The sequence below is a fragment of the Chelonia mydas genome, chromosome 4, assembly GCF_015237465.2.
Source record: "Chelonia mydas isolate rCheMyd1 chromosome 4, rCheMyd1.pri.v2, whole genome shotgun sequence".
Taxonomy (NCBI): Eukaryota; Metazoa; Chordata; order Testudines; family Cheloniidae; genus Chelonia; species Chelonia mydas.
The window spans coordinates 93363971-93502478 of NC_057852.1; the positions used below are offsets into that span (position 1 = coordinate 93363971).

At 40.9% G+C, this 138508-nt stretch overlaps 1 protein-coding gene across 3 annotated transcripts; it reads left to right on the forward strand.

Annotated features, from left to right (window-relative positions):
- The first annotated feature begins 458 nt into the window (after positions 1-458).
- GABRA2 (gamma-aminobutyric acid type A receptor subunit alpha2) lies at positions 459-93815 on the forward strand. Of its 3 annotated transcripts, none has more exons than XM_043544407.1 (10): positions 459-558; positions 11825-11913; positions 14657-14772; positions 41465-41532; positions 58834-59054; positions 61868-61950; positions 66629-66772; positions 67643-67795; positions 75696-75898; positions 86240-93815. In XM_043544407.1, exons 2-10 carry the CDS (start codon positions 11843-11845, stop codon positions 86546-86548), a joined length of 1368 nt encoding a protein of 455 aa, XP_043400342.1. In that variant the 5' UTR covers positions 459-558; positions 11825-11842; the 3' UTR covers positions 86549-93815. The 3 variants fall into 3 exon arrangements, with proteins under 3 accessions (XP_043400342.1, XP_027687314.1, XP_037753773.1); XM_027831513.3 differs by lacking the exon at positions 459-558 and adding an exon at positions 10316-11137; XM_037897845.2 differs by lacking the exons at positions 459-558; positions 75696-75898 and adding an exon at positions 10950-11137.
- The last annotated feature ends 44693 nt before the right edge of the window (positions 93816-138508 follow it).

Here is a 138508-nt window from a genome sequence, read left to right on the forward strand (position 1 = left end):
CAGAAACCTTGCCAACAACAAATAACTTTACATTGTATCTGCACCACCTTCGCCTGGGGGCAACTATAACTCCAAAAGGCAGTACATATTGGCACATAGGAGGCATTTTTAGCCCAATGTATAATTGTCAATTTTTACTCCCCAGTAGATTCCCAGATGTCAGTCTATTAAACTTGTTCTTACATTAGGTGGGATAATTGACATATAACAGATTGCTTATGCAAAGACAAGTGATCTATATGTATGTATTGCAAAGGAATACCTGAGGATAGATATACATTCTTAAGTGTGAAGCTTCCAGTACTTATATGGTGATCATAATTACATGGGCTTGAGACATTCTTTGGAAGATTTCCATAAAGAGAGGAGTGTCTTACTCCTCAAATCCCTATGGCATTTTGGAATAGTTTTAATTCTACTTTCATATCTTTCATTCTCTCTCTCCTACCAGTCATCTGTGACATCAGAAGGTGCACACCTATCCATGTGAGGGGAAAAAGGAAAGAACAGAGAAATCCTCAGCTGTAACAGAGCTCTGCTCAGCACAGCTGAAGAGAGGTAAGCGAAGTTCGCTTTAAGCCACCTCTTAGCTCTTTCAGTCTCTGGTGGTGCTTCAGGACTGCTTTAAATTCTTCCAGTTTGTACCAACAGGCTGTTACGGTGGCTGGGCTTTGCCAGAGCATACCACACTCTGGTGACACCCATGCCTCACAAACCCGACCCCTCTGGCAAGGGGCTGGGAGTGGAGTGGCTGGGAGCCAGCGCTGTCAGCTCCGCACTAGCTGGGAATACACTCATCCTGGGGGAATCCTCATCTGCTCCATTACGGCAGCTTTCTGGTCCTTTTTGTCCACTGGCACAGCAGGTGTGGATAGTGGCGTGTGTGGAACAGGGGTCAGAATCTAGCTCTGAATATTTATGAAAATGTGTTTGGTATCAGCTTTTACACATCAGACTTCTGTGATGAGAGAAACAGTTACGCTTTTAACTGTGCAGTAATGTATGAAATAATGGAATGAAGATTATTTATCCAAGATGTGTGTACGTGTGTGACCCGAAGCACCCCATATTCACACTCTACATGCTATTGTAGTAATCTTTGTACAAAATAAGCCTTGTGAGGTATCATTTGAAAACCAATAATTTGCTGGTCAATAATATCATGGTGAAATGTATGTAGCAACATTATTGTAAAGTTATGAATTCCCCCATGTGATGTTACTTGTTCAAAACCAGACAGCCCCACTGAGGCAAAAGTTGTTAAACAAGCCTATCCTAAACAAAGGAACTTACATTTAAGTAGTAAACAGACCCATCAAGTTAACAAGGGGGAAAGCAAGCCTCACACTAACAAGTGGGGGAGAAGACAGCATGGTATCTTACACCAAGCAGGAAAAAGAGGCTTGGTCTGGGTTTTACTTTTCAGAAGAATTCATTTACTGGTCTATAAGGATGGGGCTGAACCTCAAATGACAATCAACTGATTGTATACAATATTACTGTAGTATAAAAGCATAGAGTGAGGTCTGTTCTGAAAGCTAATTGCACACTGGTGATTAATATCATTGTGAATTGTATGCATTAACACTACTGGAGGAATTATGCATACTCATATTATGTCTTAAACAATGGCTGTACAGTCTGCTCAGACAGGAGTGAATGTCACAGCTCTCTACCTGTCTCCTATGCAAATTAAGCCTGGTGGAATCAGAAACAATGGAAGCCTTATTTACATAGAAATCATAAAGGGGGATGGAAAGCCCACAAAATGGGAAGAACAGCATGAGGTCATCCTGCCTCTTGAAACAAGATCATTGAACTTTGTATGATATAAGCAAGGAAAGAAGCCATCTTTGGCATCCATCACTTGACAGACACAAGGGAACAGAGCCCTTGCAAGCTGAGATAGATGGGTCCATCAACCAAGGGAGCGGTGAGGTCTCTGGAACTGTATATAGATGAGAAACCTCTGTAGGCAAAGATCTCTCACCTAAGACAATGAGGGAAGTCAGCATCTTGTACTTTTGTGGAAGGCGCTGACTGAGGGAAAGTCAGCCAGGGCTGGAAAAAAGAATGACTGGTGAGAAAAACCATCTTGAACAAAGCCTGTATCTTGGTAGATTAAATTTTAGAAGCATATTTTGTTTTGTTTTATTTGTAATTCTTTATATCTTAATTCTTTGAAGAACTTGAACTCACTTAATCCTATGTATATTTTGTTATAAATGTATTTCATTTTATAAACCAAGTCAGTGCTATGTTTAAAAGGAAGTGTGTATTTACCTCCAAGTAACTTAATATGATGTAATGTGGTTTTGTGTCATTAGAGAAACAAATGAACCATATTATTTCTCTGAACCAAGGCTGGTGAAAGCAGAGTGGGGCTGTGAACAGCCTGCTGAGTTCAGAGCAGCTGAACCAGGACATTAGCGTACACAGACATTAGAAGATAAGCACCTATCCCTGTGAGAGGAAAAAGGAAAGAATGGAGCAGATCCTCAGCTGTAACAGAGCTCTGCTCAGCACAGCTGAAGAGAGGTGAAGCAAAGTTCGCTTTAAGCCACCTCTTAGCTCTTCAGTCTCTGGTGGTGCTTCAGGACTGCTTTAAATTCTTCCAGTTTGTACCAACCGGCTGTTACAGTGGCTGGGCTTTGCCAGAGCATAGAGCACTCTGGTGACACCCATGCCTCACAAACGCAACCTCTCTGTGAAGGGGCTGGGAATGGAGTGGCTGGGAGCCAGCGCTGTCAGCTCCTCATGCTGGTAGATGGGTTGTGAGCATCCCAGGTTGGGATCTACAACTGCAAAGCATTGTGAGGCACCCAAGGTTACAGAGCAGGCAGTGACTCAACCCCTCACTAGTTGGGATTGCACCCCAGAACGTAACAATGTTCACTTTTTGCAAATACAGTGATCACACAGAAGGGGACTGTGGCAGCCAAAAAGCAGGTATGTGGCTTCGTTGTGCTTTGACAAACATGGAACATGTCATAAAATTATTCAACACCCAACACGTCCTTAATTACATATAGACTTAATGTAACATGGGGTCCAGCACATGAGCTACATAATTTTTGTCCTTTCAGTGAGATCTTTGGTAAATCTTGGCCAGAATATTCCATGGTGACACTATCTTTCTTCTATAGTTCTTCTAGCACTAACATGCTTCAGCTAATATTAGTCCCAGTGAGGATTACTTTCTGTGAAAATCCAAGGTAGGGAACAGTAAGTAAGAGGCACAGTCTTTAGCACCCAAAACAATTCTGCCTCTGTAAGCATATGCTTGAATCTAGAACAGATATAACTTATTCTATTAGATGAACTCCCATTATGTGTTTAAGCAGCACAGAACTAGAAACTAGGGCTGGTTGAAAGTTTTCTATCAGAACTTCACAAAATTGTCTTCAAATTTTGTTAGGGAACCAAAATATTATCGACTAAAATTGAAAAATATTCACAATTTCAGTTTGCTTTTTTTGACAAGTCTAAAGTTCCTATGGAATAAATTAACACTTTCTGACCAGCTCTACTGGAAACCCATGCCTCAGCAAGATGCAGACTGTACGTAAGTGAGGGATTCATTTTAATTTCTCCATTTTTGTCTAGTAACCCATTGAACTCTCAGAAAGTAGAATTTAACTTCAAATAATGTCTGTGTGATAAACAGCTAGGGCTCAGTTTTGGCATTTAGCCAGAACGCAAGTTGTAGCAATGAAGGGAGTGATGTACTCCGGCAGGAGCTCTCTAAGGCATTGGGACTTTTAAGCAGGCACAGTGACTCCAGAGCAACCTGGCATGCAGGGAACATCTGTGAGGAAGAATGTAGGGTGTATTCCCCTCAATGGCTGGCCAGCCATGCTCAGAGTGGAGATGGACCTTTTGCAGAGGCTGTCACTGATGGTCCTAAGTACTCCTTGCATTCCCTGAAGGCAAAGACTTCCCTAGTGTCTGGTCGCCTTGTGGACAGCACAAAGCAGCAGAAGCTTATTTTGCCTTTCTTGTATTCCTGAACAGGGACAGAGCACAGGTAAATCTAAAGCTACAAACTCTTCTCTAGAACTCACTCCATAGTCATAATTGAATGTTTTCATATTTTCAAAGAGATAACTATCCCCCTGAAAGTAAATGTCTAGCTTAATGTTGTAGGCCTGATTTTTAGAACTGCTGAATATCTCAGTACCTCTGATAATGAGGCCGTAAATGTCCTCGGCTGGAAACTCAACATTTGAGATCCTAAATTAGTGGACATCTTTGAAGCAGCAAAAACTTTTCTCTAGGCCAAAGGAAAATTAAACAACTGAAGCCAAAATACTGCATTTGGAAAATTAAAATAATTTAAAAGCCTCAAAATAGTTCTAAAAGCTAGAACATATTCACATTTTTTGCTTTCTGGAATATTTATACAGGGCAGAAGTCTAGCATTGCTTAGTATTCTAACTTAAACATGTTTTGTGTGAGTTGCCTAACTGCCTCCCTCTGTCCATAATCTATACAGGTGTAAAAAATAAATATGTAGATGGAGAAAACTACAAGGCCACCTATTCCCTCTCCTCCATTACAGAACCAGCACTTAGTTTTCCTGAATGGGAATCATAAATGTTTGTGGTGATCATCTTCACAGCAATATCCTGGCTAGTATGTATGTTGCGTTGCCCTCTACTGGATGAAGTGTTCATTGTTTTATGATTGTCTTGCCAGGAGACGCTAGTGCAGTCTAAAAAGGTTATATAAGCCTCATTTCTACTGATAGCTAAAGGTGATTCTCCATTAGCTCACATTGTACAGGCCTGCTTGTTTGACAAAAAGACTGAGAATCCTAACGCTGCATATAGAGTATGAGGTTAGGTCAGGGTGAGCTGAGGAAGAGTAGTCCGGTGATTAGGGTGCTAATTTGGGATTTAAGAGAGATGTTCAATTCCCTTCTCTGCCACACCTTCCTGCTTGACTTCAGGCAAGTCATGTAAGCAGTAAAATGAGGATAATAATACTTCCCTACCCACTGGAGAGTGGTGAGGAAAAATACATTAGTTTGTGAGGAGCTCAAATACTTCAGCACTGGAGGCCATATGGGTACATAAGATTGTTGTTGTTTGCATGAAAGAGTCATGAAACTTTTGATATTAACATCCAACTGTTGAATTTAATTCCAGTTACTCTGCAGTGCACTTAAAGGTGATCACCCTTAGCTGGAGGAATTATCTAAATCCCTACAAGTCAGAGGTGGGTGATTTGGTTAGAGGTTAGTGATTTGGGGAGAGGGGGTTAACACCAAGGCATAATACAGGCTAGGCAGCATCCCAGGAATATGATAGTGAATGATAGATTCTGTAGGATGTAATACAATTCTATTAGCAAATTGTAGAATTTTCACAAGTATTTTCCCACTTCTTGATGCAACCCACATGTAAACCTTAGAGGGGACTCTAGTTTTAAGTGTTTTGATTAAATGAGGAAGGTGTTTGGAGGGCAAGTGCATATAACTGTGAAAAGTCTTTATTCCACTCCTATCTTCAGAGACCCATACCTTCCACATAAGAATAAATTGCAAAAACTCTCGTTTGTGAACACTTCCATGATTTTCTTCCCAAGATAAATGTTTAGGATTAGTTTCCCTCCTCATACATGAGTCATTGGAACATTCACCTTAAGAAATCTTGATAATTGGTCTCAACAGAAGTCAGTACTTGTTTCTGCAAAATCATTTAGGGTCAGATTCTGATACACTGGTTCACAACGATTCCACAAGTTGTTCCGCATTAAGGTGAATAGAATTATTTGTTAAGCAGGGTACTACTTGACATGAATAAAAGGTATAATAATTTGGCTCTTCAAAACAACAAATTATTAAATAAATTATGCACCCAAACCTGCATTTCCACTTAATGAAATATTGACTAAACATTTTCCAATTCACTCTATTTCCTTATTCTTGGGTATGATTGTCATTCCTCACAGTTCTGGGTCAAGACATTCTAAAATGACCAGTTGAGATCAGAATACAGTGAGGATCAGCTAACTAAATTCTATTTAAGTCAATATGGAGTAAAGATAAAAGTTAATACATCAGCCTGACTGAAATGTATTAATATTCTTTTGTTTCAGCCACTCATTGGCACAAAGGCTAATAGACAGAGTAAGGCAGTGTTTCCCAGTAAACTAATCTGGGAAGGCATAGGGTAAAGAAGAGGAACAGCAATATGTGGAAAGGTTTAAAAGTGGTAGCCGCGTTAGTCTGTATCAGCACAAACAACTAGGAGTCCTTGTGGCACCTTAGAGACTAACAAATTTATTTGGGCATAAGCTCTTGGGGGCTAGAAACCACTTCATCAGATGCATGGAGTGGAAAATACAGGAGCAGGTATAAATACATGAAAAGATGTGAGTTGCCTTACCAAGTGTGAGGTCAGTCTAACAAGACAAATCAATTAACAGCAGGATACCAAGGGAGGAAAAATAACTGTTGAAGTGGTAATGAGAGTGGCCCATTTCAGACAGTTGACAAGAAGGTGTGAGTAACAGTAGGGGGAAATTAGTATTGGGGAAATTAGGTTTTGGTTTTGTAATGACGCAAGCACTCCCAGTCTTTATTCAGGCCTAATCTGATGGTGTCCAGTTTGCAAATTCATTCTAGTTCTGCAGTTTCACGTTGGAGTCTGGTTTTGAAGTGTTTTTGTTGAAGAATTGCCACTTTTAGGTCTGTTATTGAGTGACCAGGGAGATTTGAAGTGTTCTCCTACTGGTTTTTGAATGTTATGATTCCTGATGTCAGATTTGTGTCCATTTATTCTTTTGCATAGAGACTGTCTGGTTTGGCCAATGTACATGGCAGAGGGGCATTGCTGGCACATGATGGCATACATCACATTGGTAGATGTGCAGGTGAATGAGCCCCTGATGGTGTGGCTGTGTTTAGGTCCTATGGTGGTGTCCCTTGAATAGATATGTGGACAGAGTTGGCACCGGGGTTTGTTGCAAGGTTTGGTTCCAGGGTTGGTGTTTTTGTTGCGTGGTGTGTAGTTGCTGGTGAGTATTTGCTTCAGGTTGGGTGGCTGTCTGTAAGCAAGGACTGGCCTGTCCCCCAGGGTCTGTGAGAGTGAGGGATCGTCCTTCAGGATAGGTTGTAGATCCTTGATGATGCGCTGGAGAGGTTTTAGTTGGGGGCTGTAGGTGATAGCTAGTGGCATTCTGTAACTTTCTTTGTTGGGCCTGTCTTGTAGTAGGTGACTTCTGGGTCTGTCAATCTGTTTCTTCACTTCACCAGGTGGGTACTGTAGTTTTAAGAATGCTTGATAGAGATCCTGTAGGTGTTTGTCTCTGTCTGAGGGATCAGAGCAAATGCGGTTGTATCTTAGAGCTTGGCTGTAGACAATGGATCGTCTGATGTGGTCTGGATGAAAGCTAGAGACATGTAGGTAAGTATAGCAGTCAGTAGGTTTCCGGTATAAGGTGGTGTTTATGTGACCATCGCTGGTTATCAATGTAGTGTCTAGGAAGTGGACTGGTCCAGGACTGGTCCAGGCTGAGGTTGATGGTGGGGTAGAAATTGTTGAAATCTTGATGGAATTCCTCAAGGGCCTCCTTCCCATGGGTCCAGATGATGAAGATGTCATCAATGTAGCGCAAGTAGAGTAGGGGTGTAAGGGGATGAGAGCTGAGGAAGCATTGTTCTAAGTCAGCCATAAAAATGTTGGCATACTGTGGGGCCATGCAGGTACCCATAGCAGTCCTGCTGACTTGAAGGTATAAATTGTCTCCAAATCTGAAATAGTTGTGGGTGAGGACAAAGTCACAAAGCCACCAGGTTTGCCGTGATGGTATCGGGGATGATATTCCAGAGGGCTAGAGGGAGAAAGTACAGGGTCCACCTTTTGGGAGCAGCAGACAACAAAGAAAACAGATACACCCAATGTAAAACAGCAAAAATAAAAGGAAAGAGGAAAAAAAAGAGAAAAACACAAAAAAGAAAACCAAGATAAAGATGTAAAAGAAACAAACAAATACAAGAGAGAAAAAATAGACAGAGCAATGTAAAGGTGATGGTAACTGTGCCAAGGCACGAGAGGAGGAGACATAACAAGAGTCACCAGTAAATTAATGGCTTGATCTTGCAGTTGTTCCATATGCTAAACACTCAGATGATCAGTATGACACTGCTACAAATGTGTATGTCCTAGAACAAACTTTTGTGGTGTGTCTAGATTGGCATTTACAAACAGATAGAGGAAACTAACCTATTAACTAAGTTAACAATTCTGTGCTAGAAGTTCCCTTGTAGTTTCCTTGATTGTAGCAGTAGCCCCCCTATATAACTGAAGAAGTGTCAATATTTAAAAATGTGTACAGAGGAGAGTAACAATGACCATAATAAAAAGTCTCTCTTTTACATTTGTAATACAATTGCTGGCCTTAAATAATTGGTACTGGTTGTTAGTAACTCTTGCTTTTATTTGATCCCTGTATCAGGCCCATAGAAATAGTCTGGAAAAATAACTAGTCAAAGATCTTTTTCTACACTGGTAAAAAGGCTTAAAACTTAAAAACATGTCTGAAGTATTAGGAATAGAGTTTGTAGAAAAAAACTGAAATTTTCAACTAGTTCTCTGGTAGTCAGAAATATACTGAATTTTTCTTTGCGAATTTTATGTAAAATTTCATAGAATCATAGAATATCAGGGTTGGAAGGACCTCAGGAGGTCATCTAGTCCAACCCCCTGCTCAAAGCAGAACCAATCCCCAACTAAATCATCCCAGCCAGGGCTTTGTCAAGCCTGACCTTAAAAATATCTAAGGAAGGAGATTCCACCACCTCCCTAGGTAATGCATTCCAGTGTTTCACCAACCTCCTAGTGAAAAAGTTTTTCCTAATATCCAACCTAAACCTCCCCCACTGCAACTTGAGACCATTACTCCTTGTTCTGTCATCAGCTACCACTGAGAACAATCTAGATCCATCCTCTTTGGAACCCCCTTTCAGGTAGTTGAAAGCAGCTATCAAATCCCCCCTCGTTCTTCTCTTCTGCAGACTAAACAGTCCCAGTTGCCTCCCAAAAATTTGACCTTTTACTTAGGAAGCTAGGAGTAAATATGAAACCTGGGTACAAATACTTCCTGCAAAAGGTAACAAATAGCTAGAGTAGTGATGTTGGAATACAGTTGAACCAGTTGAGTCTTGCCTTAGCAGTTTGAAGGGCACAGCGAAAAAGCAGATAGCGTGAGGTGAGATAAGCCAAGAAAAGGCACAAATGTTGGGCATGGTGCTGTTTAGCTCTTCCTCCTATTGTCATGTTTTCTTAAGAATGAAAATAAGGCTAAGTTGAAAATAAATCTAGTTCTTCAATTATCAAACAAAGCATGATCTATTCAGAGTACAAAATCCAAGATAATAAACAGAACAAGTAAGGGTAGTTCAGTCAATATCAAAGAAAGACCGTATACTAGAAGGAAGACAACATGATATAAAAGGGCAACAGCAAGTCTGCAAGTGGGTAGAAAGTTGAGGTTTGTTTCCTCAGCTGTCTGAAGCCTGAGCTCCGTTTAAATGACAGAATTTTCATGTTTCTGGATTTCAATTAGGCTGTGCCAATGGACAAGTGGGGAAGAGAATATTAATGGTACAGATGAGACCCATGGTGGGAATTAGATAAGCCGTCAAAACTCAGTAATTGTTTGTTTAGGTTATAGCACATTAAACACTTACTTTGCAAGTGGTGATTAAGAGGTTAAAAAGGCCACTGCAAATATTATTTAGCATTTAAGGGATTTCTTTCTTCCCTACTTATTCTTGCACAGACAAAGCTAATGTTTTTTTTGTGTCTTATCAGTATCTTACCACATTTATGTATTCACGTTTACTCATGCATTGTCACTAGGGGAGGTCGTGTCTCGTGTATGTTTAATATGCTCATATCATCCTAACTTATGATTCATCAGTCGTGAAGAAAGAAATTAACCACGCAGCTCCTCTCTTTCCCGCTTTGCATTTTCACAAGGGTAGCACTGTAAACACACCCAATAAGAGGCTGTGTCTCTCTTTTCCTTTAGTCGTCTGCCAGTTTCATCTCAAATTAGATGCATCAACAGAAGAAGGTACCACTTTCGTGCAATCGCCCTGTTTGCATTTCATCACCTGAGATAAAACAGACTACAAACAAGGAAGATCAAACACAACCCCATAGAAGAGGGTGGATAGGGCTTTGCAGCTGAGCTCTACATAACAGGCTCTTCAATGCACATGGAGCTGACAAGTGAAAGGCTAAATAAGGAAACAACCCCACCCTCCTCCCCACTCTATCTTGCTTCAGTCGCTCTAGCTGCTGCTCGGCTGGTGCAGCGGCCGCACAAGTCACATTTCAGCTCCTCTCTCCCTCCTCCCCTTTTCAGCGCAAACTTCTTTGAACACGTTGGGCTGGGGTGCGAACTGGTGCCAGGGACGATTGCGGTGGCCTGTCCGGACAGACCAGCGAGAGGGATGCCCGGAGGGGAGCAGCTGCAAGGGACCATCGGACCCCCAGGGGGCTGCTGCTGCCCCGAGGGGCTCGCTGGGGGGAGGGGGCCGCACAGGGGGCCCGTGCTGTGCCCCCGGTGAGGTCTGCGGCTGCTGCGAAGGAGATGAGGGGCAAGGAGGTTGGGCTTTGCTCCTGGGCGCTCCCTGCCACTCCTCGGACGTGCCCCGCGCTGGGTGGGGTGCCTGGCGCTGCAGGGCAGCGGACCAAAACATTCTCTGGGGCGGGGGAACCCTGGGCAAGCGCCTCCCTTGCCCGGGGCGGGCTGACGAGCGCGCGGGAGCCGCCGCTGCGGCAGCGCGCGGACCCCCAGCCCTCGCGCCGGCCGGCCGGCGGAGAGACAAGCTCTGCGATTCCGCCTCCCCCGCCTCTGGGGGGAGGGGGAGCGCGCGCCAGCTGTGTGTGCGCGCGCGCACACTCTCCTCCTCCTGCCGCCCCCCTGTTCCAGCAGCCTCGCGCTGCTCCCCCTCGCGCACATAGCACTCCGGAGCGGCTCCTCTTCGCAGCGCCGCTGCAGTCTGGCTGCTCGGCTCCAAGTTTCCCCATCTTCAACATCCTCCTCTCTGGTGACTAGCGCACGGGGGGACTCCCCCTCGCCCACCCCTTCTCGGAGCGCCTCCTGCTGCTGCTCCCAGGTAGGGACCCCGTCGCCTCTCTTCTTGCGCTGCTGGGCATGCCCCCACCCCCGGAAAGTCTGAGTGTCTTCGAGGGGAGATGGAGAAGGGAGGGGGGGGCTCCGACAATGGCCCCCTCCCTTAACCTCAGACAAGACAAGCACCCGGCGTTGCATTAGCTAAGCTCCTTGTATTCTGCAACTTTGACCTGCACTGTGGTTGCCCCTTTTTGCTTTTTGATGTGAGTCTATGGCCATTATTATTATTTTTTAAACGGCTGTCCAGCATGTTCCGCCTTTGACAGCAGCTGCACCGGTTGGTTCACAGTCATGCCATTGAACCTCTGCAAATGGGCATGATGATTATTTTTGGGGTGAGTGGGTTGCGGAGTATTGTAGTGAACCGAGGAATGATTAAGAACTGATTATTTGTTTGGTCTTGTCGGGGCGTTTATATTACAGAAAAAAGAAGCATCTGATGCATTTGCTTACATGCCACTTTTGATTATGAATTACATACTTGTACAAAGCAGGATCCTTGCAAAAGATGGAGCTATAAGTTGCTAGTAAGGGAAAGTGCTTCAGGAATTCAGTGTTTTCTCATCTCCATTGAAGTGGCATGTATTTTTCCTTTGGTTAAGTTGAAAGCCTTGCTTGGTGGAGACTCACTGTAGCTCTGAGTGGGTTTGTATTTTTCTTGCATGGTTAGGTTTTGCAAAGAGCAGCTATGAAGGGGAAACTGACACTCTACAAGATGCAGTTGGGTCTTCTCGTTTTATTGGTGGGGGTGCCAACAAGGTGAGCACAACGTTTCTTATTGCTGTTCAACAGAAACGCATATTGTGTTTTGATCTGCTCCTAGTCGTTTCCTGTAAGGGGTGATAAAAGCTAGCAGGGGATAATATTTCATAAAAAGTCTTGGTTAGTTGTTTTAATACAATATTTGGCAGATTCTAGATCAAGTGCAGTGACCGAAAGAGTTCTGGGGACAATGTCAAGTTAATTACTTACCTTAAACAATTTGCTACACTGGTGACTTCACATTTTTAATTCAACCATTTGAAAGACAAAAAATACACCCTTAAATATTTTCTTTGTAACATTCTGAGTTGTAAGAGATGTATTGGGATCAGTATGCCACTGCCAATTTACACCATAAGTTAATCACATAGAACAACAGTGTAGGCAAAGTAATAGATTGTTGTGAAGTCAAATAGCAAACTACAATTTCTAAAATAATGTTGGCATTTTTGAGTATGGGCTTGTCCTTTTTTTTTTTTTTTTTTTGGTCAACACAACAGACCCCAGAAATGATATTTAAGCTTTAAACCTCTAGGTGGAGATAGCATACAACTTCACAGACCCATAAAATAAAAGAATAGCCTGGTTGATTAATCAATTTTTCATGTTGTTTAGAGATCTCCATTTCTAAAGTGACAACATACCAGAAAGTAATTTTAAACATAATTAGTTTAGTGTTGCCTACGCTCCCTAAACATGCAATTAATTGTAATTTGTAACTTCATTTTACTTGTTTGAACTGTGATTGCAGTACGTTTTCTGGGTAATATGATTTTCAAAATTATAGGGGCCTCATATGGCTGAAAATCCCTTCATTTATTTTGGTCTGGTACAATTACCTGTGGTTATCTCTCAGTGACTAGAATTACCTAATTTTTAAAAATAGGTCATCTATCTTACTTTGCACCCAAACATGGTGCAGTATTAGTTAAATCACAATGAGCTGAATCCTGTAGTCCTTACTCACATGAAGTTACAAATTGATATCAAAGAGACAGTTTGCTTAATTAAGGGCTTTCATGTGAATAAGACTTGTAGGATTACATCGTAAGGTGATATAACTATCTAAACTGGGGTTTTCAATCACATCTTGACTTAAAAAACTATTCTGTTTTTACAAGAGTAATATAAAAGGCAGATATTCATACTATCGAAGTATAGGTGAAGAAAAAACAGCAATAGTTTTAATTTCCACACAGAGCTTTTAATCTTATTTTACATGTGACATCTAGGTGTTTGGTTGGTAAATTAACTGATTATCCTTGATTATAAGGGTAGTATCTTGGAAACCACGGACTGCAATAATTTACATTTAAATACTTCCTCCATGATGTTTAATTGTAGGGTGAAAGGAAAATCCTTTCTTTGTTAATTTTTAGGTTGTTTTGTCATAAATTTAAAGATGTCACCTGATTACTTTTGCTGTAGATCAGACAAAATGTGTTAATTTTACATTGAACAATTTGTGCTATCAAAATTCCTTGATCAACACTGCAGTTGCAGAAGATAAGCACACAGAAAAAAGAAAAAATCTGAAAGATAAAAATACTTGCAGATTTTTGAAAAATAGTATAAACTGGTAATGCATCTAACATGTTGTTTTACTGCCCTAATGCTCTACACAAGTATTAAATAAAGATGGTGTTCTGATATAATTTATTTCACATAAATGATGCTTAAAATTTGGTTACACAAGAACATTTCAATATGAAGGCTCTATATAGGAGAAACAATTAAGGGTATATAAAGCCATGGTTTGGGTTTCCACACCCAGATGATATGTTCAGCACCATTCTTGACTGGACAGCAGAATCATATTTCATTGGATTTATTGCTGTTTTCCAAGAAGAAATGATCAGTGAAGAGAATTGGGTCTCTTTCTTCATCAAGGAAGTCTGATAAATTTAGATGATCTATACACTCTCCTTGATAGATTAATTTATGGTTTCACCCCAACATTTACAAGATGTGATTGGATCTGGTAGAACATAGGGAAATACTGTTGTCTTTTGAAAGACAAGAATTGTTTCTAAATACCATTTAAATCCACTACAGCTCTTGGGCTGTTCACAGCTCTCGCCCAGCTTGCTTGCTGCCGTCAGCTTCCTTGTGCCCACCCACTATGTACTGACATCAGAGGACTCCCTGAGCATGATCAGTGGAGTTTTCCCTTATGTCAGTACTTCTGCTCATGTACGTTATATGGCCATTGGGTGGAGGCATAACCAAAGTATCTGTTCGAGAGTGTGTGTGTGCAGGGGGTGAGGGAGTAGGCCAGCAGCTCCAAGGAGATAGTTTTGTGTTGGAACTAAGGACACCGATCCATGAGTAATGACCCGTGGAAGCATATGGCATTTTTGGGGGGTTCTGTACTCGAACAGCCATATTTTTAATTGAGCTCTTAGGAAGCAATATTTACTGTATTTTAATATGTGCTGAAAATAGAGGCTGTTAGAAAATGAAGTGCTTGAAAATTAAAACTGTTTTTCTTAGTATCATGTTTCCAAACCATTGTTTAATATATAATTAGTGTATGTGTATACACTTACAGTACACAGCACATATTTTTCATGTTTCAGAATACTCCTGAATGTACATTTTTATAAGGAAAAGGTGGTATGATTAGGATAATGTAGATGAGTAGAAGGCAACAACTGACGCATTCAAAGCTAAATGATAACATTAGTTGCATACTGAATGTACATAAACAAATATTTTAGTTTGTAAAATGTTGTTTTAGATCAGTGCTGGCTGACTCCCTAGAAGATGAAGCTAAGAATAACATCACCATCTTTACAAGAATACTAGACAGACTTCTGGATGGTTATGATAATCGTCTTAGACCTGGATTAGGAGGTAACAAAACATTAAAACTTGTTTTTTTAAAAAAAAAAAATATAAAATCAGATTCTATATTGCATAATTTGTTGTTTAAATAAATATATATTTTCCCTTAGGAACTTTTTTCCAATGATTTGATTACATATTGCTGCTAAATCATTTATGAATCCATATTTACCTGTTTTACAAAAATTAATGGAACAATAAAGGTAGAATGGAAATAAAATCTCTTAACTAGTAGCAACCATTTATCTTTTTTAAAAAGAAAAAGTCTGGTGGTTAGAAAACTGAAATAGGATGTGAACAAAGTCTTCTTCCATATAGATAGAACTCCTTCGGCATCAGTCGCTTTTACTGTGAGATCTCGAAGGTGCATATAAGTCTGATCATTCCTTTGCACATCCCAAACCCTCATGAATGTCCATGGGAAATTTGAGTGAACAAAGATCCCTTGGAATTGAATGAGTATATGAATAGATACATGTATTCACAGAATATTGGTGTCAATAACACTTGTTTCAGGCTAAATTCTCGCCCTGTTGAAGTCAGTGGGAATATTGTCATTGACTTCATTGGGCCAGGATTTGGCCTTTAAAGAACATGATGCTAGGCATCTTACCCCTATTTCTTATTTTGAAAGTGCCCAAATAATAGAAAGATTAGAGGGAGGAGTCAGGGGTCTGTTGTGTCCTGGTTGTACGTGATTTTTAAAATCTTTGTTTGTCGTATTTGCATTTTAATTTAAAAACTTTATTCCAATGAAGAAAATTATCCAAGTCGCAAATTTAAAGAATTTGCTTTGGCTACAAGTGATGGCATACGCTCCATGGCATATAAAGAACGATCAAATATCTTGCTCTTGATATTTTGTGGTTGTGTCTATTTTTATTTTGTTTGAAATTTTGGTAGGTACAGTGCTTAAGTGTGAAACTGTTACAACTGGCTAAAGCCATGCATAGTGGGGGCAAGGGCAAATTTCCTGAGAGCCCACTTCTGTTCCCATTCATTTCTTTGGAATCAGGCCCTAACTAAGCAAGGGCCTGCTTCAGCTCTCCTTGAAATCAGTGGGCCGGTAGCTCCCCTGCTATTCCAGTTTGGAAAGCCTTGGCTAGCGTATGACCAGCATAAAGTGGCACGAGCTACCTATAGCTCTCTCATGACGCATTAATCCTGACGTGGAATCCCTTTTAATTTCCCGTCCTGGCCTCCCTTCAGTAGATATTTGCAAATACAATATTTTATATTTTAAAGGGTTTTATATGTAGATAATTCATAAAATGAGAAGTAGAGTACAATAATTGGATTTATGCATATTGTATAGTGATTGATTGCAAGGAGATACTATTTCTTTGCAGAATTATTCGTCCTTAACCATTTTGATGTAGTAAGAACAGACTGCCATACAGATGATGTGCAGAAATAACTTGTCAGAAATTTGAATTTAATTTGTAATTATTTAAAAAACCTTTTTATTGCAAAAGTAATGGAAAAATTCTCTGCCTGTTTACAAAGAGGAACATGCTAATTAATGAAAACAGTCTGCAGTTGCTTTGCATATGGATCTTTAAATTGAGAAAATTGGAATTAAACGTCAAAAGCGTGAATTTAAGGAATGTAAACTATATTTTTATCTTTTTCTGATGGATTTTCAAATTTTGAAAATAAGTCTATATAAATATCTTTAAGAAGAAAATCCCCAAACCTCCCAGGTAATTAATACATGTTTGGTGAGCATGAAAATAAAGGAATTAACATCTGTTCAGTATTGACATACATGCCATCAACCAATGCAGAACATGTGTGAAATGAAAGTGAGTCACGCATTTTGAACCAATAATGATTCATGATATGTGATAATGTTAGTCTGCAAGAATATTGGTAATTTAACAGAACATCAGTTTAAATCAGTTACACATCAAAGGCCTGGTCCTGGATATTATATATCCTACATAGCCTTTTTAGAGAGAGTATGTTATTTCTACAGAATATTACAAAAATTGTATAGACTTCTCTCTTTCTTTTTCTTTCTTATAATGGCTACCTATGGTAAGAATTTGAAAACATTGGTTACTGAAGTTTTCTTTTAAATTGCATTCTTGGTAGATGTTGGTAGGTTCTAATCGTGTCTTCATGTAGACTACTGCATTTTAATCTTGCCTCGATGTTAATCTTGGTATATATGTCATTATTTTGAGTTACTTGGACTAGATTCTGATCTCAGATAAACTTGCTGAATCTGAAGGAACTCAACTGAAGTCATTAGAGCATTTACTTGGGCATAACAGATTAGATTATACTATTACAGTATTTACATTAGTATAACTCAGGTCAGAACCTGGCACATCAGAACCTGTCTTAATTTATACTAAGACGTAACTATCAAATGCCTAGCATGGATTCCTTTGAAGCCTTTTGAAAGGAAAATCCAATGCACCAGTTAATTGTTTATCTGACACATTTCCAAAAGTGTCACTTAGCTGAATTTTCTCCCCTATACTTAATTTTTATTGAACTCCACAATTCCCTAATACCTTCGTGCTTAATATCGAAACAGATAGTGTTAGTTTAGCACTAAATGTTTTAGCTGATTATTGAAAAATAAAATGCAATACAAGGAAACTTTTCTAATAACTGCACATTCTGTCAAAGGGATTGTGTAATCTCTAGCTAAGTGGGAGTCTGTTTGTACTCCATTCCTAAATTTTGGAATAAATTCAGAAACTCCTAATATCAAGCCTATTGAGAAATTAGGTGTGTGTGTATGCTACATGACTTGATTTTTTTAAATTATGGGTGCATACGTTTCAGTTCTGAACTTTATACTCTCCAGAGTGTTAAGGCAGCTTTGTGTTGTATTGTTGGTGCAAAGCTGGTGTAAAACTAATAGTATTGATCACAGGAGGCCCATCCTAACAGCAGGAGTCATCAAGTTGGGTGCACAACCACTGTGGAGACTTATACAGCACCTCCCTTCAGCCAACAAAGAGGGTGCAGTCAGGGGCAAGGGGACAATGCAGTGTTCCCTGCGGCCATAGGCAGCAGGCAGACGTTAAAGCAGCTCTCAGGCTATTCTAAACTCGTTTCTATGGACCAAGCTGTCATGGAGTAGCCCTAGGACTGAGCCTGCAGATTGGTGGATTAAAGCCACTTCATACCCCTCTCCAGTTTTGCCTGACACTCCTTGGTTGCAGCTGCAGAAGTGGGCCAGAGTACCTCTTCTAAAGTATGTTGTTCGCTTAAACTTAACAGTTCCTTGCAACCTTCTGTTGGGACATCAGACTTACTGCAAATGTTGCTTTAACACAATAAATACATAAATATATGTATCATTGGTAATATTTTATATGGTTTAGATCCAAATTTATTATCCTATTTTCATGCAAATATTTTAGAAGGAGTGTCTACCTTATGATTATACTTATGGGTAAAGCCCATTATTCCATGAAGAAGTTTTCTTCTGTACGTTTGTTATAAGCATCTAAAAGGGATTAAGGAGATTTTGGTGAAGTTCTATTCAAACTAAGCCACAGTAGGAAAATATGGATACATCTGGATTTTTTTTTTTTTTAATTTGTATTCCACAGATGGTATTTGGAATTCTCTGTCCTTGAAAGTATTTCCAGAATCTACCTTAATAGGACTTAAGGAAAAAATGGACAGTTACATGGGCACTAGTGACATCTCAAGATTTACATACTTTAAGTTGATTTCTGCTGATGTGGATGGGGACCAATAGTCAGATATGGACATTTTTCTCCAAGATAATTTATTGCATTGGATCCTGGGGTTTTTACTCTTTTATGGGAGCAGCTAGTTGGGAGTATGCTTTAGGATAAGGTGGGCACATCACACATGTTCAATTTTGTGTGCTTGCAGAGAACAGACATTTGTGGATCTTTGTCCTTCCTTTTTTTCTATGAAAAATGTAAAGACATCAGTTTATTTTAATATAGCTTCCCATAAATATAAAGTGCCTCCATGCTTTTTTGTTCTGTTTGCACAGTACCTAGCACAATGGGGCCCTGATCTATTACTGAGGCTCCTAGTACTACCACAACACATATTACAAACAACAAAGATAGTACCAGCTTTGCTTTCTAAATGTAGTTTTAGAAGAACAAATACAGGTGTGACGGGTTCAGTCACAGAGACCCCCTTGGAACTGTCACCTAACATGCTGAGATTACCTCTGAGCCTATTTTCCCTTCCAGCTTGGGACTCCAGAACCTTGCTTTGTTGAGCCAGACACGCTAGCCTGCTGCAATAAAGTCCCAGGTCTGGTCCATGCCCCCAGAGCTGCAGACTTTAACCAAAAACTGCTCAGCAGGTCGTCTGTCTCCAACACCCAGCTCCCAATGGGATCCAAACCCCAAATAAATCCGTTTTACTCTGTATAAAGCTTATACATGGTAAACTCATAAATTGAGTTTACCTCTATAACACTGGTAGAGCTGATATGCACAGGTATTAATCACTTACTCTGGATTAATTAATAAACAAAAGTGATTTTATTACGTATAAAAAGTAGGATTTAAGTGGCTTCAAGTAATAACATACAGAACAAAGCAAGTCACCAAGCAAAATAAATCAAAAACACGCAAGTCTAAGCCTAACACATTAAGAAATTGATTACAGGTAAAATCTCACCCTCAGAGATGTTCCAGGTTTCAGAGTAACAGCCGTGTTAGTCTGTATTCGCAAAAAGAAAAGGAGTACTTGTAGCACCTTAGAGACTAACCAATTTATTTGAGCATAAGCTTTCGTGAGCTACAGCTCACTTCATCGGATGCATACTGTGGAAAGTGTAGAAGATCTTTTATACACACAAAGCATGAAAAAATACCTCCCCACACCCCACTCTCCTGCTGACAATAGCTTATCTAAAGTGATCACTCTCCTTACAATGTGTATGATAATCAAGGTGGGCCATTTCCAGCACAAATCCAGGGTTTAACAAGAACGTCTGGGGGGGGGGGGGGGGGGGGGGGGCTTAGGAAAAAACAAGGGGAAATAGGCTTGAATAGAGACTGGGAGTGGCTATTTCCCCTTGTTTTTTCCTAAGCCCCCTCCCCCCCCCCCCAGACGTTCTTGTTAAACCCTGGATTTGTGCTGGAAATGGCCCACCTTGATTATCATACACATTGTAAGGAGAGTGATCACTTTAGATAAGCTATTGTCAGCAGGAGAGTGGGGTGGGGGGAGGTATTTTTTCATGCTTTGTGTGTATAAAATATCTTCTACACTTTCCACAGTATGCATCCGATGAAGTGAGCTGTAGCTCACGAAAGCTTATGCTCAAATAAATTGGTTAGTCTCTAAGGTGCAACAAGTACTCCTTTTCTTTTTAGAGATGTTCCAATAATCTTCTTTCACAGACTAGACACCTTCCTAGTCTGGGCCCGATCCTTTTCCCTGGTACGGTCCTTGTTAGTTCCAGCAGACATCTTAGGTGTTAACTAGGGGTTTTCACATGACTGGAAGCCCCCTCTGTCCTGCTCCATCTCTTTTTATAGCTTTGGCACAAGGCGGGAATCTTTTGTCTCTCTGGGTTCCCACCCCTCTTCTAAATGGAAAAGTACCAGATTTAGGACGGATTCCAGTTTCAGGTGACAGGATCACATGTCCTGTGAGACTCTAGCCTCCATTCTTCCTGGGCTGGCCCACACATACACAGGAAGGTTTGCAAGTAAACAGTGCCATTTACAACCAATTGTCCTAGTCAATGGGAGTCATCAAGATTCTAAACCACCATTAGTGGCCCATACTTTTGCATAATAACAATAGGACCTCAGAGTTATATGTTAGAGAGGTTTCAGAGTAACAGCCATGTTAGTCTGTATTCGCAAAAAGAAAAGGAGTACTTGTGGCAGCTTAGAGACTAACCAATTTATTTGAGCATAAGCTTTCCTGAGCTATACGAAAGCTTATGCTCAAATAAATTGGTTAGTCTCTAAGGTGCCACAAGTACTCCTTTTCATGTTAGAGAGCTTATTCCTTCACTCTCCCACTTCCCTAGTCCTTCTCGTGTGAACAGAGAGCAACAATACCCGAAGTCCGAAGGTGCAAACAATTCAATGTTTATTGGGGTGAACTTCCAGCAAGCTTAAATCCAAGTTCCTTTTTTCCTTATTTTCGAATCCCAACTTACTTCCTGTTTGAATTTATTTATAATTTATATATTCTTAGCTATACCTTAACCAATCATTCTACTGAAATTTAACTAACCAATCCTAACATATTGTTAGCTAATCATGTTACCAGTTATATCCCACCACCTTAATTAATTTACACCCAGCAAAATTAATTATACAGCAGACAGAAACAATCACAGAACCAGACAGAGACCATGCCAATAAACAATAGCAAAGTGGGAACTATAATGACAAAACAATACAGAAGTGAGGATTTCACAAGTACATCTATAAAGACATAAGGGTTTCCCAGCTGTGTCTATTGATAAGTGAGTTCTTACCAGACAGAAAACTATCAACCTAAATTTCCTTTTAAATCTTCTAGGCTCTTCCCTTTCACTGGAGGTGATAGATCGGATCACCTTCCTAACAGCCCCATATTGACTAGTTTGGAATGTGAGGAGGTGACGGGTCGCTTCCCAGCTTATGGCTGCCTCTACTGCTTAGCCAAATTTCAGAGTAACAGCCGTGTTAGTCTGTTTGCATCCGATGAAGTGAGCTGTAGCTCACGAAAGCTTATGCTCAAATAAATTGGTTAGTCTCTAAGGTGCCACAAGTACTGCTTAGCCAAAGGCATTGGCCTAAGAACAGGGCCTCAGACTGTCACAGTGAGAGAAGGCCCTTACACAGATTCTTTCTTGTATACTTCAATTAATAGCTAAATGATAAACATATACGTACATTCTTAGAGTATAGGCCTTTACAGACAGGCCTGAATATCTATATCCTAACATACTTCATATTTCTAGCTTCAGATACAAGAATGATACGTGCATACCAATAGGATGAACACCCTCAGTAGGTTATAAGTTCTGTAATGATACCTTACAAGAGACCTTTTGCCTAAAGCATATTCCAGTTCACATCATATTCATACTCATAAGCATATTTCCATAAAACATACGGAGTGCAACATCACAGCGGGATCTATTTATTTTCTCACTTGGACTAATTTTATTCTGGGACAGTTCTATTGACTTTCAGCATAATTAGTGCTGATTTACAAGTGGGGGAAGCAGAAGATTGCTGCAGATTTTAATTTTAATCGGTGACAGGTGAAAGTATAATAAATTTGACAACTTCAGTCCTTAACTACAATGTTAACCAAGAATATATATTTAAGTGAAAAGATGAAACTATCTGAAGGAAGTAGAAAATCATTCATAATTAGTATATCGATGACAAGGTGGAAGAACTGGAGAGAATTTGAGAGGGCTGGGAAAGTCTAGAGAACAGATAACTTTGCTCTCTTGGATAGTCTTTGCCTAAGACTTGGTGGTATTGTGAAGAAGCCAGGGCTGCACTGGCAGGTGAAAAGTGGACCAAGCAATGTATTTTGTTCAGCTCCCACAATACCATGGGATCCTACGAAGTGTTGGATGCCCTTAGTTTCCAATGAAGTCAATGAGAGTGCTCAGCATCTTTCAGGGGATGCACAATACTTCACAGAATCATTCCAGTAAGGGACTAATATGCGATACTAAAGGTAGGTGTAACAAGTCAGTAGCGGCTCTGGGGGTCGGGTGGCATTTGAAGAAGGGAATATTAACACCTTGGAAGAAGGTCTTTGGTATCCTCCTTGAAGAATAAAAACAAAAAAACCCACCACCAACAAACCCTGCCCTTCTGCACATCCCACAGGCCAAAAACAAACACTCTCAAACCTTCCCCTTCACAAGTATCTTTGAGGCAAATTCTTTCTCTCTTCCCCTTTGTAAAGTTTCCTCTCTCCCCCCTTAACAAAAATCAATCTTTCCCCAAAACTCCACATCATCTGTTATCCTTCCAGAAAATATCCCCCTTTTACACTCATCCAAAATTCCAGCATTCGCTCCACTTCATATGAAAACGCCCATAGTTTCCCAGTGCTGGTCAGCCGCCCGACCCCAACTCCGTCTTTGGTTTTGACCCCAATTACATCTCACTGTAATCTCTCACTGTCCCAAACACCAATTCCATTGTTGCCTTTGCCTCTTCTCCTATACCATCTCTCATACACGGCTTTCTATTCTGTTCTGTTCTGTGTATTTTCTTATACTACACTAATTACTCTAGTGTATGAGTGCCTTCCAGTAATGCGCTAAGCAATGTGACTAACATCTGTCATGTGTTCATTCTCTCATCCTCCCCCCTGCGGGAAGAAGCATATGCAGTGGAGTTCCTTGTTGTGGTAGGTTTTAGGGTGTTTGTGGGTTGTTTGTTTGTTTGTTTTGATTGATTTGTCTAATGAAATCAATCTGTCGTGGGATTGGGTAAGCAGAAAAATCTCAGGGAGGCTTTCTGGCTGGACATGAGAGGACGGGTTCCACCCCACGCCCAGCGTAGCCTAGGCTCTTATTTTCCATTCATGCCAGTATAATGCTGTTGGTACTAGTGGTGGTCTATGGCAGATCTGCTGCTTCTAGTAAAGCTCCTGATTGCATAGCAGTGATGCTGTCTAAGAGGGACGCCATCATTTCGTCACTCTCTTTACCAAACTATCCCCTCCCAACACACTGAACTACTGCACTCAATATTTACAGCTACTAGGGTGTGGGGAGGATGTAGTTTGATAATAGGGTGCGTGCAGAAGGCCAGTTTGTGTCAGTTATGTTGTGTGTAGTAACTTCAAACGTTTCGCAACAACATATTGTGTGTGTTAGTTATTGTAGTTGATTATATATACTGTGGTAGCACTCAAAGATCCCAATCAGGAGCATAGATGAAGAGACAGTTCATCATATTATTAGCATACCCATACAGGTGGTTTGTTAAATCGTTCATTTAGGTCTGTAAATGATGCTAAGTGATTAGACACAACACAGGGACTGAAAAGGGGGATACCATACATTAGTCCGTGGATTAAACAGGTGACAAATTAAGGATGATAGTATTTTCAAAAACCCAGCTCAAAACTTCAGAATGAAACACTTAACATAATCAGTTGGATCATGATGGTTAATCCATTTTTTTTTCATTTCTGGCATTAATGGATTCGAATGTTGAGTCAGTCTCAAAAGCAGATATATTAGTTAAGCTGCTGTGTTGTTTTGTAATTCACTAAACTATTAAATCAGAACAACAGACAACGAATCTGAATTAAGATAGTAAATCATCTAATTGTTTTTAATTATAAGAATCGGAGAGCTTTAATATGTCAAGATAAATCCTGCAGCAACTGGATGTGTGAGGTAATATATTTTATTGGACCAACTTCTGTTGGTGAAAGAGACAAACTTTGAAGCTTACTCAGCGTGCTTCAGGTTTCTGAAGAAGATCTCTGCAAGCTCAAAAGCTTGTCTCTTTTACCAATAGAAGCTGGTGCAGTAAAAGATATTGCTTCACCCACCTTGTCTTCTAATTTCCTGGGACAAACATGGCTATAGCAAAACTGCAAAGATAAATCCTCACGTGTATTTTTTTTAAATGTCATCATTTCAGGCTGATACACAAATGAAGTTAATCACCAGGGAAAGGAAAGTTTTATTTACTCCCCAAAATATTTGCGTTTATATTTCAGAATCTATGGGAGCCAGGTTTCTAAACATTTGGATTTGTTGGTAGGGCCTGATCCTGCTAACCTTTACTCATGCATGTGGTTCCATTAATGCTTTGCAGAAGAGAGCTCTTGGATATAAATTCTACTCTTGCATGCCATGTTTCAGAATACATACTTAAAGCAGGTATTTTAGTAAAATATGCCCCAAATCAGCATTCTGTTGTTTGGATTATTATGTGCAATTTGGGCCACAAAATATTTTAGGAAAGTTATTCTCTGGACCAAATTCTGTCGTTGGCTACACATGTGCAATTTCTGTTGAAGTTAAAGGGAGTTATGTGCATATGTCAGAGGTCTGAATTTGGCACTTCTTTAGGCAAACTAATGCGTGCCTTATAGTCATTCAAGTGAATCTGTGATATGTAAAAATGATTAATAAAAGTGATACATATTTAGTAATCTCATAAATATATGACTAGTGGAAAAAATCGTTGCATACAAAATTTCAGACACTCGACCTTTGAAAATCATTATATTCTTGTATGTACATTCAAAAACTTTCACACACAGTTATCTAAGCATAATTAGTTAAAAAAAGCATAAAAGAGCATATTTTGTGTATATAAGATATAACAAATCACGTCATAGCATGTCTCAGACCCGTAACTAAAATTAGAAATATCAGATGTAGATCTAAAATACCAAATAGCATAGGAATGTAAACATAATACATTTTAATTGAATATATTATTTCTACATATGTTCTCTTTTTTATACAGATTGCTTTTCTCATTGAAATATACAAAGGCAGTGTACATACAAAGGGCCCATTCACACAGGTAGTTGTGTGGTTTCCATGGGACTACTATCATTAGTAGAACAATGTGTGTCCCAAAGATGTTTTTGATTTTAGTTTGAATTTAAAAAAAAAATTGCACCCACCTAGTTCAGTTTTCTTCCACAAAGATGTGGGAGAAAAACAATATATCTTGTGATCAAATGACTGCCTTGTCATTTAGAAATTCCTAATCTCCTTCCTGGGTCTCTCTGTAGAGGAAAAGCAAGGTAAACTGTAAAATAGGAGAAGTTGTAGAAATTTTGTGATAGGATATTTATTTATATATTATATAATTTTTAAAAAGGTGACTCTACTCTGTTAACTTGTCAGGTCTACATAGGACTTCGGTTAATATTTCATGCTGTTTTTGACCTGTAGAATGCTCTTCCCTTCAGCTGCATAATTACAGTCTGGGAACATCACTGTTTTACAGAATGACTTCTCAGAAATAGATAATTATTTTTATGAATGAGCTGCATATCCTGAATTATTTGAATTGGTCATTCTCATGTTGCTGAGTCTCTCATCCAACAGAGGCAATTGTCTCTCAACACATCCATTGCTCTTGCACCCATCCTCTGGTGCCCTGAGATGATAGATTCTTTTAGACCACTTTTTGCCAGGAGATAGAGAGTGGTTAGACCTCCATCCATTTCCACCCCCTTCACAATTTATAGGGTCACTGACTGAAGGATTAGACATCTCTGGGTGAAACACAAGTAAGTGGCTGTAATGGGGAGTAAATGACAGTGAAAAAGGAGAGGGGAGAGTGTTGGATTCAATATTGTCTTGATAACAGCTCTGTATCAGGCTGAGGACATACCATGCTATTTTCACTGATGTCTTTACCAGTGTCCACATGGTTGATAAAGGGCAGAATGATGAGCTTCTTGCTGCTGGGTCTTTCTTTTGGGCTTGGTTCTGTGTCACCAGCTACCTTTTGTGGGCGAAAGGGAAAGTATTACTACTGGAAAAGTTTTTAAAGAAGGAAAGGGGGAAAATATAATAGCCTGTGATACTGGACTACAGAGCATCACATCATTAACTATCTCTTCTGTTCTGTGTAAGGTTTTAAAGCTCTTCACCGAGTGTAGAATGCTTTATTCCCACTCATTCATTACTTTGTTGATCATAGGACAATCAAAGAGAAAACCTTGCTGGTTACTAAATAACTGGTTACCCTCCCTGCAGCAGCCCAGGGAGCTGGAGGCAGAGCAGCAGCAGTGCTGAGACAGCGTGGTGCCCCTGGGGCGGGAGCAGTCTGGAGCTGGAAATCAGTCATACCAAGATCTGGAACAAAATTATCCAGTCAGATCACCTATGCAAATGTGTACATCCAGACTGGCTGCGGGGAATTCCATGACCGTGCTTGATCTTATTAGATATGCATCCGATGAAGTGAGCTGTAGCTCACGAAAGCTTATGCTCAAATAAACTGGTTAGTCTCTAAGGTGCCACAAGTACTCCTTTTCTTTTTGCCAATACAGACTAACACGGCTGTTACTCTGAAACCAAGCTAAGAAACTGGATCATATTAATTCAAAGTGATGGACTCATATTACACATTTGTTAGACAACATTTTGAAGAACAATTAAACTTTGTGCTTTCTCTGTGCAAAAGCTTCATGGTTAAATGTTAAGGGTGAGATCTTCACCTCCCTCCCCATTCCAGCCTGTTTACACCACCTAAAAGTGCTGAAACAGTATAAAGGAGCCCCCAAAGCCCCATATCTGTCCAGGGGAGGATTCCTATGCTGTAGAAACGGTGGAAGACAGCCATAAGGCTGCCTCCCGAGGGCCCACCTTGCAATCCCCATCACGGGGGAGCATGCTGAAGGTGGGAAAAGTGTCAAGGGCCAGGATTCCAGGCAGCCCATAAGACAGCCTGGGGACGGTGCTGTAACTTGGACGCAGGGCTGTGAGGTCTGTGCTGTGATGCTTACAGGGGCAGCACAGAATCTCTCCCTAAGTCTTTGCTGTTCTTTTTATTTTTAAGTTTTAACTATGAACGTGTGTTAATGGAGAACTAACTGAAAATGGTAACTTACATATGGATGATGTGTTCAACTTTGGGTTACAAAAAAGATGTACAGTTACCCAAATGTCCAAATTCTGATTTCTGGCTTCTTGATAATGACTTTTTTCCATTTGAATTAAGTCAGAAACTAAACATTCTTAACATTTGTTTAAATTTTAATATGGACCCAGTCCTGAACCCCTTGCTTTGTCAAATCTCTTATTTGGCAAGAAGCTCGATTCCCTTCTCCCACCCCTTTGATTTCTGGGGAAATCCTGATGAATGAGGTGTGTTAGGATCAAGAGAAGGCAGGCCTGAGGCTGCTCTGACCTGTGCTAGGATACAGCCCCGGGGATTAGGGAAGTGTAAAAGTTACTTAATTGCTCTGGTCCATCTGAGGATCTGAGCTGTTAACTTTAATGGGAGTTTTGCTGGAGCGAAGAGTTCAGGATTTGGCCCTAAAAAAAGCTACTGTAAAACATGTAAATAATATAAACCAAACCGAAATCTATACAAAATTCAGCAAGGACACTGCAAAGCTCCCTGCATTGGAGTAGCTCCCAGTTAAGGCTTAGCTAGACAGTGAACTATAGATAAACAAGGAGATACAAGGTGAAATCTTGGCCCCATTGAAATAAATAGGAGCTTTACTGTTGACTTTAGCAGAGTCAGGATTTCTCCCACAATACATACAAAAAATGAGTAGTAAGTAGGGCTGTCAAATGATTTTTAAAAAAATAGTCATGATTAATCGTCGTTTTAATCACCCTGTTAAACAATAGAATACCAATTTAAATGTATTATAAATATTTTTGGAATTTTTCTATATTTTCAAATACATTGATTTCAGTTACAACACAATACAAAGTGTACAGTGCTCACTTTATATTTTTTTTTAATTACAAATATTTGCATTGTAAAAAGAATAAACAAAAGAAATAGTATTTTTCAATTCACCTCATACAAGTACTTTGATTCACGGGCTTATAGCGATCCTGAAGCTCTGTAAGTGTACTCTGTTGTGGTTGCCGGCATTCATTTGCTGCCCGTGGGTTATCTGTAGCACAAGAACTTGAGGCAAAAGCATGTTTAGTGTGTAGGTGGCACCACAGAGTTGAAGCACTTTGATGGTATTGGAACTCAGCCTTTCAATAGCTACCAATAACCATTTTTTTTTTTTATCCAGAGAACCATCTGGAAGTTTTTTAAAAAGAAACTTCCCATTCAAAAGACCTGAACTTTTGCGTCTTTCCTCCATTAACTTTTTCCTGATATTTAATCACTCCAGATCATGAGAAAAATCAGTAGAACTGTGCCAATGTCCACCAACCGATGAAGTTCAGTAAGTGAAGAGGGTCAAAACAGAGGTGTGTGATTAACTCTCGTTAAAAAAAATGCAGTAATTTGTTTTGTGTTAATCCAGGGGTGGGCAAACTTTTTGGCCCGAGGGCCACATCGGGGTTGCCAAACTGTATGGAGGACCAGGTAGGGAAGGCTGTGCCTCCCCAAACAGCCTATCCGCCCCCTCCCACTTCCCCCTGACTGCCCCCCTCAGAACCATGGACCCATCCAACCCCTCCTGCTCCTTGTCCCCTGACCTCCCCCTCCTGGGACCCCCCCGCCCCTAACTGCCGCCCCAGGACCCCACTTCCTATCCAACCTCCCCTGCTCCCTGTCCCCTGACTGCCCTTCAGGACCCCCCTGCCCCTTATCCAACCCCTCCCACCCCCTTACTGGCTGGAGCCAGCCATACTGCCCGGCAGGAGCTTGCAGCCACGCCGCCCAGAGCATGGGCTGCGTGGGGAGCTGAGGCTGCGGGGAAGGAAGCGGGGGACAGCACGGGAGGGGACGGGAGCTAGCCTCCCTGGCCGGGAGCTCAAGGGCAGGACGGTCCTGCGGGCCAGATGTGGCTTGCGGGCCATAGTATGCTCACCTCTTGTATTAATCGCTTGCTTTAACTGTGATTAATTGACAGCCCTAATAGTAAAACTTCTAATTCTTGTAGGAGAGAGAATATTAAATAGATTCCAGACCCAGAAATATAATTACTAACATATCAACAACAGTTGGCTCACTACAGATGGTCTATGCTAACTTTTTTTGCAAGTGTATTTATTAGAATACTCTGGCTCAAGATTAACTTCCTGTGCTTAATAGTTCTTTCACCTACAGTGAAATAGGAACTGCTGTCAGGTTGATAAATAGATTTAAAGGATCTCTAGTTTCGTTTGGGCTTCTGTAATTGCTCTGCCTCAGCATCCTCTGCCGAAATTCTCTTTTGTAATTTCTTACAACATTTCTGATTAAAATAAAACAAATATTTTTGAGCCTCTTATTGCAGCAGTACATTGTCAGTGCTCCACTGACACAAAAGCTGTACTTAATGAAGACACTTAGCTTTTCTACCCTGGTATCAGTAGCTTCTGTATTTAAAATACTGAGCTAAGAAGGAAGAATAAAGGTGTGTGAGCATTTTTAATCCACCCATCACTATAATAAAATAGTCTGTCTGAAAGGACCATAGTCTCCATCATTTGCAGTACTTCCATAAGTGAATGTTCTTGCTTTGTCTCCAGGAGAGACTGTGTCAGCCGTTCTGAAGATGTTTTATTCATGGAAGGCTTGTGCAGAAACATACAGGCAGAAAGACTTGGGCTCATGCTGACCTCTGGTGACACATGAGGGCTTGTCACAGAGCAAGCATGGCCTTTGGCTTCCCAGAGTTTCATCCTGGGCTCCATCAACTGCAACAGCCCAGTTGATTGTATGTGTCATAGTGGATCACAGAAAGGGAGCGGGGGGGAGGGAAGAGGGAAAAGGTTGTTCTCTAAGGGCCTCATCCAAAGCCCATTGATGAAGTCTTTTCCACTGATAGCAATAGTCTTTGGATTGCCCTTCACTGCACAGTTAACTTAGGTCTGATCACCTGGGTTGGCCTAGTCCAGGTGTGAACAGCCACACTGCAAAGCCATACCCAAGTTACTGTGTTCTACCTGGTGGTGTACTCACCATGTGTGTCGCTAGGACTTCTGGGGGGCATAACTTGTGTTTTTTTTGTGCTACAGTAAAATGAGCCACTCTGATTTTTTCCTAGTGAATTGTGGGAGACCTTGACTGGGCATGTGGGGCGAAATGTTGGAAGGACTGTCAGCACTTGGGTGATTTAGCCTGTGTCTTCACTACAAAGTAGGTGGCTTACCTGTCTGAGTGAGAGTAGCACCTGGGCTCTAGCACATGCCCCCAGTTGTGCCAGCTAGCCTGGTTGAAAGCACCACTAAATTTGTGTGAGAGGGTTTTGTGTGGGGACGGGAGGGAGATTATGTGCAACAGCTGAGTGAGAGACCAGGTTAAGTCTGCAGGGAAAATATACCCTAAGATAGCTGGGCCTCAACCTATTGATGGACTTTAAAGAGAAATATCAGGAGCTTGAAGCCTATCTGGAATTGGATAGGGAGCAAGTGCAGAGTACCAATGCTGGTGTGATGTGCGTTTGTCAGTCTGTTATCTTGTAGGCAGCCCACTGCATATTGGACTGGTCGAAGCATCTGTCTGAAATTCTCAGTCAAATTAAGTCAGATCATATTGCTTGGAGGTGAAGAAGATTAGGTCTGCACCTGAAAGGAAGGGGCATTAGGCTTATGAAGATTGGGAGAACATATTTCTGGGTACTGCTTCTGTTTGGAGGGCTACCTGTACTGATCAGTCCAGAAGAATTCTGAAACTGCATCAGACACCCCTTAAATCCAGTAATAATTAAGGAGGAACATGCAAACATAGCACTCTTTCCCTGAGATATAATCCACAGTCAGGGGAAGAAACAGGCACCCACTGCCCTTCAGAAAGATAAGGAAAGCAATGTCTGATGGGACAATTTCATTACTTTTTAGCAAAATGTTATGGTAGGCATAGCTTATTTAAATACCTTTTTAATGTGATATTGCTTCTTTGGAGGGAGCGGGAAATGATTGGTGGAAACAACAGAAGCAGACTGGGTCCTGAGGTGCAAAGATCCAAATTTGCTGATCAGGGAACAATACATCCTTGCACAGGCCACTGAGATGTTAAACCAGGAATGTGCTCAAAGAGATACTGCTGCAGAGACTGACAAGGGTGTTCCTGACTGGCAAACAAATTAAGGTTGCTAAACTCAAACATTTAAAAAAATCAGATAAGCCTTTTGCATGTTAATTTCTAACCTGAAATGCTGACCTGATGTGTTTCCAGTGTTTAAACCACTTTGTCCTGCATGTGTATTATGATACCATTCCAAGTAGCCCTGAAAAGAGTAGGAACCTTAGAGGAAAACACCCTAGGATGGCAATAACAAGCAAGGTGGGTGAGGTAAAATTTTTTATTGGACCAACTTCTGTTGGTGAGGAGGACAAGCTTTAGAGCTTACCCAGAGCTCTTCTTCAGATCTGGGAACCATACTCAGAGTGTCACAGCTAAATACAATCTGTTCCACCATGTATTTAGCTGTGACACTGAGTACGTTACCCACACCTGAAGAAGAGTGCTGGGTAAGCTCGAAAACTTGTCTGTCTCACCGACAGAAGTTGGTCCAACAAAAGATATTACTTCACCCACCTTGTGCCTCTAATATTCTAGGACAGACTACTGCATACCAGGATGGGAATGGATATTTTGTTTCCCTTTTTTGCCAGTCAAACAGCATTGATTCAAATGGGCCCATATCAATTCCTCCTCATCTCTACCTCACCAGAGACTTCTATCCTCCCACCCCTAGACTTACCCCAGAATTCTCTCTCATATTTTGAACAGCGATGCAAGCCCTTGGGCTTTCCAGCCCTTTTTAGCTTTACATCATGTCCACCTTATTGATCTAAACATGGTAATAGCCCCATTAATAACTCAGACCTGGTTATTATATGCAAGCTCTTTGGATCCTGGGGGAAGCTGTAATGGCTCAATGGATGAGGCTGAATGCCAAAAGGTTTGCTTTTTACTTTGGTTGACATAGTTTTGGCTCACTGCCAAACACCTTTTTTTTCACACCAGATAACTAAGCTTTACCTCAGTCTTGTGACGGTTGGACTATCTCAATACAATCAGACATTTTAGAGCCAAACTCTAATCTCCTTTCAGCTTCCAATTTTAAATCTCCAGTGCACTCTGACTGAAAAGAAACAAGCAGAACAGGACCCAACTCAACAGTTAAGCTTTATGCTCTTTAATTATCATTTTAGAGCAAGATTTTTATATGTAACTGGATATTCCCTGTTGGGGTTTTTTTCCTTTGGTTTTTGCAGCACATGGGTGGGTAAGATGCCTGGATTTTATTATGAATTTGTGAGGAGTGTTTTATGTTCCTTTTAACAAATCCATTTCTGTTTTAGTCAAAAGCTAGCTTTATGGAAAGATCATTAGTTTTATCTTCAGGTCACAGAATCACAGAAGTGTAGGACTGGAAGGGACCTCGAGAGGTCATCTTAGTCCTGCCTTGAATGCAGGGGACTGGACGAGTATTACCTGCACAATCCTTGACAGGTGTTTGTCTAACCTGGTCCTAAAAACCTCCCATGACCCAGATTCCACAACCTCCCTAGGCAATTTATTCCAGTGCTTAACTACCCTGACAATTAGGAAGTTTTTCCTAATGTCTGATCTAAACCTACCTTGTTGCAATGTAAGCCCAATGCTTCTTGTCCTATCCTCAGAGGTTAGCAAGAACAGTTTTTCTCTCTCCTCCTTGTAAACTTTTATGTACTTGAAAATGGTTATCCTGTCCCCCATCAGTCTTCTCTTCTGCAGACTAAATAAACCCATTCTTTTCAATCTTCTGTCATAGGTCATGTTTTCTAGACCTTGAATCATTTTTGTTGCTCTTCTCTAGACTTTCTCCAATTTATCCTCATCTTTCTTGAAATGTGGCACCTGCAATTGGACAAAATACTCCAGCTGATACCTTATCAGCACTGAGTAGAGCAGAAGAATTACTTCTGGTGTCTTGTTTACAACACTACTGCAAATTAATTCCAGAGTGAAATTTGTTTGCTTTTTTTGCAACAGTGTTACACTGTTGACTCATATTTAGCTTGTGATCCACTATGACCTCCAAATCCCTTTCCTCAGCACTCCTTCCTAGGTATCATTTCCCATTTTATATGTGTGTAACTGATGGTTACTTTCTACATGGAATACTTGCTTTTGTCCTTACTGAATTTCATCCTATTTACTTCAGACCATTTCTTCAGATCACTTTGAATTTTAATCCTATCCTCCAAAGCAGTTGCAATCCCTCCCAGCTTGGTATCGTCCACAAACTTTATAAGTGTACTCTGTATGCCATTATCTAAATCATTGATGAAGATATTGTATAGAACCAGACCCAGAACTGATCCCTGCAGGACCCCACTCAGTATGCTCTTCTAGCTTGACTATGAATCACGGATAACTACTCTGGGAATGGTTTTCCAGCCAGTTATACACCCACCTTACTGTAGCTCCATCTAGGTTGTATTTCCCTACTTTGTTTATGACCTGCAGCACAAGGGTCTTTCCCTGTGGATACATGAGGCTCAGCACCCCTGGATTAGTGCAAGTGAGTCCAATCGAGCCAACATAAAGGGCTGCTAGTAGCTGTATTTCTTTATATTTATGAGAAGGTCATGCAAGACAGTATAAAAAGCCTTGCTAAAGTAAAAATATACCACATCTACCACTTACCCTCCCCACCCCCATCCACAAGGTTTGTTACCCTGTCAAAGAGACCTATTAGGTTGGTTTGACATGATTTATTCTTGGCAAATTTATGCTGACTGTAACTTATCACCTTATTATCATCTAGGTGTTTGCAAATTGATTGCTTAATTATTTACTCCATTATCTTTCTGGTTACTGAAGTTTAGCTGTTTGGTCTGTAATTCCCCAGGTTGTCCTTATTCCACTTTTTATACATTGCCACTATATTTGCCCTTTTCCAGTCCGCTGGAATCTTTATTGTCTTCCATGACTTTTTGAAGATAATCACTAATGGCTCAGATATCTCCTCAGTCAGCTCTGTGAGTATTCTAAGATGTATTTCATCAGGCCCTGGCCACTTGAAGACATCTAACTTGTCTAAGTAATTTTTTACTTGTTCTTTCCCTATTTTAGCCTTAGATCCGACCTCATTTTCACTGGTGTTCACTATATTAGATGTCCAGTTGCTATCAAACTTTGGTGAAAACTGAAACAAAAAAAGTTGTTTAGCACTTCTGCCATTTCCACATTTTCTGTTATTGTCTTCTCTTCCCTCCTCCCCCAAATTGAGTAAAAGATCCACCCTGTCATTTGGTATTCGTCTTTCTTCTAATGTGTTTGTAGAATATTTTATTGTTAGCTTTATGTCTCTAGCTAGTTTAATCTCATTTTGTGCCTTGGTCTTTCTAATTTTGTCCTACATCCTTGTGGTGTTGGTTTATGTTAATCCTTTGTAATTTGACCTAGTTTCCACTTTGTGTAGTGAATTTCAAATTATTTGAATTTCAAATTATTGAAGATCTCCTAGTTAAGCCAGTGTGGTCTCTTTTCATGCTTCCTATCTTTCCTATGCAGTGGGATAGTTTACTCTTGTGCCCTTAATAATGGCAAAAGAGCAAGCTATCCTATATCCTTCCCATGTTTACCTCCCAAGTAACTTATTCACTTGTTTATTATGCATCTCTTTTCTGTTTCCCTATTAGTTAATACAAAAAATCATGCACAATGAAGTACACTATCTTAAGTACTTTTATGGACCCCATTGTATGGGCAACTGAGTCCTCAATGTATTTATCCTCACATCCATGTGGGGTTGGCAAGTGCTGTTACAGCTGGGAACAGAGGCACAGAGAGACTGTGACTTTCCCAAGGTGACTCAAGAAGTCTGTGGCAGAGCAAAGAATTGCGCACACATCTCCTGAGTCTCAACCTAGTGCCCTAACCACTGGACCATCCATAAGTTAAGTTTATTTCATTACGGTAAATAGGATTCCAAAGTATATCTCTGTTATGGTAAACAAGAGCAAAATAGAAAAGTTTAAGTGAAGGGTCTCTATTATGTCAACGTTTGTCATAGCTTCATCGATCCATAGATACCAAGGCCAGCAGGCACCAACTAAGATGACCTCCTGTATAACACAGGCTGTAGAACTTCCCCTAAATAATTTCTAGAGAAGATCTTTTAGAAAAAAACATCCAATCTTAAATTTAAAAATTATCAGTGATGGAGAATCTGCCATGACCCTTAGTTAAATGTTCCAATGGTTAATTACCCTCACTGATAACAATTTATGCCTTATTTCCACTCAGAATTTGTTTGGCTTCAACTTCCAGCCATTGGCTTGTGTTACACACCATTGTCTCCTAGACTGAAGAGCACATTATCAAATATTTATTCCCCATGTAGGTATTTACACACAGTGATCAAGCCACACTTTCATCTTCTCTTTGTTAAGATAAATTGTCATATGGGGGATTCCCAGGGTTTGGACAAGGATCCCACATCCCCGCCACGTATCTCTGCACGAACACCAACCCTGCCACGAGGAGGGTCAGAGTAACCCCCTGGAACAAGTACCACACTGAACAATAGAACAACAGCATTATCTAACCCATGCAAAACCAGGAGTAGACCCAGGTCGGGCCTTGTTAGTAGTGTGTCGTTCCCTCAGATGCATCAGTCTAGGTCTCCAGCTCCATAAGCGGTGGCACAACTCATTTATCCTTAAAGGCTGTCCATAAACTGGGTGAGTTGCCTTGGGATGTGACCTGAGGCTCTTCGTTGATATTTTGACATGGAAGCCCTTACAGAACTATCATATTTCAGCACCATGCAAAGGGAAGCCTGTTTAAAAAATGACTTCATGCTGCTGTGCCAGCCGGGGTCTCTTCCCTCCTTGGGGAGTGTTGTTCTATGGCCTGTATTATAAAGGAGGTCAGACTAGATGATCACAATGATCCCTTCTGGAATCTATAAAACTGTAGGTGCTACTGTATAGAAATAGATAATAATAATACAATGCAGATTCATTGGTTTTCTGGACTCCAACACCTTTCTGGTTTGCATCACTGGAAATTTGTGGTCTAGGACTAGTTCTACATATGCCATTTCATCAGTCTTTTCTCATCTTCCTGTTCTTCTTCTCATTCACTCCTCACTCTGTGTGAGTATGTGTGTGTGTGTATGCGTGTGCACACACACACACAAATATATGCTTCAGCAGCTGATCTTAAGGAATCTTCATCTTGGCTGGTTACTTGTGACATAGGTATCTCTGTCCTTATCTCATTGGTGATAGGTGCCATCTTCTGTTCAAATATCTAACCTAGCTTCTTTCTTTGGGTTTTTACATAAGACTGAAATTGTAATATGGTATTGCCATTCACTAATAGGATATGACATAATAAAAACTATCCATTCCTCCAGAGTCATCCTTTTGATTGCATAACTTGATATGCTTACACTTCAGGAGGTATAAAGAACAACTTACAATTTTTTGTCTCAATCTTATTCCCATTGGAAGTGGGATCAGACCCTTCCTACTTCTGTTCCAAAGAAACAGTGAAATTGATTTTCCTCACACTTTTGCCAGGTTTATACCAGTGTAACGTCATTGACTTCAATAAGAATATCTCCTAATTTACTCTGGTGTGAGATTAGAATCAGGCACGATAGTTGCTTTATCATGGCATCAGTTTTGAAGCTATAATATTGCCATCAAGTAGCTTTGTTCTGTGGCTACCTTTTGGGGACTGGCAATACCATTTAAATAGCTTTTGTTAAGCACTCCTATTGCTGGAGTGGACAGGAGTGGTTAAATAGAGTCTAGTCAAGTAGACAGAATATGTATGTGTACTTTCACATATAGATAGCATTAAAAAATCTTCTTGAAAACAGATCAAGGGAAGGCTGAGGAGAGGGCAGATGAGGTATTGCAGTCTGGAGTGGGGAAAATTAATCTGTTTCCTTTTCTCCCAAAACCCAGCTTCAGTTTACAAGCTGAAATCCCTATGTACATCCTTACTTTAGTACCCATACGTGGTTCAAAAGTGTTCTATTATAACTGATGACAGTGGGTAACAGTAGAAAAAGCTGAATAATTGGACAGGTACAGCTGTCCTTAAATCACTGAAGCAAAATATACACTGAAATATTTACATTCCCTTTCCTTCCTCCACTCCTGGAGCTCCCAGTTATCTAAGCCCCAGCCCTAAAGTGTCTTCAGCTGGCACTTTCAGCTATACTAACAAGCTTGTCAGCTAAGGAGAGAATGTTGAGTTGGAACACTGATGGATTAAGGCTCTGGCTGTTTTACTTGTCCAGCTCCTGGACTGTATTATGAATCACAATTTCAGTGTCTTCGGGCAAAATTGCCAAGCATGTCTGTGGAGACCATATTACAATGTTAGAACAATGTCAATTCTAGTTAAATAATATATTTTAATCAAAAATAATTAAAATAACATCAGGGTTTTGACAGCTTTTCCACCCAAGCTTGGAAATCCTGGCTTAAGGCTCCCATAGGACTTTAAACTTGACCCTCTTTTTAATTTTATGTTGACATAATTAATAAACAATGCTTCATTTTCACTTTTTTTTATGCCATAACAGCTCTTCAATCCAATTACAACATTGTAGCATTCTCCAGGATACTATTTATTGCACGTACAAAATAATCTTTATATGATAAAGAGAAATTGTTGCATGCTGTGCGTTAGAATTGTGTGTTTGCATATTTTAGATGCCCTGTCCTATTAAGAAAAAATGGGATGTTTAGCTTTGTTAAAACAATATATTTTCCTAAAGGCCGCAGGTTATTCATAGATCCTCCCAACACAGCCAGTCTGAGCTTGGCTTTGGGGTCCATGTAAAATCATGGCATAGGTTCTTTCATTTTCGGGGGGAAGATACCAGATCAATTTATAGCTGAAGGGGGCAGTGCTATTCAGGCTGTCATTGATGGCACTAAGGCCACTGCAGATTTCCTGCCAACTGCCTTCAGCTGAGTCAGCTCTTCTGCCTACCAGCCAGACTGCATGACTGGAGGCCACAAGGAGGGCCAGCTCAGGAACATGAGAGGTGGCATGGTCAAGCTGACTAAGCAAGGGCCTAATCCCAATGCTGACACAGACTCCCTCTGTGACCTTTGTCCTGTTACACGCACACAGGTCAACATTTTCAAACTTGGCCCTGGTACGGTTTAGATCAGCCTAAGTGGTGCTCTACATTGCATCTGGCTGACATAAAGTTCTAGCAGCTGAGAATCACTGTACTGTTTGTCTTTTTCTCCCAGCCACATCTTTGACCTGCTCTGAGGTTGGGGCCTCTAAAGGAGGTAATTTAGGGACAGCTAGGGGAATCTCCAGATAGTTACAACAGCTTTTCAGCCGTTCAGTGTTGCCTCTTTGATCTCCCTCAATATTGCGCGTTCACTTTCTGTTTTTCAGAGGGGGACCAGGCGTTTAACCCTACTAGTGTGTTTATAGTCTTAGAATTTGGGACTGATTTGCTCGCATTGAGACGTAAAACTGAAGCCAAGTTCAAGGATTGTGTGCATTATAGTTTACTGTATGTAAAATTGGTAATGAAATTCCAGTTTGTATTGTATATTGTATTATTTGACAAATAATGTATAACAATATAAAGATCTATTGTAAGATATAACAGGACTATGTTGAGGTCCCTATCATAGCTCTACTTTTTTTGGATCAGTTTCAAATCTGTTATATTGGAGTAACTCCCGAGTGACTCCTTTGCCTGCAGTGGTGTTACTCCAAATTACACCAGGGTAACTGAGATTAGATCTGGCTTCCTGCCTTTTGAAAGCTTGATTGTCAGTAATGCATTAACACCTTTTTTGCATAGAATTATAATTAGGGTTGTGAGTTTTTGGAATAGTGCAAGCCAACTTTCACAGTTAATCTCTATAGCACTGTTTGATGCCCTGGAGAGAGAGAGATTCTGTCTTGTCACTTTTAATTTCCTCTCAGCCTGTAACAGGTGCCCATTTGGAGATGACTATCCTTGTTTTGAGATTTCCTGACAGACAATATTCAGTCTCTGTATTTTTGAACCATACTTGTGGTTTCCATATGTTATTTCAGCGACACCTATGCTTACTCCTAGCCAAATACTGAGAACATTAATGCACCCCAACATCTTATGTTGTCCCTTGTCTTATACTTGGATTGTAAGCTCTTTGGGGCAGGGACGGTCTCCTTGCTATGTGTTTGTACAGTACCTAGCACAGTGGACGCCTGATCTAGAACTGAGGGCCTAAGTGTTAATACATAATACAAATATATAATAATCTTCATTTGGACACACTGAGGAAGGATCTTTTTTTTCTTTTCCTTGTTTTTCTTTTTGTTTTCTAAAAAGGTAGATAAAATATAAGTAATCCCAGAGTAAAAGTATTGTGAGGAGCAAAGAATATATTGAATACTATACTATAACAAATGTATAGCTACCTAGGAACTTTTGCTACTGAATATGGCCACTTAGAACTTCATGGTAGCTGTGGGGACAGAATTTAGATTGCCCTATTCCAAATGCACAGGCCCTCACCACTAGATTGAGTGGCCCCTTTAAGGTGTACAAGCAGGAAGGCGAAAAAAGCCTTTTCCCACTTTTCTTGCACTTCACATCCCCCTGTGTAGCAGCAAGGCATTATTACAAGCTCCGTGCTCTCCTTCAAAAGCTTCTTTTAGGACCCACTGAGCACAGCTGGTTGGCTGTGAAGGGGAGTGCATGTTTCATCATAAGCGACAACGCAGGGATGCATTTCCTCTATGCTCCAAGAAGCTCCAGAAGGGATTGTACGAGCACAGTTCCTCCTGGTATTCCCTCTTGGGTGGGGGTGCATCTCTACACCATTCCCAAAGCACAGCAATATATAATGGCCCTTAGCTGTTAATAAAAATAAAAGGGACTGTTAGCCTATAGAGCCTATATAAACAATTGAGCACTTCTGATTTTATTCAGTAGAGGGCAGTGGCGCACACGCACACTAGCATGTTCAACTGCACTGCTCTTTGTCAGGAAAACATTGATTATATAAGAAACTAATCTATTCAGGTCTCCATTTTGTGCTTCTAATGCAAAGCCTCCATTATTATGTTCATCAATGGAATGAAAAATTTAAATCTTATCATACAACGTCTTGATCAAAAGATTTTTTTTTATAACAGCTTTTAACCAGGAGTAGAAAGGACTAAATGTCTGTTCTTGTGTTTTGATCAAATATGGAGGTCAAGATAAAGCAAAGAGCAGTTACGAGGTGCAATGCTCTTTTTAGGAAAAGGCATGGTACTTTCATTGTCAGATTGCACTTAGCTGTGTTTAAGTATCCCTTTTTTTCTTCTTTCTTTTTCATCTAAAAATTTGTTGTAAGGCAGAATATTCAACATTCTAGGTGCCTGATACCTACGTGGTAGTTGGAAACTGCTGTGGGAAATTTTCTGCTGGTGTGGCCCATCCTAATTAGCTCATGTTATTTAGTTTTGAGCCTCATTGAAAACTGAAGATAGAAAACTGAGCAATTATTTTTGCCTACAGCACAACAGATAATATGCTGGTATCATGGCTGTCCAGCTATAATCATCAAGAGGACATTTTTTTCTGCAGCTATAACAACAGTTCAGCAGCATGGTGAACACAGGGAAGGGACTATTGTGCTTAAACATCTGTCACTTAAAAACAATTGAAATATAGGATGCGGTTGCACAATTATTTTTAGCACCATTAGTAATTGTATTGTAAGCAGTTTCTTTAGCTTTGAAAAAAGCTGTTCAGTCTGAAAAAAATAGCCTTGAATTAGAAAGCTTTTAACAGCAGTGATCTACAATACTGGGCATAGTAGCTCTGCAACAAAGGTGTTTTATGTTTAGAATTGTGGCACCTTATTAAATACCAGGCAATGTAATTTATTTTTACGGGCTGTGAAAATGGGAAAGATGTTTGTATTTGCTGTAAGTGAAGCCCTTGGGGGGGGGGGGGGGGGGGGGGGGGGGGCAAGTTTTCTTCTAGTAACACCAGTGTAACAGCAGAGGAATTCTAATGAAGTCAGTGGAGTTACTCCATATTTGCAACAGTATGACTGAGAGCAGAATCTGGTTCAGAATGTTCCACATCATTCTGTGTGCAGAATACAGAAAATGTATATGCTAAAAATGTGTTTGTTTCTCTCTTCTCTTATCAGACAGTATAACGGAAGTCTTCACTAACATCTACGTAACCAGCTTTGGACCTGTTTCAGACACAGACATGGTGAGTTCCTGAGTGAGCTAATCTTTTGCTTGCATAGCACAGAAAGGCTGAGGAGAGCTACTGTTGACCTGAAAGAATGTTTACATTCTGCTCCCATTTACACTGGAGCAAATCAGGAGTGTCACTGAAATCAATAGAATTATGGCACTATAAACTTGATATACATGTCAAAAGATGTAGTGTGTGACTTAAGTGGTCATAGGTTTTCTTTTGGTCCTCTGCACTTGGGTGGATTTCACCCGGAGTGAAGTCAAGGCAGGGAAAGCCTATCAGTAACAGTCCCCAAGTTGTTATAAATGTTTTGTTGAATGGCTTTGTTTATATCCACTCTTTATAAAGAAGAGCAGAGATCCCTAATCACTGGACAAGTTGAGGAGCTTTCAGGGACTTTGGGTGGATGGCTTGGGACAAAGAGATAGAAAGTGGGCTGTGAGGTTTGTTCTGGGTGGGCCTCAAACTCCGCCCCCACAATGAAATGATCTGAGAAGAATTACTGGAGGGGAGGGGGCCCTTGTACTTTTGAGTTTCTGACAGGCAATTTTGAACAATGGCTCCAGTCCAGCAAACACTTGTGTAAATTATTTTTAGGTAGTCTCCTGAAAGTCATTGGAACTACTCAGGTCAGGAAGGACCAGCAGGATCAGGACCAATGGCTATTAAAAGAAAAAAGCTAACAATATTAGCCTACAGGGCCAGTCCTAGGTGTGCTGTCACCCAGAGTGGAAAATGTTTTCCCCAAATGGCTGCGAAAACCCCCCACCAATCTCCTTCCCCCATTTGTCTCCCATAATGATGTCAGTTTGCCACCCCCAGAGGTTGGCATCCACAACAGATGCCCTGAGCTCCTTCCCCGAAGTCTGGCCTCTCCCTGTTCTGGACTCTTTCTGTCTCTGAATCATCATGTTATGATATGGATCATTCTGTAATTGACAACTATTAACAGGTTAGTTGGTAATAGGGCTGTGAAAGATACAAGGAATTTGAGAAATTCATAACATGAGGTTTTGGAGGGGTTTTTGATTCATGAAATGGGTGCAATTTTGCAAAGAAATACCAAATTTTTTTTCTTGAAAGAAGCACTGTTTTTGAATAAATATTTGCCAGTTGCAACTGACCACACTATATACTGGATTTTATTAGATATTTCAAATAAAAAGCTGATTTTAGAAAAAAAAAGTATGTTTGTTTTCTTGGGCAGCATTATAGATGGCCTTGATTCTTGTGAATAGCAGGAAATGTTTTTTCCCCCTAAGGATATGAAATGAAGCTTCTAAAATCATTTGTATTTTGTTAGCTAGCACTATAGGTTTGATTCTCCACACAATATACACCAGGGCAAAACAGGTGTAAAATTCTATCTATCTTAGGTACTTATATGGCCCCCATTACCGTAATATCTGAGCACCTCACGGTCTTTAATGTATTTATCTTCACAACACCTCTGTGGGAAAGGGAAGTGCTGTTATCCCCCCATTTTACAGATGGGTTGTTGAGGCACAGAGGGACTTAGACCTGGATCCACAAAGGGCTTAGGCACCTAAATCCCACTTTCAGGTGTGATCCACAAAACTCCTGTGTAGCTGCCACCTAAACCTGTAGGTGCCTAAACTAACATGGCACATAAGTTCTGTCTGAAAAAGTTCCCTAGGCACCTATGTTTCTGCCTCAGGGCATGCTCATTGCTCCCTCACTCTGGGCACTTGGAGACCTATATCCACCTAAGCCCCAAAGTGATCTATGAAGCAGGAAAAGATGGGCTGACGATAGGATCACACATCGCAGATGAGTATCCTAATCACAGGGCTAACGGTTCCTCCTCTGCTACTGCCATTGCTACCACCTGCCATTTTGTATGGAGCAAGGCAGCTGCCTAACTCTTAATCACAAGAAACACCTTAGGCACCAAACTGCTTGACTCCAGCAGAGGGGTTCCCAGTTGTGGCTCGGAAGCTTAAATAGTGCCTCCTTGCAGCCTGGAGATAGACACTGAACTCTGTGAGAGGGACTGGGCTTAGAACACACTCCTCTCCCGGGCATCTCCCATTGGCTAGCTTAGGCAGTTTGCTGCCTAGCTTGCTGGCTTTTGTGGATTGTGTTTTAAAGCAACTGTTTTTCCCCATTCATTGTATAGGGAGCTAGGCAACTAGCTTAGGGTTTGTGGATCCCCTTGTTGTTCAAGTGATTTTCTAGGTGCCTAAAAGAGCAATATCCAAGTCCCTTTGTGGGTTTGGGTCTTAGTGACTTCCTCAAGGTCACATAAGAAGTCTGTGGCTAAGTAGGGACTTAAACCCAGGTCTCTCAAGTCCTGGCTGCTAACCATTTGATCATCATTCCTCTCCAAAATATTGTCACTGGTATACGTGGAGAAGTTTGACTTTGCAGTAAATGACCACACAAGGTGTGCAGCAATGGAGAATCAGGTCATATGATATCAGTCCTATTAATGCAGTTTTCAGGGGAATACTTGGGGAAATGAACTACAGTGAATCAAAATGACAGTTGTTACCATTGGCTGTAGATCTGTTTGCAGATATGTAGATAGATAAATAAAAGTGGCTTAAGTGTTCACTAACACCAAAGTTTCAGGCTTAAATAACATGTGCAATTGACTCTTACAAAATTACGTTTAATGCCTACCAGGAGTCAGCTTCAAAAACTGAGTTTAAAATAATTATTGATTTCCAAGTAATCACAGATCTGTCAAACATGAAAATGATATTTGTGTAAATGCCATAAATTATCTTTTAAGCAAATATTACATTCAGCTGGACTCTGTGTAAATTTAAACCACTATATATGGGTCCACAGAATATCCATATGAGGAGGCTCTGAAGGGAGGAAAACTCTTTGATATTCCCGTGACTGATACGGCAATTTCCTTCAATATCTTTGGAAGACCTTATTTTATTAAGTTTATGTATTAAGTTGGGCAAAGATTATATGTAACTTCCCTTGGGGAGAGAGATGACAGATGTGAAATCTGGGAAGTTTAAAGGGGTTCAAAAGACTATATTGAATTGTGCCAGATAAACATGGACTTGTGGGGACAATAAGAGTTAAGTGGATTCCCTGGAGAATTCCTAGAGAGTAGCTAATGCAAATTCCACATCTCCCGTTATGCAAAAACCCAGCCTTTTGAATCTATGCCCTGAGGAGAGGGCCGTTGTTTGCTGATTACCTGGTACAGAAGGTCAAGATCAAAGACCCAAGCTGTATAAATGACTGATCTGCTCAGACTTCATTCTGGTCCTAGAGCTAAGATGAATGAATATGTAATCATGGGGAAAACCCAGTTGTGAGTTTTGAAGGACTAAAACCTACCAGAGCCCTAGGTTGGAGCTGGGGGTGACCTCTGGTAAACTTTTTAGCATGCATGTAGGTTCTTTTATTGTTTTAATATGCTTCTCTGTAATGCTTTTTACCTTAAGAATAAATACGCTTGCTTCAAAGGAGCTGTATGGTGACTGCAGACAATACACTGGTCAGAGCCCTCAAAGAGAAAGCAAATTGCAGGTGCTGGCCTTTTAGGGTGTCTGGCTTGTTGGGGATATCACAATGGAAGGCAGGGAGTTGGGCAGCCTTAAGATTCCTAATTAGGAGGGAGCGAGGTGCTTTTCTCCGGCCAAGAGAGGTGATGGCTGAGGAGCCGGAAGCCTTAAGTGGGTGCCTTTGGTTGACTACAGAGTGTGAAGACAGGTTCAGTTGCTCTGAAACTGACTGTTCCCTTTCAGAGTTTTTCCCAAATTGTTTTGCTGGGAGGATGGGTTTGATCCCCCCTGGCCTTCTGGGGTGGCAGGGTTGTAGAAATTTTGGTGGTGCCCAGAACCTGCCCCTCCCCAAACTCTGACCCCCAAACTCTGACCCCCACCTGCCCAAGGCTCTGGGAGGGAGTTTGGGTGGGGAGGAGGTGGTATGGGGTGCAGGCCCTGGGCTGGGGAGGGGGACTGGGGTGCAGGCGGGATCTGGGGTGCAGGCTCTGGGAGGGACTTTGGGGACGGGAGGGGGTGCAGAGGTAGGGGGTGCAGGTTCTGGGAGGAGTTTAGGGATGGGAGGGGGTGTGGATGAAGGGGTGCGGGGGTGAGGGCTGTGAGATGAGGCTGGGGATGAGGGGTTCACAGTGCAGGAGGGGGCTCAGGTCTGGGACTCGGGGCTGGGGTGTTGGGGGCACAGGCTCTGGGGTGGGGCAGGGCCAGGGATAAGGAGCTTGGGGTGCAGACAGGCTGCCCCAGGGCTAGGGTAAGAGAGAACTCCACCACTCGGCTCCCTGCCTGCAGCAGCGAGCTCCGGGTGGGGGACCCCTCCTCTCCCCCCCCCCGCCCCCCAGCACAGTCACTCTGCACCACTGTCACTGCGCATGATCCTCGCGCCCCTCTCAGGTCCAGGAAGCCCCCTCGCCTCCCCTATGGTGTCCCCTATGGTGGGTACCGGGGGAGAAGGGCTGCCATCATGTGTGGCCTCCCTTGCTGCTGCCCCTCACCGTAGCCTCACTTGGGGTGGGGGATGGGGCTGCGCTTTGCTCAGTGTGGGGCAGGAGTGATGGCTGCGGGGTAGAGGGGAGGGCAGGGTGTCACAAAATTCACTCAAGCCCCAGATGCTCAGGTCCAGGAAGCCCCCCACCCCGTCTCCCCTGCAGTGGGTGGGTGCTGGGCGGGGGAGGGGACTGCCATCACATGTGGCCTCCTTCCTCCCTTGCTGTCCCTCACCGTAGCCTCACTGGGGGTGGCGGATGGGGCTGCCCCTTGCCCAGCGTGGGGCAGGAGTGGTGGCTGCAAGGGGGGGGTCAGATTATAGGTCAAACACTCACCAAAGCCCCAGAAGCTGCTCAGGTGAGTGAGGTCCACTGTAGATGATCAGGTCTCCCGCCGGAAGTCCCCTCGGCGTCTCCTCCTGGTGGGTGCCGGGGGAGGGGATGGGAGGGCTGCCAAGCACGTGTGTGCCACCTCCTCCCCCTCCTGAGTGCTCAGCCTGCTGCCAGCGTCTCTTCTTGCCACAGGCGGCAGCAGCCGGCAGCACGTGCAGGCAGGCAGGCAAGGGAGAGGCGCCCGCCGCTTTCATTCCGGCAGGGACGCTCCGGGCCGGGGGGCAGATGGGGGGTCGGGAGGCAGATGGGGGCCGGGGCCTGCTCCAGGCAGGGCCGGGGGAGAGACCAAGCTCCAAATATTGGTGGAGCAGGGCCCCCGGGTCTGAATATTCCTGGAGCATGGGCACCACGAGCCCATACAGAGGGGGAGATCCACACTGGAAATGATAGGAATGGGGCAAATGGAATTGTGGTGGAATAGCATTGGTTATTCACATTGCTAACAAAACAGTTCATGATCATTATTACTGTTTGCTGTCAAATTAATAGGAATCAGTTATTGCTCAATTTCCATTAGCGCTAATTTATTTTGTATCTAATCTGCCACCTGAAGCCAATGCAATAATACAGGTTTCCATTGAAATTCCAATTTTTTTCAACCAATTATAATTTTGGCAGAAATAAACATTACACTGTGAAGCTTTCAAAACTTGGTATCAGGCTGTCACGCAAATATTATGAGTAAATGTGACAAAATGTGGTTCAACTGTTTAACATTGGAAGAATTAAAAAAGAGTGAAGACTTTTTGTACTACTAAGTTGTGCTAAATCCTTTAATAGGGCATTGCTTTAGTCCTCTTCAAGATTTAATTAATTTGACCAGTTTGAAAAAAAATCTTATCTCCTGTACATAAACTGAGTTACCTAATGTCCCAGTTGTTGGCTTCAGAATTGTTGCACGAACTGAATTTAAAAAGAACTACTGCATGAATGTGTGCATTTATGGTAACTGTTTTTTCTCTGACGTTCAAAACTATTTACGGTGTGTCAATAGAAGGAAATGTCATTAGTGCTGATGTTTTGTCATGGTGGGTCACAAATTCCACATCATGGGAGCTCATGTTTTTTGTCATGGTAGGTCATAGCCTCCATTTCTGCTTTTATTTACGTTGGGGAGTCTGTGTGACTTCTTCCTGTTGCTCTGCCTCCTTGTGGAGGTGCAGATACTTGTTTCTCCCTTCCAACTACAAAAGACAGAAGTTACAAAACAACATTCTTCAAAACAAAAATCCACAGCTAGGCTATACATCTGCAATTTAATCAGAACTTGCCATGACTCGCTTGTGATTTTGTTTTTCTTTTTTTGCACCCCCCCAAAAAAAATCATCCATTGTAAAACAGCTTTAATCATTTCCATTTTATTTTCTGTGGCGTCTTTATAGACGTCAGGTTTCAGTGATTCTTGTGAGTTGACACTTTTTTTTCTTAATTATTTGAAATGTTTTTCTTGGGAATTTGACAAGCACACAGGGGCTGAGAGAACCCTGAAATCATCAATGTAGTTCATATATATACACCCACTACAGAACTTGGAAATTAAAGTCATAGTCACTCTTGCCCAGCTGTCCCTTCATTAGCTTGTTAGCTGTTGCACTTATATGTTATGATAGAAGCCTCGGGGAAAAACCCACAAAGAATATCAGGATTATTCAACCAGTTATGGGCTATATCACCATCTTCATTACATTATTGGTAGACTATCTGGGTAAGCTTTAATGCCTGAGTCTTGTGTCCTTTCTCCATTTAGCCCAATTTTTGTTTTCATTTCTTTCACATGATCATTGCTTTATATATTTAATAGCCAACCAAACCAAAATAAATGCCTGGTTTAATTCTGGGATGGATAAACTTTGTGAGATGAGGCTCAGGCAGTTCAGGATTATGGGAAAGTGAAATGGGATGACTCTCTTCTATAGTACTTAGAAAAAGTTGTTTGTATTTCTATACTGAGAGCTAATGGAAATTATTCTTCAGCTCTGTAGCAACAGCTGCCTCTGTATCTAAATGATCTTGGTTTAAATTTCACCTGGTAGTATTCTTTACTAGTAAAGAAGCTTCAAAGTTCAAAGTAAAGAAGCTTAAATTTTCAGGTGGCTGTAGAGTTGAAGATATGTAAGGTTTAGTCTTTTTTTCACTGTCACACAGAGTGCTTATGGACAAAAGATACACTGCAAAATTCACTACTGCCTTACTCCACTTTTATGTTGGCATAACTCCATCAATTCTGATAGTTACACTTGAATATGACTGGAATAATTCTGTGGTGAATTGGGCCTATTACTTTTTGAATATTTTTTGGTGAAATAAAGTACCGTAAATGCTACTGTTTTGTAACACAGTTCAGCTTTTTTTATTTTTAGTCAGAGTACTCTGCTTTTGAATAGATTTGAGTCCAGCAAAAAATAAATTGGATAACTAACATTAAAAACCAAAATCGGTTACCATTTTGAATGTGGATACGTGATTAGAAGAAACTGTACATTCGTTGTCAAAACACCTTTTTAGTCCTGAATTTTTTTTTAAAAAAAGACTTTAACAGCTGCATGTCACCTGACATCATTTAGTGTATTAGTGCAAGTTTTCTTTAAACTACATTTTGTTACTTTCAAATTATGAATTCCTTTTCTTGTGCTCTCCTCTGCCACACTGAAACTCCAGCATGTGTATCTGAATTCAAGACCTTAGAATTGCTTTCTTACAAATACTATACCTTTTCATCAAGCCTTGCTTGAAGGTAAACAGTGTTATTTAAAGTTACTATTTTAGCAGCCTAACCTCATGTCCTGTCTACAATGAGAATTTTTAGCATTTCTCCCACTGATGCATTGGGGTTAGACCAGTTGTGGGAGAATTGCTATAAATTTTCTATATAATCTGAAATCAAGATCCACCTGTACTAGCTGCTTAATAAAGATATGGAAGTATATTGGCCACAGAGTTTAGAGTCAAAGGGAAAAAATGGGAATATGCTGGAGCTGTTTTTCAACTTCATTATGCCAAGTAACGGGGACTAATCCAGAGAAGCAAAAGTGCAGAATAAAGCAGATTGCACCTTTAGAGCTTCAGTTGTTGCATTGTTATTTCTATGAAATGTATACGTTCAGTATTGTGATGTAAAGCCCTAAAGGCTTCCACCCAGGTCAGTGATGTAAATTTATTGTGACACTAGCCTGAGAGGAAAAAGCTGAATACTTAAAAACAAAAACAGAGCAACTGAAAAACAAAGCAGTATCTCTAAATTGTTAATTACCATAATTGTCCAAGGAAAGTTATAGGACTAAATGGTAATTAAAGCAGTTAATTACAGCATCTGTAATTAAGCTTGCAAAAACTTTAACATTTGAAAATTCTGAGGTAGAAGGGAATTGAACTTTGGATGGAACATGGCTGAGAAGATGACAAAATCTGAAGTGGGTTTGTGAATTCAGGCAGTTAAAATTGGCTCTTTCTGTATGCCCTTTTCAAAAGTAGTACTGTAATTAAGGAGATCTTTATTTTTTCATTGTATATTTCCTTCTCAATTCTCAGTGTTTTTACAGTTTTTCCTCAGAATTGAGTTATTGTCTGACAAAGCCTCCCTGTCATTCACCCATCTAAAGCTTCTCAAGAAGCAAAAAGTGTTGATCTCCTCAAGAGAAGGGCCTGTAAATTTTAAATGGAAAATATTATTTTTTTACCTTCTGAGCAATAGTTGTCATATGGAGCACAAAATACACAGCCAGATTATAAAACTTGTAGAGTGCCACTGAGAGGAAACCGCAGCCAAGTTCCTCTCTATTTCTAGTCTTCAGTGGCAGTACTCACAGAGTGAGATATTACGTGTGTAAGGTAACAGAATCTGGATATGCATGTGCAAAAACTGGGTTAAGCTTGGTCTGAATATTATAACAGATAGACTTCCTGACATTTTTGTATTTTATTTTTTACGCTTAACTTTGCATCAAGAGCCTGCACAAGGACCCTATTTTGAGGCCCAAATGGGACGTCATTGGTGCAGAGACTTTGTACAAGACCATACAGCTGGATGGAAAAATTAAGGCTCGTAACGGAATGGATCTTTTCAAATATAGGAAGGTTTTGCTATAACTCAATAGAGTAATATTACCCTCTTTTCATACTTCTAACATAGCAGAAACTACTTCTCAAATAAAAAGTTGAATACAAATTCCCTGAAAGTGAACTGATCATTTTGAATGGGATTTACCCCTGCATAGTGAGGCTGGTTGAAAATTTCCCATTTTTTTGACAAAATGATTTTTTTTAAATGGTGTCTGTTTTCTAGGTTAAATTTAGATATTTTTTCAAAAATGCCCCAAAACCCAAAAAGTTTGTGGCCAAAATATGTAGGTTTATTTTATATTTTATTGAAAAATCAACATTTGCTGCAGAAGAACATTTTCCACAAAGGAAAAAACCTTATTTTTTCCATCCAGCTGTATGCTGCTGTGGTCTAGCACAAAGCCTTTGCACCACTCAAGTTTCATTTAGGCCTCAAAATAGGGTCCTTGTGCTGGCCCTTCAAACAGGGATGAATCTCACTCTTTATGAAACTGAAGTGAGTTTGTTGCCTACAGATGTATGTTAGTTTTTACTTCACTAGTAAGAATTCTTTTTTCCTCTAGAATCTGTGAGGGTATGTTTGTTATTAATGCCTAAAAAATGTGTGTACAGCAAAAAGTTGTTAGCCTGGTTTTAGGCAAAAAGCAATGGGCCCCTATCCCCCTGTCTTCCAAGTCATGGAGCAAAGAGGTGGAAGTTGGCCTAAAGGGAGGCAAAAGTAGTGGAGGGGGAGATGGTTACAGACCACATTTCCCTCACCTTTCCGTGACCCACAGGAGCCCATGTAAGTCCCTCAGCATGGATGCCGCAGGGATGGGAATCCATGGATGTGGGGATAATCTTTGGACAGAGAAACAAAGGTCAGGATAGCCACACTATGCTACATGCGCCTATGGAAACCCCGTGGAAATATATGTAAGAGATAATCTTGGCCAGCTCTAGCTTCTTCAGAACTGGGTTGTAGAGAGCAGGCATAGGGATCAAAGCCAGTGTACTATATTACTGAGGCTGTGAGTTACATGGAGCTCTCCTGCATTCCTGGACCCATGGGATTAGATTTGAGTTCTCTGTGGATCTGGTGAAGCTATGCAGTTTCTGGCCAAACATTTTGCCATGAGAGAGGTCTTTTTTGGTGACTACAATTTTAGTTTCACAAATTGTCCCACCGTCTTCTCCCCCATATTTTTCCAGGCTCAGGGAACATTTAGTCCAGTGTCCTGTGTTATGAGAAAAAGTACTGGGAAACAGTAGTTCAATATTTACAGTAACTCCACTAAACAATTGGTAGAATTGCCTCAAATCTCCTGGAGGTTGAATGAAAACATCTGACTTCCAGCTACTTGTCCTCTACAGTCTTTGGCTTGTGAAGATTAGAAGCTTGTCAGGCTTTGGGGAAAGAGAAATTGACTTTTTTTTTTTTTTTTTTTTACTTGTATGGAATCAGGACTTACTGTCAGGCTAATAGCTAATGGTATGCAACATAAAGTGTTTGGTCTTCAGGTGGTAGAGGGCAGAAGAGTTGGAAGTGGAGAAATCCATCCCCAAGCCTTGTCTGCTCTTCAGTGCTGTGGCCTCAGTTTTGGCTGCGATTCCACTCCTGCTATTCAAGTTGCACAAATTTTTGGTGATCATTGGATTAGCACAAATATTCCCATTGCAACATAGCATGCTGATTTGTGAAGTGCCAACATGGGGTGGGGTGGGCTCTCCACACAACATGGTGAGTGTTCAGGTAACCATCTGCCTGCCGTTCTATGCACATCCCTGTGTGTGACATTGGCAGTGCATAAAGCCTTGAACTGGTGCTCTGCACTGTGAGTAAAGTCTTCCCACAGAGAATTAAATGATGAAGCCAAATAAAGGTTGGCTTATTTCTACCCCTGCAGAACTTACCTCAGCTTGAGTTTGGAAGCTGGGCCCAAATGTTTAGCATTTATTCAAAGGGAGCTGTGATGAATTATTCATCAGTAAAATAAGTTACAGGACTTACACTACTTTCTCTGAGTGCTCATCACTCCGGCAAATATCACATTATAACAAGGAGGCAGATGTGTTCCCAAGGCTCAGATGAGTCTGCTTTGAATAATTGCTTTTTCTTATGGGTCTTGCCTAAAACTGTTCCTTTGGTTTCACAGAAGTGTTTGACAGTTAGCTGCAGAGTAACATTATTAATAGCTTTGAAACTAAACTGAAGCAGGACTAATTTAGTAGGCTGAATTGCCTTAAGACTCAGTAAGAAAAATTAAGATGTGACACCAGGAGCACTGGTACTTTAAACAACAAAACAAAACAACTGACAGTTTGTAAATAAATATCCAGGACCCAGTTCTTCTCTCATCTACATGGATGCAACTCCCAGTGAGGCCCCTGCTTCGAAAAGGAGGTTTGTAAAGGTCTTTTGTTATTCTCAAGAGATTATCAACCACATATAAATTAAAGGGAGGGTGAGGGACTTTCTCTCCCCACATACTTTTGACTGCTCTTGAAGATTCAGTAAAAAGGTAGTTTAACTTCTCATTGCTCCCAACTTACCTTATTTTAAATCAGTTTACATAGATTATGTTTGTGTATTACTTCAGAGAGTTAATACTATATAATAAAAGGCCAATCTGAATATAAAGGACCAACTGGGACAAATCTGAACAAGTCAGTAAATGAGGAATTTTGGCTTGATCTAGTCACAAAAAAGCAGGGTTACAGGACGTGATTAATAAATGTTCAACCTGCTGAGTGTCAGTGCTGCATGCGGATGGGCACTCACAATATTTGAAGTGTTTGGAATGTTTCCATCTCTCCTCCAGATGCAAAGGCTGCCACAATCTGTCAGTCATGGACAGATGAGACAGATAATTTATTCCCCCATCCTTCCCCAAACTCTTTCTTTCCAAGTCTAGCCTTCATAATAAAGATTGTCAAGTAAGGGGAGAGAGTTGCTCAGACTCGACTCAATTCGAAACTTTGCTCCAGGGATACTGACTTACATCTAATGTCTTCACTCACACAGGCGTCAAGTACAACAACTTTTTACTAGAAAAAGAATGAAATCCCTATCATGATTTTACCCCAGTGTCCAGTCACTGAGAAAACAGGCCCAACAATTCTAACCATGTAATATAAAATATTACAGCAATTGGCAGGATACAGATTTGATAGCTAATGCAACATGTATAAATGTACAGTATTAGAATCCAGCTGTGAGACCATGATCTCAAATACAAATCAACAGGGAGTATTCATTAGATCAGAAATCAGCACCAGAAGATTTCTGTAATACTGAAAGTATGCTCTTCTACTTTAATGGAGGTACTGTGCTGAATAATATTTTGACTAATACCGAGTATATAGGCAATACATCTTTCTTGATGAACGAGTACCTGTAAAATGTACAATACAAATTCAAGGTATCAGTTTAAGGCTCTTTTTTTGTAGAGTCCATCTTTGCATTTATACAAAGCAGTAGTCTGCATTAGGAAGTGTTTACCATTCGCTACCATATAGTGGTATCTAAGAACACGGTTTCCCCTTCTATTTAGACGAGGAAAGCATTCTGTAAATGTGTGGTATCTTTTGGCAAATGCTGACTTTTTTTTGCTGGAGACCACTGTGTTTCAATAATTGCAGACTTGCATATGTGATCTAATATTTCAATCCTCTGTATAACAATATAGAGGACCAGATTTGTAGGAAAGAGCAACACAAGGAATATCACGTTACATACCATCCATTCCCCTCAGGCTGCACGTTTTGGGGGGAAAGTTATCCTTTTTGATCTTCTGTTGCAGTGGTTCCTATGCTGTGGTAGGTAGAATACTTACTGGGGGTCCACCAAGAGCTGGCTGGTCTCAATGTGCTGACTCTCCTTTTTTTTTTTTTTTTTTGGCTCAAGTTCAGAAACAGAAAAGATGGAAAAGGGCAATGAAATGAATAAACAAATGGATTAACTTTAGTCAAAAAGGACAAAGCATTTATCACACTAAAGATCGCCAAAATACTTTCCTAATATTATTTTTCCAATCTAAGTGCTGAAGTTGCCATGGGGACATTATATGATTGTGGATACGGTAGGAATTGGTCAGGTGATTGCAAATGGGCAGGGAGGTTGACCATGAGAGACACTCATGATGATGTGGCTCAATCCCTGCTCTATTCCATGTTCTGCACAGAAAACCATGCAACTGTATGGATGGAAGAGGGGAAACTTGCCCTTAACCTCAGAGAGGTTAGAATTAGCTATAGAGCTTGACAAATTTGCCAGAGGAATGTTTTTAAGGCTCTGATTTTCCCCTACTTTGCATCTTCCGTAGACTGTTTCCATCTGTGCCAAGTGTGTATAAAATGCTGCTATTCTGATTTGCACATATATAATTGTGTACGCAAGGTGCAATGCAGTGATGAATAGGACCCTTAATATATTTTGTTTATGGACACACTAGAAATAGTGGAGGCGGACATTTCGATTTGTGTATATGCAGACAGATATTTTTAAAGGAACCTAGTGAAATTAGGCACCTGATTTGCATGGGATTTTAATGTGTAACTCCCTTAGGCTCCTTTGAAAATACCAGCCTGAAATCACATCTGTATGGCTCAAGGACTAATCTTCTAATGCACAGCAGTGATTTCTTCTCTTGAATACTTAGTACAGCTTCTCAATTTGGAACTGGGCAGAACCTCAGTTGAAAATCATCTTGAAGCTTTTAGGACAATTGTCATTTCTGAATTACCTGGCATGTCTAGCTAGGTTTCACATATTCCTCTCATCATTGAATAGTTCCTGCTCTTGATCTCCTCTGACTTTCAGATATCTGATAACTGAGGGGTATTAGGCAACCTGGGATTTCTAAATAGGCTCCTGAGCCACAAGAAATTTAGCAGCCAAACATTCAGGACAATTCACCCTGGCCTGCCATAGGGGAAAGGGAGTAATGAGAGAGTGTCTACAGAAAAGAACAGAGGCCTTTTACCTCATTCTTGTCATACGTTAAATATTTGAGAAATATGTCCTTTCCTCACTGCTACAAAGGCCAGGTGTTCGTAACCTAAAACATAACAGTATCTTGGAAACTATGGCACATCTTAATTTCATGGGAGCACTCATTAATAAATAAAGTTTAAATAGGGTATTTTAAAAGAAGTCCCACCACATTTGAGACTAGTCTCCTATTCAGCAAAAAGTCAGAGGCAGTACCATACCAAAAGATATAAATGTACTTACAGCAAACTCTGAAACATGTAGCCGCTACTGGAGGAGAAACACATTGGCCGGTAAAATTAAGTTATATAAGGTATGCGTATTAAGGGAGAAAATATGGCAGTATGATTTGACACAATTTTCCAGGTTTTAATATGTTTATAAATACTAAGGAAGATGGAGTTACTTGTGGATTTAAGCCAGCTTTTTCTTTTTATGATTACAAATAGAAGGTAGCATCAGAGGAAATAGAACTAATAAGTGAAAGGTAAACCATTATCTGGGGTATATTCAGTGTAGCTCTGGGATAGTTACCTTTTGTCTTCCTCTCTCCGGCCCTGCATGAATGCAGTGACATGGTAGCCATAAAGGTTTCAGCTATATGATTCCAGGAGTAATAAAGCATTTTAGTAAATTCAAAGTCAAATTGATTTTGAAGTTCTGATTTTGCTTCCTTTTGTATTTCATGTTGTGTGCATCTTACTAGTCCACTTTTTGTTAAATCACAAGCCCCATATTTGTAATAGATATGATTGAGACTGGTTGAGAGTTTCTCACACTAGTTCCACTGAACTAGGTGGTTGCTTCTACCTCTGCAGAAAGTAGGGATATTGCAAGTGGGAATTGTCATGTTATGTGTGCTTTCTCTGCCCAAGAACACTTGCTAATTTCATAAGGTTACTAATTAACAATATTTCTTTTGCCTACACATGCCTGTGTCTTTTTATTTCCTTTTTTCCAGAAAAATAAGGGAATACCTTTAGATTTGGATTTATGATTTACACATCAGACTCCCCACAACTCTTCTTGTAGTTTTAGAATATTCTATATGAGTTGTGGCTGTTCAGATAAGGATGTTTACTGGTTCAGAATAGCAGGTCAGGGTTGGATTGCAATGGCAAAACTGAGGAAGTTTCCCAGTGCTTATTCTTACTGTGCCTGGCTCAGCTCAGTGCCTTCAGCTCCTCACTTTATTGAATGCTAATGTTGCCGAGAGTGCTATGTGGGTACATTGCAGGCACCACATAGTTGTTGTTTTTTATGAAGGATGATGTCCTTGGAATGTTTTTATGTTTATGTGCTTGGGACAGTATTTCCCATAGCTCCTCTTCTGTATGCAGATCATCCGAGTGAAATCCTGGTCCTGTTGAAATCAGTGGCACTTCAATAGGGCCAGGATTTCACCCCAGGTGTGTAGTTCCTACCCGTGATCTTAAATCAACATGGTTCTGCCCTGGCTGAAATCCACAAGGTATCCCCATCTTCACAAGTATTTGTAAACAAACATAGAAGGCCAGTGTGAGAGTTTTGTCAAAGGCCTGATCTCCCATCTCTACCTCTCCCTGTTGTAGGGAAGTTCTGTCAACTTCAAAGATCCACTTCTTCAGTCATTGGCTTGTATAAATGTTACTAGGATTCAGTCAACACAAACTTTGCAACTTGTACAGAAATGAATTTTATTTTGATACTGAAACTATGTAATCAAATCACTCACCAGCAGTTTGGTTCATTCAGTAGCTGCATTTAGCAAAATTTCTTGTAAGGATTTGGGAGGAAATTTTAAAGGGATACCATTAAATTAAAACTCGCACATCTGCCTGAAAAAATATTTAATTGCTAATTTTACGATATCTGTAAATGGAAATTCTCTCTTTTTTTCAGTTCATTTACTTTTTGCATATTTGTAGAACTAGTTTTGTTGTTTGCTCTATACAGTTAGGTGGGTCCCGATTTTTACAAGCAGCTCTTTGCAGATGGACCCCTGAAAGAGAGCCCCATTGAAGGTCCATGTGGGCACAGAGCTGCTTGTAGGATCAGGGCCTGTGTGAGTTTCCTCTGTTTGCATGGGGCTTTGCAGAGGGGTTGGAGGGACACACACACACACACACACACACACACACACACACACACACACACACACACACACACACACACACACACACACACACACACACACACACACACCCCCATAACAACTGAAAGTGGCAGAGGCAGATGTAGTAACAAACTACTTTTAACTCATTTTTTATACTGATTGGATTATAAGAGGACATTTAATTGTCATTCAAGCATAATGTGCACAAAAGACTATCTCCATAAAGTGTAGTATTTGCAAAGTAATTACAATAGAACAGATTATTGGAACATACTGATTATTTTAAATGTACAGCTACATTTTGCAGCGATACAATAAAACTGCTGCTGCACCAGAAGATGTAATATTGCAACTGCATGATTTATAGTTTTATGCCTATAAAATTTTCATGTCCTTAAAATTCCAGCTTATCTGCAGTACTGATAGTTACAAACCACTCGATAATTTGCACATACAATTTTAACGCACTTGATATACTCATACTTTTAATCAATATTTTTCTTAGCTAGAACAAACAACAATCCTAAAGACGTGTACAGAATATCTATAGAATAGTGGGATAGCAGTTAGTGACTCATGCACCTGGAAGTAGAACATCAATCTCCTTCTCTGAGCACAAATTCCTCCCAAGATTAAACACCAGGGCATACTTCTATCAGCCCCTTCATAGGCATGGATTTCAGCAGACAGTCTGCCCCCTTTTGTTCATCAGATGTCAGTGAAGTAGTATAGCTCACTGTTCCCTCTCTATGTATTTATGCTAATCAAGCCCATAATTATTCAACAGCCTTGTTACTGACTGTGTTTTCCCTTGGGAAGAATCTTTCTTATATTAATGTTCCTGGATATATCCTGCCCTTTCTGAACATGCTTGTTTTCTTGGCTCAAAACATGGCCATTCTCAGTGCTACTGAAGTACTGGCCTCCTTCTACAGGCATGTTTGCTGCAGTAATGCATTCTAATTTGGTCTGTATTGCTCTTCATTTCTTCAGAACAAAATGCAAAACTGTTTATGAAAACTAATTTGCACTACAGTCATCTAATCATTAGGGCTTATATATACTAATGTAGCATGTCTATTAAGGTTAATGAGCATTACTCTATACTCCCCTTGGTAAGGGCACATAGACCCTAAATGCTTTCTCTAAGTTCCTCTTCATTAATCTCGATATCATACAATTATAGTTGTTGACCACTCTTCCCCTTCAAATACTTTTATTAACAGATTTTATAAAACCAGCATTTTAGTGTTCTGTGCTTGGAAAACAGACTGGTGTTCATTATGACAAAAATAATGTATTTTTCCATTATAGGAGTACACAATAGATGTTTTCTTCCGTCAAAAATGGAAAGATGAGAGGTTAAAGTTTAAAGGCCCAATGAACATCCTTCGACTGAACAACTTAATGGCTAGCAAGATCTGGACCCCAGACACATTCTTTCACAATGGGAAGAAGTCAGTAGCTCATAACATGACAATGCCAAACAAACTACTACGAATCCAGGATGATGGAACTCTCTTGTATACCATGAGGTATGTCTTTTTATCTGTTTGTATTCACAGTATTTATTTACATGGCTTTTCTAAGGAATGAATGCTTTATGGCTCATGCTTTATGCCTTAGTCCAACTGGAGAGATGGAGTCCACTTTCACAGTCAGTACAATTCATTAAATATGTTCAAAGAAAATCATTTAAGGGTAAGTCAGAGGTTTCTGGAAATTGTTATAGTCATTTTAAACTGGCCAGGACAAGTAACAGTATTGCAATAGAATATGGAAATAGGAAATTACACATCATTTTCAGTCTCCAAGCTACTCTTTTGCTTCACTTGTGGCCTCATGGATACAACTCCGGACTGGAACTCAGGAGACCTGGGTCTTATTCTCATCTCTATCACTGCCCTGCTGGGTGACCCGAAAAGGGATCCTGGTTGCTCCGGTCAGCACCGCCAACTGGGACGTTAAGTCCGGTCAGTGGTGCTGCGGGTCTAAGGCAGGCTAGTTCCTACTTGGCACCGTGCTGTGCCCCGGAAGCAGCCAGCAGGTCTGGCTCCTAGGCGGTGGGGAGGCCACAGGGCTCCACACACTGCCCAAGCACCAGCTCCGCACTCCCATTGGCCAGGAACTGCAGCCAATGGGAGCTGGGAAGGCGGTGCCTGCAGGCAAGAGCAGCGTGTGGAGCCTCCAACCCCCCCGCCCTCCTGCCCCAACCTAGGAGCTGGACCTGCTGGCTGCTTCCAGGGCACAATGCGGAGCCAGGACAGGCAGGGAACCAGCCTTAGCCCCGCTACACTGCTGACCAGGAGCCACCCAGGTAAGCCCAGGCCCCAATCCCGAGCCCCAACCCCCTGCCGCAGCCCTGAGCCCCCCACAAACACGGAGCCCCCTTCTGCACCAAATCCCTCAGCCCCAGCCCAGAGCCCATAGTCCCTCCTGCACCCCAACCCCCTGCCTCAACCTGCAGCCTCCTCCCACACTCCGAATCCCTTGGCCCCAGCCTGGAGCCCCCTCCTGCACCCTAACCCTTCATTCCTGGCCCTACACCAGAGCCTGTACCACCCTCCCATACCCCAACTCCCAGCTCAGAGCCCCCTCCTGAACCCCTCATTTCTGGCCCCACCCCGGAGCTCGCACCCCCAGTTAGAGCCCTAATCCCCTGCCCCAGCCCAGTGAAAGTGAGTGAGGGTGGGGGAGAGCAAGCCACCAAGGGAGAGGGAATGTAGTGAGTGGGGGGCAGGACCTTGGGGAAGGGGGCGGGTAGGGGGCGGGGCCTCAAAGAAGGGGCGGGGCTAGGGTGTTAAATTTTGTGCAATTAGAAAGTTGGCAATCCTAGTTTAAAACCATTGTATAACAATTTCCAAAAATCTCTGACTTATTTTTAAATGGATTTTCTTTGAACAAATTTAATGAATTGTACTGATTGTGAAAGTGGACTCCATCTCCCCAGGTACAGTAAGGCATAAATCATGAGCCATAAAGCAATCAGGTACATTGCAGTCTTCCCCACACAGCTATGCCAGAGCACCTTAATCCAGATTTGCTGTACAGCTGCCAAGCAATTACACTTCTGAGTCTTCATAAATAGACTGCTAATCATATTGAATTATGTGATGGTTTGAAGATGCATAGAAAAGTTTACTAGGAACTAAATTGAGGCTACCACCATTTATAGTATTTTCACTTGTGATCAAATCAATATTTGAATCCAAGTTTGTATTAACTGACTGAAATGTCAATCGACCAGAAACTTGTCTTTAATCCTGTGCGGCAAATCAAAGAAAATGCCGTTTCCACCCAATTTGAAGAGATTAGAAAAAGAGGCAGCTAATGTAAACCGATAGATTATGCCAGATAAAATTAATCATGCAGTGGTGTACAATTATAAATCAACTAGTTAGAGATACATTGCTCCTGAAGCTGTGAAATTCATGTCTTAAACTACTGTAATTTTATAAATTCAGAACTGGCCACTGTACATGTACATGTCTCAAATTACCGTATGATTAATACAAGCCTTCTGCTTAACTTCTAACTATGAATTTTGAGAAAATAAAGCTAAAGGAAGCACTAAACCTATGTGATGGAAATTAAGGTGCATGCTTTAAACAGACAATTTTGTTTTTCAGTCTGTGATTACTAGTATTTATTCTTTTCATGACTTACTATAGCTAGAGATGATCTGTATTGGGGACTTGTCCATTCATGCAGTTTAGTGTTGAATCAAAACTAATCCAGATTAAAACATTTGGAATAATTTCTTTCAGATTTTTCAAATTACATTTATCCTTGAGTTTGATGTAAGCATGGTGCTCAGGACATTCCATGTATTTATTGTTAACGTTTTGGCATTAGTGTGTGCACTGTAGTCAGCTGAGGAATGAGGAGAGCCATTTTTTCACTTTCCATTTAAGAAGTCAAAAAAACCCAAATGTTCAGAGGCTAGTGGAGCACATTCCTTGAGCAAATCCAGCTATACTTTATGTGCTTTTGTAACACATTATTGGGAGCCATACAGCATGTGCCTCTGAATATTAGGAGAAGAAAATGACTATGCAGAACAACCTGCCGTTATATAATTTATGTTTTCATTTAAATGGCCTTTCCTCATAGTTTTGAGGTCAGCTGCAAGTTTTTGATGTGATAAATCAATGTCTTCTGAAGGACCACAAAAAAGTGAAGAAGCAAGAGGTGATTTAAATTTTAATTAGTTTAATATAACACTGCAACTTCATCTCCTTAATCAGCTTCATCTCCTTAATCAGCATGAACTCTGTTCATTTTTTGTGGAATTGATTTTCTTGTCTTGTTAACTGACTTAAACATATAGTGGTGTGTTGCCTTTTAGGCTTACAGTCCAAGCTGAATGTCCAATGCACTTGGAGGACTTTCCTATGGATGCTCATTCATGCCCATTGAAATTTGGCAGCTGTAAGTACATAGCTAGAAGTATAGCTGTTGGCTAATGAATATCTTGTGTGGTTCAACATCACTTTGTTTCACAAATTGTCATTGCCCAGGTTTATGTAGGCACAGAAGGTTATACTGTAGCATGTATTTTGACATGCTGAGATCTTTTTCAGTGATCTATCCAGTAAGGCATTTGAATAATTCCTGGACTCTGCTTTAACTAAAAATATTATAGGGCTAATGTACCACTGCACTGTTCCACTTTTATGCTAGTGTAACTCTGTTATTTTCAGTCACACAGTGGTGAATCAAGACCTGTGTGTATGACATAAAAATATTGTATTTATACAAAGTAAACTAAAGCCTTCTAAACAAAGATACATATTCAAAAATATATCTGTGAAGTTTCTAAAGATTCTAGCTGGCATACTTTAGAATGCAGTGCATTTTCTCTCTTAATGGTATGTGTTGTTTCATTCTTAGTCAGTGAAGGCTGCAGCAAATGACTTATTGAGATTAAAGTTACAGTATACATTTTGTAGTTTAATATGTAGGGTCTGATCCTGATCTCACACCACTTTTATACCAGCATAACTTTATGAACTTCAGTGGCATTACTCCTGCTATAAGTAAGATCAGAATCAGGCCCATATTTTATAGTAGCTGGGGCTTTTTAAATATTGTATCTCTCTCCTTGGTTTCTTGCATTTATTTTCCTTTAAGAGATAGCAGCAGATTCACTGCTGGGCACAAAACAGAAGGTGAATTTCAAGGGGTTGGTTACTGCTGTTTGATTCTCTGGCTGATTTCACACTGACCTAATAGAGTACAAAGCAACCCCCACATTCCACCGGTGGTAATTAAAGGGGTAATTTGGTTCATAAGCTAGGCAGTGTCAAAGCCCTGTATATGCCTCTGATGTGTCCCCTTCCCCAGGAGTGTATGGGGAAAAGACATAGGAATAGGCTGCACTATGTCCATGCCCTTTGGGATCATCTCCATGCGGGAGAATCCCCAGTTGGAGAGATACAGGGAGTTTTTATTGTGCCTGGTGAGGACTGAGTAGGGTCGAATCTTACAAGCCTACTTTGAATACATATCAAATTTCTTTCTTGTGGAAGTAATCTTTTGCTTTATATTCTAATTTAGCTATGTGTTACCCAAACTACGTAACATAACAACATAACCCCAGAAGTCTTACATAAAATCAACTAAGAAATAATAGCATATGGGTCTTGCAGCCAGTGCTATCTGTGTGCAGAGAGAGCGCCCAGGATCTGGGGTACAAATAAATGCATATTTGCCAGGTGTAATAGTAAAATAACAAGTTTTATATGGCAGTGAACTGGTCTGAAGACAAAGTATTATGAAAGGCTGAATTCCAAAGGGAAAGTCTAAAACTAGAGGTAATCCCAAAACATGAAGCAAACCCACTGAAATATATACTTGGACAAGGCTATCACTGTATAGCTGTACTTCATTTGTACACAGCGGTTTGAAACGTGTCTGTCTGGAACTGAATATGTTAGACTGAGTGAGTTTCTTCTGCTTTTTGGTAATTGAATTGTTCTGTGTCTGACAGTGGTAGTGCTTATTTTGTTTATTTGGCATCCTCCCAAGCTTCAGGTTCTGTAGGAAGAGGAAGAATTGAAACCTGTTCACAATATTTTCTCTTTTGAAAAGCTGACTCTCTTTTCCTGCAGATGGCAGCTCCCAGTGCTACAGAACTGCTGAAGTTCTCACACGTCTTTGTGTATGCCCACTTTCCGTCTCTCTCTCTTGTTCTTACTCTTACTTTTTTCATTGTTTAATTTCTCTGCATTAAAATCATTTCTAGAGTCCCATGTGTATTTCCGTTTTTAATGAGGGAGAGAAAACAAAGAAAAAACTACTGAATAATTATAAAAACAAAGCTGAGTGCTTGAGGGCCTGTGGTTTACACATATGAGGACAAATCTTCAGTTGGTGTAAATCAGCATAGCTCCATTGAACTCAGTGTCGAACATTACTGTCTGGAATTTCTGTATGAGGAAAGCTCAAGAGAGTCTGGCTATGCCAGCTAGGGTTCTTGGGTTCTTATCATGATCAGCATTATTATCAAAGGGTACCGACGAGCCTAAAAAAATCAGAATGGACACTTAGGGTATGTCTACACTACAATAGAAGACCAGTGACTGGCGTGGGTCAGCTGACTTGGGCTGCCGGACTATAAAATTGTAATGTAGAATTTGGCTTAGGCTGGAACTGGGCTCTGGTATCCGTCCCTCTTGCAGGGTCTCGGAGTCTCGTCTCCAGTGTAAGCCCAAATGGCTACACTACAATTTTATAGTCCTGCAGCCCAAGCCCTGTGAGCCCGAGTTAGCTGACCTGGGCTAGCTGCAGCTGTGCTGCGGGTCTTTTATTGCAGTGTAAACATGCATCCTCTGTCTATCACTAGGAGGATCATCAACCAGCAAGACTGTTGCAATCTCTCTGCCATACCCAGAACAAAAACCAAAGTGAAAGAATCAGAGAAATCATAGGATAACAGATGATACCAGAATTGCCTTACTTCTTGTTTCTCAATAACCTAACCCTAAATGGGAAGGTTAGGGACAAGACTGTAATGGTGATTTGTCAGGCAAGAGACTTCCAGCTGCATATATGTAGGAAGCTGGCAACACGCTATCCTTCAGGGAAGTGTTAACAGTCTCTGCAATTTTGGTCTCTGCTAGATTTTATTAGCCCTTAGCTCCTCCATGACCTCTAGAGCTTTCTCAAATGAAAATGACTGAAACTCAGCTAGGTGATATGTTGTATTTCTTTCTCCACCTGCACTATAGCCACAGCATAGGATTTAAATTTACTTATCACTATCAGACTCTGAACATGATTTCTTCCATCAATGCTTTAGCCTCCTCTCTTCACGCCCCATTTGCCGATTGGGGATATCAAACTGGAAAAGTGTGTTCCTTTCTTTGACAAAATAAATGTAAGGGACAGGATTATATTATTTCTTGAATTTTATTCCCCTTGGTGGTTTTATTTGGATTACATGGACAATTTTTCTGAATCACTTGCTAAGTGTTGTGTACAGCTTCTATTATTGCAATGGAAATATCTTTCCCGTCTCGTGGTCTTTGTTCTGCACAAATCTCCCTCCTACTGTTTCCTTTGTACTTTCTCCCACTCTGCTCTTCATGTCTTGCTCAATGCTGCACCCCAGGCTTGAAACACTCACCTACTTCTTGTATAATAAACAGCCCCAAGCATCCCATGCAGCAAGTGTTAAGCCAGTGTCCTAACAACACATAGAATAACACATTCACACTCTGTATGACCGCATCCACCTTTAAGGGAAGCTAGAATTGCTGAACATACTCATCTTTTCCTGTCTCCCGGTCATTGAAGATGCATTAATGCTGGCAGTTTTAGTTCCTTTTATTTTTAGTTTATGTTGGCAGTGCTATTAGTTTTGCAATAAAGTTCCTGTGGGAGGGTTGGGGCTCCCCTGAGCCCCCAGCAGACCCCAATTTAAGTTGTTTATAATGTCCTTCCCCGTTTGCAGCTCATGAGGGGTTCTCCAAATAAAATCAAACGAACGAAAGAAAGGTCCTTTTCTCTCTCTTTCCCTTGAGCGAGAGGGGAATCAGAGTAAAAGAAAAGAAAGGCAAAGGTGGACTGTCTCTTAGGCAGTCTTTTGGGGTCACCCCTTTGGGGCTTGGCTTATCAGCTGGTATTGTGTCTTTAATTAGGGTCTACATACAGCTTCTTCTCTTAGGGTACCCTACTTTTGAACTTGTCCAGGTGGTTTTTAAGGGCAGTGAGGCCTGCGACTGTCTCCCTCTTGGTTGATCTGTCTCTGTGGTCAGCAGTCTTTGAGATGTAGCAATCTTCTTCCTGTTCACAACCCCTTCCTATGGTGGTGGTCCATTTTTAAGCTTCCATGCTCCAGGCAGAGTAAGTCTTACAAGCGTGCCTCGTTAGTGCTGAATGAGCTCAGAATAGCTTGCTAGTCTCCTCTCTACAGGAGTAAGAGTGGGCCCCGTCATAGTGCTCCTTGGCAAAGTGGGTATTTTCCCTTTTGCTATCCTCTGAAGTGGACTGTGTGAGCAGCCCCAACAGTCTGCATGTCCCACTCCTTTCAGAGGGGCCCGGTTATGGAGTGAAATTTAAGGGAGAAAAACCAGGCCCAGAAACAGCAGGGCGCAGTGACTCTTGTTGCAGTGTTAGGCAGACCCACCATATTTAGATATGAACATCAAACAAGCAGGAAAAGCTTGTAGCTCATTTCAGACTCCATAGATAAGCAGAAACAAATTTCCAGAAAGTTAATCTGTCCTACACATAACAAATCATTGACACAGGCACCCACTCCAATTCAGGTTTTAGGGCACATTTAATAAATAATCTCCAATGAATATTTTTACAGTTTATAAATAGATTTTGCATGTAACTTAACAGCAATAATGTTCAGTTGGTTATATCAATGAAAATTAACAATATATAGTCCTGTGCTGCATGTATACTGTAAGGCCAGCATAATTATATATTCTCAAGCAATTTAAATATTATTTTTCCCTATCAGTCTTAGACTATGATGGCAGTTTTAGGAAAATAATTAAGTAGTCCTCCTAATTATTTATGCCCTGAAGTTGCAAATCATGGACACTTTTTGTTCTAAAATGCTGACAAAATATTTTCTTAATATTTCCCATAGATGCATACACAACTTCAGAAGTGACCTACATTTGGACTTACAATGCATCTGATTCTGTACAGGTTGCACCGGATGGCTCTAGATTGAATCAGTATGATTTGCTAGGCCAAACAGTTGGAAAGGAGACAGTTAAATCGAGTACAGGTTAGTAAAATGCATTGGAAGAAAAGGATAGTTGCTTTATAATAATAAGCATAAGATGCTGGTGGTATTATGTCATTAGACTGCCAAAACCAGTATTGGCAGTAATAAGATTACTCCATTTCAGTAATATTGTATATTATGAGCAGCCTGTAAAAACAATTTGCTAATTCCTTGAAGCTTAATGAAATTACAAGTAGCAGTGGAGGTAAACCGCTCCCTATCGCCGTTTCCATAGGGCTCCCGTGAAACCTAATATCAAGGGTTTGTATGAATCTTTATAACTCAAACCTTGGTTAAGGTGAAAGATGGGAAGTGTCATTTTCAGTCTACTACCTTCATTGTATGATTTGATTTTTTTTTTCCTCCTGGACAATGGATTATTAGCATTGCCTATTGGTATGTCCCACAGGCTCATACATGTAGTTGACCCTTGCATCTGCATAGAGCCCTATTGACTTCAGTGGGGCTTTGCATGTCCACCAGTATCTGCCCATGTATATGAACGTGCAAGATCGCCAAAGGTCTTTGTGATGGCACACGGTTTTTTCTTTGTAAATATAGTATAAAAATTCGCTTCTAGAATATATTGTGCAGGACAAATGTTGGATCCACGTTTGCTCTCATTGAACCCCATGACAACACTTTCCTTGAATTCAGTGACAGTAGGATACAGCCCACAGAGTCAAAGTCAAAAAGTTCATTTACATTCAGTAGGATTTTTCTGCCTAAATAGCTTTGTAGGCTGCATCTACAGCACATTTGTTTCACATAGATTTACCATGCTACCTTTAATTGCCAGGAAAATGAATTGTCTATAGAGGCTAATAGTTCATTTTATAGGGTTTTTTGTTTTTCTCTTTCACATACTAGGTGAATATACAGTAATGACCGCTCATTTTCACTTAAAGAGAAAAATTGGTTATTTTGTGATTCAGACTTACCTCCCCTGCATCATGACAGTCATTCTCTCCCAAGTGTCGTTCTGGCTGAACAGAGAATCTGTACCTGCAAGAACAGTCTTTGGTGAGTATTCTGAGGAACACATGGCATGTGCATTAGGCAACTTCTGCAGCGGTCAGTAAGCATTTCTGAAACCAGCTGAAGCCCATTTAGTTCTTTATATAGGGTGGCTTGCCCTGTATGGGCTGGAGGGCCTGGGGCTGGCCAACCCTGCTGACTGAAAGAGTGGAATCAGATGATTCCCCTATTAAAAGCACTCAGAAGTGGCAAGCATGTGTGTGTGCTTAGGGAGAGCAGAGACTTTCAGGAGCGAGCAGAGTCTTGGGATTTGGGACTAAGACTCTAGCTAGGAAGGGCTGGGGGTGGCCTGCTGAGGCTGGGGAGACCCTGAGAAATCATGTTTGTTGGACTTTGTTTTATTTTGAGTTTACTTTCTGTGCATAAACCCACAGCCCAAGGAGGGTTCTTTTGACCACAGAAGAAGTCTGCGTAAGGGGCCCTGAAAAGGAGGGAGCAGAGGTGGGGTTCCACAGATTGACCTCTGGCTATGAGGGGTGCTCAGGAGGCAGAGGAACTTGTTACAAAGATCCTTTCTGATTCAAGTTCATTATAGAAAGTGACAAAGTGCTGTTGTTTGTAGACCATAGACCCTTCAGGTGCAGGCTACAGGTCTCCTGACAGCCCTTTCAGGAGAATTAGCATATGAAAGTGGCATATAGATATTTCCTTGACTGTTTTTTTTTTTAAGGAATCAGTTTGCATATAAAGTAATAAGGTTCTAATCTTGAATGTTTTCAAGTTAAATATTGTATTTATATTGAGGTTTGGTTCTGAAAGATTTCATCTATACTATCAACAAGTGTTAGTGTGGTGTTGGTGTATATATACTTCTAGCTCTATTTATAAACTAAGCAGAATGGAAGTCCCACTTCATTTCAAAATATTGCAGTGTGCAAACTACAGTTCTTTTTCTAGTGAACATGTGCTTCTAGGCCAAATCCTTCTCCTTCAGCCAAACCAGAATGTGATGCAAGGAGGGAGGTAGTGAATGAGTTCAGCAGTTGAGATCAAGGAGTTTTGTCTCTCTAATACACTTACATGCCCTCTGTTACTGAAGTATCTAAGTGCCTCACAATTTCGAACGTATTTATCTGCACCCCGATAAGGTAGAGGAGGACTATTATCTCCATTTTACAGATAGGGAACTAAGGCACAGAGAGACTACATGACTTAGAGTCATAGAAATGTGGGGCTGGAAGGGATCTTGAGGTCACCTAGTCCAGCCCCCTGTGCTGATACAAGACCCAACATACCTACTCCATCCCAGAATGATGTTTGTCTAACCTGTTCTTAAAAAACTTCCAGTGATGAGTATTCCATTATTTCCCTTGGAAGCCTATTCCAGTACTTATCTATTCTTATAGCTAGAAAGGTTTTCCTAATATCTAACCTAAATCTTCCTTACTGCAGATTAAGCCCATTACTACTTGTCCTACCTTCAATGGACGTGGAGAACAACTGATTACTGTCCTCTTCATAACCACCTTTAACAGATTTGAAGACTGTTGTTAGTTCCCCCTTCAGTCTTTTTCCCTCTCAAAACTAAACATACTCAGTTTTTTTAAATCTTTCCTCATAGGTCAGGTTTTCTAACCCTTTTATCATTTTTGTTGCTGTTCTCTGGACTCTCCACATTGTTCCTTAAGTGTGGCACCCAGAATTGGTCATTGTACTCCAGCTGAGGCCTCACCAGTGCCAAGTAAAGACCATTACTTCCTGTGTATTACATATGACGCTCCAGTTAATATGCCTCAGAATATTAGCTGTTTTTGCAACTGCATCCCCTTGTTGATTAATATTCGATTTGTGATCCACTGTAACTCCCAGATCTTTTTCAGAAGTACTATTGCCTAGCCAGTTATTCCCCATTTTGTAGTTCCTTTCTAGGTGAAGTATTTTCCATCTTTGTTGAATTTCATCTTGCTGATTTCATTCCAATTCTCCAATTTGTCAACATCATTTTCAATTCTAATCCTGTCCTCCAAAGTGCTAGCTTGGTTCCATACACAAATTTTGTAAGCATATTCTCCACTTCATTATCCAAGTCATTAATGAAAACATTAAATAGCACCAGACTAAGGACAGACCCCTGTGAGACCTTGTTAGATGTGTCCTACCAGTTTGATAGCGAACCATTGGTAACTACTCTTCTAGTATAATTCTTCAAGCAGTTGTGCACCCACCTTAGAGTAATTTTATCTAGTCACGAGGCTGTGACAAAAGCCTTACCAAAATCAAGATGTATGACACCTACAATTCCCCCCTCCCTCCCATCCACAAGGTCATTAATCTGGTCAAAGAAAGGAATTAGGCTGGTTTGGCATGATTTGTTTTTGACAAGTTCATGTTGGCTATTCCTTATTACCCTGTCTAGGTGTTTACAAATGGATTTTTAAAATATTTTGTTTCACTATCTTTCCATGTATCAAAGTTAGACTGACTGATCTATAATTCCTTGAGTCCTCTTTTTTTCCCATTTTAAAGACAGGCACTATGTTTTCCATTTTTCAGTCCTTTGGGACCTCATCCATCCTCCGTGAGTTCTCTAAATTGATCAATCACTAATGTTTCTGAGATTGCTTCAGATAGTTTCGTAAGTACCTTAGTGTTCAGAGTTCCATTTATGTCCTGCTAGTGTGATTTATTGATTTAGAAGTAAACTGTGCTTATGAATAAAAGGGAAAATATTATTACCCTTTGAAAATGAGATCACTTATTTGTCTAATATGGAGTTAGATGCCTACATTTGAAAATGTTAGCCAAGGTATTTTATGTTTCTGTAAGAATATTTCTTCTTTGCTATTCCATAGATATAATCGAGTATCTTTATAATAATATTTTCTACTAGCCTAGCATGGCATTGCTACCCTTACTCCTGTGCCGCTGATAGCGGCAGCGCTGCCTTCAGAGCTGGATGCCTGGCCAGCAGCCACTGCTCTCTGGCCACTGAACTTTGAAGGCAGCAGCTGCTGTTCTGTTCGCTCTGCCTTCGCAGCTGAGTGGCTGGAGAGCAGCAGCTGCTGGCTGGGCGCCCAGCTCTGAAGGCAGTGCCGGCATCAGCAACAGAACAGAAGTAAGGGTGGCATGGTTCAGAGGCAGATTAAGGTTTCCTGGGGCCCTGGGCCAGAGCAAGTGAGGGGCCCCTCCCCACCCCTTCTGTCTGCGGTGCCCTCCCCTGTTCTGCCCCTTCTGCCTGTGGCGCTGCCCACAGCCCCACCCCTTTCTGCCCCTTCCCAAGGACCCTGCCCCTGTTCCACCCAGGGGCCCCCAATTCTGCCCACCCTACAACCTGTTTGCTCCTTTCTGCCCCCCGAGCCCCAAGACTAGAGAAGCTTTGTCCCTGCACCATGGCCATGGGGCCATAGTGGGGAGCCAGAGGTCCTCTAGTCCCAGGGACGCAGTGGGGGTCCGGGTGCTGGGGCTTCCACTGCCACCCGCCGCGGTTCTGCAGGGGACCAGGGTCACGGCTCTGGGGCTCCTCCCTCCCCGCTTGCCTGGCGCTCCAGCCAGAGAGCTGGGTAAGGCACAGGGGCTTCGCCTGCCACCCTGTAGCTTCTGCCAGGAACGGGGTTGGAGTACAGCGGGCTTTCTCTGCTGGAGGCAGGACTGGGGGTTGCTGGGGGACTTCCCTCATCCCATGGCTTCTGCTGGGGACGGGTAGGGTGGATGCTGCAGGGGTCTTCCCCCATCCCGCGGCTTCTGCCGGCTATAGGATTGGGGGACACAGGGGCTTCCCCCGTCACACCCGGTGGGCAACAGAAGCCAGTGGCCTCCCAGTTGGCCGAGGCCCCTGGGCTTGGGCCCAGTGGCTAATCCAGTGCTGTACCCATTGCTCTGGGAGGAGTGGCTACGGGAAGGCTAAGGCAAATTTTGGGGTGCTCCTCCGAGCTCCTCTAGCACTATTCCAATCACCTTCAGAAAAGGCAAAGTGAGGAGCATCAAAAGGAAGTTGCATATAATGTTTTTGCACTTCAGCTAGCTTTATTTACTGTAGCAGTTATCCACATGTCCAGTGTATTGAGGGCACTCTCGAGTATTCATATTTGTACTAGAAATTAAACTGAAATGCGTTGATACTGAATTCTAGGACATTGTGAGTCTGTCTCCTGTACACTGAATAGGAGAGGGAAGAAAGGCCATCCAATCTGTCTTTTGGGGCCAAGGACCATTTGATGCTCATTTCTATGCATCACTACTAATTTTTATTTTTATTTGATTTCTGATTTGGAGCTACATCTGTTAGTTCATGCATGTAATGCTAAGATATAGATAGGGTTCAGACTAATACAGAGCTTCTCAAAATGTTTACAAGGTGGAATACTTTTTAATAGCAAGATTTTCTCCTAAACCATCTCCTGTCCTATATGCAGTAGTGTAAACCACATTCCACTCCCATTGCAATCATATAATATCCTACTGCAGATACACTTCTTTAAAAGAATCACTGCCCAAGTGCAGGAATGGATAGGAGATGGGGCTGCTGCACAAGTATAAATGAGGGAAGTATTTGGCCTGGAAAACCTTTATTTCTGGTTGTGAGGCACAAGAAAGGAAAAAACCAGCTTGGTTTTCAGATCACAGATTGGGTTTGCAGGGCTGACAGTTAGAAAAGACATCTTCATACTTATAAACTAAGTATATTTGACATAAAATCATTGAAACATTAAACATGAAATCCCACAATGTCATTTTTATAGACTAGAACCATATTTTAAACAGTAAAATTAGAAAATGCCAAAATTAAGGTTTTGTCTATCACTGTTTGTGGCCATCTTACTGTCTGACATAAAAGAAAAGAAGCATTTCTTGCCACTGATTTGGTGCCATATCTGCAACATGATTGGGAAAGGGTTAGGATACTATTGTCTGAGGTCAGGTGTAGTTGGAGACTGTTCATCTCCTTATCAACCTTCTCTCTTATGAAAGAGTGATTAGTCATTGGGCAATGTTTATGAGGCCTGTTGAGTTGGTAGCATTGTTCAGACTGTTGCATGATTGAAGGCAGGAGACTGCTTTCCTCAAAAGAGGTGTTGTCTGTGTTACTTACCAGAGGGCCCATCCACTCATGACTCTCACACCAGTGTTACACCAGTGTTTCTTCTCTTAAATTAAAACTTGGGTAATGGAATGGAAAATCAGACCCTTAATATGCTGTTTAGAGCAACATGCATTCTATGTGCTTGCTAATGTACAGATGTGAATTTTCTTCCATCTTTGTATAGTACATGAAATATATGTGCTTCCTTTTACACTAGTTAGGCCTGATTCCTCAGCATTACTGATTTTTTCAGTCATAGTAGGTCCAACAGTGAGAAATAGGTAAATTATCTTTATACAATGCTTTGCCCTAAGGGAGACCTTATAATGCAGAAGGTTTTTACATTTTCATTAATCCTAATAATTCAAAATCTGTTGTCTGTTGATTGAAGAACAGAATGCCACAGATTTCCACATTGGAAGTCTGGCATTGCAATATAAATTCTCTTTATTTTTTTCTTCATTCAGTCTAGGTTATACAAATGTGATCATTTGGACATCATTCAATTTATTGAATAGATAAATAAAAGTCCAGAAACCTTCATTAACAGCTGTTTGGTGATTTTGCGATTTGAATAGGGTTTGGGATGCAAAGGGTGCAGCTGAACATTTTAGAGGAATTGGCAACCAGTAGCAGTTTATAGGATGTAAACTAATGACATTTAAAACAAGACTAGAAAAGGTCACCAACAAATCTTGAATTAGAATTCTGGAGAAGCCAATGTGGCTTCAAGAAAATTAGTCTTCTCCAAACATTATGAATTAAACAGAACATTGTTGGCTGCTGTATATATTTATAAAGGAATTCTTGTCATCTTATCTTTGAGAAGCAATTACTTCATAGATACCTGTGTATAATGAAATTGATTTATCTGAATTACCTGAATAGTAGTACAGTTTGTATGTATTACTTCTAAGTTTAAGGTGCGGTGTCCCCTTCTCTCTTTTGGGGAAGGAATCAAAAGTAATCAGCAAAGTTCTTTGAGCCAGATAATAGAAATCTAAGAAGGGAAATAAATGCTTGAACAAGCATTTAATGCATATCAGCATGTTTTCATAAAGTATTTATTCTGCATTGCCACGGTGTACAGTGGGATAGCTCCCACCTGACACAACAGGTATTGCTGTTGATTTTGCAACTATTGCTACCTCCCTAATAGGTGGATTCTAAAAACAGAAATATCTGATGTGTGGCATGATGCCTGGAAACTATGTGCAATAAGCAATAAACTTCTAGAGAAGTCCTCTTAATCACTGCGGGGAAGAGAAGAATGGAGGTTGTCTGCCTAGCCTCCTTTTGCCTTCACAATCCTCTCAGAGAATGAGATTCCTTGCTTAGGGTCTGAAGGGGGACAGAGACAGCGAAGGCAGAAGGGGACTGAACAGACCCACTCTCTGCTTCCTTTCCTTTCCCAATGGTGCTTAAAAGTACCTTGCCAGTAGAGGAAACATACATGGTGGAGCCCCATTCTGCAAAGCCTGGACTACTGATTTCCAGTGATGGAGGATCTTGCTGAGTTTCCGTCAGAATTCTCCATTCTTTGTTTGATGCTGATATTCCTTCCTGTAATCCTGTGAAGTTAATATTTATTGCTGCTCTTTTAGGGATCTGGTTTTATTTCCTCTTAGCAACTGTAACCAGTTATAACAAATATTTTTTGTTTGTAATATTTGAATTGTGAGCTATGAGATGCTATTAGTAATTCTTTTTTGTCACTGAGGCTCTTTTGACTACATGTCAATATTAGTGTGGATATATTTATCTCTGGTATGTGTACAACTTTGTATTGTTTCTTATCCAGGAGAAAGACCCATTTTTAATGGCATTCCAGAGATGGAAGTGTTAAGGGTGCCTGAGTGTAACTTTGGTGACTCTGGTTGGGTAGGGTTGATTTACTAGGGGAATTGTTGGTGTATTTGTGTCATTAGGTGGATTTATATTGGCATATGGCTTTTTTCTATATATCCTGTTTTTTGTATTGTTTTGAGTATGGCTTTATCATCCACTATTGGGGTTTCATGAAGCGCAAAGTATTTTTGTTTGTTTTCCCTGTTTTGTTCAGTGTTTAAACACAAATAGTAGATCTGAAAGTTTCAATTAATTTGTCATACTATAATATTATCCATTTTACCTCAGTGAGAAATTGACCAGCTTACCTCACTTAATAATTGTACGTGGAAGTGAGACAGCCACTAGCAAAGATACCTGCAATCTCCTATTGTCCCCCATGGGAGAGAAACCACAGGCTGTACTTAGTCAGAATGGCTGCCAAACATGTATAGTCTTTGACAGTGGACACAAAAGACTACTCCTTGGAAAGATAGCCATTAATTCTTTTCCATTGTTTGCAATGCAGTTGAAGCCAGGCTGACCTCAGAAAAGTTGACCATCCCTTGGGTTCTCTGGTTGGGAAACTGGGCAGGAAACTGTGAGGAGGCAGGGATTATTGGCACTGCAAATGCTCATCAACATGTCCTTTTTGCTGTACTGCTGCAAAGTGATTTGACACACTCCATAAAGCAAACTAGTTAATTTAGTTGCCTCGCTGTGGGGTTTTCTCCCAAAAGTCTGATTGATCAAAAAATGAAAAAAAAAATCTGTATGTATTTTCAAGACTGTATCTTCAGACATTTTTCACCAAAATTTTATTTAAAAAAAAAAGTGAATCAAAACTAGGTTACAAAGGAAAAGTCTGCTGCCACCTTCCATATGGTGCATCTAGTATGCCACCATGCTATATGATCATTATGTAAACATTTTTATAATTCTTAGAAATGTACTGTAAGATGTTCCTGTTCTCAATCTTATTCAATTTCAAAATTCAGTTAAAATTGCCGACATTTTCTTTTTTTCCACCCTCTACAGGAGTAACAACTGTGTTGACAATGACAACGTTGAGCATCAGTGCACGAAATTCCCTCCCCAAAGTAGCTTATGCAACAGCCATGGATTGGTTTATTGCTGTTTGTTATGCATTTGTATTCTCTGCATTGATAGAATTTGCCACTGTAAATTACTTCACAAAACGAGGATGGGCATGGGATGGAAAAAGCGTAGTCAATGATAAGGTAAATGATAATGAAACACATTTATATTTCCAGTCAATTCTAAGAAAACATTTAACAGATATTTTGGTAGTTGCTTATTACTGAAAAATACTTGAAATTTCAAACCAATAGAAAGATTATGTCTTGTGAGATGAAAGTAGGTGTGGATAGAAAGATATTGTAAAGTGTGTGCTCAAATTGCCAACCTCTCGCAGAAATTGAACTGCATACAAGAACTTTCTCTAGCAGGCTGTCCTTGGAGAAATGATTATTGTGTCAAGGCTCTCGCCACATTAATCAATAGCCTATTTGAGTCTCGTTAAATGTCAAAAATATAAAACCTGAGGTTACACCACATTATGCTCCTGAGTCCTTCATGTGGAAATGAATAAAATCAGAGTAATATTTCTGTAAAAAATCTTTATTCAGATGTATTGAAAATAACTGTAACCCTTCTGCCGGTCAGAGTTGGCAGCAAGAAGGGCCGGGTTCAGTATCTAGGGGTTCCATTCCAATAACACAATGCAAAATCGGCTCGAGCCCCGACCCAGTGACCTGGGACAAATATATACCGCCCCCGCTGGGCGCCTCCAAGAGGCAATACTTCCCCTCTCGCAAGCACAGAGTCTGAGTGTTGCAAAAGCCTTTTAATAACATAGAGAAACAATGTGGCATTATGTTGTGGAAACACCACCAACAGGATTCATAACACAACCCATGAGCAAAAAACCCACCCCAAGCAAATTGGGGCATGTCCTTTCCCTTTGGTTCTTGAGTCCAGCAACCCAAAGTCACAAAAGTCCAACAAACCAAAAGTCTCTGTCCCTGGTCAGGTTTCAGAGTAGCAGCCGTGTTAGTCTGTATTCGCAAAAAGAAAAGGAGCACTTGTGGCACCTTAGAGACTAACCAATTTATTTGAGCATAAGCTTTCGTGAGCTACAGCTCACTTCATCAGATGCATCCGATGAAGTGAGCTGTAGCTCACGAAAGCTTATGCTCAAATAAATTGGTTAGTCTCTAAGGTGCCACAAGTGCTCCTTTTCTTTTTGTCCCTGGTCAGTGCAGCACCAGAGTTCGAAAGTTTATCTGCAGAGTTTTACCTCCCAATCTGGGTGGAGATGGGAGGGGGGGTTAAGGGGTCCAAAGCCAATTGCCCCACCTCTCCATGGGGCTCTGCTCCACTCCACACTCCGCTCCACTCCACACTCCAGTCATCCCACAAACTGCTCTGCTTCACCAGCCGCTCTGCTCTGCCAGCCACTCTGCTCTGCCAGCCATCCCATGAGCCGCTCCAGCTGTTCCGCAAACTGCTCTGCTCCAAGAGCCGCTCTGCTCTGCCAGCTTTCCCGCAAACTGCTCCACAATATATCTTCAGGCTCCCCCACTACTTAACACAACACTCCGTGATTTCAGCTCTTAGTAAGTTTAGCTCTTTTGTGATTTCAGCTTGTAGTAGGGGAGCCTCAGAGCTGGTGCGCCATTGGCCCAAAGTGAATTCAGCTCAGCAGCCTGTAACTAGACTCCTAATGGAATCAAAATTAACTCTGATATTCCACAGTGGAGAGAGGAGGAAGTGCAATTAGCGTAAGGGGCCCATACCACCAGGTATTAATACCTGTCCTCAGCCTCTCTCAATTCACTGAGTTTTGGAACCCATGTTCCTTGCCTAGCGAGTGCTACTTAGTTGATGGCAAGTCCCTCCATCATAACAAAAGGCCAAGTACAGTTCCACTGTCTTTGATTCACATAATCAGGATAATAATTTATTCTTCCTGCCCCAATAACAGAGAAACTGGGGATCCCACAGCAGCCAGAGTGACCATTTGGGCAGCTGTGGGCTCATGCTAGGCTGGGTGGGTGTGCCTATGCAAATAAGATCAGCCCCTGAAGTTCTTTTCCACAGCTTGCCACAACTCACCACCAGATGTCAGGGTAGAGCTCATCCTGACTCTGCTTACATCAGCTTCCTACACTTGCATCCATTACATTTCAGAACATTGGAGATACTGTCACAGTCACCCAACTTCTTTATTTCCTTATTTGTTTAATAGTTATCCATTTCCCTCTTGTGCTTTATCTGCATTACTGTGAAGAATGAGGGAGTTATATGTAGGGTTTTATTTATAAATATAATTTGCCCCTCAGGTTATGTCTGATATTAACCTGCCCAAATGCCAGGAGTTAAATCAAAGAGGGTGTTAAGAGGAAGCAAACAGGAACCAAAATAGTGGCTCCTTAACGGATTAAGGGGGGTAAACTTTTAATTAGGGAATGGCCCTGCTTGGCTCCCACCAGGCTGCATAGTTTACTCATCCTAAGGCTGAAGGCCTAGGATCAAAGGGGGTCCCAGAATCTTAAAGATGCTTCCCATGGGAATGAGAGGGGGCTGCCCAGGGAGTGTCAGGGAGAGCTAACAGTCAGACAAGGAGAGACACGTAAGCAAAGACCGCATGCTGCAGGCAGGAGAGTCTGCTCCTCCCAGCTAGAGATGGGAGTTAGCTGGGTTAAGGGGAATTTACAAGAATGTTCAAGGAAAGATTAAAGTGTAGGTAAGGGACAATATACTTGTGGGACTCTTTGCTCGTTAGCCCTTTGCTCTGTGTGCTTTCTACCTTTGGGTGAATGAATAATGCTTTTTTTTGAAGACGCTGTTTCTGGGTCACTTCAAACTTATATTGTCGTGGACACCTAAAGGGAAAAGGTTTACAGGTGCCAAACTCAACTGGAGCTGTTTAGCTAGCAGGTTGAGAAATCTGGGGTCGGGGAAGGGGCCTGCAGCCCAGAGACCCAGTCTCAGAGTGGCTGGATAGTGTGATTCCACTCAGAACAAGGTGCAGGAAGCTAGCTCTGTCACCTGAGGCGTGCACTCAAGAGAGGCTGTCCCTAACCATGGGACGTGCAATATCGGCAAATTCTAGGTGGACCAGAGTGTTGTGAGCAGCAGTGCAAGTAGGGCGGTCTGCTCCAGTACACCGTACCAGCAAGATATTTATAGCTGGTACGGCGCACCGGAAAGAGGAGCAGATTGTGGGGCTGCTGGGCGGCGCCACGCTGGCATCTTCTCCGGTGGAGCTGTACTGCCCCAGCCCTTCCATGCAGGATCTCTTCCCTCTGTCCAGCAGCCAGCCCCACTGGAGGACAGGGCTGGGGGAGGTACAGCTGCTGGCGATGCTGCCGGTGTTCTGCTCCTTTCCCTGCTGTGGTTCCCAGGAGAGCCCTGAACCGCAGGGCTCTCCCTGGAACCCCAGCAGGGAAAGGAGCCAAACATGGGGCTCCCGGGCGGCCCCATGCCGGCAGCTCCTCTGGTGTGGCTGCTGTACTGCCCCCAGCCCTGTCCTCCTGCAGGGCTGGCTGCTGTACAGAGGGGAGTCTCCAGCACAGCGGAAGGAGAACAGAGACCATCTCTCTCAGCCCCAAGATAAGTGGGGTGGATCATGGGGCAGGGATGGGGAGAACGTGGGGGCCCTGGGCTGGGGGCAGGGTGTTGAGTCACATGGAGGGTCACATGAGGAGGTCATGTGCCCCCCCATGGAGGGGAGGGGCGTACCAGTAAGAAATGGATTCCACTTGTATCACTGGTTGTGAGGAACTTTGCAAAAAATAATTAAAATTGAATATGGGCCTGGTATCTAAATCCCAGAAAGCGTGGAAAAATGCAAGCACATAATGCTCCTCTGACCAATTTAATTTCAGAAGATAAGGCCTGTTTAGTTTTTATGAATCTCGTACGCTACCTGAAATTTCTTCTCATCCATCTTATTACCCTAATCAGTGGCTTGGTCTGGCAAGGGTGCAAGTAAGTGCTGACCTATTAGTAGGACTTCTAAGCATGGTGGAGGAAGCTGAGAGTAGGAGGCAAGACAGCTGGGTAGGCTGGCAAGAATAGCCTCTTCAGACTAGGTCACAAGGCATTATGCAGCTAGGAATGAGAGAAAATTTTTCCTTAGAACTCAGGACACATTTTTCAGTGGCTGGCCCATGTGGCTGCTCTCCCTCTGAGTTTCTTTCAAGTGCAGCTCATAAACACACTCCAGACAAGCTGTAGGAGTACTGGACAATCATTAAAATGCCAGCACCGTACTCATGGTTTTTACTGATTTGGATTGCATTTAAACAGCTGTGCTCTGACCACATGGTGTCTCAGGTTCTGTTGCCCGTGGTCACGGCCGCTTTCTCCCTAAGCCATCAGTGCTGAGTTTAGTGCAGTTCCGGTTTGTTCATGGTGCTGATCCTTGTGCACATTTGTCTGCACTATGCAGAACCCTCTTTGCTCAAGTTCTCAGTAACAGCTCTTTTTGTGCTTCTACTGGCAGCTCTCATCAATCTGCAAGAGAGTCAAGAAAATGTCATTTGGGTCCCTGTGGCCATGTGGTTTGCTAAGGAAAGCGAGACTTCACTACAATCGTTACTTTGACTCTGATTCAATTTGCTTAATGTTCAGTTGAATATTAGGCTTTCTGAGATATAGAGAGTAGGTGTTAATGGTTTGCTGTTCTTTAGCATTCTTCAAATACCACAGAGCACTTTACAAACCTTCATAATGTAATTAAGCCTGTGTGAGCTCCGACGTATTCTCATTTTACAGATCAGGAAAAAAGACTTTAGTGAAGTAACTTGTTCGAGGTCACACGGTGAGACTGTGGCTAACCAGAAACAAGGACTTGCCATTCCTGACCCTCCAGTCCTGTGCTCTAGCGTCCAACATACATTTTATCCATTCGGTTAATTGTAACCTCTTGTTAGTTGAAAAGCTCAATCTCAAATTCCTTTTTTACACTATAGGACAAATTTCAAAGTAGGAGTCTAAGCAGCACTTTCAAAATAAGAATGCCATAATTAAACTGTTATCTTCATGCATTAAATAAGTAGTTGCATGCACAGAAACTTGGTTTGCATAAATAACTGCATATTTTTCACATGTAATCACCTTTTTTGTGCTTACAGGATCTGCATATTCTACAGGCACAACTTCGGCACTTGTTATTGAAAATATGGTCCTGTATATTTTACCCTGCAGACTCCTTGCCTATTGATAGCTTTTAGGCCCAAATCCAACACCCATATAAGTTAGTGGAAAGACTCACATTGATTTCAGTGGGCACTAAATTGAATCTTTAGTTTCCACAATGTGACTGCCTGCCTTCACAAACAAGCTGAAATTAGTATATGTTCTATTCTTAGTGCCAACAAATGACATCTGAATGAATCAATGCAAGACTGAATCTTCAGTCACACACTTGGTTTTATTGAAAGCATATAGTTATAACACACTGCCATTACGCTGTAATAGCAGTAGCTGAGACACTATGAGACTTACAATATCTTGCAATAAAAAGAAAAGGAGTACTTGTGGCACCTTAGAGACTAACCAGTTTATTTGAGCATGAGCTTTCGTGAGCTACAGCTCACTTCATCGGATGCATAGCATATCGTGGAAACTGCAGAAGACATTATATACACACAGAGACCATGAAACAAAACTTCCTCCCACCCCACTCCCCCGCTGGCAACAGCTTATCTAAAGTGATCATCAAGTAGAGCCATTTCCAGCACAAATCCAGGTTTTCTCACCCTTCCCCCCCCCACACACACACATACAAACTCACTCTCCTGCTGGCAACAGCCCATCCCCCTTTGAAACCCCTCTTTATAATGCGCATGATAATCAAGGTGGGTCACCTCCAGCACTAATCCAGGTTTTCTCACACACACCCCAAACACCCCCGCCTCCAAAAACCACACACACAAACTCATTCTCCTGCTGGCAACAGCTCATCTTACAATGTGCACAGCAATAATCCAAGTTTGGGGGATGGGCTGTTGCCAGCAGGAGAGTGAGTTTGTGTGTGGGGGGGGGGGGGAAGGGTGAGAAAACCTGGATTTGTGCTGGAAATGGCTCTACTTGATGATCACTTTAGATAAGCTGTTGCCAGCGGGGGAGTGGGGTGGGAGGAAGTTTTGTTTCATGGTCTCTGTGTGTATATAATGTCTTCTGCAGTTTCCACGATATGCTATGCATCCGATGAAGTGAGCTGTAGCTCACGAAAGCTCATGCTCAAATAAACTGGTTAGTCTCTAAGGTGCCACAAGTACTCCTTTTCTTTTTATGAATACAGACTAACACGGCTGTTACTCTGAAACCTGTCAAATATCTTGCAATAACTCTCATTATAATATTTCATTTAAGAAGTCTCCACACACCAAAATTTTGTGTGCTCTCAATTTATATATTATCAAATCCTAAACATACTTAGTTTAAGACAAAATTCCTGCTGAAGTCAACAGAAATTTTGCCTGAATTAGAAGTTCAGGATTTAGCTCATTTATTTTAAATTCTGAACAAAAACATACTCATATTGATGGCACTTTGGCTTGTTGCACCTGTTTTCAAATCGCTTATACTCCATTATTAAACATCCTTTTAAAATGAAGTAGGTATGGGTTATTGTCAGTTATGTTTCTAGCTCATCAGACATTACTCACTTTATAATTTATTTGAGAAACAATATACCAGTAAGTTAATTTGATTTTTGTCATTTTTCAAGTCCAGTGCAGTTTAATATAATCCAATTGGACTGAAGGTAGCAAAGAGATCACAGAATATGAGAAATAATGTATATTAAAATGAGTGATGTCTGAGGACCAGAAACACAATGGGATGATACCAGACACCTACTGCTAATTGTAATGGATTCCGGAGGATTTGAAAACAGCTCAGTTAGCCAAAAGCAGTGTAGACATACCCTCAGGGACTCCTTAGATCAACAGAAGTTTGAATCAATTGAAAACATAAAGTACTTTTGATATTGGTATAGAAGGGACAATGTGTGTGGAAGCTTTTCACTTAATGTAAGATTGTTTTAATCACCTGAATATACTGGCGTTATTGCAAGATTTGGTGTCAAGTCCTGTACATTGTTATTGTAAATAACACAGAACAAATGTTATTGCTGTCTCCTGACTTTATATTATGTAATTACTCTCTCTACCATACCCTCATTCAGTAAATGAGAGAGAATGTCAGCTAAGGAAAACTCCAAGTTGTGGTTGCTCCTGACCCAAACCTGGGTACAATATTATGTATTTCCCTAATAGGAGTGAAGCTAAGATTAACAGTTAATGTTTGCACAGTGGTTTGAATATGTAAAGTGGTGCATATAAGTGCAAAATATTATATTAATAATAAGGAAGAACAGTAGAAGAAGTGACAGCGCATCCTTTTTTAACTCCTCTTGTTCCTAGTGAAGAATGAGACACCAACAACTTCAGGCATCACTCTCTAGATTCTAGAAATAGATCCTGAATCACTTACCAACAGATTATCTGCATGTCAAACAAATGCAGCTTTTCTGACTGGCACATTGACACTCCATTATAAATGATATAGGAAGACCGTATGAACGCTCCAATCATCCTTCAGCTATTTCTTTAAATTAGTGTAAGAGTGTTCTTGCATGATCTCAGAAGTGGCAGCTGCTTAACAGCTAAACTATGCCTTCCCTGGGCAAAACAAGCAAAATTCAAGTGACCCAGCATCAACAGCGTGTCTATTCAGGTTGTCATTCTTGATCTTAAATGCCCTTTCCTTATAAATAGGGTAGTTGACCTGTTCCCTATTTTATTTCTTACAACTCTCAAATATAGTGATGAGGAATCTAGCTCTGTTCCTATGTAAGTGACTACTGTAGGAAGTCATTCCAGCCTTTCTTTCAGTATTGCTACCTTAATTCTACTGCTCATGAACTGTCCATTCTGAAATTCATCTTGTTCATATATGACAAGATTAGTTCTGTAAAGGCTACCTACCGATTGTCAATTGAAAATATTCTATCTTCTAACAACCTATTCAATAATTACAGTCTTCCCATATCCAATTGTCTAAATATTTGAAAATTAGAAATTGCATTCAGAACAAAATCATTTTGGGGTTTTCTACAGTACTGCAATATCTACTTCCCTGAAATCATCTAATGACTAAAAGTTAAGCTTTCAATATTTCAATTGTTTCTAATACAAAACCCACAATTTACCATAATATGAAAAATCCCATTAATGGGACTACAAATACTGTAATAGATTTTTTAAAAATCACAGTTCTTGGGTATGAAAGAAGGGATTTTGCAGATTAGCTCATATGCACCTATCTCTCTGTTCTTTTTCTCTCTGGTTTTACACACCCTGACCCTGAACACAACACAAAGCTCAGCCACTTTCAGCTAATAAGCAACGTGTCAGGGTCAAGGAGAAATGACTGTGTTTACATTCCACTGAGGTTCTTTTCTAACTCTGGAGTAGGCTTGGAACTTGTATTTCATTGGGGAACTGAGATGGGGATCATAAGAATTTCCATAGTACATAGCAGTCCGCATTCACACTCCAGTCAGTACACCAATTCACACCATGCCTCACATGAGGTGAGAACTGGAATGAAACTCAGCCCTCCCCTAGACCACCTCCAGCAGCTTTTTTTCCATGGAACATAGGCTACATCTACAGTTCACACCACTGTTGTGGTGTGTGAGGGTATGTGTAGCTACACACCGAAGTGAAAGGCAGGCTATGTCCACACTGCCATGTGTAGCTGCCTAAAGGGTGATGGTCTCTTGGAAAATTTAGCCTCTGAAGTCCAGGTCTTGAACCTCCTTGCATGTGGTCAGACTCTTGAAGCCGGGCCAGTGAAGTCAACCTTGCTCTGTTCAGACAGAACACGTTGCAGGGTGTGGGCTTGTTTTCCAGGGGAAAAAATGACCCAAGACATGGCTCAGACTTGTATGTGTTTACCTACATTTGCTCACTCATTCCTATATCTGATTGACACCATTTTAGAAAAGGTAGATTATCAGGGTCTACTATTACAATTGCTTTTTGCATAGTCAAAAAGATGAGTCACCATCAAGGAATATAGGCCAAAATATAGCGTTTGTGTAACTTAAGTCTTACAAGATTTAATATTAACAGAAATATTTTTCAGGTGATTGGATTTAAAAAAAAAAAGAAGCCAATAAAGACAATTTTTTGTTTTTGATTTTAACATTCCACTACAGCATTTGCAACGCAAACATTGCAGCATTGTATTAGCACACAAGAAAAAAATGGAAATTATGTTTTCAAAATCATGTGACAAGCAGAATGAAATACAAAAAGTAAGCAAATAGGAAAGATGGTGATTAGATTTTAAAAATGTGGGTTTTTTTGTATAACCTAGGAGCTGATCCTGCATAGTGCAGGAAAGAGAGTGGAAAGGTTTTTTGGGCCACAGCTGTTGAAAAGATATAGCTCTGTTAGTTCACATCTTGTTCAGGTATCTATGTTATGGTACATAGACAGCCAACCTACCTTGTACAGACTACAGGTTTGTACTCTTGTGTATTAAGGGGATGAAGGGACAGGGTGCGGAAGTGGCCATTGGCAGGCCTTCTTACCCTTATCCTCACCCTCAATCCTGACCATCAGATCTGGGGCAGGGGTAAGTAGATAAATACCTCACGTAGTGATGATAATGGGAAGTAGGGCTGTTACTCACTCACAGATGTCTCTTCCCCAGGTTTTAGCCATTGCAGGATTTTAAAATATCCTTAGCCACCCAAGCAAGCAATATAAATATAATTAAAAATATATGCGAATAACTGGAGTATCTTAAATAATTGAATTATAGTAAGAGTTTGTATTTTTATTGGTGTGGAATTATGGGGTTTATGAGTAATGCAAACATTAGATTTGGGGGGGGGAGATGTCCCACTTCCTAATTTTTATATAAATATACTGACAGGTAACCTTAGTCATCTGGCTGTGCAGTCAGTCTTTAATTATCCCCTTCAGCAGTCATTGTAATCCTCCTTTCACTTCACTGTGATAGGAACTGGGCATTAGATCAATGAGAGTGGATTGTATCATTCTCACCTACATTTTATTCTGGTGGTGGCCCTTTTCCTGATCCATTCTCTGTTTCCTGTTTACCGTTAGCTCTGTCAGAACACTGGGCCTCAAGACAAGACTAGAGACTGTAATCCTTTTCTGAAGCTGGCTCCTACTCAATCAATCTAGGGAGAAGCCAGTCCTTCGAAGATATCCACAAGCATGGACCCTTTCTCCCCTGGAGACTCCTGTTGACTTCAGTGGGACTCCATGTGGGCGTAAGGGCCTATGCTTGCAGATTTCTTTACTAGATTGAGACACTATTCTGTAGCTTCCATCTGGGAGACTGAGGGCATCGTCTACATATGCTTTGTCATTATAGTAATCACCGATATTTATTTTCCCATCTTCACTTTTTTTAAAAACATTTGAAATGCTGTTTTATTGAATCTGATTTGGCAAATGTCCCATGCAGTAAATATTTAACTCCATGCTGTCTTCCAATAGAAAAAAGAAAAAGCATCTGTCATTAAGAAAAACAATGCCTATGCAGTGGCTGTTGCCAATTATGCTCCAAATATTACCAAGGACTCAGTGCTACCAACAATCTCCAAGAGTGCTACAACCACAGAACCCAACAAGGCAAAGCCAGAAGCCAAGCCGCAAGAAGCAAAGAAAACATTCAACAGTGTTAGCAAAATTGACAGAATGTCTAGAATAGTGTTTCCAGTCTTATTTGGTACTTTTAACTTAGTGTACTGGGCTACATATTTAAACAGGGAACCTGTCTTACTTGGGTTTGCTCCCTCAACCTAAAAGCTGAATTACACTGGGAATGTATAGCATCATTATATCAGTTAGGTTGTTTTGCTATGTACAGTACGACTAATAACTGCTAATCTGTGAACCAATATGTACAGAGTGTGTATATATATCTTATCCGTGTATCTCCAAAGGAGACACACAGTGTTTATTCATGGATCTGTAAACAGATAACACCCATGGCTAATATAGCCAGCTCTTTAGAAGTTCTACCCAGGGGATTTCCTTTAAACTGGGATTCAAATGCACAGAATTATATCTTCTCCATACAATTAGAGGACAATATGGTCCTGCATAACTATTTAGGAACAGTATTTTTTTAATTTAAAGTTAAAATATTTTTCTATAAAATAACTGATTCTACTTTAATGGGAGAAGCTGCCATTAAAAATGATTTTTTTAAAAAAAAACTTATTTCATACAATGGGAGTGCCCATGTACATATTATAGAGTGATGAGCTCAAACTCTTGTGTTGTTCACAACCATCTTGGAAAGTAGTTATGTTTAAAACTTAGTAAAGACTATTGGAATGCCAAAGCCATTAGTTCCTTACTTCAGGACCTGCTTTGAACTTGTTAATGAAGTATTCCAACTCATTTAAGTGAGCAGTGGTGAGCATCAATCAACTTCCACTAGAAAAACTTTTTTTATTCCTCAGTGTTTGTTTCTCTGAGGTTGCTGAACCAAGTTCTCCTTTTCAGCAAGGTCAGAAAAGGTTGTTTTTTTTTTTTTTTTTTAAATTAGATTGACATCAGGCTCATAACTATTGGTAATTGGCACTCAGAAATTTTTCAGGGTCAGGTATATCAGAAATATAAAATGCTCTTTTTCCTGCTTCGTATTTACAGGAAAATCTGCCTTAAAAAGGCTTCCTCACATCTGCCCATAGAAGCCACTGTTTTCAAAGGAAACTGCAGTTTGTGATTGCAATCCAGGAAGTTGTCCTCATGGATAAGATTTATTGCTGCTTTTGTAAATTGCAACTTTACATTTCACTGACATCACTTAACAACTTTGTATACTAGAAAGGGTTTTGCTAAGATTTGAGTGTTATTTTTAATAAACTTCAGTGCATCATCAGTAATTGTCAATTATTTCATACACAAAATATAACAAAATTGGAGCTGCCATTTGCAATTTTATATGAATATTTAATGTTAGTAACATTAATTTTCATCTGAACCTTTGCAAATATTCCTTATGCCCTGAAAGGCCTGGTAAATCATTGCATAACTAATAATTGTGCACTGTATTTAGATTTTAATATACTTGGCCAATCAAAAATATTTTGATTCACATACACATTAGCAGTTATTAGTTGGCCTTTTAAAATAGATACACCTTTATGATGGTGTGTTTACAGTAGAAACATATGTCATCGTATAGTGTCATTTATTGCAGTTTTGTACAGTACTTGAGTATAGTGCATAAAATAGGTATGTTCAAAGTTTGACAAACTTGTACAAATATTTCTAAAATGAATAAATGAATTATCTTAAGACATGGAAACTAGCAAAAACAAAGAAGAAGAATCTAACATTGCTTTTTTTGCTGTTTAATTTTTCTTGTCTTTTTCTTTGTTTTTAATGTGATTCTGTTTTGTGCTTTGCATGACAGTATAGATGCCAAGGTCACAAATGCATTTTATTAGTAGACTTTACAATGAAGACAGACTTGACTTTAGTCAAGCAAGATATTCCATACAACATCAGTAAAATAGAAGGGAGAACCACTGGTGAAATGTGTATTCCCTTCATCCCCTCTAATAAAACCATCTTTATTCATCAACGATAGTTGAAAAACAAGCACTTTACTCAAAACATTAAAATAGAAATATCCTTATTTTCATATATATATTTATATATAAATGTAGATCTTCCATGTAATACAGAGATGTGTGCAATAGGGTGATAAAGTGTAAAAGGGTTGAAGGCAAGCAATAAAAAGTTTTTTCATGGTATAATTATACATTTTAAAAATGTTTTATTTGTAAATTATAAAAGATCCCTTTAATGTCATAGTGTCCAGGTATAACATATATACATATGTACATATGTAGAATATTTGTAAATATTGGTCCTGTAGAAAAATCCTTTCATGTTTCTGTCTGTTTCTGGAAAAGGGCTGTGACTGTGTAGTATAGTGGAGGCCCAGGCTTATCTGCTCTCAGATAGCAGGTTGATTGCTGTTTTCATGTACCTTTGGGCACCATCCTGCAATCTGATGGGGGCTCTCAACTCCCATTAACCTCAACAGGAGTTGAGGACTCTCAACACCTCACAGGTTTGGGCTTATAAAGAGTAAGGTCTGTATTCTACCCCAGTTACATCCCAGATAGCTCAGCAACGTTAGGTTTGCTGTCTCAAATAATGGGAAGTCAGAACTCTGCCCTCTAGATACATGAGCGGTGCTTAATTTGTGCCAGGGCTGAGCCCCAGCACCTCTAGGCTTGGCATTTCATAGCCCCGGCACCTCTGCACTTGCTGTATCAGTCATGAATGTAAAAAAAAAAAAAAAAAAAAAATGGCTTGAGCACTGGCACCTCTTTCATTGCAAATTAAGCACTGTATATGGAGTGTGTCCAGAGGTGCATTTGACTGTGTGACGGGAGAGGGCTGTATAGTTTTTTTTTTACAGGTACACACACAAGGGTATCTGACTTACAGAATCAAGCAAGTCCTGTCTTTGCTTGAGAAAAATAACGTGTTTAATTTATAGCTGCACCGGGACTGCGGTAAATTGTGCACCCTCAACTTCACAGAGGGGCTGCTCCTGTTCCCACCTAAATCAATGGGAGTTTTGGGAGCAGAGTCAAAAATAATGCCTTAGGAGCAACTATTTAATTCACTGAACAGTCCCTCTAGACTTGTGCAACACCTAGAGTAAATTGCATAACCACCAGACCTTTATCGCATACTTACGACGTAGAGAAACAAACACCATGTCAATGCAATCTATGTGCATAAATATGCTTTCAGAGAGCTACATGCAGTCAGTGGGATTTGCAAGGGCATATCTGAAAGCAGTTTCAGCTTGAAGCCTTGTACAGTTGGTCTAAATTTAATGTTGGCTTCTTTTGTTTATTGCATTTTAAGCAATTTCTATCAGTTGTCCTTATGATTCCAATGTTAAATCATTTATGATGATGAAAATGACTAAAAATAAAACTGGTGAGTTCTTAAGAGTGACAACTATATAGCTGAATGCAAAGATTTACATGAACACAAGTACCCAAACATGAATTTTGAAATGCCAGCCTTAGGGGTTTTTTTAATTCATTTTAGTCTGTGGCCAAGATTTTTCAAACCTTAAAAGTTAGGCTCCTAAATTCATATTTAGGCACCTTCATAGATGCTGAGCACTTGGCATACATCTACAACATGGGGAAAAAACACATGGCTGGCCTAGGTCAGCTGACAATTGCGGTGTAGATGTTGGGCTAGAGCCTGAGATCTGGGACCCTCCACTCTCCCAGGGCACCAGAGCTCGGATACCAGCCCAAGCCCAGATGTCTGCACAGCAAATTTTAGCCCCACAGGCGAAGTCTTGTGAGCCCGAGTCAGCTGACTCAAGTGAGCTGCGGCCGTGCTGTGGGTCTTTTATCCCTGTGTAGACGTAGCCTTGGAAGCCTGATCAATTTCAATATGATTTGTGGATGTTAAGCACTTCCAAAAATCAGCCCACTTTTATTTAAGAGATTTATTTATAGATGTAGGAACCTAAATTTGAATGTTTGGCCTAACTTCTGTCCCTTTCTAGTTTATTCCCACCCCCTCTGCCCTCCCAGGCCATCCTCCCAAGCCTTCTGGTATTGCATTTCTTACGTGACCCCACAAGTAAATACACTAATAATTTAAAACTATAAAAAAATAAATAAAATGGCCTAACACTGTGGTGACTTGCACTGGGCTCAGCATGGCTCCAAGCTAGGGTTAAAGAATAGCTTTTCGATGTAGGGAGTGCAACATTTACTCCTTGATGCATAAGGCTAGAGAATAGTACCCAAATATTAATAGGAATTTGGAATTGGGGGTGAGAAAAGATAGAGAGCCCAGGGTTTATCAGTCTTGGCACCCTCTGTGGTAGTCTCCTGTCTTAGTGTGTCTGTTGTAACGCACTGGCTTCCAAACATTTTTGTTGATATTTTTAAACAGACAAAGTAACTTCACCTTTCATTTATATTTAATGCAGCTGCGAACTCCTGTGCTATTGCGATGTTTTATTTATGTCCTCATGTTCTCCCAGCACTTTAGTGCAAATTTTTGGCCTTATTCAAAATGGCCACCATGTCCTATTATTTCAATTGGTGTGAAGTTACATGGGCCCAGATATTCACAGGTATTTAGTCTCCTAACTTCCATTGATTTCAATGGAAGTTAAGAGTCTAAATATCTTTGAGGATCTGAGCCATGATGCTCTCAGGGAAAATGTTTGCCATGAAGGCTCTGTTGTAATTTGGAAACTAGAGGAGAAACTACGTGCAGTTGGGGGAGGTAAGCAGAATTCTGAAGGGAGTGCAAGAGAAGAAGGAGAAGGCTGAGGGAGAATGTGAAGAGAAGGGGACTGAAGGGAAACAGAGGCAGGATATGGGCTCAGGAGACTGTGGGTACTTGAAGTGAGAATGTGAAAGGGACAGCAGAGTGGTTGAGACGTGTGGGGAGCAATTGTGAAGAAATGAGGCAGCGAGGGATAGCATAGCAACTCCACTTCTCCAGAGGAGATGGTAAGTGGAATCCCTTTCTAAAGAGCCCTTGGGAAAGCTTACGTACCTTTGTGTGTGCATTTGAGGTTGGATTTTGAACTTGCAGTTATCACACACCAATTGTGGGCAGACAGCTTTGCACTAAAGGCTAAAAGGCAGATCAGACCCCAATGGATTTTTGTAATCATGATTTTTTGGTGATCTGACTCATAATCTTGAATCCTTTGGATTGGCAATGCCGCTAACCACTTCATAAATATAATGTGCTTAATTTTGTGCTCTTCCATCTCTCTGCAACTCCTGAAAAGAAAACAGATATGTCAGGAATAAAGTAAATCCTGTTAGTTCCCAATACATTTTCCTCAGGTTGTATGTAATGCCTTATTTTGAGGGCCTAAGTGGAGCCTCAGAGGTGCATTGGCCCTCTGCACAATCACAAATACCATTATTTGCACTTTTAAGAAATCTGCACTCCTAACTTAAGTGTTATGTGAAAAATAAGTCCATATCTGGATGTGAAATTATGATCAGTCCCAATCCCACTTTGAGTTAACACATGGCCCATACTGCCAAAGTTCAGATCAGCAGAACAGAGCCATGAAGCAGAGCAAAAAAAGATGATAAAGTGAGTGTTATCAGCAGAACCAGGAAAATTATTTAATTCTTCCTTCAAAAACAGCAAGTAGAAGGATAAGTGTGCAAACGTAGGAACAAGTCTAAATAGAGTTCACTGATCAGGGCTTTATCATTTGATATCACAGAAATAAGGAACTCTAAATTTTGGTTAAAAATAAGTCTTTTGCAAAACCTAGAATCATTAATCAAATTATGTTTACCTGAAAAACTATTACTAGTTAGGGTTCCAAATAAGGGAACCTATTAATTTTAAAATATCAAACATTTTTCCTCAGAAACTGTATAATGTGTCTTCCATTGGATAACTAATTCTCAACATAATTTTATGCTTTAAAATGCTTTCTGTTATGCTAATTGTATTATATATGGCGGGAGACTTTTTTCCTCGTTATTGTAAATAAATCCAAATCCCTAACAATTGGAAAATATGGTTTTATTATCCTGAATTTAGATTTCTAAATTACAGCTTCATAAGGATTTTCTGGAATCCATGAGTGAGCTGATAGATTCCCCCTTCACAAATAGGGGTGCAAAAGGCAAACACTTTGAGACTTAATTTTGGGAATGGCCCATGCTAATTGCATTGATAGCTTGTTTTGCTCTGCTTCTATTGTTTAAGTATTTATCTTTCACTTTATTTTCAACTAACCCCCCTTTATTTTTAAACTTAGTTCATGCTTCTGTGATCAGAGCCACTTGGTGGATCCTTGTGCCCATGTGGTTCTCAATGCAGGATTGGGGCCTTACTTGAGAACTATTCACTTTGAGGGCCTGATCGTGCTCCCACTGAGATCAGGGTCTAAACTCCCATTGATCTTAGAGGACTTTGATTAGATTTTAAGGACCTGTCCATGCACTACAAAAGTCAATAGAAGCCTTTCCATTGACTAATGGAAGTCTGATCCAGCCCTTCCTGAGAATTCCTTGATTATTTACCTTTTCATACTGAGAAGATGAACTTTTAAATAAAGGAAGCAAATACATTTAAAATTGGGCCTTGATCATGCCTGTTCTACTCCCAGTAGTGTATTGATGTTGGTTTAGGAATATTGTGAAAATACTGTGGATTACAAGTGGGGAACAACACTTGTGAAAAATAATTTGAAATGTGTTTTAAAATATGCAAGATGGTTCATGCCCTTCTCTTAGTGCTGGTGTCTACATACACACTCTCACAAATATTTTTATTCTGTAACTTGATGATTAATTATTTAAATTAAGCTGTACTTTGAAATGTTAATTGCTTATTTTACATAACTTTGTGAATTCTTCACTCTGTCAGCTGGCCTGGGGCTCATGTATATGCATTAAAGGTGCTCAAAGATTTCACTAACTGATTTTGTAAACTGTTAAAGGAAGTAAGCTTCAAGGGTCATCTTTGTTTTCCATCTTATGGTTTTAGGCTTTTGGGGATGGATTCAAATACAGAATGGAACAAGATATTGCTTTGATCCGGTGGTTTTGAATTTAGATGTTCATGTTGGCTGTATTAATCAGTTAGCAGGCTCCTGTAGATTAGCTTTAGAACAGAATGCAACTTAGTACTTTACAGCTATATATTAGAATACAAATGTACAGTTCACACAGTATAAATTATTGAATAAATAATATCCAGCTGCTAAACAAAAAACTTCCACACATAGTCACTTTACTCAGAACTGTTTGAGGGCACTTTACATTTACTTATCGAAAGTGATCACACTAAATATTAATGCACGTGCATTTACAAATTCAAGTTTGATTCAGAGAGAAATCATGGGTAGTAATTTCTCAACTAAACAGGAATCAGAACATACCTAAACACTTGATGGTAAGTATATTTCAGTGTGTCACCAGGGCTTGAAAATGTATAGGAGCTTGAAAAAAGCTGCTTAGTATACATTGCTAAGTAACAGGAAATAATAAGAATGGAGTTGATGCATTTAAAAAAAATAGTCACAATTTTAAATATAAAGCACATGCACAATAAAGAAACTGCATGTTAAATGTAAGTATACTTAACCTTGAACATCAACATCCTATAAAAACTTCTGGGTGACAGTTCACTTAGCTAGTAGGTTTCATAGTTATAAATAAGTAAAGGGGATGATAATATTCTGTAATTTGTGACCTTGTTTTAACTGGACAGAGTTGTTACTTTTTTAAAAGTCTAAAAGAAATAACTTGACTTATGTTTGAATGTGTCACTTTGCTTGCTGTTAAAGAATATTTATTAACCACATGCAAAATATTGCTTAACATTATCTTTTTGTACTTATTAAAAGTTAATTTAAATATACTACATTTTGTTTTGTTTGTTTTTAATTGAACAGCATAACTGTTTGACACTGCTCAAGACTTCTCTACAAGTGAAAGAATTTTAGCCTCTGCAAGGGTGTTTTTTAGTTATAGATGGAGTTTATAGCAAAAAAAATAATATTTTGGAAGAAAAACATTCTTTGGGGTTTTCTGATGTTATTTGCTATTTCATTACGGAATTTTTTTTTTCATTTCAAACATTAAGCTGGTTGTTGTACGCCAACACATTGACTCAAAGCTTTCATTAATGAGGGTATATTAAAATTAGTAAGACTCTAATGGGAGCAGGGGTTCCTAACTTTTTAGCACTCGCAGTCTTAAAACCACCAGCAAACCCATATTGCAGAATATTTTGCAGCTTCTGGTTTATTCCCAATCTAATTCACTATTTCAGAACAGACAAAACAGTGAAACATCAATGCAACAACTGGACCAACGCTTAGATTCTATAACAATCTAATACTATATTTATCATCTCTTAATTTGTTGCATCATATCAGATTATATAGAAAGTCAGATTATATATATACAGATTATATTACACAGTAGTTCAGCACATTATGGATGTAACACTATAAGAAATTGCATTTATATCACATTTATTTATATTAGTTAATATTATTTAACATTTGTATATATAGTCACATAGTTGTGCAAGATACTTTACATAGAAATAATAAGATGCAGTCTGCCCTGAGGAGCTTTTACTGGAAGGACATTATCTTGCAAATCCATATGTGAATAAATAGTCCTGTGATTTTTAGGACTGGGTCCTGCGCTGAGTATTGCAAGATAGGATGCAGAAGGAGTTGACACATATCCCAACTAAGAAAGGTTTGCAGCTGGAATCTCATCACTGAAAACCAAAAAAATCCTACACTCGTTCAGTTAGAAGCATGGGCAGGGGATAAATGAGGGGGGCAGGTGACAAAGATAAACAGGCAGCCTTGGGGCACCAGCTGTACCACTTTGCTAGTTGGTGTAGGTGAGTGACATCATGAAAAAGACCCAATGGGAATGAGGCTTTGAACAATCAGTGTCCCCAGCCATGCTAGGATTCAAAAGGTTTTGCCAATGTTCTCATTATCCACATACATGGATAATGAGAACATTGGCATTTATATTAGATGTCTTTGGTTTTTTTAATATAAGGGAAGAAAGCTCTCAATAGTCAGTTGATTCCATAAATTGATGTGGGGGAAGTGTAGACTTAATGAACCTTCTTCAGAAGCATTTTGGCTACTGTCAGAGACTGGATACCAGATGACATGGCCCACTATTATGATCTAGTGTGGTAATTCCTGTGTACTCTGCCACCCTCTATCTGCCCATGTCCATTCTTGTCTCACCATTACTGTAACCAGATGCGGGAAGTAAAATTATCAGAACCTTTAATCCTGTTTGTTATTTGGACCAGGAAGCTTTTCGTGTCTCCAGGTCACATTCAGCGATGCAGGAAGAGCAGAGGACAAAAAAAGTAAGTACAGTATCTGCTTTTGAGCTTAAAGGATCTCAGTGGGATAGACCAGGGGTCGGCAACCTTTCAGAAGTGGTGTGCCAAGTCTTCATTTATTCATGCTAATTTAAGGTTTCGCGTGCCAATAATACATTTTAACATTTTTACAAGGTCTCTCCCTATAAGTCAATATTCTGTAACTAAACTATTGTTGTATGTAAAGTAAATAGGGTTTTAAAAATGTTTAAAAAACTTCATTTAAAATTAAATTAAAATGCAGAGTCCCCCGGACCAGTGCCAAGGACGTGGGCATTGTGAGTGCCACTGAAAATCAACTCGCGTGCCGCAGGTTGCCTACCCCTGGGATAGACCTTAAATATTTCAGAAATGGTCACCCCACATCTGCAACTGCAACCTATCAAGGCAAGTAGTGCTGCTTCTTCGAGTAGTGTCCCTATGGGTGCTCTACTGTAGGAGCGTGGCTGTGTCCCTGCACTGCTGATCAGAGAACTTCAGTGGCAGTGTCCATTAGGTCCGCGCAGGCGTGGTGTCTCTTTGTGCTGCTCCATACGAAGTCTTTGATTGGCACAGGCATCTTCCCTGCTGCCCTGTCATGCTCCCCCTCTTTAGTGAAGATTCAGATAGTGAACCTGAGGAGGTGGCATCACAGTACTCCTCCCAGGCTCCTTCTGGTGCCCAGTATCAACAGGGTCCTCGAGCATACCCTCAGATAGCCCCATCACCACCATCTTGCTACAGTCACCCATGGGCACTACCACCTCCCCAGTGGCCATACTGAGACCCATGGACTACATATTGGCACCATACCTCTCAAGATTCTAGCCCCACCCAAGAACTCTCAAGGCACACCCCTTTGGCCACGGCTTCCAGAGCTTCGGAACCTCTGGAAGAAATTGTGGAGGAACATGAGGGTGCAGTTGAGGAAGCAGTGACCCCGAGGACCATATTCTTCTCTTCCCCGGATGAGGCCATCATGCCTCCTCCGCCATCCCTGGTGGATGCCATTTGCCTTTTCCAGGACCTGGCAAAGAGAATAGCAGACACTCTCCAAATACCACTGAAGGAAGTCAAGGACACCCACCATCATCTGCTTGACATATTCCACTCATCCTCTTTCTCAAAGATCCCCCTACCCATTAACGAGGCCATTCTGGACCTGACAGATCCCAGTGTCAGTGGCACCTACCTGCAAGCGGCAGACAAAAATATTATGTCCCAGCAAGGCAGTCTGAATTCCTTTTCTCCCACCCTCCACCCAACTCCATCGTGGTAGAAACTGTTAACTCCCATGGCCATCCACACCAGATGAGGTCCTCTCCCTATGACAGGGAAGCATTTGGACCTTTTTGGGAGGAAGGCCACACTTCAGTTTCAAATTACCACTTACCAAACCCTCACAGTGAAATATGATTACATAAATTATTCAAAATGGAATGATTTTATTGAACAACTGCCCAAGTCGCATAGTGACCAATTAATGCCATCATTCAGGAGGCACATGTAACCTTTTATTTTATTTAAAATGAATTTGATAATGTGGTATTACACCTCCATGGGTTCGGCTCTGGCGGCTACAGTTTCAAGCTTAACAGAGTGAAAGTCACCTCTGCTACTTGCTTCAGATTTAGAGTTTCTAGGAACACATGAAGACCAAGGGTAGTGACCACACATACATTCACAAGTACAAGGTCTATCTGTTTTACAAGTTTTATTAAAGTTACTATTAAAGTTATGATTACCCAAGCATATAGCAATTCTATACAGCCCTCCAGAAGGGATACTGCTTGGGAGTCACCTGCAGTGGAGCACCCACAGGGACACTACTAGAAGAAGCAGTTACTCACCTTGTGCAGGAATGATGGTTCTTGGAGATGTGTGTCCCTATGGGTGCTCCACAACCCATCATCTGCCCCTTTACTTTGGAGTTCCTGTCAATGACTCTGTGGTACAGAAGGAACAGAGGGGGGTTAGCCCGTGTGCACTGACTAGCCTCATGGTGCAGCACAAGGAGAGAGAGTGCACATGTAGGCCTAACAGACCCTGTACCGAAGTTCTCTGATGAGCAGCACAGGGACGCAAACACACCTAGAGTGGCGCACCCATAGGGGGACACATCTTGAAGAACCATCGCTACTGCACAAGGTGAGTGACTTCTCCTCCTCCTCCAAGGGACTTTGCCCAAGGTGAAACCCACAAATGCAGGGAACTGGACTTTCTCAGTACTTGGACCAGAGCTATGGAACCTTCTTCTCCAATATATTAGTATGACCACAGATTACACTACCTTCAGAAGAATATATAAGAGCCATTTGTAAACACCCTGCTCTGAACAGAATATATACATGCTGTAAGTAGTCCAAACTTATTCCCTGAGGTATTCCTTGAGGTTTGACTTTACAGGTAACTTACATAATATAATACCTAAACATAAACTCAACTTCAAGTTTGGCTGTTAGAGTTTTCTCTGTGACACCTCCTCTGCCCCAGTCCCTTGTTTCCTGAGCCTCAAAGAAATATTGGATGGAGTGACAAACTCCACCTGTCAGCACGAATCACAGAAATTACCGTGCATCTTTATGAAGGCTTCTAGCAACTGAGTTTAGGATGACTCAACAAAACAACCTTGCATTCTCACACAGGGACCCTAGCACGTGCTATGTTGACACACCATGATTTTACTTTAGCCTTCCCACAGTAACTCCTCTGAAGACAGAAGAAAAGAAGGCAGGGTGGAAGAGGAGAAAAATCGTCCTTGTCTACATAGACTCTCGTTGATCCGGAGGTAAGGCCTACAATCTGACTGACTGCATTGTATAACTTTGGTTGCATTCAGGAACTTTGTTACCATGCTCAGTTCCTGATGTAGGAACCAGAAGAAGATTGGATAGGTACCCAGAAAAGAAAAAGAATAAGGGGGAAAATGTTATTCAAACTCTTCCAATTCTCTAAAATGGTTTTTGTTCAAGTTTCGCTTGGAGGTTTGAATTGGGTCTTTTTTTTTTAACGTATCTTGATTCCTTCATCTAGATGCCAGTCTCCTCCTGTCACATGTGAAAATGTATTAAATAACTATTGACAATGCTCAGGAGGCAAAGAGAGTGAACATGGTGTAGCCTTCACTGAGCTGCAGGTAGTTATTAGAAGCTGCTGGAGCAGGGATAGCTGGTGCCAGAAACAGTGATGGGGTTGTAGGTAGCAATCTGCTCCCCCTAGGCTTACAATACAACACCCTCCAGGCTAAAAATGCAAACATACTCAAGCTCAGAATGCCTCCCCCTCCTATTGGAACCCTCCACCACCAGAACCAGAAGCTCCTTCAGAACAGGACCCACCATAACCACCATTTGTTGCTGGGTCTGGAAAATTAGGGGTAGCTACAGTGGGGCACATGTGCAGACAGATTTATATGTTGCTTCTGTCAGGCTAGCCCACCCGAAGCTGGTAATTCCCTGCTCTGTGCTTCCTCCCTCTTTTGCCTGCAGTACCTCAATGGCTGCCAGGTAGACTGCAGAATCCAGAGGTCAGGAGTACGACAGCCCTGCCAGAAGTCCCCAGTGCCAGCAAGACATATAGTACTCTGAAGTATATCAGGCACACTACATAGCTGTGGCTCTAGTAGTGTGACTTAGCCCCATGAGCCTCCAGTGACCACCCACCCCCGCTCCACAGCCCTTTGTTATGTCAAAATATTGATGGATAGTTGAGGTGACTTCTCGTCCATCTCTGTAGACTGTTAAATCATCCCTGCTAGAGATGAATGATCCCTTGGGCTCTTAACACCACTTCTGAAGAGCAACTTTTTCTGCCTTTGATTGCACCAAATGGGAAGTTTTCCCACAACTGTTGCTGGGGTGGACAGCCCTGGACCCTTCTACCCCTCACCCCTCTTCAAATGTGGAAACATTTCTCTGGTATAGCATATAAACATGTCCAATAAGAGTACTTAATATAAGTTTGCTTGACACATTTTCTTGCCTTCTTCCTTCATTATGCCTAGAAGACATGAGGAAAAGGGGCCCTCTTCCCTACTCTCTGCAAGCACACAGATGCAGGCAGAATAATTTTGTGGTGGAGCCTTGTTAAAATACTGGCACATATTTTTGTCAGCGGCAACTACCCAAGGGCAGCTGGTTCGAACAAGTGGAATAACATTTGACTGAAAATCTGGCTATTGATCTGATTGTTGTTCTCTCTAAGATTCACCTGCCCCAATAGAGAGTTGCTGTGCAGTTACAGAATGCACAAAGATTAGTATTTCTGTGCTAGTTTATCTTCAGCACAGTGCATTTCTCATGATATTTTTGCTTTGAATCCAAAATCAGATTTTGTGGGAGGGAAGGTTTTGTGGCTTTGGGGTTTTTTGTGTTTTTCATTTTGTGGGTGGTGGTGGTGGTAGTGTTTTTGGGAGGTGAGGGTTACGTACAGGTAGTAATTAAATGAAGGACCATGTAACGTTTTTAGAATCAAGGGGAAATATGGCAAAAGAGAGAACAACATTTTACCCAGCAAAGCATTTAAAACATTTTGAACAGTTGTGCTTGTCACTTGTGAATGTGCGAGACCACTAAAGTGGAAAATGAATATTCATAATGTTTGAAATATTAAAAGCAACTCTAACTTCAATTTCTTTGCAGATCTTGAGAGTCCCTGATATAAATTATTAAAGAGGATAGAGTTTAGTATCTCTCCCACTTTGCATAGACTAACACAACCTCTTGCTAACACTGTAGAGTAGTAGTAAGTGAAAAAGGATGCTACTGAGTTTTATTAAGGACCATTCTTTTGTATTGCGCTACAGAATATTTATCAGCTGGTCAAAAAAAGTCTAGTTTCAACATTCCAAAATGTCCACAATTTTAATTAAAAGCTACCATTTTTCAACCAGCTCTGTTTTTTATCACTTTGCCTGGCACATTGCCAGAGCCAGAGTTTCATTTTTGGATGGAACAATTTTATACCCCACTTCTCTTCCTCCAGTCCACTGTGACCACACCACTGTACACAGGCCTGGCTTTACAGTTTTGGGTTATGCCAACAACATGATTTTGTGAGGGGGCAGGGGAGAGGTCACGCCTAGTCTCCAGCTGCAGGAGAACCAGAATCCAACTGTGCTTTTGCTGGGGTCTGTGCATAGTGGCCAACACTTAGAAACAAATACGCTAGGGACAAATATGCTAATAAGATAGAGGTCTAGAAGCCCCTCATCCATCAGCCACTGGAGAATATTGTGAGAATTCTGGAAAATCTTAAGCAAACACTAATTAACCAATCATAACCCTGCCACATGGCAGAGATAAAAATTATCCCTAATTTACAGATGGGTAAACAAAGGAAGAACAGTTGAGTGAATGGTCAGAGCCCACATTAGAGCTAGGTGAATCTTTCTAGCTGAATCTTTATTAAGTAAAAAATGCAGATTTAGGTTTACTGAAATATTTCTCAAATTTGTATTGAATTTCTCAAGTTGTTTTGCTTGAAAACAAATTTTGAAATAAAAAATTTAACATTTTGAGGGGTGAGGGCACTTGACTTTTTTTTTTTTTTTTGTCATGGCCAGTGAGCTGAAAATCAGTCATTTGCACCTCTCTAGTTGTCAGCAGAAGGTAGGATTCACTTGTCCTCAGTCCCATTCTAGTTAAAACTAAATGGGGCCTGGATCCAATCCTACTCCCTGCAAAAGTGCACATGGGTCTCCTGGCTTCCTGCCCTGAAAAGCTACCTCCTGCTCCTTAGTCCTGGTGACAGACCACATTATCATTGGATCCAAATTTTGTAGGTCTCTGCATTCCTTCCCAGAGAGGGACCGTTCTGCAGATCAATCTATTGCTGGCCACAAGTGGTCACGTTACCTGCTCAAGATAATTGCTTCCTCAGCTGCAGGCAGCAAGCTGGGATGGACTTTGTGATGGCCTTAACACCAACAGTGGCAGGGAGTGTGACACTCCAGGCACAGAACTGAAAATTGGTCTGCACTTCCACACACAACCAATCCAGGGACACGGGCAATTTTAGCCCAATATCAGATTTGTTTTCCCTTCAAAAAATTATGAGCCTGTCAGATAAGTTGGTGTGTGTGTTGAGGGAATATCTTAAAAAAGAAAATCTCAACACAATCTTCACCATAAAGTTCTCTTGGCTGTTTTACCGGCACTAACCCTCGCCATGTTCCTTTTCAGACTCACTTTCTGTGCATCTGCTTCCCAATTAAATTTACTGCAGGTGTATGATTTCACTTCCACCCATTACATAGCAGCAGTTCATGCTTTCCAATACAACTGTTAGCCAGTGAAGATGGACATGCACTCTCACTTTTCACACCATCATCTGAGTCAAAGTGTACACCTACACCTTGAATACTGCATGAAGTTCTGGCTGTCTCAGCTCAAAAAAAGATATATTGGAACTGGAAAAGGTGCATAGAAGGGCAACAAAAATAAAGGGTATGGAAAGAGATGACTAAGTGGGACTATGATAAAGGTCTACAGAGTCATGAATGGTGTGAAGAAAATGACTAGGGAAATGGTATTTTACCCCTTGTCAAAACGCAAGAACTAGGGGTCACCAAATGAAATTAATAGGCAGCAGGTTTAAAACAAAAGGAAGTATTTCTTCACACAATGCATAACCCGTGGGACTCCTTTGCCAGGGATTGTTGTGAATGTCAAAAGTATGATGGGGTTTATCAAGCTTCCTTCCCCACTCTGAACTCTAGGGTACAGATGTGGGGACCTGCATGAAAGACCCCCAAGCTTATTCTTACCAGCTTAGGTTAAAACTTCTCCAAGGTACAAACTGTTTTACCTTTTGTCCTTGAACCTTTATGCTGCCACCACCAAACTGTCTAAGAAAAGTAACAGGGGACGTGCCCACTTGGAAACGTCTCCCCCCAGAATATCCCCCCAAGCACTACACCCCCTTTCCTGGGGAAGGCTTGATAAAAATCCTCACCAACTTGCATAGGTGAACACAGACTCAAACCCTCGGATCTTAAGAACAATGAAAAAAGCAATCAGGTTCTTAAAAGAGAATTTTAATTAAAGAAAAAGTACAAGAATCACCTCTGTAAAATCAGGATGGTAAATACTTTACAGGGTAATCAGATTCAAAACATAGAGAATCCCTCTAAGCAAAACCTTAAGTTACAAAAAGACAAAAAAACAGGAATATACATTCCATTCAGCACAACTTATTTTATCAGCCATTTAAACAAAACAGAATCTAACACATATCTAACTAGATTGCTTACTAACCCTTTACAGGAGTTCTGACCTGCATTCCTGCTCTGGTCCCTGCAAAAGCGTCACACAGACAGAGCCTTTGTTTCCTCCCCTCCAGCTCTGAAAGTATCTTGTCTCCTCATTGATCATTTTGGTCAGGTGCCAGTGAGGTTATCTTAGCTTCTTAACCCTTTACAGGTGAAAGGGGTTTTCCTCTGGCCAGGAGGGATTGAAAGGTGTTTACCCTTCCCTTTATATTTATGACAGGGTTCAAAACAGAATTAGGTAATTTCATGGAGGAGAGGTCCATCAATGGCCAAAAATTATTAGCCAAAATGGTCAGGGATTCAAGCCCATGCTCAGGATGTCCCTAAACCTCCAACTGACAGAAGCTGGGGCTGAATGATGCCCTGTTCTGTTCATTCCCCCTAAAGAATCTGGCTCTGACCACTGTCAGAGACAGGATACTGAGCTAGATGGACCACTGGTCTGACCCAGTATGGCTGTTCTTATGTACTTCTCCAGTTCAAAATATAACATCTTGCTCATCTCATTCTAATCTGGGAGTATGAGCTGTGCATTTTCAAGGCAATGCGCTGCCATTTTATGAATAAAATGGGACATATTTTGCTTTGATTTACAACCCATGCCATGGCACTTAAGTAAGCGGTTGCAGTCAGTGTAAAATCAAGGCAGACTGAATCCCAACAAATCCAAAGAAAGAGATAAAGCAAAAACACACAAAGAATAACCTACTACAGTGCATCTTGCTACTAACACATAAATGTACTTCATGAAATATGCTTTTAACCCACAATTCTATAGGAGTTATGCTTGAGCGGTAAATTGTAAATTACTAACAGCAGCAGGTTTGTTCCTATTGGTGAAAGCTTAGTAAAACTTTAAAAATGTTTGTTTTGAGTCTCTAAATCCAAAGTATATTACATAAATCAGATGATTCCCTCATCTAGAAGAATAAAGAAATCTAAAATATCCAAACAAATACCAAAGGTCTTTTCTAACGTGTTCAGTAGCCTTAATCTAAGTCTTTGGTATTTTCCTCTCTGTTGGAGTCCATGGGTGAAATCCTGGCCCCATTTTATTCAATGGCAACATTCCCATTGACTTCAATGGGGCTGGGATTTAACCCTTATCTTGATTGCTGCCATATACATTGATCTATAACCTTTCTTTTGTGTTTGAATGATAAAGAATGACATTAGAACACTAGTGATTTCTCACAGTAAGTAAGTTGTGAGTTCCAACAATGGCTTTTTGGTCCACTGAGTTGTTTTTAAGTATAATAAAATCTTTTCTCCTAGCCTATGTGGTTAGAGAGTAATTCAAGCCCAGGTAACTCTATGGACCAGATGAGTATTTGCATTGAACCATTGGGATGATTCATGTGAATATAGTTACTCACTTGTGTAAGCGTTTGCAGAATTTGGCTCTTCACTTTTAACAGTGTGAGCCATATGCAAGAGCCTATTTTGATCCCCCTTATTAAAAGCTATAATTAAAACAAATGGATTTTAAAAAAACATTCTGAAGATGTTTCCCTCAGAGACTGCATATAATTTTGGGGAAATGTGTTTGATTTTTCACATTTCCATTGGCTGTATTAGTTACCAGTGACTGAACTGGACCAGCTCACTTTTTTTAAGTGAGCCAGTCCTTTATTTGTATCTTGCCATTTTGTACTCCAAAATGTATTTTTATTTAAAAAGAAAAGTCTCTAGCAGCCCTTATTTTTGCAAAGAAAACTTTCACATTGTAAATGGAGTGTAAAAAGATGCAGTAGTGTCTGGCTGAGCCTGAAGAGTGTCTGACCTAATAGTTCAACTCTGAGAAGTATTAGCTACCCCACTTTGTGTAAACGGGAACGCTTAAGCCTAAGGATGACAATGCACATGTCAACATTAATTATTTAATGGCTGACAACCTCATATGAAAGAAGAGGGGAAGGCCTATTAAAGGTCCATGAAGTCTGCTGTGAGCAACATCTCATTTTGGGGTCTCAAGTACCTGAGGCTGGTGAGTGAGCAAAACCTGGAAAAGGACCACTACTTTTTTACCCATATTTTTTTCTATTTCAACCCTTGATTCTAAAATCAAGCTTTCCATATGCTTGTTTTCATTGATTTGTTTTCTAAGGGGCTCAGTTAAGCCTTTTCCACATACACAAAATTACCATATTCATTTAATGTTAAGGTTGTGGGTGCTTGGTTTCCTATGAAGGCAATCAGATCTACCTCCTTTTTATATTCAGGGGCACCAATTATTCTAACATTCATGCACCTAATTAGGTTTTCCAAGTAATGCTTGCCATTGCTAATAAATTGCTTTTGATAGGTAATTGCTGTTCTGTGATTCAGTTATCAACACATAGAACCATAGGGCTAGAAGGGACCAGAAGGGTAATCTAGTCTAACCCCCGTCAACAGGCAGAATTTGTTGTGTCCAAACCATCCAAGACAGATGGCTATTCAGACTCCTTTTGACAACCTCCAGTGAAGAAGCTTCCACAACCTCCCTAGGCAGTCTGTTCCATTGTCTTACTGCTCTTACAGGTAGGAATTTTTTTCCTGAGATTTAATCTAAATTTGCTATGCTGTAGTTTGAACCCATTGCCTCTTGTTCTGCCCTCTGTGGAGAAAGAGAACAACTTTTTTCCATCTTTTTTATGGCAGCCTTTGAAATATCTTTCATATCCCCCCTTAATCTCCTCTTTTCCAAACATATCCAGTTCCTTCCTCCTTTGCTCATATGGCTTGCATTCCACGCTTTTGATCATCTTTGTCGCTTGCTTCTGGATCCTTTCCAGTTTCTCCATATCCTTTCTACACATTGGTGATCAAAACTGGGCACAGTACTCCAGCTGAGGTCTAACCAGTGCCAAATAGAGTAGTACTATCTCCTCCCGTGACTTGTATGCTATGCTTCTGTTAATGCAACCTAAAATTGCATTTGCTTTTTTTTGCAGCAGCATCACATTGCTGACTCATGTTGCGGTTGTGATCCATCACAACTCCCAGATCCTTCTCAGCAGGGTTGCTGCGAAGCCAGTTTTTCCCCATTCTGTATTTGTGCATTTGTTTTTTCTTCCCTAAGTGTAGCACCTTATATTTGTCTTTGCTGAATTGTATTTTGTTGTCTGTAGTCCAATTCTCCAAATTGCCATGATCCCTCTGAATTTTAGCTCTATCCTCCAAAGTACTGACAACCCCGCAACTGCTGTCTAAGACTTACACCAGTCTCCTCCATCAGAGTTTCTTTTTTGACTAGTGTTGAAGAGAGTCAGTTTTAGTCTTTAATAGCTAGATTCTCCAACATTTACTCATGTTAAGAAGTATCTTATTCTGCAAGTTGTGCCATTGATTGAAAAGTTTTAAAACCCAATCAAAATAAAAAATCTAATGCTGAATTCTTCTAACCATATTCCAATGGACTACTTTATTATTATATGTCAGAATTATAGACAAAAACTGTCTAAAATTGTTTACAGTTGAAAGTACAGTGCTGTGCAAAAAGATAGTGTAACGCCAACAGGACCCCAGTCATCGGCGGACAGGATTGAACCAGGGATCTCTGGAGCTTAGTGCATGAGCCTCTACTGCATGAGCTAAAAGCCAATTACTTGTTAGCTAAGGCTATAGAGCAGACTCATTTTATCTCTCTCTCTATGTGGTCTTGGTGCCACTAGATGGGACAGAACACGACACCCCGAGGTGTGTGGGTTACAATAGCATGTAACCATGGAGTTAGACTGCATTCTAATGCACGCACACACACACAGGCCAAATTCAGGTTGCCATACATAAGCATTTCCTAACTCTTGAATGCTTAACTTTGCAACCTAAATAATATTCTTTTAACATAATTTTTTAATATAATTTCCTAAGGTTATTTTTTAAAGGAAAAAGGTAAAAACAAATTATATTATGTGCAACTGTAGCAAACCCCAACAACATGCATCATCAGGGGAGCTTTAACCCTAACCCTTCAGCACAGACGTCTACCCCTTACTTACAGGACTAGCAGCATTAGCTAGCAGGAGAAATGGGTATGAGCTGCTGGTACTGTGTACTGGGACAGAGGATGATCAAGGGGAGCTGCCTTCTCCTTGCCGAACTTCAAAGGCCTGCAAGCAATGGAGTTCTTAGAGCTTCTCAGAAGAATGTAGCAAGAATCCTTTATAATGGAAACTGTTAGGTGGGCGAAAATAGGGGTTCACTGTTAGCTGCCCCTATACGTTTTTGAGGTACTGTTCCAAGAAATTTTTCTTTATTCAGTTGGGGTCAGATTTTGTCACCCTTATTCTTGTTGAGCTGTACCTTATTGTGCAAGGAACTCCAATGAAATCAGTGGAACTTCTCACAGAGCAACATACTGTCCGGAATGAATAACGAGGGCAGAATTGGAACCTGTATTTTTTTTCTAAACTTAATTTTTGCAACTCTCCTTCTGTTCCTGTGGTTAACATTAACAGGACGACTCACAGAGTAAGGTACTATTCAATGTGAGTAAGAGAGACAGAATTGATCCCTAAGGTTGCAGTAGCAGATCACGAATCTTAGCTTTTAAGGCCAGAAGGAACCACCTGTCCAACCCTTATGTCCAACCTAAACTGCCCTTGCTGCAATTTAAGCCCATTGCTTTTTGTCCTATCCTCAGAGGTTAATGAGAACATTTTTTAAAAACCTTTTAGGTACTTGAAAACTGGTATCATGTCCCCCCTAGGTCTTCTCTTCTCCAGACTAAACAAACCATTTATTTTTCAGTCTTCCCTCATAGGTCATGTTTTCTAGACCATCAATCATTTTTGTTGCTCTTCTCTTTTACTTACTCCAATTTGTCCACATCTTTCCAGAACTGAACACAATACTCCAGTTGAGGCCTAATCAGTGCAGAGTAGAGCGGAAGAATTACTTCTTGTGTCCTACTTACACCCTCCTGCTAATACATCCCAGAATGATGTTTGCTTTTTTTGCAACCAGTGTTACACTGTTGACTCATATTTAGCTTGTGATCCACTATGACCCCCAGATCTCTTTCCGCAGTTCTCCTTCCTAGGCAGTCATTTCCCATTTTGTATGTGTGCAACTGATTGTGCCTTTCTAAGTGGAGTACTTTGTATTTGTCCTTCTTGAATTTCCTCCTTTTTACTTCAGGCCCTTCCTCCAGTTTGTCCAGATCATTTTGAATTTTAAGCCTAGCCTCCAAAGCACTTGCAACCTCTCCCAGCTTAGTATCGTCTGCAAAGTTTCTAAGTATACTCTCTATGCCATTATCTAAATCATTGATGAAGATATGGAATAGAACAGAACCAGACCCAGAACTGATTCCTGCGGGACCCCACTTGATATGTCAGCTTGACTGTGAATCACTAATAAAAACTCTCTGAGAACAGTTTTGCAACCGGTTATGCACCCACTTTATAGTAGCTCTATCTAGGTTGTATTTCCCTAGTTTGTTTTTGACCCATAGCACAAGAAAGTGTATCAGGGTAGCTGGTCCCTGAGGATAGATGAAACTCAGTATCTCTGGACCAGGGCAGGTGAGTTCAATCTAGCCAACATAAAGGGCTGCTTTTGGTTTGGTGTGGGGGATTGATTGGGACAGGCTGTGTCTGGGGAGGGAAAGCCAGAGTGGAGGGGAGGGGAGCTAACTACTGTGGTGGGTCACCTGGAGCAAGGAGGTTAGGTGCTGCCCCAGAGAGGAAGCAGAGCTGGTCAGAACTGGGAACCAGCCACAAGTCTCTGAGAGGGGTAGAGCTGAAACCTGAGGGTAAGGACTGAGTAAAAAAACTTTTTCTGTTTGTTTGCTTGCTTGCTTCTATTAAGAGAATGAATCTCCTCGCCAGGGACTGGGCGTGGCAGTGTATGTTTTGAAGCTAGGGAGTAGCCCTGCCTAGGGACAGAAGGTTAGAAAAAAATAATTCAAAACCTGAATTAATGGGGAAAAATTATCTTGAAGCAGAAACTCAAAAGAACTCCCTTCCCTTTTAATTTAATAGCAATTTCTAAATAAGTTGTTTGGAAACCCTTGAAGTGAATTCAGCATTTAAAATCCACTCAAAAATATTGAACATAATTTAGAAAGTCTCTTTCATCCTAAACTCCCTCCCCCACCCATGACCTACATTTAAAGATACCAATGGTGTTCCTGTTCCTTTGAATTTCAGAAATGATGACTAACTGAAAGAAATGTGTTTTTTTTTTTTTAAACCTCAGTAATAGTCACAACAGATATTTCTCTTACTCTTTTAAACAACTGACCCAAGAGGATGACCAATTTAATGAAATGTTAAAATGGAGTTTTTTGAAACCATGTTCAGTACACACCCATGAAAGAAAAGATCTGCATTTACGAGAAGCACCTATAAGTGAAATATAGAAAAGCCTCAATGAAGTAGATTACTGATGCTTTGAGGATCTTTCTGTCATGTATGCTTAATGTTACAGAATATATGAAAACAATCCTGCATTTCTTCTTGATAATCTGACCAACTCAAACAAACGTTCAAAGCATTTAAATATTAAATAAATGTTCAATAAATGTAATGTGGGATCAGACAAATTTGCATTTCATGATGCATGCTGCTCATTCAGAATGACACGTGTTCAACCTATTGCTAACTAGTGAGTTTTCATTAGACTGGTAATTAGTAGGTGATCTTAAAGTATCCTTGATGCTATAGCTAGAACAATGTTAATATCTATATTTGTCTTCTTTGGGAATAGTTTCAATAGTTTCAAGAACCAATGATTTAATAATTAAAAAACACGTGGCTAAATTCTGTGTTGATTTACACCCCATTGACGTTTGCTGGAAGTCTGAAGTCAGCACAAAGTCTGTCTCACATACTCTAATATCTTTGGGCTAAATTGTGACTTAAGGCTCACCACTGAGCACTGTGATTCAGAGACACACCTCATAGTCATAGGTACTCCCCTGCTGGCCTATACCAGCAGCCAATTAAAACAACGCTTCCCCAGCTCAGCTGTGCTTAGCCATCAAACTGAGGAGATGGGGAATGGGTGGTATGTTGGCTCTACTTTTCCCAAGGTGGGCAGTAGACAGACAGGCGCACACCAGCTGCTTACTTATACTGCATGATGACCCAAGGTCTGGGAAGTGCTCACTAAGGTGCATAGGTGCTGGAACTGCTGCACCCCCTGGCTTGAAGTGTTTTCCATCGTATACAGGGTTTACAGTTTGGTTCAATGGCTCTTAGCACCCCCACTATATAAATTGTTCCAGCATCCTTGCCAGGATGTAAAGCCAAGGATGTGCTGGCTTACTTTGTACTGGCTGGTTGTCCAAGTCACAGACTAGCTAGCTCTTTGTGGTTTGGTCTCCGTGGCAATGCCAATCTGCTAAACTGTAATATTAAACCCCTTTGGATTCTTATAGCTGTCAAGTATCCAACACAGAGACGCCCATACAGATGTACATTATGCATTCTGCTAGTCACTTCAAGTCAATCAGTGGAACACAAGTGGCCCCCAGATGTGCACTGTGTGTAACACTCCAGCGGTTAAGGCAGCTGTCTGTCATTTCAGGAGTTATCAGTAAGATGAGAAGCTGGGCAAATACTGTTTTTTGATTATATGACCTTGTACTGAAAAAAGGGGACTTTGAGTTGAGGGACATGGACATCTTACCTTGAGCTAAAGCACAGAAATGTGGCTACCCTTCTACTGAGCAGAGAGAGAGGGAGATACCAGTATGTGGATAGGGCAGAGACCCCTTTCTGAAGTGATGTTTCACCAGTGAAGTAGAGTCTGACCTGCCATGTGTTATGAAACGAAATATCCTAGGAAAGGTATCATGTCATGGCTCTGTGAAATGACAGCCCTGCTCAAAAAGGCACTGGCTAAGTTTACCCCACTGTGGAGGTATAGCAAGTTTTCAGGAGTCTGTTCTCTCAGTGCAGTCAGCCTAGCCAGCTGCAGGGGTGAGAGGGGGGAGGCTGGTATTGCTACTAGCAGTGTTAGCCCTCCCCAGGTTTCTCTGTGTTGTGAGGCTGAATGTTCTATGCTGTGCTCGGATATAGTGAATGGGGAAGGGTGCAAACTCACTGATGTCAGCAGGGTTACAAAGGTGTAAATAATTCCCTAATAATGAGTTAGTTTGTTTTTTTTCCGAAGATCAAAACCCAGCCCTTTATTTGTACCATTTTAACTGGAAGCTACAATGCTGAAATGCTGGAGAAGTTGGTCAGACGTTATAGGTAGTACTGACCTTGTGATGCACTTGCTGTTTAGAAGACCTCACTCTCACATATAACTTGTCTCACTTTCAGGGCTTGCAAGAGTACAATAGCTCTCATAGTATCATGAGTGCTAAAGTAAATGGAAGGTTAGCTAACAATTTTGTTGTTTCAACCAAAATGTATTTCATGTTAATTCAGCATTCACATCGCACTCCCCGTTAGCTTCCCTGGCCCAAGTCTGGTACCGATGCTCCACCAGTGGATCAAATTCGGTGATGACTCCTCATCACGTACCACCTGAGGCATGTTGTGCATACACTAAGACTTCAGTATAGTATATCTTTGTCATATTAGGCACCTAGTAATTGAGGACAGGGTGGCTAAGATCCACAAATTCATAGATTGTGACCTGCATAGGAAATGTAACTAAGTTTCTCTCTTCACCCCCGCTTCTCTGTGATGTATAAAGAAAGCATAGAGGGATTTGTGGAAAGAAAAATATTCAGCTTATTTTACACTAGAAATTCAGATATCAACTACTCTAGAAAACACCATAGTGATTGGAGAACTTATGGTATCTCAAAGAATAAAAGTTGAGTAACTGAGAGGGAAAAGGATTTTGAATTAATGTATTTAAGCTCTATTTGTTTTGTTACGATTTATTTAATTCAAATGTCTAAAGTACGTTTGGGAGACAGGAAGTATTTGTTAAAGTTTCCACTGTCAACCCCTTTACTCCTTCAGGGAAAGTGTGAGAGCTCACAACAAACATTTGAGGCATTCAAACATCCTCCAAGCAAAGAGACTTGACATTCCTAAGGTGAAGAAGAGTCAGAAAGAAAAGAAGGTTTTTGGAAAAACAACAACAACAAAAAAAAACCCTTTCAGGCCTTTTTCATACAGCACTTTTACCCTGAGCTAGCTATGGAATCAGAATCAGTCTGGAAGGAGTGGGTGGGATGGGAGCAGATCCAGACCAATATTCATCCCCAGTAAACCCCGTGTGAGCATCCTAGAATAAACATGATTTGGTACAGTTTAGATGCCAAAATGATAGGTGCCTTAGAAATGCCTATGAATGTAAAATACCCTCTAATCAGATGTTTGCAGTCCTCTTACTCTCTGTATTTAGAGATTTAGCATGTTGCTTTTTTTCCATTCAGAAGCAAATGATTGTTGAAATATTGAGATAACATGGGAGACCACCAGTGATTGTAACAAGCATTAAACAGCCCTAAAGGAGCTTCTTGGGTCATAAACTTATGATATTCAGGCCTCAAAACATCTACCATGGGATATTTAACTTACTTTCATTTAAGACATTCTCCACCTCCCCCAGATTGCCTAGTGCCTCAAATCATTTCTGAAATCTTGAGTAATGACTAGAATATTAATTCTTGCACTTGAATGCCTTGAACTGGTGTTCAGGGAATTCTCCTTAAGAAGAACATATTTGTAATTTTTGATAAACTATAGCTCATACTTTTACCATTTCCTTTACTTTAGTATATCCATTCCCTAAACTGCTCTGAGTCGCTGGAACATAATTGTATTCTTCTTTCCCCTTAACTTGTCTCCAAGGAATTCTTCTCACTTTATTTGCTTGCACAAAATACCTATACTTGTCATAAAGCATGATGAGAAAAAGTTAAGTGTTCCCCTGATTTCTCTTTGGGAAATTACAGTAGAGCAAGGATTCTTTTTAAAAATAATTTCTAATAAATGTTCACCTTTATATCAAAGTATTAATCTGTAGTTTAACCAATACAACTGTAAAATAAGTCAATAAAAAATCTCCTCTAATATCTTTATCTCCCACTCAGAATACATAAAGTTACTATACTGAGTTTTGCCAGTTTCAAAATAATTCAAGTTATTCTTCTAGTGAGACTAACACTTCAAATTATTTTATTTGAAGAGGAGACAATTTCCTCACCTTATATCCTAGTTTCCTCAAATTACATTCTGATTTCAGCAGTGCTGAAGAATGCTTGGAGATAGCACATTCTCAATTCCATTTTATTTTATTTTCTATTTTTTTTCTAAAATGTACTCAAAGCACATACAATCCAATCTGTAGGATTTGAGGGGCTCCCATAGCCTTTTATTCATGATTCCTCTGTTTCAATCATTACCTCTAATAGAAGGTTCTGGAGAAAACTCAGCTAAAAGGAACCCCACAAAGTTTGTTTTTTTTTGTTTTTTTTTTTTTTTTCCTTCCCTGGGCTCTCTCCTAGGAGTTTTAACTCTGGAAGTCCAAGATCTAGTCCATAGCCATGCACGCCTCGCAGAAGTGATCTAGAATGAATATTTACTTCCTGAGGTTGTATATAGAGCTGTGGGAAAATGATCATATTTTACAAATTTTGTGTGTCCAAATCCATGTCTTCATAATTGGTTTTCATCAAACTCATGGATTCATAATGAAAATGGGAAATCATCACCCTAAACAAATGTATGATATTTTGCTGAAATTGACCAACTTGCACTAAGCCAAAATGTTACAGCAGAAATATGGTGAAATTTCATTTTCCACTGTGTCCCATTCCCACCTAGTCAAACATAGGCAAGACCCATAACAAATATAAGACCCATAGATAACTCTGCAGGGCTCATGCTCCCCTAGCAGCATGTCGCTGATCCTGACCATTACTCATAATCCTTGTTAAAATCCTCCATGCCCTGATGGAATGGATAAGCAACACAGAGCATCCTTTCAGCTGCTTCCCTCCACACCAGCACCATTAAAAAACAGAAATAGCTTGTCAGCTGTCTTGACCTGTCCTTGCCCGAGCCTTTCATGGGGATAAAACTAATAGGTATACAGAAAATGAGTAGAACTCTATAGAAATTACTTAAAAAAAAACTATAGAATTTGAGAGAGTTCAAAACATGAATGACTATCTTGTACTGTTCTATAGAAGGGATATACTTTTTATTAAATTCTACAGCACTTATCCCTGCCTCCTGTACAAGCCTTGTCTTGGCAGCCTATAAAAAGCCCCTGCTCCCTTGGAAGGAACTTCCAGCAGCAAGGGCACATCTCCACCGCTTATAGCAGCATCTTGCCCATATCTCCAGTTTTGTTCACCTCCCTTCCCCACATCTGCCTCCCACTCTTCTCACCAGGAGTGCAAGGATTCCAGACAGTTAATGGTCTATAACTGCTTTGACTTTACTCTCTCCTTGGGAATTAAGAGCTGTCTTCATTGCTGCTCACTGATTGTCTGTAGCGTCATCGACATTAATTGGCTGTATTTCCCTTCGGTTTGCCACTGTTTATTTCCTCCTCTCCATTCTTTCACCTATGTTTTCCTCATCTTCACCCCTAGTCACCATCACCCTATGTCTCCTTCCCTCCCTCCTTTCTTTTCCTCATCACCTCAGTTCAGTTCAAAAAGGAATAAATAAGCAGCAAAGAAAATGACTTTTTAAAAGGACTCATTGAGATAAGCATATAACAAATCAAAGTCCCTCTCTTTAATGTTACCAGTAAAATTTTTGTCTCCACTTTAATGTCATGCTATTTGGCAGAGACAATGTGTTTGAATTGTTTGTAAAGTGACATGAACCCTTCTGGTGCTTTATAAGTAACAATTGTTTGTCCATAGTTGCTAAGTCCCTCCAGCGGCCACCACATCTTCAGAATATTGAAGAATCATACTTTGTGAATTTGCATTCAATTTTAAGTGAAAGAGGGATAGCTTGTTTGCTGCTAAAGCGGTATTTACAACTATTTGAATAACTCATAGACTCAGGCCATGTCTACGCTACCCACCTGATCGGCGGGTAGTGATCGATCTATCAGGGATCGATTTATCACGTCTAGTGTAGATGCGATAAATTGATCCCTGATCGCTCTGCCGTGACTCCGGAACTCCACCATGGCAAGAGGTGGAAGCGGAGTCGATGGGGGAGCGGCGGCCATCAATCCCGCGCCGCAAGGACGCGAAGTAAGTGATTCTAAGTCAATCTGATTTACGTCGACTTCAGATACGCTATTCTCATAGCTGAAGTTGCATATCTTAGATCGATATCCCCCCCAGCCCCAGTGTAGACCAGGCCTCACAAACGTTAAGGTCAGAAGGGACCATCATAATAACCTAGTCTGACCTCTGGCACATTGCAGGCCACAGAATCTCATCCACCCACTCCTGTAATAGACCCGGAACCTCTGGTTGAGTTACTGAAGTCCTCAAATCATGGTTTAAAGATTTACAGAGAATTCACCTTTTACACTAGTTTCAACCTGCAAGTTACCCGTGCCCCAGGCTGCAAAGGAAGGCAAAAAACTCCCAAGGTCTCGGACAGTCTGACCCAAGGGAAAATTCCTTCCTGACCCCAAATATGGCGATCAGTTAGACCCTGAGCATATGGGCAAGACCTCCCCTGCAGCCAGACACCTGGGAAAGAATTCTCTGTAGTAACTTAGAACCTTCCCCAACTAGCATCCTGTCTCCAGCTGTTGGGGTTTTTGGCTACTGGCAATCACCGATGGGCCACATGCCATTGTAGGCAGTCCCATCATACCATCCCCTCCATAAACTTATCAAGCTCAGTCTTGAAGCCAAGTGAGGCACAAGTCAAATAGACCTTGTCAGCTGCTATAGCTTGAAGATAATTCTGCCAAAAGAATTTCTGTTCTGAAGCCATATACTGTGTTCTACCAGATAGTTGTGGTCTATAAGCCTTTAAGTGCTTGGAGGGCTACTATGGTATCCAGCAGGGATTTCTCCTCCCCTCTCCTCTGAGGTGGATTTGCACCTGCACACTCAGAAGCCAATTCAGTCACAAAGAACTTTGTTTAACCTACTACTTTAAACTGTCATATTTGAATGGTCCCTAAGAGATTTTAGGAACCACATAAAGTCCTCTTTTATAGCTCTCCTGTGCTTTATGACCAATATAGATACTTTAAAGTGGGCAGAATGTGTGCAAAGGAACTAAAGGGCAAAAAGAAAATAACTATGCTCTGGCAATTTAGAACAGATGCAGGAATAAAGTAAATACATCAGATAAGTATTTGCTAGATCTAATCAAAAGCTACAGTATAGTTCTTTAAAGGAGAATTCTCTGAAGACATTCAGCTCAAGAATTAATCTCCCATTCCAGCCTAACTCAATATTTGAGAACTCTTGTAGACAAGAGACATCATACACTCTGGGTAACGTGGAGGATGCACTAACACCCAGCAACATGCTTTGTGGTGCTGTATGTTTAGGGATGCTTTGTTTAAAAAAAAAAAGTGCTGTGGTGTGTAAAGAGCAGATCAAAATGCCCTCCCAGTAATCATTCATTGGCCTGACTGCTAATTTTTATGAAGGAATCTAACAACGTCTTCTAAAGGTGTTTAATGCTTTTTGTGAACATTAGTTATCCACAAACTATCTCCAATAGTGCTACATTGTGATTTATCCCAAAATACATGTACAAGGTATGGGGCTTTGTCCATCAGGCCCTTCCATTTGTCTCAGATTCTCCATCTTTGGGATAATAAACTTATTCTTGATCTCCATTCAAATCATTCTCTGGTTGGGAAGGAGAAGATCCTCTTGTGCAAAGAGAAGAATTTGACCTTATGGGGGATTACCAATATCACCTGGAAGCATACTTTGGCTGGTGGGAAGTTGGATGCCTGCATCCCTCAGCCATGCTGTTGCAATTTGAGGTACTGGCCCACAGCAACAATGGCACACCCAGCAGAGTGCACATGAACCTTTCAGAAAAGTTACGCAGACTTCAATTTGTGTGTGTGTGTACACATACCTGATCCACTGAGGATCTGAGCTGGTACAGCTCCAAGTGCAGCTACTAATACTCTTAGTTCTTGAGGTCCCTACTATGTCTGTCAAGATATCAGCCATCACACATGCTCTTCCACAACTTATTTTCACCTTCACTGTACATAAATTGTGGATGTTTGCAAACAGGGCTCCCTTTGTAAAGACACACAACTATGCACTTAAGCCCTCTGATATGCATGATGATTATTCAATTAAAAAAAAAATCTGTCTCAGTATATGCCTTTTTCCTCTCAAGAAAATATATGGTTCAATAGGATATCTGTATTATGAGCTTAAAAAACTGGAAAACACCTAAGCATGGAGATATGCCATATCTGTATGGAAGGATATCAAGTTGCTAGGATGGGAGTACCTATACAAAAACAACTTTATGGCATGTTAGGTTGTGAGAAACTATGCTAATGCCTGTTTCTAGCCTCTGAGTATGTCTAGTGCAAATTAACTCTTTCCCAAGGTCATAGCAGATTCAGAGAGAGCTGAATGTTTGTGCAGTTAATTAACAGCATTTTGCATTCTCTCCTGACAAACCCAACTCCCGAGTGCTTCTTAAATGTTACGTGGCGTCAAAAGTTATATTGAAATAACGATGGAGCAATTATGTCTAAGTCCACTGGATTTGCAAAATTCCTCACAGAAAATAATGCCAACAGTTAAAACATTTTCTGATCACTCGGCAGGCTTGTAACAGAGTTCACAAGTACAGTAGAGCAGGAATGGCCCAGTATGCCTCTTACTGGACCTCCGCTTCAAGGTTCAGGCATCCTGGGAGTTGTAAGTGCAATAGGGATCACATGTTGGCAGACTGGAAGCTGGGCCTTCTGGGAAAGGGGCCAGGATTAGAAGAGGTAGCCTCCATCTCAGTAGGGGAGAGACTGGACAAACCTATGCCAGGTTTTGATTCCTGGCAGGGAGAGTGGACAGGAGCAGAAGTAGTAGCTTACTGGTGGGAGCTCTGGGACCAGCAGTGGGGTTCCCTGAGGAGGGGTAATTGGAAGAGGAATCCAAGTATAGTGGAGGACTGCTGAGAAGAATGCTCTAAATGAAATGATCCTAGAAAGCTGTGAAGCAAGGTAGATTAGAGTTGAGGATGGGAGCTGAGCCGAGAGTAGAGGTCTGGGCTCCTATTTTGTGGCACCTAGAGGCAGTGATAAAATCCCCAGAGATGAGAATGAAGGACTTATTCTCCATTGTGTAGGGGTAAAGGGAGTGTAAAAACGTCTGTGACTGTGGGACAAGGACTTAACCTGGGGAGGGCAGGAAGAACTGTGAAAGCCCTAGAGACACTACAGTACTGGTTAGCTCAGGGAGGGCCATGGTCCACTGAGCCCTGCTGCATGGACTGATACATAGGGGAAAGGGAAGCCTTTATATTGAAGGGTGAGGGATTTTTCAGCTTAAGGAGAGCAAAATACTATTGAGCCCCTGTAATAAGGGGATCCCAAGGTCTCTGCAACTACAGGGGAAGGACCTAACAGTCAGACAGACTAGGCAGAGAGCTGTGACCCAAAGAGGGTGACAGATATTGGTGTGCTATTTGAACTTTAACTCAGAAGGAGAGAACTTTGGTTTTGGCTGGAGGTCCAGCACACCAAATCGCCCTACCAGTGTGGAAAACTGAGACATAGGCATGCAACTGGTGATGGCAGTGAGTAACGCCTACCCCCTAACACTAATTAAGAGAGAGCACCAATGGTGCGGACAATGTCACTTCACCCCATGGTAGGACTGGCAGCGTTTCATCTATGTGATGAAAGATTTTCAGAGAGCGGCCTGGAGCATGAAGCAATAAAGTGGTGGGCTCTCTTTTGGCTGCTTTTGGGAATCAGAGGAATTTTCAAAGTTTAGGACAGGCAGTACTAAGGACTCAACAGGAAGCCATGCTGAATCTATGTAATGAATGCTGGGTTATAGGCAGAACCCACAGAGATCCAGGAGTCCTGCAAGATGATGACAAAAGTGCTCAGATGAATGCTGGCAATTCCTCTCTTCATTTTTAATTGCCTTGCCTACAGTGCCTGCAGGATAAGGGGCTGCTATACTACATGTTCACTCAAGATAGATATATTTATAAATTTGAAAAACCATGACAGGAAATATCTTTTGCCATCAGCATCTCAGAACACTAAACATCCCACTGACTGGGGAACTCAGTAACACACTGTACAGATCTCCAGGTGTGATCTCTTAATGAGATATGGGACAGAGGATGAGGATATGGGTAGGAAGATCTGACTGAAATTGCCAGGAACTGAGGTATTCTCCTGATTTTATTTCATTTTTAGGTACACAGAGGGGGGGGGGGGAAACAGTTAATAGGGTTGCCATCTGCAGAAAAATAAACTCATCAGAGCCCCACCAAAAATCAATTACATATCACATTCAACCAGTCACCTGCCAAGTTTGCCCTCAGATTATTCAATACCCGAGTGCTGAACCATTAAAATATCCAGAGCACTTGAATTACATCTGCTTTGGTGAAAAAATAAAGGGAAAGTTTAAAAATAATTTTATAGGTGATGGGTCAAAATACCATTGCATGAGAGGAAGGCTCAGAGGACTTTTGATGAAATATTGAACCTTTTACTTCTGGGTCATCAGGCTGGCCATGACTAAAAGGCATCACTATTGTCATGAAATGAGAAGGTGGTTCTCAGACCACTTCCTAAAGTCTGCAACAGAGGAACCAACATCACATTTAGCATAGCTTTGTCAGCTTGAGAAAAGAAGGCAAGATTGATTAGGCCTAAGGAATGAACGACTTTCACCTGTACAGGTAGTCTCTTCACTTCTGGGTTAAGGCACCTATATGGGACAATGTGTAGAACCGTTGCTTGTGCTTCACCAATTCTGTGGATAAATAGAAGAATTCAGTCCCCTGGGCTGTCACTAGGCATCTATCGTGAACGCTACATTCACACCGAAAACAAAGGTTTTGCAGCTATACTAGAGCACCTGAGTTTCTTACCTTGCTTTCTTAAAGCATTTTAAAAACATTAAAAGGGATTAGATTAACTGCTACATCTTTAGGAAACTACATGAAGCCAACCCACATGATTTTTACTGGTTCTAATGGGAGTTTCACTACTAAAAACCACTGGTACATTTTTTTTAAAAAATGTACCGATAAGTGCTTATGTTTATATGAGTTGCCTCTTGTTTGACCTGTGGATTCCTGACCTATTTTAAAACTGCAGTAGGAATGCCATAGTTATAGTTGAGAAGACAGGACCAATGCAGCATAGTACTATTAAGGCAGATGTGTTAATGTAGGAGTGTAGAAGCTTAAATAATTTAGCCAAATAAATCAGGTTGGTTTTAACTCAGCATTTGGTTACTTTTGTAATTTTACCCATTCAGTAGTATCCTTTCACTTGCAGGCGTTGGTGTTTAATGAAATTGAGTTGTCTTACTGAAGATGAGTTATGCCTTGAACAAAGTCAACTTTGCTTTTTAGCAATACATTCTAGCAGAGCACAGGGATGGCTCTTAAAAACTTGTCAATTGTTCCTTGGAGTATAGGGAAATAAAACAACTTTATTTAGAGTAATTCTCTAAGGAACAATTGGCAAGTTTTAAGGGCAACCATTTTAACAAGGTAAAAGTATACTGAGCTTCCTTGAAATCCTATAAACAAATATAAAACTCAATGAAAACAACATGAATTCGGTAAGAATTTGATAGTAAAAGCTCAAAGCTGGCCCAGGCCCCACAAAAGCTTAATCCACCTCTGGTACCACGAATTGACATGTGTGAAAATAAAAACGGATACTTGAGACTTACACAGGGGTGATGCTAAAGTTCAGGGAATAATTTACAAAGAAAAATTATTCACAAATGTTACCTTTTCCCTCTTTATAAATGGTTCATGAACAGTTCATAAAATTCTCAAGTGAGTTCATTATGTGGAATTGCACATTTCTTCAGCAAATAATTATTGATCTGCAGATCATTTGCATAGAGTTTATTGAAAATATTTCCAATTTGTGCTGTTATTCTCGTAAGTTGTGTGATACTGAGTGATGACTTAGGCAACCAATGAAAATAGCACAAATTGTGAATTTTAAGATCAGCACACACATAACCTTATCTGGAAAGTTAATTTTTAGTATAACTATTGACAGAAGAATATTTTAGCATTGTCACACATCATGACAATAAATGTATTACTCTTTAACAGACACACAGATCAATGCACATCCATATAGTGACTGGTTATTATGGGCTAGATAAAAATTCAACTGAAACTGAGTATACACATTGCTAGCTAACTTGTGCTTGGCAATTGATCTACAACCATCTACCCAAAGATCTAAAAAGAAAACTAACAGGATTTGATAAAAGATATATGCTTAATTGGTCAGAGAAAGTCCAGTAGTTTTCCCCAAAAAACACTCTCACATCAGCTGTCTTCAAACATGAAGAAAACAAACTTTACAAAGGAGTTTATCAGTGTAGTAATGACTGAAGTAAGATTTAAGAATTCTATCTACAACCCAGTAAATCAGGATTCACATAGGCCAATGCTGGGGGTGAAGCTTCATGAAAATACACAGCACTTTTAACAGTTATTACTCTTGATTTTTTTCATATTATACCATCCAGTGTAGGGTTAGCAAGACTGCTGAAAGGTAGAATAGTGTGAGTATCACCAATCTTGTCAACAAGATAATTTAAGGAGATGCTCTCAAGACAATGGACAAATAACTGCTGGGGAATGGTTGTATTCCATGATAAAATAGAATGGTTGGTTTGTTGGCCCCAAATTAAATGAGACAATGATAATGAAATCTGGCCCTCTTGAGAGCATACCATAAACTATCAGACATGTGTCAGTCCAGATATGTGACTGAATAGTTGCATTTTTACAACACTCTGGCCTATGCAGAGCAACAACTTTCAGCATTCTAGCACGATGAATTTTCATCATGCATAGACGCTTGACTTCCAAAGCCAATGATTAAAGAGAACTGCAGTGCGCCTGGTGGTAAGATCAGATGAACTAAGACTTAGGTTGTCTACACTTGGAGCTATGGGTGTGATTCTCAGCTGTTGTTGATATACTAGCACTAGCTGTCATCAAGCTAAAGCACTAAACATAGTACTTTTGCTGTGGTAGCAGGGGCAATATTGAGCAGTGGCATGCGTTAGCAGCCCCAAGTACAAATCCACCCCCGACCCCATGGGTACATACTCAGGACAGCTAGCCCATGCCACTGCTTATTGCTGCCTAGGCTATCAGGTCTACGCTACTATTTGGGGTGCTGGAACAATTTTTATAGTTGGGGTTCTGAGAGCCATTGAACCAAACTGTAAATCCTATACATAATGGAAACCACTTCAAGCCAGAGAGTGCAGCAGCACCCACATCACCATTACTTTCAGCTACTATTTTTAGCATGCTAGCTCAATGTTAGTTAGCTTGAGTAAGTCTATGTGAGTTGGGAATCACCCCTCTAACGGCAAGTATAGACATAGCCGTAGGGTCTTCTGTTCCCAGCTTTAAGAAGCTACAAAACTAATAGTACTTGAAAGACCAAAATTTTTTTATTTGTATTGCCTTGAGAGCATATATAAAAATTCAAAGCACTGGCAATAGTGAGGAATTAGAAAGTAAGAGGGATATAAAGTACAATTAGCTTTTAAAAAGTGAACAGTATTACTGCTTCATATACAATGAAATAGGGGGAAAAGGGAACATTCCTAATTTAATTTTTGTATTCTTTAAGCTTCCATCTTCCTTAACGTTCCTTAAAACACCCAAATATGAGAGAGTCAACAAATGTGGCTTAACGGTTAACTGTTTAATAAATTGATCTGTATTTTCTTTCCAAAATCCAAACGTGAGCTATAATGATATACTACTTTTCTTTTCAGTAATTAATCTTGAAGTTATACTAGCTTTCCATTTTAAGCTTTGGTTTTGACCCATCTCCTCTAACTTAAGCAAAACCTTCTGAAACCATTTTCCATATGTGATCAAATATCACATTACAAGGAAAGTCAAAGATCTGAACAATTTTAATAAAAATATTTTTTTCACTACTTGAAAACTTTTCCAACTTTTTGCGGCTCATTGATTTCGCCTAGAAACTCAAGGGACTGGACAGCCTCTCCCATAGAAAAACTCACAGAAGGTTGCTCTGGTGAAGGAAATCTCTGCAACAGTCTCCTCAGAATTCTGATAATTCAGTTGGGCCATGGGAAGACTGCTGGTTGCAACTCCTGTGGATTAGACAAAGTGGCTATCCTGGAATCCATGGAGATCTTGGAGTACGTGTGAGATTCCAGAGTCATATCTGCAAAATCCCTCTGTCTCTGAAGCTGTTTTAGCCTCTGGCACTGCCTCCTAAGCACTCCCCTATTGACAGTATATCTCCATGTTTAAATGAACATAAATGCAGTTAAGGTTATCCAAACAATAGTAACTGTCCCCCCATAACTATAGCCGAATACCACCCAAATACTATAATCACAATACGCAATAATCCAGTTTGCATTTTCAAGAGCGACACAGAAATCTAGCGCCCGATACTTAATTTCATACCAGCACCAAAGAAATAGGCAAAGACCTTTTCACACTGCAAACGGAAGACAGAGCTACCATAAACGGAGACTGTAAATACCTTTTCAACCCTCTAGAAACAGCGGCTGTTTGGGTACCTGCAGAAGCAGTTAATTTACAAATGTATAGTTTTCTGGATTTGCTACATACATTGTGCTATGAGCTGAGCTTTAGATGATTCTAAACGTATGTTCCAGCCTTCATTATGTCCATTTGTGAATGACTTACAAATAATGTTTGGGGGATTTTTTTAACGCCCTCAGGAGATATAACACAAAATAATTGGATGATGGAATGGCAGTGGATTCAGCAAATGACACAGTGTACCACAGTGTTCTTCATTGCAAAGCCTGCGAGCCAGTGGTGGCTCCCATCGATCCTAAGTGCGGCTCCTTAAGCTCCCTCTAAGCTGCACAGCCACACAGCAGGCTATAAATAGCTGTGTGTCAGCTCTGAAGGGCCACGCAGCAGGGACCTGGAGAGAAGAGAGGTAGGGGGTGTGTGGGAACTGGGGAGGGGAGCAAGCTGGGACTTGCAGGGCTGCTGTGGGCCTCTCCCCCGGCCCTGGAGTTCCCTGCTGCCAGTAGGGGGCAGAGAGGGCCCCTTCTCCTGGAACTCCTGTGCTGCCTGCCAGCAGGGAGCAAGCTGCAGGGAGTCCTCTGGCCCCAGCCCTGGGGCAGCCTGCCTGCACTCCAAACTCCTCATCCAGAGCCCACACACCCAGCCAGAGCCCTCACCCACTCCCTGCATCCCAACCCTCTCCCCAGTTCTGAGCCCCCTCATCCCCAGCTCCACCCTAGAGCCCTCACCCCCAGCCAGAGCTCTCACCCCTGTACCCCACCCTCTACCCTATCCTGGGCCACCTCTCACACTCCAAACTCCTTGGCCTCACCCCACGTGGCTCTCATATTGAAGGTTTTTTTGTCGAAGTGGCCCTCACTTCAAAAATAGTGAAACACTAGATGGGGTGGTGGATATGTGTTGGATAGCAACAATAACATCCTTCGTTTACACTTGCTTAGTGTGTCAGTTCACTAACTGACTCTGGTTTAATCAGAACAGCAATTCTTGAGAGAGTATATTGTCATTCATTAGGCAGACTTCATTCTTATCAAGATACTAGTAAGTTAATCTTTTTTAGAAGTCTGTGATAATGCAGTCTATTTACATGATAAGGAAGGCTAAATAGGTTGGGATAAAATTAAAAAGCAATTAAACTTCCATTCAAAGCTTGAACCAAGTATGAACTGAATCTTTTTTGATGTTGAAAAATGTTCAGCTCACAATCTTTCCCTGCACCATTATTTTTCTTTTTCTCATGTCTCTATCCTTACTGATTCTGGCTGGAACAGTAAGTGCCCATAGTATTCAGACAGAACAACTGCTCTGTTAGCCCCTAATGAAATAAGGCCAGAAAGCTAATCAAATATTAGCCTCTTGAGAGCATCTTTAAACCATGAAACAATTTTTACTTCTATCCTCTCATGACATTTTCCATCAAGAATGGAAGCGGGAAACATCAACCAAGGTGGTAATCTCTTTAGGGCAAGCACTGTCTCTTTACGAGATATATGCAGTGTTTTTGTGGCCTTGTTAGTCTCAGGATATTAAAGACACAAAGTGGATGAGATAATATCTTTTACTAGACCAATTTCTGTTGGTGAGAGAGACAAGCTTTCAAGCTTACACAGAGAGATGGTTTTTACAGCACATAACAAATGGAGCCAGATGCCTTACAGAGGCCTCTATGTGCTACAATTATTAATTATAAATCTCCTTAAAAGTCTGTTCTCATGACACTTTTAGCCCTGTTTTGCAGACTCAAGATTCTGAGGTGCTTTTCCAAAACTGATCCAAACTATCTGAACTTTTATGTGCTTAGTCAGGCAAAATCTTTGAATCTCGTGTGGTTTGCTCCATTCTAGTCTCTACCTTTTCTTATTTGAAAATACAAATCTTTGAATAGATGTTGCCTCTGCTATAGGCAGTGTTGGAAAGAATGCTCATATTTCGGGTTGCCTGACATGTTCTATTACAAGACTATTTTCTCAGTTGTTTATACCTTTGCCAGATTTTAAACATTTGGGCTGAAAATTTCCCTTCACTGTGTGTCTCAGGCTGAATTGTTTAGAAAATTTCAGCAATAATGGGTCAGCCACTTCTCAGAATGAGGTTGGGGGGAAAAATGTCTTGTTTTGACCCCTTAAATTCTCTTAATTGAGAAGCTCTAGCATCTCCACATTTTGGAGAATTTACTTGAAATTTGGCAGGGGTGTGTCTCCCTGGTGTCAGGGATGTGCCTTTTTCGGTTCCTATGAAACGGTGTCCAAATGTGGCCAAGAGCCTCTGAAAAATGTCAATTCACACATGCTCAGTAGAGATTTTGATACAGTTTGGTAACTGAATTCTCCAACAATTCCATCTGATTTGCTCCTTCTGGCTGCGAGGGCTGTTGTGGTGCTGGCACAGAAATTGAGAGCAGGGAGACTGTCATTTATGCTGTCAATTCTCCCTCTACTAGCACCCAGGCATTGTGGTTGAGAAGGAGAAAACAACCTGACTGGCATATAAAGGCATGATGTATCAGGGAAGGAGACCGGGATGTGGGAGTGAGAAAAGGTGGGGATGCAAATCTGGACCATGGGGGTATAGATGGTGGGGAGGGAGACTAGATTAAGACATGAATAGGTTGAATGGGTGGGGGTAGAAAGCGTCAGACTTGAGGCAGACAGGGGCAGCAGGTTCTGTAACTACTAGAGTACACTCTCCTCATAACCTGGATTAAAAGTTGGAATTCATGAGTCTCAACTTTTCTTTACTGTCAGCAAATAGGTGTAACAACCAGTGGGCAAAATGTGTGCCTTATCTCTCATTAGCGGCTGGTCCACAGAGAAGATGGCAATCTACTACTGGTACCAGTTACTCTGATAGTAGCTCAGTGACAGAGGTCTGTGCTGTGGATCTAAACATTTTAACTCTGCTAATGAACCAGGGAGAACGAACACCGGTCCGCATGTTGGAATTTGATGGGGAGTGCTGAGTTTCCTTTTCTCAAAACCTAGGAAATTGTATTCTACAAAACACTGCATCTAAAAAATGTTAAAATTGTAAAGTCAAGCACTCAAAAGTTAGAAAACATCAAAATTAAGTTTGCTGGGCCACCTTAATTCAGCCCTCTTGTGTGTATGCATTATGGTACAGACTTTAATTACCTATCGTATACTGTTTTTTTTTTCTTTTTTTCCACAATGCAATGCTGTCCTGGAAAGTTGAATTCTATCCCTGTCTCAGCCTATGTGATGCTGGGCAAGTCACTTAAACCAAACTTTTCACAGGTGATCACTAATTTTTTTGGACAAATAGGTTATTTGCTGAAAAATGCAGTTTTGGTTGACCAGAAACTATTTGTGAATTTGACCCAATTAGGTTTGATTGGGGAGAAAGCTTTTTAGGGCCAGCTTCCTGAAACCATGTGCATGTCTTAGTTTAGTGGTTATGACATTTGCCTTGGAGATGGGAGACCTAAGTTTGTATCCCCACTCTGGAGCAGGGACTTAAACTAATAAATCCCCACTCCAGGGTGAGCATCCTAATCAGTAGGCTATGCAGGAGTATGAGTGCTGTGCTCAGTCTTTCCTGTTGAAGCTTTTCCACTTTGGCCCAATGATTGATTATGCATTTATACAAAGAGAGAGACTTTATAGCCTGATGATTAAAGCACTCACCTAGGAGGTAGATGTGGATTCAAATCTTATCTAGGGCTGATTCAGAGGAGGGAAGTGAAATAGACTTTTGTGTGACTCAAAATGGTCTTCTCCAACTTGATGACAAATTCTAAAAATAAAAATCAGAAATGAACTGAATATTTTTTCTGATTTGTTTGCTGGCTGAACTAAAAAAATGTTGTTCACTACAGGCCTCCTAAATATATTAAACTAACTCTATACAGTCTGCTATTCAACTGCTTCATACCTTGTATAGCCTTTTGCACTTGTACAAGTGGAAGTAAAACGCAACCATTTTGATTTGGCAGGGTTTTACACCCACTTTGCATAAGTGTAAATGCCTTCATGTGATGCAAGGCAATGGTTAGTCAGGTCCATAATATGACTTTCCCACTGCAAATCAGAATTACTAATAATTTAGATGTTTGATATTACAGTATTTGTAGATATCTCATTCCTAATTGAAATATAAAACCATTGTAGAAGAGTGTACTAGCCACTTTAAGAGCAGGCACCACTAGCCCTCTTTTTTCTGGTATTGGCTATTTAAAAAGAGAAAATCTGGACAGTGTAATTCTCCAAGAAAGCCCAGAAATCAGCTAAACAAGAGGCAGCACATGATTTCTAGGCTATATAAAGGGAAGCCTGTGGCTCAGTTGGAAGAACAGACTTCCACAAGGTGAAGCTTAGAGACACACAGAGGAAAAGTGTGGGAAAGGGGCTGTGAGAGAAGGCCAAGAGGAGGCAGGAAATTGAATGGCCACAAGAAGGAAAAAATGCCAGGGGCCTAGATTTTCAAAGGTGCTCATTCTTGCCTTGTTTAATGTACTCAGATGAATGTACCTAGGGCCTCATGGCATTGTCATAGCTGACTCTATCTGTTCCTTACACACCTATGCCACATGTAGTGAATGGTGATACTTGTCAGTGCCTTTTGACTGTATACTAGGCACACATGAATGGTGAGTAGCCTAAGTGCCCAGTGAGCCAGCTCCAAAGGGCAAGGGAAGAAGCCAGGGAAAACAAGACTACCTTATACACCTGCGTCCATCTCAAACAAATTTCTTACGCTTTGGCATCATCTACAAATATTGCAGCTGTGACATGCACAAGGCTAGTCTCATTAGACAGAATGATGGGGCAAAATAAGCTTGTTAAACAGCTTCCCTTTGAAAATTACCTTTATCACGGATTTCCCCCAGGCCGCTGGATTGTATGCACTGTGCATCCCTGGTCCCACATAGCTGAGGCAACATCCAACTCACATAATAGCGAGTCAGTCTTTCTCTTTCAGTTAAGGCTGACCAGTAGTTGGCAAGGGCAGGGGGAGTGGACAAGAACTGGTTGTGGGAGAAACTGACATAGTCGACCATATGCAGACTAAATCCATCCCCTTAATTCTCAGGCACAAAGGCTCCCTGGAGAGCAGCAGCTTGATCCTCAGAGGAGAGTTTCACTGTTTGGGGCAACTGCACCTGTATTCTCCCTCTACAGTCCAACAAGGGCATCCACTTTCAGGCTTCTAGCTCCCCAGCTGTCACCACTTTTGGGCAGAGATCCATATCTCTCCTCTTTCTGACTAGGATATTTCCAGGCTGCAGATTGTGAGCCTAATCAGCCCTGTTTTGCCTTCCTTTCTTAGAGGCTATGAACTGTTGTAATTGCCATAATTAAGTTACCATCCAGCTCTGTCTAAGCAAGCACATTTATTCTTAAGGTAAAAGCATTACAAAAATATTTTAAAACGATAGAAGAGCCTACCGATGCTAATAAGCTTACCAGAGATCACCTCACCTCCAACAAGGGATCTGGCAGGTGATCATCAAGGGGTTTTTCTGTTCTTACAAGATCATAACAGCTTTGGCTCAGAACAGAGAATCATCAAATGTGTGTGTTTCTAGTGGTGTCCCACAGGGAGCTGTTCTTGGCCCTATGCTATTTAAGATCTTTATTAATAACCTAGAAGAAAACCTAAAATCATCACTGATAAAGTTTGCAGGTGACACACAAATTGGGGGAGTGGTAAATAAGGACTGGTCAATGATACAGAGCAATCTGGATTGGTTGGTAAACTAGGCACAAGCAAACAATGTTTTGTTTTTTTTTTAATATAGCTAAATGTAAATGTGCCATCTAAGAACAAAGAATGTAGGTTATAGTTACAGAATGGGGGACTCTATCCTAAGAAGCAGTGACTTTGAAAAAGATTTGGGGTTTGTGGTGGAGAATCAGCTGAATATGAGCTACCAGTGTGATGCTGTGGCCAAAAAACCAAATACAATCCTTGGGTGCATACAGAGGGGAATCGCTAGTACAAGTAGAGAGGTTATTTTACCTCTGTATTTAGCAATAGTGTGATTACTGCTGGAATACCGTGTCCACTTGTGGTGTCCACGATTCAAGGAGGATGGTGATTGACTGGAGAGGATTTAGAGAAGAGCCATAAGAATGATGGAAGGATTCAGAAACATGTCCTTATAGACAGACTCAACAAGCTCAATCTATGTAGCTTAACAAAGAGAAGGTTAAGCGTTGACATGTGTACTGAGGGGTGTGGCCTCCCTCTGAGATTGACAGGAAGGAGCCATTCTCCCCCACCCCCTCAGTGGGCAGAGCCAGGCAAGCCACACCCACCCGACCAGAAGCAAAGGGGTGGGAATGGAAGTTTAAAAGGTGGGCCCTGCTGCTCAGTTGTGTGAGAGTTAGAGAAGGAAGCAGATCTCTCTCTCCTGCTGCCAAGCCCTGCTCTTGAGATGGAGCTCTGCAGCACCGAGGACCCAGAGGAGGTGCTGGGACTCCTGTTGGACCAGTACCTGGAGGAGCTACTAGGACTATTGCTGAACATGTACCCAGGGGAAACAGAGGAATCCCAGGAGACAGAGGTACACTCCAAAGGGGTAGTAGGAAATAGCCAGGGACACCAGACAATAGTCCAGTTGAATTGCCAGAATTCAGGTCAACGTGTTTTGACAGGATCCCAGCTGACCAAGTCATGGAACCATCCACCGCTGTTAGAGCCCTGGGCTGGGATCCAGTGGGTAGGGTGGGCCTGGGTCCTCCTACCTCTGTGGCAGGCTACCCACTTTACTACCCTTTGTTTGTCCGCTATCTGCCTGAGCCAGAGGGCCAGGCCCCCTGGGGTTGCCAGTTGCTTGGCCCTGGCCAGAGGGCCAGGCATCCCGGGATTGCTAATTCCCCATTGAGCCTTGCCTTTATAGATATGTGGTAGCAAGGGGGCCTGGCTTCCCACCAAGACTGACTGGGAGGAACGGTTACAGACCCTACAACATCCCTACAGTCTGTAAGGACCTACATGGTGAACAGATATCTAATAACAGGCTGTTCAGTCTAGCAGAGAAAGGTATAACATGATCCAATGGCTGGAAGTTGAAGATAGACAAATTCAAACTGGAAATAAGGCATAATTTTTAATGGTGAGAGTGAGTAAATATTGGAACAACTCACCAAGGACTGTGGTGGATTTTCCATCACTGACAATTTTTAAATCAGGGTTGGATGTTTTCCTAAAAGATATGCTCTAGGAATTATTTTGGGAAAGTTCTACTGCTTATGTTATATAAGAGGTCAGACTTGATTGATCACAATGGTCCCTTCTGGCCATGGATATATGCCTCTGTGAATATAACTCATGGGAAAAAATATAGGAGGGCGTATGCAATGGCAATCTCTAATGTGTTGAGATGCATCACTGATACCAGGGAAGTGGCCCACATGAGCTTGAATGAGCTAAATGCATATAAAGAGCACTTAATTTGGCAATTATGGGTCTTATGAGGCTTGTAGTTTTACTCATTTTTTTTTTCTGGAGCTAGGAGTAGTTCTTAATGCCTCCTGCAGCAGTCTGTCCGTTGCAACTTGTTTCAGTGCTACTTTGGCTGAGCTTCTGCACCACCTCCTCCTGGGTTCATCACCACCACTCTCCTTTGTGCTTCTGCTATTTGACCCTGAAGGTGAAGATATTCCTTTTTGTGCGGCTGTGTTGTGGAATATAGTGTGCAAGGAATATCTTTCCCAAACCTAGTGGGTCAATGCTGTGATGTCCCACATGTGGAAAAAGGGAACTGAAACATATTTTTAGGATATCAGAGGCTCTCTTGGTGACCATTTTTGATTTGTGGTCATAGATAAACCATCTTTCGCAGACAGAGGACAGATAATGGCGATCGGGAGTTGTGGTCAGACAGGGTATCCTCTGTCTCTTGTGAGAGTAAGAAATCATATGAGATCAGCTGTCAGGATAATGAAGCCCATGGTTTAGTATGTGAAATAGACAGTGTAGGAATAGGGGCTGGGGGCAGAATGGGAGCTGCTGATAGTGGGATAGTAGTCCAGTGGCAGGTGGTGGGAAGGCAGGGAAAAACCCCGTGCATCACTACTTATGTAACAACTAGCCCTCCAAAAATTCTCCATTGAAGACAGACCTGAGCTGGACCGGTTATATATGTTGTGGAGACAGCCTGGATAGCTGGTCACCACTTCCACGAATACCAGGCAAGCATTGTACACGGCCATCATGATCACAGAACAGGTCCTTTTTCTGTTTCTGTAGAAGCCTGTCAGCTGGGGGTCCTAGGGTTAATGTGAGTCTCATCCATTGCTCCAGATACTGATGAGGAAACTAGTGATCTCACAGAGTCTCATGGGGAAATCAACAAAGTCCAAGGATTGACTGACACCTGTGGTTTGGGTAATGGCCCACCGAAAGGATCCTGGTCTCAGGATCTGGTGACTGTGACAGACACTGATTCCTTTGTCATGGTGAGAAATAATGGAAACCCAATTGAGATATGCTTCTGGATACAGACCTGCTTGACAAGGCCAAGGAAATTCTGAAGGGGCTGATGCACAGGAGGGGGAGAGGGTTGCCTCCTTGCTTGTGCCTGACATACACACCTATATATCTCTCCTCTCTCTGCCAGCTGCTGTATGACTAAATTGTTGAACATGTCTCCTTGCTCTCTGGTTGATCCCTGTTCTCTCTGCCACCTGCAGACAACCCTCCCTCACCCTGTCCCAGCCCTCACCAAGTTATATGTTCCTTACCGTGATACTGCAGGATTGAAGAGGGGGTGGGGAACACAGACTGCCAATGGCTCTCAAAGCCATTAAATAAAAACGGGTCCCAGTAGTGAGACTCCAACCTACTAGTGCTATGTTGCCCCAGAGTTAGATTTTTTCAAAGCTATCTACACCAAAAGCAGCACATAGCTCACAGTCCAGGTGCATGGCATTTTCAGAAGGCCAGTTATATCCCATACAAACACACTAGATGCACAATGTTTTCCACAACCAGGAGGCAGTACTTGGGCAACAATGGCATTTTTCAATGCACAGGAGGTGCGACTGCCATTACTTGGCCTATGACTATTCCTATTCCGTTTCAGCTTTGCAAACAGTAGTATTTTCAGCATGAACTAGCAAAATGGCAGCAGGTGCATAGTGCAATACTCTGGCATTAGGTGCAGACCCAAAGGCCTCTATGATCCATTGCTATTTTCAGAATGGGCATGGGGAAGAGGAGAATGAGGCATGGTGATGCATCTAAGAGGGTTTCATATGTTTGACAACTGTTACAGCCATATTTTCAAAAGTTACGTCTGTGCCATTCTGTAAACATATCCTGGTGAAGTGACACACACAGATTTCCAGTGTGAATGTACATAGCAAGTATTTTCATATCCCTACCCCGCTAGCTGGCAAAATATGTCTGCAGGAACCTAACATACATGTGTAACTCACATACATTTACCTAACATACATGTGTATAAGTTGGGCAGGCACAAATGCATGTGCAGTAGTGTGTCTTTTGAAAACGTGGTGCACAAATAAGCTGTTGGATGGATCCAGCAAAGTGGCATTAAATATATAATTCATGTTCAAACCTACATGAACATTTATTGTATATGAAATATTAAAGAATTAATGCATTGTGGTGGCCCTAATACTGCTTTAATAGCTGTAAAAAAAACCTCTGAAGAATATTGACCTTTCTTATTAAAATATGGCACTGACATTTTGAAGTGTAATTGTAAAAATGAGGTGGGCAGAATTTGGGTATGAAGGGCATAGAAGAGATTGTAAAAACCACATCACTTTGACGCAGCATTCATATTATGATCAAAACATGAAACAATTACGTTCAGCCAAATAGTCAACATTTTAATAGAAAATAATTTATATAAAACTTTCATTTCCCAGAGCTAAATACCCTTTTTAATTAAGATTCCATCTGATACATTAATTGCCTCACTCACGTTAATCATTAAAGTGATTACCAACAGTATGATTATAGCAACACTTACTAATTTTAAATGAGAGAAGCAATACCAAGGAGAGAGGCATGTGTGCATGTAGGGGAAATGAAACAAAACAGCCCTCATGATCCCTGACTTTTAAAAAGCACTTAAGAGACGATCCCTTTCAAGAGTAGCTAGGATAAAAAGTGAATCATATGCAGTATGAGAAGGCAGACATAAGGGTGACATGAGAGACCAGACGAAATAATTTCCTAAACTAGGAGGAGTGGACAGTGTCCATAGTACCATTTCCCTGGAAGCCTGTGGGGAGGCATTATGTAAAATAATGCTGAGCCTAAATATGGATTTATTTATCTCCCTCTGATGTAAACAGGTTTCAGGAGCAATGGTTTATGGATCAATGCTGCTATGGATTGTGGAAAAATCAGGTTACACTGCAGAGGAATTAGGCCATCCGGTGGGTGGCCCTGGACTCCACAGATCTTGGGGAATCTGATTTTGGGCACCCAAAACACTTGCCCATTCTATGGTATGAGGATGCAAACATCTCCCAGCAACAGAGCTATCTGGCGTGAACCGAGTTTCCTCTCAACCTCCTTGGGTTCTTGCTTGGAACTGCCAACTTGCCCGCTGTGACATTGCATTCCATGTTTTATGGAAATATGCTCATGAGTGTGAATATGATGTAACTGGAATATGCTTTATGCAAAAGGTCTCTTGTCAGGTATTATAACAAAGGTTATAACCTACTTAATATATTCGTCCTATTTGTATGCATGTATCATTCTTTTATCTGAAGCTAGAAATACGAAGTATAACTCTGAGGTCCTATTATAATTATGCAAAGTGTGGGCCATTAATGGTGATTTAGAATCTTGATGGCTCCCATTGACTTGGACAATTCGTTGTAAATGGTTTATTTATCTGCACACCTTCCTGTATACATGTGGGCTTACATTGACATGTGGCCGTGTCATATGATGCTGGAATCCATCTTAATCCTTGTACTTTTTCCATTGATGAGGCGAGGGTGGGGACAAGCAGAGACAAGATTCCCCCTTGTGCGAAAGCTATAAAAGGGGGTGAATCAGGACAAAAGGGGCTGCCAGTCATGAGAAAACTCCTGCTTACCACCTGAGATGTCTGCTGGATCTAACGAAGACTGTACCAGGGTAAAGGATTGGGCCCAGACTAGGAAGGAGTCTAGTCTGTGAAAGAAGCTTATTGGAACATCTTTGAGGGTGAGATTACCTGTAATCAGTTTCTTAATGTATTAGCCTTAGATTTGCATGTTTTGTTTTATTTTACTTTGTGACTTACTTTGTCTTGGCTGTTATTACTTGAAACTACTTAAATCCTACTTTTTATATTTAATAAAATCACTTTTGTTTATTAATAAACCCATAGTAAGTGATTAATACCTGGGAGAGTGAACAGAGACAGATGCACAGCTATCAGTGATATAGAGGGCAAACAATTTACGAATTTACCCTGTATACGCTTTATACAGAGTTGTCATAAATATAAAGGGAAGGGTAAACCCCTTTAAAATCCCTCCTGGCCAGAGGAAAAATCCTCTCACCTCTAAAGGGTTAACCTCGCTGGCACCTGACCAAAATGACCAATGAGGAGACAAGATACTTTCAAAAGCTGGGAGGAGGGAGAGAAACAAAGGGTCTGTGTTTGTCTGTATGCTGCTTTTGCCGGGGATAGAACAGGAATGGAGTCTTAGAACTTTTAGTAAGTAATCTAGCTAGGTATGTGTTAGATTATGATTTCTTTAAATGGCTGAGAAAAGAACTGTGCTGAATAGAATGACTATTCCTGTCTGTGTGGCTTTTTTGTAACTTAAGGTTTTGCCTAGAGAGATTCTCTATGTTTTGAATCTAATTACCCTGTAAGGTATCTACCATCCTGATTTTACAGAGGGGATTCCTTTACTTCTATTAAACATCTTCTTGTAAGAAAACTGAATGTTTTTTCATTGTTCTAAGATCCAAGGGTTTGGGTCTGTGGTCACCTATGCAAATGGGTGAGGATTTTTACCAAACCTTCCCCAGGAAGTGGGGTGCAAGGGTCGGGAGGATTTTGGGGGGAAAGATGTATCCAAACTACATTTCCCAGTAAACCCAGTTAAAGTTTGGTGGTGGCAGTGGATCCAGGGACAAAGGATAAAATTAATTTGTACCTTGGGGAAGTTTTAACCTAAGCTGGTGAAAGTAAGCTTAGGAGGTTTTCATGCAGGTCCCCAGATCTGTACCCTACAGTTCAGAGTGGGGAAGGAACCTTGACAAGAGTAAAACGGATTTATTTGGGGTTTGGCTCCCATTGGGAGCTGGGTGTCTGGGTGCTGGAGACAGGTAAACTGCTGAGCTATTTTTAGTTAGTCTGCAGCTTTGCGGGTGTGGCCCAGATCCTGGGTCTGTGTTGCAGCAGGCTAGTGTGTCTGGCTCAACAAAGCAGGGTTCTGGAGTCCCAAGCTGGCAGGGAAAACAGGCTCAGAGGTAATTTCAGCACAGCAGGCGACAGTCCCAAGGGGATCTCTGTGACCGAACCCGTCACATCCATAATATTTTGGACTTGACTTTCTGTTTTTGTTTTAGTAAAAGACGTTTGACATCTTACACTGGCCAACATGGAACTTCATCTGCCATTTTGCTGTCCCTTTACCTCATTTTTGTTAGCCCTCTCTGAAATTCCTCACTTTCTTCTCAGTTTTGACTGACCTATATAACTTTGTGTCTCCCACTAATTTTGCCACCTCACTGCTAATCACCATTTTCCTTGCCAATGAGAAATAGATTAACTGACATCCATCCTAGTACAGAACCTTGGGACACCGCACTGTTAACTTTAGCTATGCTAACCTTTGACCATTTATTCCTATCCTTTGTGTCTTAGCCACTTTCTAATTCATAGCAATATTTTACCTTTCATCCTATGACTGTGCAATTTCCTTAATAGACTTTTGTGATGGACTTTTTGAAAGACTTCTTCTTTATCCATTACTTTATTGATATGACTGAAGAATTCTAACAGATTAGAAGCCATGCTGGTTTGACCCCATTACACCATCTGGGGGTCTTAGACTTCTAGGTTTCAGTTGACATAATCAGTTTTCCTGTTTCTGAGGCAATGCTCTTTGGCCTAAAATTCTAAGGATCACCCCTAAAACCTCCATATTTTTTTTAGTTCTGGAATAAGTATTAAGAATAGGTCCTGCTTTGAGCAGGGGATTGGACTAGATGACCTCCTGAGGTCCCTTCCAACCCTGATATTCTATGATTTTCCCAACATCCTCTCATTTCCTTATTCTTCTCTATGGTTTCTTTTGCTCACTTGTACTCCAGTACATTTTGTCAGTCTCTCAGGATTCCTGTTTCTGATAAGCAGCAAGACACTTTTAGGATTTTTTTAAAATGTCTTTAGCTACTTACTCTTCAAAACCCCTCTTTGCCCTCTTAATCTTTCACTTTTCACTTAATTTACCATAGATTGTCCTCCTTTCTGGTGTTTCCGTGAAGGATTAGTTTCTACTTTTTCAAAGACAGTACAAGGAAGGAAGGCTAAGGCTTGGAGCTACCTTGATCTACATTTATCTCTGTGACAAACGGAGCACATATCAACTTTGCTTGCTTGCCTTTTTGGCGTGATCTCATTGGTTTTGGTTTCAACTTTTTCTTCCCTTAGATACCATTTTAAAATTACAAATCAGATGAAAATGAAACCTGTGCTAAGTACATTTTTTTTTACTGTCAACTTTAGTTGTTTGTTGTAGGTACATACTACAGTAGTGTAGTCCTAATCTTTATCTGAGCTTGGCATTTCTTGGGTATGCACAGACTGCTATGCCTTCAGGGAGCTGCACTGAAGTCCATGGGCCTCAGCACAGGCACAGCAGTCTCTTCATATTCATCTATTTACACTTCATACAATTTTCTCCCCTAACAATGTGTCTCGGTTTCCTGTTATGACAGCATGGGGGTAGGATAACATTTTTATGGATTAGCAAGAGCCTTAATGGTCCAAGTAAAATGATTGATTGTAGGCCCCTTGGAAAACAGTGTGTGTGTGTGCGTGCATCAGTGCCATCCATAGACAAGCCTAGATGGGAAATGAGGGCGGGTGTACTGTACATGCTGCACAGGGCAAAATTGTCTTTGAAGTCAACACAACCAAGAGGGGAGCTTCTCTGTATCCATTTTCATTAACATATACATGTTTTGTGGTGACTGAGCTCATGCTAGTCAGTGTCATCATTCCCTGGAGGCTCTACTTTCTGCCATCACCTGCCTGTCCAGCTACTTATCTTCAAGTCTTTGAATTTTTCACTTGATATACTGCATCTGTCTGAAGTGTACTGTAAAAATTCTTATCCTTTCAAGAAGATATGGTTCTCAAAATACAATAACACCACCCTATAGAAGGAGACAAGAATGAAGAACCCACTACTAGCCAATATCGAAATAAGCAGTAGCAAGGAGATTGAACTACACTTCAATATATTTTCCATCTTTGAGTAATATTTAACTTCGATTATCAAGAGTAAAATGGGTCACTCTAATGAAGTAGGGCAACTTTTTTTTAAAAAAATAAATAAAATAACCCTATGTTGAGCTGGAAGCTGGTGCAACTACACTGATTTCAAAGCTGTTTAAAATGTAAGCTCTACCGTGTAAAGCGCTGTACTGTGCAAAACTAATCTAGATTGGAGCTTCTGAACATGAACACTATGCAAATAAATAATAAAGTACACCAACACTTGCTGTAACAGATTTTTTATTTAGACTTTTCCTGCAAATATTTACCCATCTCATTAAAGTCAGGGGGACTAATCACTGTATAAAGTGAAGCCAATGTGTAAATCTTTGCAAGATTGAGCCTTCATCTCCAATCTGTTTAATCACTCATAGCCCACCCTACTTGTTTAAAAAAAAAAAAAAAAGCACCCCCCCCCGCCTTACATTTTCTTTGTGCTATATTCAACACATTGAATATCCCCAGTCACTTTCATACACCTGTATCCTAGAATACTT

Excerpts from the sequence above, each read along its gene's own strand:
- GABRA2 (XM_043544407.1), top strand. The coding sequence starts at position 11,843 with ATGAAGGGGAAACTGACACTCTACAAGATGCAGTTGGGTCTTCTCGTT. Across the intron at positions 11,914-14,656 it reads TTGGTGGGGGTGCCAACAAG|ATCAGTGCTGGCTGACTCCC; the intron begins GTGAGCACAACG and ends ATGTTGTTTTAG. Across the intron at positions 66,773-67,642 it reads GACAGTTAAATCGAGTACAG|GTGAATATACAGTAATGACC; the intron begins GTTAGTAAAATG and ends TTCACATACTAG.